Genomic DNA, 144,179 nt, shown 5'->3' on the forward strand with positions numbered 1-144,179 from the left:
TCCATCCCACCAGAGGGTGGAGGGGCACCTGTATCAGTGGTTTTGACCAGATAGACACCTGCAGACACACAGTATAGTGCCTCCCATGTACTCTCCTAAGATTGGACTTTTCTATACCACGTAACATATGACTGTGTACAAAACTGCCAGCGGTAGAAAACTCTGCCAACGGTAGAAAACTCTGCCAGCGGTATACAGTGCATTCGTAATGTATTCAGACCTCTTCACTTTTTCCACATTTTGTTACATTACAGCCTTATTCTAAAATGGAAGATTTTTTCCCTCATCAATCTACATACCATACCCCCTAATGACATCACAATACCCCACAATGACATCACAATACCCCATAATGACATCACAATACCCCATAATGACAAACAAAAAACAGTTAAAAAAAACAACATTTTTGCATATTTATTAACTTAAGTATTCAGACCCTTTACAATGAGACTTGAAATTGAGCTCAGATGCATCCTGATTCCATTGATCATCCTTGAGATGTTTCTACAAATTGATTGGAGTCTACCTGTGGTAAATTCAATTGATTTGACATAATTTGGAAAGGCACACACCTGTCTATATGTCCCACAGGTAACCAAGCCACGAGGTCAAAGGAATTGTCCGTAGAGCTCTGAGACAGGATTGTGTTCGAGGCACAGATCTGGGGAAGGGAACCAAAACATTTCTGCAGCATTGAAGGTCCCAAAGAACACAGTGGCCTCCATCATACTTAATGGAATACTCTTCCTACAGCTGGTCACCCGGCCAAACTGAATCCGTGAATAAAGAGACACAAATATATTAATACAAGTATTTGTATTTATTATGGATCCCCATTCGTTTCTGCCAAGGCAGCAGCTACTCTTCCTGGGGTTTATTATGGATCCCCATTAGTTCCTGCCAAGGCAGCAGCTACTCTTCCTGGGGTTTATTATGGATCCCCATTAGTTCCTGCCAAGGCAGCAGCTACTCTTCCTGGGGTTTATTATGGATCCCCATTAGTTCCTGCCAAGGCAGCAGCTACTCTTCCTGGGGTTTATTATGGATCCCCATTAGTTCCTGCCAAGGCAGCAGCTACTCTGCCTGAGGTTTATTATTGATCCCCATTAGTTCCTGCTGTCACGTCCTGACCAGTAAAGGGGTTATTTGTTATTGTAGTTTGGTCAGGACGTGGCAGGGGGTGTTTGTTTTATGTGGTTCGGGGTTTGTTGGGATATGTGTTTATGTAGAGGGGTGTTTGTTTAGAGTACTCCGGGGTTTTGGTTATGTTCTATGTTTTGTATTTCTATGATCTGTTTATGTTGTGTATTTCTTTGTGTTGGCCTGGTATGGCTCTCAATCAGGAACAGCTGTACATCGTTGTTGCTGATTGGGAGTCATACTTAGGTAGCCCTGTTTTCACATGTCCTGTGTGGGAAGTTGTTTTTGCACTGCTAGGGTTAGCCTGCATTACTGTTTGTTCGTTTTCTTGTTTTGTTTCGTATGTGTTCTAATAAAAGTTCATATGAGCACTCAACCCGCTGCGCCTTGGTCCACTATATTATACAACGACCGTTACACCTGCCAAGGCAGCAGCTACTCTTCCTGGGGTTTATTATGGATCCCCATTAGTTCCTGCCAAGGCAGCAGCTACTCTTCCTTGGGTTTATTATGGATCCCCATTAGTTCCTGCCAAGGCAGCAGTTACCCTTCCTGAGGTTTATTATGGATCCCCATTAGTTCCTGCCAAGGCAGCAGCTACTCTTCCTGGGGTCCAGCAAAATAAAGGCAGTTATACTATTTAAAAAATGTTCACAACACACTGTGTGCCCTCAGTCACCTTGTCCTAGAGAGATTTACATGGTTATCAAAACGTCACACCAGGGTGAGCCTAAACAAAACACAGCCCTATGGGAAAAATGAATGGTGGAAAAACGATTGGAACCATTTCCCTGTTTGAACTCTAGTCTGACAGCCCAAACAAAAACACACATTCTCAGTCAAAAACACAAGTCAGAATACAGCCTCTCTATTCTCTCATGTGTTTTCAGGTCCTCTGACTGGGAAAATGTCTTTCCACAATGAGAGCAGTGGTATGTCTTCTCCTCCTGTGTATTTGTATGTTTTCTTTCAGGTACCTTAACCGGGTAAATGTATTTCCACAGTGGGAGCAGTTGTACGTCTTTTTTCCTCTCATGCATGTTCAGGTTTCCTAACCGGGCAAAATGCTTTCCACAATGGGAACATTGGAAAGGCTTTTCTCCTGTGTGTGTCATGTCCTGACCAGTATAAGGGTTAATTGTTATTGTAGTTTGGTCAGAACGTGGCAGAGGGTATTTGTTTTATGTGGTTCGGGGTGGTGGTTGTTGTAGAAGGGCATTTGATTTATGTATTCCGGGGTTTTTGGGCACTGTGTCATATTCATGTATTTCTATGTTTAGTCTAGTGTATCTGTTTCTATGTTTAGTTAATTGGGGTTGGGACTCTCAATTGAAGGCAGGTGTTGTCTCTTTGCCTTTGATTGAGAGTCCTATATATTAGGGTGTGTTTGGGTTTGTATTTTGTGGGAGATTGTTTCTTGTTTTGCCTGTTTCTTGTTTAGCGTGAGTAAGCCTTTCAAGACTGTTGTGTTGATCGTGAGTTCGTTGTTTATTATTTTGGTGTTTGTAATTTTGAGTTAAATAAAACGTCAAGATGAGCATCCACCATCCTGCTGCATTTTGGTCCTCCTTTCCCAACGACAACCGTGACAGTGTGTGTCCTCTCATGCCTTTCCACGCTCCCTAACCACCTAAAACTCTTTCCGCACAAGGAGCAGTGGTAAAGCTTTTCTCCAGTGTGTATTCTCTTATGTGTTCTCAGGCTGCCTAACTGAGTAAAACTCTTTCCACACTGGGAGCAGTGATGTCGTCCTGCTGGTTTGGACGTCTCAGGGTCTGGTTCCTCTGAAGGACTCTTCCTGCTGTTGGAAGGAGAGTCTGGTCTCTCCTGTCAAAGACAAACAGATTATTTAATTAACTAAACAGAGACCTGAATGAAACCTCCACATGATAAAACTTCCTATGATGTTTAATCTAGACTAGATCCCTCAATCACCTGAAGTCAGTTTTCACAAGTATTATTAAACCCACTTCAAAATGCAGGTCTCTGTGTGCTTCTTAGGATGTCCAGGCTTCTAACCGAAGTCTTGCAGGTGTTTACATGGTTTTACACAACTGCCAGGTCATCGAAAAATCAAATTTCAGTACGAGTGTATATGTTTTTTTTGTACCTTTACCCCTTTTTCTCACCAATTTCATGATATCCAATTGCAACTCCCCTACGGACTCGGGGGAGAGGCGAAGGTCGAGAGCCATGTGTCCTCTGAAACACGACCCTGCCAAGCCACACTGCACATCTTGACACACTGCTCGTTTAACCCGGAAGCCAACCACACCAATGTGTCGGAGGAAACACTGTCCAGCTGGCGACCGAAGTCAGCGTGCATGCTGACCGCCACAAGGAGTCGCTAGAGCACAATGGGACAAGGACGTACGGGCAGGACAAACCCTCCCCTAACTTGGACAACGCTGGGCCAATTGTGCGCCACCCTACTTTAGTGCTTTATTGCAAACAGGATGCATGTTTTGGAATATTTTTATTTCTGTACAGGCTTCTTTCTTTTCACTCTGTCAATTAGGTTAGTATTGTGGAGTAACTACAATGTTGTTGATCCATCCACAGTTCTGTCATATCACAACCATTAAACACTGTAAGTATTTTAAAGTCCCCATTGGCCTCATGGTGAAATCCCTGAGCGGTTTCCTTCCTCTCCAGCAACTGAGTTAGTGACTGGGTATATTGATACACCATCTAAAGTGTAATTAATAACTTCACCCTGCTCAAAGGGATATTCAGTGTCTGTTTTTTTTTTAACCTATCTACCAATACATGCCCTTCTTTGCGAGGCGTTGGAAAACCTCCCTGGTCTTTGTGGTTGAATCTGTGTTTGAAATTCACTGCTCGACTGAGAGACATTACAGATAATTGTATGTGTGGGATACAGAGATGCGGTAATCATTCAAAAATCATGTTAAACACTATTATTGCACACAGAGTGAGTCCATGCAACTTATGTGACTTGTTAAGAAAAATCTTTACTCTTGAACATATTTAGGCTTTTAATTAAATTTGTAAACATTTCCAAAAACATCATTCCACTTTGACATTATGGGGTATTGAATCCATTTAACCCCAGTGTCTCTACTTGCACATTCATCTTCTGCACACCCTACCATTCCAGTGTTTAATTGCTATATTGTAATTACTTTGCCACCATGGCCTATTTATTGCCTAACCTCTCTTATCCTACCTCATTTGCACATGCTGTATATAGATTTTTCTACTGTATAATTGATTGTATGTTTGTTTATTTCATGTGTAACTCTGTGTTGTTGTATGTGTCGAACTGCTTTGCTTTATCTTGGCCAGGTCGCAGTTGCAAATGAGAACTTGATCTCAACTAGCCTACCTGGTTAAATAAAGGTGAAATAAAAATAAATACATTTTAAATTTAGGTTGTAATACAACAAAATGTGGGACAAGTCAAGGGGTGTGAATACTTTCTGAAGGCACTGTATATATAAAACTCCCCCCACCCAGCAATCTAATAGCATCAGTAAAATCTGTTGAAATAAAACCACAGATGAATATACCTAACATAGTACATCTATTAAACAATACATTACAATACATACATCAGAAATAGTTACACATTATAGAGATCCATTCATGGATGTACAGGTCTGTTGGAAAAACGTTCAGAAATGTCCACTGCTGATTTTTTCCAGGTGTCCATAGCGGACACCCTGGCCCTATGAATCCTGGCCGTGGACAAATTCTCAGTCAAAAACAAGTCAGAACACAGCCTCTCTATTCTTTCGTGTGATTTCAGGTCCTCTGACTGGGAAAATGTATTTTCACAATGAGAACAGTGGTATGTCTTCTCCTCCTGTGTATTAGTATGTTGGAAAGGCTTTTCTCCTGTGTGTATTCTCTCATGCGTTTTTCAGACTCCCTGACCACCTAAAACTCTTTTCACACTGGGAACATTGGAAAGGCTTTTCTCCTGTGTGTATTCTCTCATGTCCAACCAGGGCCCCTAACTGAGTAAAGTTCTTCCCACAGTGGGAACAGTGGTAGGGCTTTTCTCCTGTATGTATTCTCTCATGCATTTTCAGGCTCCCTAACCACCTAAAACTCTTTCCACAGTGGGAGCAGTGGTGTTGGTTAGGTGTCTCTGGGTCTGTTTCCTCTGAGGAACTCTTCCCGCTGTCAGAGTCTGGTCTCTCTCCTGCCAAAGACAAACAGAGTATCTAGTTAAACAGAGACCTGAATGAAACCTGCATTAAATAAAATTGTTTTCCTATGAGGTTTAATCTAGACTAGATCCCTCAATAACCTGAGGTCAGTTTTCACAACATTACATTATTAAAAATAAACTTGGTGACGGTGAGATTTAAAAACAAATGATGTAGAGCTCCAAATCTAATCTCTCAGGGAATGTCATGATGTCATAATGATAGATCATGTCATGTTTACAGGCTGAGCAGAGCTCTATAATGATAGATAATGTCATGTTTACAGGCTGATCAGAGATCTATAATAATAGATAATGTCATGTTTACAGGCTGAACAGAGCTCTATAATAATAGATAATGTCATGTTTATAGGCTGAGCAGAGCTCTATAATAATAGATAATGTCCTGTTTACAGGCTGAGCAGAGCTCTATAATAATAGATCATGTCATGTTTATAGGCTGAGCAGAGCTCTATAATAATAGATAATGTCATGTTTACAGGCTGATCAGAGCTCTATAATAATAGATAATGTCATGTTTATAGGCTGAGCAGAGCTCTATATTAATAGATAATGTCATGTTTATAGGCTGAGCAGAGCTCTATAATAATAGATAATGTCATGTTTATAGGCTGAGCAGAGCTCTATAATAATATATATTACTATTTCAGTCAATGTTATAGGCTGCAGTTGATCCAATGTTATTAACATTTTGTTGGTGGCCCACTTCATCTCTAAAGTAATAATTACCATCTTTTCTAAATGATAATTCTTTAGTTTAGCCTTTCCTTGAAATGGCTATTTTGCCCATGTTTTTTGTCGACTAACAAACGTTTGCTAATATGTTCAGTCTCCCCAAAGCGCTTGTCCTTTTGCTAATATCTTCAGTCTCCCCAAAACGCTTGTCCTTTTGCTAATATGTTCAGTCTCCCCAAAATGCTTGTCCTTTTGCTAATATGTTCAGTCTCCCCAAAACGCTTGTCCTTTTGCTAATATGTTCAGTCTCCCCAAAACGCTTGTCCTTTTGCTAATATGTTCAGTCTCCCCAAAACGCTTGTCCTTTTGCTAATATGTTCAGTCTCCCCAAAACGCTTGTCCTTTTGCTAATATGTTCAGTCTCCCCAAAACGCTTGTCCTTTTGCTAATATGTTCAGTCTCCCCAAAACGCTTGTCCTTTTGCTAATATGTTCAGTCTCCCCAAAACGCTTGTCCTTTTGCTAATATCTTCAGTCTCCCCAAAACACTTGTCCTTTTGCTAATATGTTCAGTCTCCCCAAAACGCTTGTCCTTTTGCTAATATGTTCAGTCTCCCCAAAAACGCTTGTCCTCTTGCTAATATCTTCAGTCTCCCCAAAGCGCTTGTCCTTTTGCTAATATGTTTAGTCTCTCCAAAGCACTTGTCCTTTTGCTAATATCTTCAGTCTCCCCAAAGCGCTTGTCCTTTTGCTAATATGTTTAGTCTCTCCATAACACTTGTCCTTTTGCTAATATGTTCAGTCTCCCCAAAACACTTGTCCTTTTGCTAATATGTTTAGTCTCTCCATAACACTTGTCCTTTTGCTAATATGTTCAGTCTCCCCAAAACACTTGTCCTTTTGCTAATATGTTTAGTCTCTCCATAACACTTGTCCTTTTGCTAATATGTTCAGTCTCCCCAAAACACTTGTCCTTTTGCTAATATGTTCAGTCTCCCCAAAACACTTGTCCTTTTGCTAATATGTTTAGTCTCTCCATAACACTTGTCCTTTTGCTAATATGTTCAGTCTCCCCAAAACACTTGTCCTTTTGCTAATATGTTTAGTCTCTCCATAACACTTGTCCTTTTGCTAATATGTTCAGTCTCCCCAAAACACTTGTCCTTTTGCTAATATGTTCAGTCTCCCCAAAACACTTGTCCTTTTGCTAATATGTTCAGTCTCCCCAAAACGCTTGTCCTTTTGCTAATATGTTCAGTCTCCCCAAAAACGCTTGTCCTCTTGCTAATATCTTCAGTCTCCCCAAAGCGCTTGTCCTTTTGCTAATATGTTCAGTCTCCCCAAAACACTTGTCCTTTTGCTAATATGTTTAGTCTCTCCATAACACTTGTCCTTTTGCTAATATGTTCAGTCTCCCCAAAACACTTGTCCTTTTGCTAATATGTTTAGTCTCTCCATAACACTTGTCCTTTTGCTAATATGTTCAGTCTCCCCAAAACACTTGTCCTTTTGCTAATATGTTCAGTCTCTCCATAACACGTGTCCATTTCATGTCAATAATGATTCGTATTTTATGTATTTCTCCAACATTATTTAGAACTCTATGCAAGGCCTACACTGGACACACGTCAAAAGTTTCATTTATAATTTTTTACCATTCTGTGAGAATTAAGTTGTGATTTTGTGGTGGGGGGGGGGGGGGACTATGATGGTACACACATGTCACAGTTAAGCAATAAGGCCAGAGGAAGTGTGGTAGTTAAAGATTGTCCTTACGAACGACGCAACGCAGAGTGCCTGGTACAGCCCTTAGCCGTGGTATATTGGCCATCTATCACAAACCCGAAGTGTCTTATTGCAATTATAAACTGGTTACCAACGTAATCAGAACAGTAAAAATACATGTCATACCCATGGTATACGACCTGATATACCACGGCTGTCAGCCAATCAGCATTCAGGGCTTTAATAACCCATTTTAAAATGTAGCTTTAACATTATATTATAACATAAATTCCTATAGTACAGAACAACATTTTCAAATATAGAATTTCAGTAGCATGCTGCTTTAAAACAACAAATTCGTTCAAAACCTTTGGACAGTTAGAGCCCGTTTTTAAGACAGTACTTACTGATGGTAATCAGATCTCCTGCCTCCTCTGTCAATATGACCGTTATCTCTCCCTCTTTCTCCTCTTTCACGCCAAAAACTTCATCCTCCTCTTTCTCTTCCTCCTCTTCTTTCACAGTAACATCCTCCTCCTCTTTCACTCTGAACGCGTCTTCCTCTTCTTTCACTGTAACAGCCTCACCCTCTACTTCTTGTTTAACTGTAACATCCTCCTCTTCCTTCTCCTCTTTCACGACAATGTTCATCCCCAGAGCTTCTTTCTCCGTCCAACAGACCTCTTCTTTAGCAGGCGAGGAATACATCAGTGAGCTCATGGTCGGGGATGTTAGCTAGCTAGTTAGCATGAGCGACTAGTTTAGTGCTAGGCTAACTTATCAAGCCAGCTAGTTGACTAACAATATACCTATAACATTTAAATGGGGGCAATTAACTAGACGTCAGAAGTATATTTAAAACACAGAGGCAAATATGCACAGAAAAAGTCTAAATGTTTCGGCTGTTGGCTACCAAGGTGGCTGACTCGTTGTTGTTGATCCCTTCCGTCCACTAGATTATACGTCACGCTGGCAGCATCACCTGAAAGACGCACATCGCCGTCTGCTGACTGGAGGGAAACGCAGTTATGATACGTTTTTTTATTTTCATTTGCAGACAAATGTGTTTTCATTCCTTTCATTAAATAATAATATTATATTGAGACGTTCAAATAGAGCAGTGCATATTTTAAGTGAGAATTTAAAACATACTGTCCTTCACATCTGTATTTAAGGTAGTTTCATATTCATTCATTTAAAGAAACCCACTGGTCACACACTGGTTGAATTATTCTCATACAAACCTAACTGTATCCCCAGGCCCTGGTATATCAACAGACTGCATACAAAAAGGCACTGAACACAAGTTCTACATCCTTGAATTAAGGGGTTTCACGGGGGTACGGGGTTCCCCTTGTTAGACAAAAAGTAAATAATCTCCAAAATGCTCAGCAGAGTCTCCGGACTCCAGAGACAAAACAAAAGGCCTGATGGAGAGGAGGAATAAACTGGGTCATAGCAGCAGTAGTCTATATACATACTGACTCTCCTAGTGAGCAGAATATCACAGGGTCATAGCAGCAGTAGTCTATATACATACTGACTCTCCTAGTGAGCAGAATATCACAGGGTCATAGCAGCAGTAGTCTATATACATACTGACTCTCCTAGTGAGCAGAATATCACAGGGTCATAGCAGCAGTAGTCTATATACATACTGACTCTCCTAGTGAACAGAATATCACAGGGGTCAGGCAGCTCAAACTATTGGTTGATCAGCTCACAGACGAACCACAGTGGTAGGATAGTTAAAGGAAAACTCCACCCCAAAACTATCTTTTGGTATTTGTTTCAGGAAGTCAGTTCCTGATTCTCGGTTGTGACTAGATGGGAGTACAGTTACGACCGGAAGTGACTTTTCATAGCAGGTTAAGAGAGCAATTTAGCTAACCCCTTTCCTAACCTTAACCTCAGTCTCCTAACCTGCTACATTAATTCTCCTAACCTGCTATGTCCATGAGGCAGAAATATTGGGCTAGTTTGTTTGGCATGGCCAGGTGCCCCGGGTGGGTGGCGATTTCACTTAAGGACAAGTGGAATGGACTACAATGTGCAAACCCCACCTCCTCTTTACCAGATAGGTGGACACTACAGTACTACTGAGGTGGATCAGAGATGGTAACCTCCTCTTTACCAGATAGGTGGACACTACAGTACTACTGAGGTGGATCAGAGATGGTAACCTCCTCTTTACCAGATAGGTGGACACTACAGTACTACTGAGGTGATCAGAGATGGTAACCTCTTTACCAGATAGGTGGACACTACAGTACTACTGAGGTGATCAGAGATGGTAACCTCTTTACCAGATAGGTGGACACTACAGTACTACTGAGGTGGATCAGAGATGGTAACCTCCTCTTTACCAGGTGTTCGCTGTAATAGCCAAAGCCTATTGAAAACGAAAAAGACTAAAGAAGCAAACTAATTTAAATAAAAAGGTTAAAGGCTCTCAAAACCCTCTCCTGATGTTCTGACTGATACGCTGTGTTATCTACCATTCACCCAATCAGAAGACCTCTAGTGATGTTCTGACTGACATGTTGTGTTGTCTACCATCCAGCCATCCATTCACCCAATCAGAAGACCTGTCCTGACATCCATTCACCCAATCAGAAGACCTCTAGTGATGTTCTGACTGACATGTTGTGTTGTCTACCATCCAGCCATCCATTCACCCAATCAGAAGACCTGTCCTGACATCCATTCACCCAATCAGAAGACCTGTCCTGACATCCATTCACCCAATCAGAAGACTTGTCCTGACATCCATTCACCCAATCAGAAGACCTGTCCTGACATCCATTCACCCAATCAGAAGACCTCTCCTGACATCCATTCACCCAATCAGAAGACCTGTCCTGACATCCATTCACCCAATCAGAAGACCTCTCCTGACATCCATTCACCCAATCAGAAGACCTCTCCTGACATCCATTCACCCAATCAGAAGACCTCTCCTGACATCCATTCACCCAATCAGAAGACCTGTCCTGACATCCATTCACCCAATCAGAAGACCTGTCCTGACATCCATTCACCCAATCAGAAGACCTCTCCTGACATCCATTCACCCAATCAGAAGACCTGTCCTGACATCCATTCACCCAATCAGAAGACTTGTCCTGACATCCATTCACCCAATCAGAAGACCCCTCCTGATAGGTTGTGTTATGTACCTTCCAGCCATCCATTCAGAATAACTAGTTTCTATAAGTACATAGATGTAGATGTATATAATGAATGTCCACTAGTGACTAACATAGTTATATACAGTTTTATTCAGATAATGTTGCATTAATCAAATCATTTTTACAATCAGCACATTGTGGAATAATAAGGGTTCATACTTGTATTCAACGAATCACATTTTAAAATGTAAATCTGATTTTAGACATGATCATGTCTCCAGAGGAAAAAACAAAAACAAAAGTAGAGGCCTATTTTTGAGTTAAATTTCATGTAAACAATATGATTTAATGTGCCATAAAACAACAGTCAAACATAAGTCAGAACACAGCCTGTCTATTCTGTCATGTGATTTCAGGTCCTCTGTCCGGGGAAAATGTCTTTCCACAATTAGGTTCCCTAACTAAAACTCTTTCCAAACTGGGAGCTTATCCTCCCCTATGTGTGTATGTCCACATGCCTTTTCAGGTTCCCTAGCTTAGTAAAACTCTTTCCACACTGTGAACAACGGTACGGTTTCTCTTTAGAGTGTATTATCTTATGTATGTTCAGGCTATCTAAGTCAGTAAAACTCTTTCCACACTGGGAGCAGTGGTAAGGATTTTCTCCTGTGTGTGTCAGTTCATGCTTCTTAACGTCCGGTGTTCTTGAAAATCTCTTTCCACACTGGGAGCATTGGTAAGGCTTTTCTCCTGTGTGTGTCCTCTCATGCTCCTTCAGGTTATCTGACAATGCAAAATTCTTTCCACATTGGGAACAGCGGTAAGGCTTCTCTCGAGAGTGTATTCTCTTATGTTGATTCAGGGTCGCTGAATGGGAAAAACTCTTTCCACACTGGGAGCAATTGTGTGATTTTTCCCCTGTGTGTGTCCTCTCATGTGATTTTAAGCTTTCTGACAATGTAAAATTCTTTCCACAACGAGAACAGGGGTAAGGCTTCTCTCCAGAGTGTATTTTCTTATGTTTGTTCAGGTTCCCTAAATGGGAAAAACTCTTTCCACACTGGATGCAATTGTGTGGTTTTTCCCCTGTGTGTGTCCTCTCATGTGATTTTAAGTTTTGTAATAACCTAAAATTCTTTCCACAATGGGAACAGGGGTAAGGTTTCTCTCCAGTGTGTATTCTCTTATGTTTTTTTAGGTTCCCTAAATGGGAAAAACTCTTTCCACACTGGGAGCAAGTGTGTGTTTTTTCCCCTGTGTGTGTCCTCTCATGTGATTTTAAGTGTTCTGACAGCCTAAAATATTTTCCACAATGGGAACAGGGGTAAGGCTTCTCTCCGGAGTGTACCCTCTTGTGTTTTTTTAGGTTCCCTAACTGCGCAAAACTCTTTCCACACTGGGAGCAATAGTGTGGTTTTTCCCCTGTGTGTGTCCTTTCATGTAATATTAGTTCATGAGTTCGTGAAAATCTCTTTCCACACTGGGAGCATTGGAAAGGCTTTTCTCCTGTGTGTTTTTTCTCATGCTCTTTTAGGTTCCCTAACTTGGTAAAACTCCTTCCACACAGGGAGCAGTGATGTCGTGTCACTGGTTTGGGAGTCTCTGGGTCTGGTTCCCCTGAAGGACTCTTCCGTCTGTCAAAGGGAAAGTCTGGTCTCTCTCCTGCCAAAGACAAACAAAGTATTTAGTTAACCTCTCTAGGGCAGGCGGGACGAATTCGTCCCACCTACGTAACAGCCAGTTGAATCCTGTGGCGCGATTTTCAAATACCTTAAAAATCCTATTACTTCAATTTCTCAAACATATGACTATTTTACAGCGATTTAAAGACAAGACTCTCGTTAACCTCTTACATCTAGACGTTCCGCTAGCGGAACACCTGCTCCAATATCCAATGATAGGCGTGGCGCGAATTACAAATTCCTCAAAAATACAAAAACTTCAATTTTTCAAACATATGACTATTTCACAGCATTTTAACCTGTTAGGGCTAGGGGGCAGCATTTGCACGTCTGGATAAAAAAATGTACCCGATTTAATCTGGTTACTAATCCTACCAAGTAACTAGAATATGCATATACTTATTATATATGGATAGAAAACACTCTAAAGTTTCTAAAACTGTTTGAATGGTGTCTGTGAGTATAACAGAACTCATTTGGCAGGCAAAACCCTGAGACATTTTCTGACAGGAAGTGGATACCTGATGTGTTGTATTACCTTTAAACCTATCCCATTGAAAAACACAGGGGCTGAGGAATATTTTGGCACTTCCTATTGCTTCCACTAGATGTCACCAGCCTTTACAAAGTGTTTTGAGTCTTCTGGAGGGAGATCTGACCGAACAAGAGCCATGGAACGATGATGTCCCATTAGACACCTGGCGCGCGAGTTCATGTTGGGTACCCTCGTTCCAATACGTTATAAAAGAGTATGCATTCGTCCACCTTGAATATTATTCATGTTCTGGTTAAAAAAGGCCCTAATGATTTATGCTATACAACGTTTGACATGTTTGAACGAACGTAAATATATTTTTTCCCCTCGTTCATGACGAGAAGTCCGCCTGGCTTAGATCATGTGCTAACAAGACGGAGATTTTTGGACATAAATGATGAGCTTTTTTGAACAAAACTACATTCGTTATGGACCTGTGATACCTGGAAGTAACATCTGATGAAGAGAATCAAAGGTAATGGATTATTTACATAGTATTTTCGATTTTAGATCTCCCCAACATGACGTCTAGTCTGTATCGCAACGCGTATTTTTCTGGGCGCAGTGCTCAGATTATTGCAAAGTGTGATTTCCCAGTAAGGTTATTTTTAAATCTGGCAAGTTGATTGCGTTCAAGAGATGTAAATCTATAATTCTTTAAATGACAATATAATATTTTACCAATGTTTTCTAATTTTAATTATTTAATTTGTGACGCTGACTTGACTGCCGGTTATTGGAGGGAAACGATTTCCTCAACATCAATGCCATAGTAAAACGCTGTTTTTGGATATAAATATGAACTTGATAGAACTAAAAATGCATGCATTGTCTAACATAATGTCCTAGGAGTGTCATCTGATGGAGATTGTAAAAGGTTAGTGCATCATTTTAGCTGGTTTTATGGTTTTGGTGACCCTGTCTTTGACTTGACAAAACATTACACACAACTCTTGTAAATGTACTGTCCTAACATACTCTAAATTTATGCTTTCGCCGTAAAACCTTTTTGAAATCGTAAAACGTGGTTAGATTAAGGAGATGTTTATCTTTCAAAGGGTGTAAAATAGTTGTATGTTTGAAAAATTTGAATTTTGACATTTATTTGGATTCAAATTTGCCGCTCTTGAAATGCACCTGCTGTTGATGGAGTGCACCACGGGTGGCACGCTAGTGTCCCACCTAGCCCATAGAGGTTAAAGACAAGACTCTCCTTTATCTAACCACACTGTCCGATTTCAAAAAGGCTTTACAGCGAAAGCAAAACATTAGATTATGTCAGCAGAGTACCAAGCCAGAAATAATCAGACACCCATTTTTCAAGCTAGCATATAATGTCACAAAAACCCAGAAGACAGCTAAATGCAGCACTAACCTTTGATGATCTTCATCAGATGACACACCTAGGACATTATGTTATACAATACATGCATGTTTTGTTCAATCAAGTTCATATTTATATCAAAAAACAGCTTTTTACATTAGCATGTGACGTTCAGAACTAGCATACCCCCCGCAAACTTCCGGAGGAATTTGCTAACAATTTACTAAATTACTCACGATAAACGTTCACAAAAAGCATAACAATTATTTTAAGAATTATAGATACAGAACTCCTCTATGCACTCGATATGTCCGATTTTAAAATAGCTTTTTGGTGAAAGCACATTTTGCAATATTCTAAGTACATAGCCCGGCATCACAGGGCTAGCTATTTAGACACCCGGCAAGTTTAGCACTCACCAATATCAGATTTACTATTATAAAAGTTTGATTACCTTTTGTTGTCTTCGTCAGAATGCACTCCCAGGACTGCTACTTCAATAACAAATGTTGGTTTGGTCCAAAATAATCCATCGTTATATCCAAATTGCGGCGTTTTGTTTGTGCGTTCCAGACACTATCTGAAAGGGTAAATAAGGGTCGTGCGCATGGCGCAATTCGTGACAAAAAAAATCGAAATATTCCATTACCGTACTTCGAAGCATGTCAACCGCTGTTTAAAATCCATTTTTATGCCATTTTTCTCGTAAAAAAGCGATAATATTCCGACCAGGAATGTCCATTTAGCTAAACAGAGGAAAGTAAACAAAGCTTTCGGTCGACGCGGGCACGAGCCTGAGTCTCACAGTACTGTAACCAGCCACTACCCAAACGCGCTACTTTTTTTCAGCCAGAGCCTGCAAAGCCACGATTCAGCTTTTTACCGCCTTCTGAGACCCTATGGCAGCCGTAGGAAGTGTCACGGGACAGCTAAGATCCTCACTCTTCAATAAACAGAGACAAGAAGAACGACACCTTGTCAGACAGGCCACTTCCTGCATGAAATCTTCTCAGGTTTTTGCCTGCCATATGAGTTCTGTTATACTCACAGACACCATTCAAACAGTTTTAGAAACTTTGGAGTGTTTTCTATCCAAAGCCAATAATTATATGCATATTCTAGTTACTGGGCAGGAGTAGTAACCAGATTAAATCGGGTACGTTTTTTATCCAGCCGTGAAAATACTGCCCCCTAGCCATAACAGGTTAATCTAACCACACTGTCCGATTTCAAAAAGGCTTTACAACGAAAGCAAAACATTGTCCGATTTCAAAAAGGCTTTACAACAAAAGCAAAACATTAGATTATGTCAGGAGAGTACCCAGCCAGAAATAATCACACACCCATTTTTCAAGCTAGCATATAATGTCACAAAAACCCAGAAGACAGCTAAATGCAGCACTAACCTTTGATGATCTTCATCAGATGACACACCTAGGACATTATGTTATACAATACATGCATGTTTTGTTCAATCAAGTTCATATTTATATCAAAAAACAGCTTTTTACATTAGCATGTGACGTTCAGAACTAGCATACCCCCCGCAAACTTCCGGGGAATTTACTAACAATTTACTAAATTACTCACGATAAACGTTCACAAAAAGCATAACAATTATAGATACAGAACTCCTCTATGCACACGATATGTCCGATTTTAAATAGCTTTTTGGTGAAAGCACATTTTGCAATATTCTAAGTACATAGCCCAGCCATCACGGGCTAGCTATTTAGACACCCGGCAAGTTTTGCCTTCACCAAAATCAGATTTACTATTATAAAAGTTTGATTACCTTTTGTTGTCTTCGTCAGAATGCACTCCCAGGACTGCTACTTCAATAACAAATGTTGGTTTGGTCCAAAATAATCCATTGTTATATCCGAATAGCGGCGTTTTGTTCGTGCGTCCCAGACACTATCCGAAATGGTAAATCAGGATTGTGCGCATGGCGCAATTCGTGACAAAAAAATTCTAAATATTCCAATACCATTCCTCGAAGCATGTCAACCGCTGTTTAAAATCAATTTTTATGCAATTTATCTCGTAAAAAAAGCGATAATATTCCGACCGGGAATCTGTGTTTCGGTAAATAGAGGGAAAAACAGAAAGACGGGGGCGGCCAGTGCACGAGCCTAAGTCCTTTGTCCTCTGATAGACCACTTAGCAAAAGCGCTCGTGTGTTTCAGCCAGGGCTTTGAATTATGTCATTCAGCTTTTTCCCAGGCTCTGAGGGCCCATGGAAGCTGTAGGAAGTGTCACGTAATAGCAGAGATCCTTTGTAATGGATAGAGAGAATCAAGAAGGGGAAGAAATGGTCAGACAGGGTACTTCCTGTACAGAATCTTCTCACGTTTTGGCCTGCCAAATGAGTTCTGTTATACTCACAGACACCATTCAAACAGTTTTAGAAACTTTGGAGTGTTTTCTATCCAAAGCTAATAATTATATGCATATTCTAGTTTCTGGGCAGGACTAATAATCAGATTAAATCGGGTACGTTTTTTATCCAGCCGTGAAAATACTGCCCCCTAGCCATAACAGGTTAATATTAATTAATATAAGCTCCTATGACCATGGCCGATGGGACAAGAAGAAAATAACAGAATGAAATAACAACAAGCCAAAGTGGCAAACTGAGGAAACAACGAACACTGCTGCTAGTGTTTTCATATATAAGAACACTGGTTCTAGTGTGGTCTGATATAGGAACACTGGTGTTAGTGTGTTCATATATAAGAACACTGGTTCTAGTGTGGTCTGATATAGGAACACTGGTGTTAGTGTGGTCTGATATAGGAACACTGGTGCTAGTGTGGTCTGATATAGGAACACTGGTGTTAGTGTGTTCATATATAAGAACACTGGTTCTAGTGTGGTCTGATATAGGAACACTGGTGTTAGTGTGTTCATATATAAGAACACTGGTTCTAGTGTGGTCTGATATAGGAACACTGGTGCTAGTGTGGTCTGATATAGGAACACTGGTGTTAGTGTGTTCATATATAAGAACACTGGTTCTAGTGTGGTCTGATATAGGAACACTGGTGTTAGTGTGTTCATATATAAGAACACTGGTTCTAGTGTGGTCTGATATAGGAACACTGGTGTTAGTGTGTTCATATATAAGAACACTGGTTCTAGTGTGGTCTGATATAGGAACACTGGTGTTAGTGTGTTCATATATAAGAACACTGGTTCTAGTGTGGTCTGATATAGGAACACTGGTGTTAGTGTGGTCTGATATAGGAACACTGGTGCTAGTGTGGTCTGATATAGGAACACTGGTGCTAGTGTGTTCATATATAAGAACACTGGTTCTAGTGTGGTCTGATATAGGAACACTGGTGTTAGTGTGTTCATATATAAGAACACTGGTTCTAGTGTGGTCTGATATAGGAACACTGGTGTTAGTGTGTTCATATATAAGAACACTGGTTCTAGTGTGGTCTGATATAGGAACACTGGTGTTAGTGTGTTCATATATAAGAACACTGGTTCTAGTGTGGTCTGATATAGGAACACTGGTGCTAGTGTGGTCTGATATAGGAACACTGGTGCTAGTGTGGTCTGATATAGGAACACTGGTGCTAGTGTGGTCTGATATAGGAACACTGGTGCTAGTGTGGTCTGATATAGGAACACTGGTGCTAGTGTGGTCTGATATAGGAACACTGGTGTGGTCTGATATAGGAACACTGGTGCTAGTGTGGTCTGATATAGGAACACTGGTGCTAGTGTGGTCTGATTTAGGAACACTGGTGCTAGTGTGGTCTGATTTAGGAACACTGGTGCTAGTGTGGTCTGATTTAGGAACACTGGTGCTAGTGTGGTCTGATTTAGGAACACTGGTGTTAGTGTGGTCTGATATAGGAACACTGGTGCTAATGTGGTCTGATATAGGAACACTGGTGCTAGTGTGGTCTGATATAGGAACACTGGTGCTAGTGTGGTCTGATATAGGAACACTGGTGCTAGTGTGGTCTGATATAGGAACACTGGTGTGGTCTGATATAGGAACACTGGTGTGGTCTGATATAGGAACACTGGTGCTAGTGTGTTATGATATAGGAACACTGGTGCTAGTGTGGTCTGATATAGGAACACTGGTGCTAGTGTGGTCTGATATAGGAACACTGGTGCTAGTGTGTTATGATATAGGAACACTGGTGTGGTCTGATATAGGAACACTGGTGTGGTCTGATATAGGAACACTGGTGCTAGTGTGGTCTGATATAGGAACACTGGTGCTAGTGTGGTATGATATAGGAACACTGGTGCTAGTGTGGTCTGATATAGGAACACTGGTGCTAGTGTGGTATGATATAGGAACACTGGTGCTAGTGTGGTCTGATATAGGAACACTGGTGCTAGTGTGGTATGATATAGGAACACAACCTATAGGAACACAACCTGTCAGAGGAACACAACCTGCTGATACAGACGCCTCACAAGTCCTCAACTGGCAGCTTCATTAAATAGTACCAGCAAAACACTCCAGGATGCTGGCCTTCTAGGCAGAAGTCATCTGTCCAGTGTCTGTTCTTTTTTCCATCTTAATCTTTTATTTTTATAGGCCAGTCTGAGATATGGCTTATTCTTTGCAACTCTGCCTAGAAGGCCAGCATCCTGGAGTCGCCTCTTCACTGTTGACATTGAGACTGGTGTTTTGCGGGTACTATTTAAGGAAGCTGCCAGTTGAGGACTTGTGAGTCGTCTGTTTCTCAAACAAGACAGTAATATACTTGTCCTCTTGCTCAGTTGTGCACCGGGGCCTCCCACTCCTCTATCGATTCTGGTTAGAGATAGTTTGCACTGTTCTGTGAAGGGAGTAGTAAATAGCATTGTACGAGATCTTCAGTTTCTTGGCCATTTCTCACATGGAATAGCCTTCATTTCTCAGAACAAGAATATACTGACGAGTTCCAGAAAAAAGTTTTGTTTCTGGCCATTTTGAGCCTGTAATCGAACCCACAAATGCTGATGCTCCAAATACTCAACTAGTCTAAATAAGACCAGTTGTATTGCTTCTTCAAATCAGCACAACCGTTTTCAGCTGTGCTAACATAATTGCAAAAGGGTTTTCTAATGATCAATTAGCCTTTTAAAATGATCTATTTTCGATTAGCTAGCACAACGTGCCATTGGAATACAGGAGTGATGGTTGCTGATAACGGGCCTCTGTACGCCTATGTAGACATTCCATTAAAGATCAGCCATTTCCAGCTACAATAGTCATTTACAATGTCTACACTGTATTTATGATCAATTTGATGATATTTTCATGGACAAAAAAAATGCTTTCTTTCAAAAACAAGGAAATGTCTAAGTGACCCCAAATGTTTGAACGGTAGTGTATGTTAAGTCACTTTTTGGAAACGGAACGGAGAAAACAAGGGGTAGCTTGCTCTCTATGTCGTCTGATTCTAGACATATCAGTCATCATCCCAGGGCCCTCCGTTGAAGAGGTATTGACGAGCCAACTCCGAATATCCAAAGTTAAAAACAAATTTAAGGCGGTACTTACTGGTGTTACTCAGATCTCCCATCTCCTCATCTTCATCTTTCAATGTGACAGTAATCTCTCCTTCCTTCTTCACTCCAAGAACTGTATCCTCCTCTTTCTCTTCCTCCTCTTCTTTTACTGGAACATCCTCCTCCTCTTTCGCTCTGAACGCGTCTTCCTCTTCTTTCACTGAAACGTCTTCCTCTTCTTCTTTCACTGTAACAGCCTCACCCTCTACTTCTTGTTTTACTGTAACATCCTCCTCTTCCTTCTCCTCTTTCACGACAATGTTCAGCCCCAGAGCTTCTTTCTCCGTCCAGCAGACCTCCTCTTCTTTAACAGGAGGGGAGTAGTTTAGGGAGCTCATGTTCGGGGATGTTAGCTAGCTAGCTATCATTAGCGACTAGGCTAATGCTAACTTAACCAGCCAGCTACTATAGCTGACTAATAAAAAATAACGTAATATTAAATTAAATAGGTTAACAAGTAGATACGACAGAAGTGTGTCTAAAACACAGTATCTAATATAGACCGAAAGCGTCTAAATAGCTTGAATCTTTCGGCTATGTTGGCTAGCAAGCTACCGAGGTGGTTGACGAGCTGTTTATGAAGAACCGTCCACTAGATTATACGTCACGCTGGCAGCATCGCCTGAAAGACGCACATCGCCGTCTGCTGACTGGAGGGAAACGCAGTTGAGGATCAGATTTTATTTTCAGACAAATATTATTTTACATGGATTTAATTAAATAATACTATTATATTGAGACATACAAACACCTGAATGTGTTGATTGATTAGTGCGAATAAAAAATGTTTACTACAGCACATTTAAGACAGTTTCATTCAGTCAAACAACATCTAAATAAGTAGCCAGCTACTGTAGGTCTATACTGCTCCTACATGGTGTAACAATACATCATGTAGATGTATATAATGAACAGACTAGGTCTATAGTGCTCCTACATGGTGTAACAATACATCATGTAGATGTATATAATGAACAGACTAGGTCTATACTGCTCCTACATGGTGTAACAATACATCATGTATATGTATATAATGAACAGACTAGGTCTATACTGCTCCTACATGGTGTAACAATACATCATGTAGATGTATATAATGAACAGACTAGGTCTATACTGCTCCTACATGGTGTAACAATACATCATGTAGATGTATATAATGAACAGACTAGGTCTATACATGGTATAACAATACATCATGTAGATGTATATAATGAACAGACTACGTCTATACTGCTCCTACATGGTGTAACAATACATCATGTAGATGTATATAATGAACAGACTAGGTCGATACTGCTCCTACATGATGTAACAAATGTTTGGGGTCACTTAGAAATGTCCTTGTTTTTGAAAGAAAGTCACATTTTTTGTCAATTAAAATAACATCAAATTCATCAGAAATACAGTGTAGACATTGTTAATGTTGTAATGACTATTGTAGCTGGAAACGGCTGATTATTAATGAAATATCTACATAGGTGTTCAGAGGATCATTATCAGCAAGCATCCCTCCTGTGTTCCAATGCCACGTTGTGTTAGCTAATCCAAGTTTATCATTTTAAAAGGCTAATTGATCATTGGAAAACCCTTTTGCAATTATGTTAGCACAGCTGAAACTGTTGTGCTGATTTAACAAAGCTTTTGTAAACAGTGTTGTTGCATAACAATCAGGCAGTAGAACAACAATAATCATCACCCTCTTGACCAATCTTCCCTCCCCTTAACATTGGGTTGATTCAGACCCTGTCAGAGTACCAGGTGGACATTCCTGCCAGTGTACCAGGTGGACATTGGGTTTGATTCAGACCCTGCCAGTGTGCCAGGTGGACATTGGGCTTGATTCAGACCCTGCCAGTGTACCAGGTGGACATTGGGTTTGATTCAGACCCTGCCAGTGTACCAGGTGGACATTGGGTTTGATTCAGACCCTGCCAGTATGCCAGGTGGACATTGGGCTTGATTCAGACCCTGCCAGTGTACCAGGTGGACATTGGGTTTGATTCAGACCCTGCCAGTGTACCAGGTGGACATTGGGTTTGATTCAGACCCTGCCAGTATGCCAGGTGGACATTGGGCTTGATTCAGACCCTGCCAGTGTACCAGGTGGACATTGGGTTTGATTCAGACCCTGCCAGTATGCCAGGTGGACATTGGGATTGATTCAGACCCTGCCAGTGTACCAGGTGGACATTGGGTTTGATTCAGACCCTGCCAGTGTACCAGGTGGACATTGGGTTTGATTCAGACCCTGCCAGTGTACCAGGTGGATATTGGGTTTGATTCAGACCCTGTCAGAGTACCAGGTGGACATTAGGTTTGATTCAGACCCTGTCAGTGTACCAGGTGGAGATTGGGTTTGATTCAGACCCTGCCAGCATGGCCAGAAATGTATTTCAAGGTCAGTAACTTATAACCACAGAACCACCCCAGACCTTTCATGCATGACTAAAAACACCTTAGTATTAGATTTACTGCCATGGTCTAGTACGTCACCGCCTCAGACACCATTCACAATGCTGGCTGAGGTACGAGTAAAACATGACATATTATTTCATAACCATTCACAATGCTGGCTGAGGTATGAGTAAAACATGACATATTATTTCCTAACCATTCACAATGCTGGCTGTGGTATGAGTAAAACATGACCTATTATTTCCTAACCATTCACAATGCTGGCTGGGGTACGAGTAAAACATGACCTATTATTTCCAACCATTCACAATGCTGGCTGTGGTATGAGTAAAACATGACCTATTATTTCCAACCATTCACAATGCTGGCTGAGGTACGAGTAAAACATGACCTATTATTTCCTAACCATTCACAATGCTGGCTGAGGTACGAGTAAAACATGACATATTATTTCCTAACCATTCACAATGCTGGCTGAGGTACGAGTAAAACATGACCTATTATTTCCTAACCATTCTCAATGCTGGCTGAGGTACGAGTAAAACATGACATATTATTTCCTAACCATTCACAATGCTGGCTGAGGTACGAGTAAAACATGAAATATTATTTCCTAATTGTCAAAACATCCCCACTCCTTAATCAACTAGTCTCTCACTGTTTAACCAGAATAACAGGAGTTGTGTCCTTCAAACTGTTAGATTGTTAGTCCAAAAGAATATTCAGCTACTTAGATGTCATGTATTGTCATGTTATGCTCACTATAAGAAGTCCTGAATGTATTGAAATGCCTGGAGGGGATGTGTTAATTCATAACCCATCATTTATACCTGTTAGTTCATAACCCATCATTTATACCTGTTAATTCATAACCCATCATTTATACCTGTTAATTCATAACCCATCATTTATACCTGTTAATTCATAACCCATCATTTATACCTTTTGCTCGAAAGGGGCGGTTCAGGCAGGCTGGCACGCTCCCTAACCTTACTTCTTACTAGGCAGGAATGAATGGGGATCCATAATAAACCCCAGGAAGAGTAGTTGCTGCCTTGGCAGGAACTAATGGGGATCCATAATAAACCCCAGGAAGAATAGTTGCTGCCTTGGCAGGAACTAATGGGGATCCATAATAAACCCCAGGAAGAGTAGTTGCTGCCTTGGCAGGAACTAATGGGGATCCATAATAAACCCCAGGAAGAGTAGTTGCTGCCTTGGCAGGAACACAGTCATGTGATACGTGGTATAGAAAAGTCCAATCTTAGGAGAGTACATGGGAGGAACTATACTGTGTATCTGCAGGTGTCCTTCTGGTCAAAACCACTGATACAGGTGCCCCTCCACCCTCTGGTGGGATGGATCATGTCTACAGAGAAACCTAGATTCAAATACTTAGATGTGTGTGTATTGGGTATATGTTGTGAAATTGTTAGATATTACTTGTTAGATATTACTGCACTGTCGGAGCTAGATACACAAGCATTTCACTGCACCCGCAATAACATTTGCTAAACATGTGTATGTGACCAATAAAATGTGATTTTGATTTGAAATAAACGTCCTATTTATCAAAGATGCTTTTGACTGGGGTCAAAATTACTCCAAAGGATTTTAATTTGTAAAAAGTCCATATTGATACAGAAACACTAAACCATGATTTAGATTTATTAAGAACAAGTTGATTGACAAAGTCATGAAAAATTGGAAGAATTGAATGAACCACATTATGGCTATGATAAAAGACATGCCTCTGGGGTTAAAATGATCCATGTCAGAAGTATGGTTCAATGCAAATGTGTAGTGGGTGTAAAGTTTGTTTTAAATTCTCACTCATTAAACACGAATCAATCAACACATGCTTCTCTTTGAACGACTTAATATAATATTACACTTTTATGAAATAAATGAAAAATAAACGTTTGGTTCCTCCACTGCGTTGCCCACTCCAGTCAGCAGATGGGATGTGCGTCTTTTAGGTTCAGGCGATGCTGCCAGTGTGACGTATAATCTAGTGGACGGGACGCTCCTTCAACAACAACAGCTAGTCAGACACCTCGGTAGCTTTCTAGCAAACATAGCTACAACATCCATGCTCTTTACACTGTTTTGGTGTATACTAGTCGCTGTGTATTAAACACACTTCTGTTTTATGTACTTGTTGGCCCATTTAATTATACATTTACGTTGTTTGTCAGCTAGCTGGTTTGCTAAGTTAGCTTAGAACTCGGCTAGTCGCTAATGCTAGCTAGCTAACATCCCCGACCATGAGTTCACTAAGCTACTCTCCTCCTGATAAAGAAGAGGAGGTCTGCTGGACGGAGAAAGAAACTCTTGTGAAAGATGAGGAGGAAGAGAAAGATGTTACAATACAAAAACAAGTAGAGGGTGAGGCTGTTCCCGTGAAAGAAGAAGAGAAAGACGTTACAGTGAAAGAAGAGGAAGACGCCTTCAGAGTGAAAGAGGAGGAGGATGTTACAGTAAAAGAAGAGGAGGAAGAGAAAGAGGAGGATGCAGTTTTTGGAGTGAAAGAGGAGGAGGGGGAGATGACTGTCACATTGGAGGAAGAAGAGGAGGTTGGAGATCTGTTTAACACCAGTAAGTACCGTCTCTGCAGTCGTTGAACCAATATGCAGTAAAGGGGTTCTACACTTTGTTGTTCTGTAGGAATGGCTGAAACTACACTGTAACGTGTAGAACATCAAGAGTGGACCATCAACAAAACGTTAACAATTGATCAAATGTATCCAATGACAATGCCTGAAATACTGTAGTCCTCAATATCTCCTATTAGATTAACCCAATATGTTCTCTTAAAGGGGCAATCAGCAGTTGTTACATCCATTTTGGGACTTATACATTAATGATATGTACCCATTGTTATTTTAAGAATTCGCTTATAAATGCCTCATGAGCTTAGTTCAACTGTCGTACCCCATCAGAACCCAAAATATAAGCTTTTTGTTTTACTCCAATGTTTGTCAGTAAATATAAACAAACACTGTATATCCTCAAAACATGGTTAAAACTAGAATGTTGATATCTGTCACGTCCTGACCCTGGTAAGAGGTCATTTTCCCTTTATGGTCAGGGCGTGACAGGTGGTAGTTTTGGGTGGTTTTCTGTTCTATGTGGGGTTTTTCTAGATTTCTATTTCTATGTTTTGGCCGGGTATAGTTTCCAATCAGAGGCAGCTGTCTATCATATTGTCTCTGATTAGAAGCCATACTTAGGCAGCCTGTTTTTCAGGTAGTTGTTTTCCGTTTTGTATAGTGTCCTGATGGAACAGTCGTAGACTGTTTTCTCTGCTACCGCACGGCAAGTAAGGGACCAAAAGCCTCCTCAACAGCTTCTACCCCCAAGCCATAAGACTGCTGAACAATTCATAAAATCACCACCAGACAATTTACATTGACCCCACCCCCCCTCCCTTTTGTGCACTGCTGCCGCTCGCTAGTTGTTTGTTACCTATGCATAGCCACTACGCCCCCACCTTAATGTACAGATTACCTCAACTAGCCTGTACCCCTGCACACTGACTCGGTACCGGTGCCCCCTGTATATAGCCTCGTTATTGTTATTCTCATTGTGTTACTTTTTATTATTACTTTTTATTTTAGTCTACTTGGTAAATATTTTCTTCTTGAACTGCACTGTTGGTTAAGGGCTTGTAAGTAAAGCATTTCACGGTAAAGTCTAAGTTGGTGTCTTGACGGATTTGTAAAAAACGGTTTATCATAACACTATATATTTTTTTTATGTTGCTGACACCCCTCCCCAGAGGTGTCTCATTATTGGGATTCATTGCTGATTCCTACCTGTAGCTCTCTATGAGGTGTCTAGTGATACAGGTTAAGGGCCCTGTTGGAGATTGGTGGTTGGTAGCGGAGTCGAGGGAACAAGCAGGGTTGGACACGGCCATGTTATTATCCCACACACAGTCTCTGTGGTTCATATGAACCCCATTCCTGGGAATTAGATTTGATTACAAATCTCCCCTGTCTGTTACCACAGAAGGGTTCTGTCTGTCCCATTCCCAGCTAGGGTACGAGGCGCTTTGTCACCAGTACCTATGACTGGTTGATAGGGGAAACCTCCATGCTTATTATAGAAAAAGTAATTAGGGGGAAACTATTTAGATAACTGAAATAAAATAACAAACCTGTTTGAAAACTATTCCAAAACTATCTTTGACTCCAAAACTAAAATAGCCTGAAATAATAACCAGCCTGAATTATGTTCAGTTTGAATAATTTATATCTTAACTTTGGGCAAAAATAGAATTGGGTTTTAAATATTTTTTACGTGGTTTTAAAGCTTCTGAACCTGGTGGCTGGTAAATGCTGCCATAGGATGGCAATGTTTCAAATAGACCTAGCTTGTGTATCACTATCACTAGCTATCACCAGAAATATTTTAAGAAATTAGGATATTGGAAACTCCTTTCGATTTGTATTAACAGCTTAAAGAAAAGAACATTGGCATGAATTACCCTCCGTGAACAAGAAGCACAACATTACAAATATTTTCAGAGATGTGAGATAATTAACTTGTTCTCTGTAATATTGTATAGCTTTGCAATCGTGACTTTCCGTACTTTCAAGGAAAATAGGCATGTTTCTCGACTCATACCCTGACTTTAAAAAGGGATTTTCGTGAGAATTAGCTTAGGAACTGCGTGTCACAGCATGACAATGTGAACGCGATTAGTTGACAGTCTCTTGGACGGGCGTTATATACGCGTTCACATTTTCTGGAATAGTTTTTATTTGAAAACATTTTTGTTTACTTGCCTGCCTATTGTATTTGGAATGCACTCTAATGTTCATCTCTGAAAATCACTTAGATAATTCCTTTGATACAGCAGTAGCAATACAGGAATATAACAACTACAGAAAAGACAGGAATGCTTATGGGGGAGGTGTTGCTGTATACAGTGCATTCGGAAAGTATTCAGACCCATTGACTTTTTCCACATTTTGTTACGTTAAAGCCTTATTCTAAAATGGATTAAAATCTTTTTTTCCCCCTTTCATTTAGCTAGTTTATTTGGCACACCTGCATTTGGGGAGTTTCTCCCATCCTTCTCTGCAGATCCTCTCAAGCTCTGTCAGGTTGGATGGGGAACATCACTGCACAGCTATTTTCAGGTCTCTCCAGAGATGTTAGATAGGGCTTAAGTCCGGGCTCTGGCTGGGCCACTCAAGGACATTCAGAGACTTCTACTGAAGCCACTCCTGTGTTGTCTTAGCTGTGTGCTTAAGGTCGTTGTCCTGTTGGACGATGAACCTTCGCCCCAGTCTGAGGTCCTGAGCACTCTGGAGCAGGTCTTTCATCAAGGATCTCTCTGCACTTTCCTCTGTTAATATTTCCCAGGATCCTGACTAGTCTCCCAGTCCCTGCTGCTGAAAAACATCCCCACAGTATGATGCTGCCACCACCATGCTTCACCGTAGGGATGGTGCCAGGTTTCCTCCAGACGTGATGCTTGGCATTCAGGTCAAAGAGTTCAATCTTGGTTTCATCAAGCCAGAGAATCTTGTTTCTCATGGTCAGTGTCCTTTGGGTTCCTTTTGGCAAACTCCAAGCAGGCTGTCATTGGAGCTCTGTCAGAGTGACCATCAGGTTTTTGGTCACCTCCCTGACCAAGGCCCTTTTCCCCCATTCGCACAGTTTGGCCTGGTGACCAGCTCTAGGAAGAGTATTCCATTTAAAAATGATGGAGGTCACTGTGTTCTTTGGGACCTTCAATGCTACAGACTTTTTTTGGTACCCTTCCCCAGATATGTGCCTCGACACAATCCTGTCTTGGAGCTCTACGGACAGTTCCTTCGACCTCATGGCTTGGTTTTTGCTCTGACACGCACTGTCAACTGTGGGACCATATATAGACAGGTGTGTGTGTGTGCCTTCCAAATCATATCCAATCAATTTAATTTACCATAGGTGGACTTCGAACAAGTTGTATATACATCTCAAGGATGATTAATGGAAACAAGATGCACCTGAAAGCAAATTCGAGTCTCATAGCAAGGTCTGAATACTTAAATAAATAAGGGATTTCTGTTTTTTACCTGTTTTCACTTTGTCATTATGGGCTATTGATGACACCCCTCTGAAACAAGATAGCTTAACCATCAGAAAAAGCTTTTCCTTACTCTTCTCCTGCTGCTGGCCTTCGTAAATTCTGACGTTATGCTCCTATAGTTTCTGTTAATAGGCTACACCAGCAGTCGTTAACCTGTTTAGGAAAGGGGGCAGTATTTTCACGGCCGGATAAAAAACGTACCCGATTTAATCTTTTTATTACTCCTGCCCAGAAACTAGAATATGCATATAATTGATTTGGATAGAAAACACCCTAAAGGTTCTAAAACTGTTTGAATGGTGTCTGTGAGTATAACAGAACTCATATGGCAGGCCAAAACCTGAGAAGATTCTATACAGGAAGTGACCATCTCTGACCATTTCTTGGCCTTCTATAGCCTCTTTATCGAAAACAGAGGATCTCTGCTGTAACGTGACATTTTCTAAGGCTCCCATAGGCTCTCAGAGGGCGCCAGAACGGGGAATGATGACTCTGCAGTCCCTGGCTGAAAAACAGTAGCGCATTTGGATAGTGGTCGATCTGAGAACAATGAAACGGGGGCGCGCGTGGATGTGAAGAGTCCATTTTACATTTTCAGTCTTTGAACGGTCGGAATATTATCGCTATTTTACGAGAAAAATCGCATAAAAATTGATTTTAAACAGCGTTTGACATGCTTCGAAGTACGGTAATGGAATATTTTGACATTTTTTGTCACAATATGCGCCGGCGTGTCACCCTTCGGATAGTGTCTTGAACGCAAGAACAAAACGCAGCTATTTGGATATAACTATGGATTATTTGGAACAAAAACAACATTGGGTGTTGAAGTAGAAGTTCTGGGAGTGCATTCTGACGAAGAACAGCAAAGGTAATCCAATTTTTCTTATAGTAAATCTGAGTTTGGTGAGTGCCAAACTTGGTGGGTGTCAAAATAGTTAGCCATGATGGCCGGGCTATCTACTCAGAATATTGCAAAATGTGCTTTCACCGAAAAGCTATTTTAAAATTGGACACCGCGATTGCATAAAGGAGTTCTGTATCTATAATTCTTAAAATAATTGTTATGTTTTTTGTGAACGTTTATCGTGAGTAATTTAGTAAATTCACCGGAAGTTTTCGATGGGTATGCTAGTTCTGAACGTCACATGCTAATGTAAAAAGCTGTTTTTTGATATAAATATGAACTTGATTGAACAAAACATGCATGTATTGTATAACATAATGTCCTAGGAGTGTCATCTGATGAAGATCATCAAAGGTTAGTGCTGCATTTAGCTGTGGTTTTGGTTTATGTGACATTATATGCTAGCTTGAAAAATGGGTGTGTGATTATTTCTGGCTGGGTACTCTCCTGACATAATCTAATGTTTTGCTTTTGTTGTAAAGCCTTTTTGAAATCGGACAATGTGGTTAGATAAAGGAGAGTCTTGTCTTTAAAATGGTGTAAAATAGTCATATGTTTGAAAAATTGACGTTTTTGGATTTTTGAGGTGTTTGTAATTCGCGCCACGCTCTATCATTGGATATTGGTGAGGCGTTCCACTAGCGGAACATCTAGATGTAAGAGGTTAAAGTCCCCGGCTACTAGGAACACTTCCTCTGGGTGAGCGTTTTCCTGTTTGTTTATGGCGGAATACAGCTCATTCAATGCGGTCTTAGTGCCAGCCTCAGTCTGTGGTGGTATGTAAACAGCTACGAAAATACAGAATAACTTTCTAGGTAGATAGTGTGGTCTACAGCTTATCATGAGATACTCTACCTCAGGCGAGCAATAGCTCGAGACTTCCTTAGATATCGTGCACCAGCTGTTATTTACAAAATACATAGTCCACCGCCCCTTGTCTTACCAGACGCCGCTGTTCTATCCTGCCGGTACAGTGTATAACCAGCCAGCTGTATTTTGATAATGTCGTCGTTTAGCCACGACTTCGTGAAGCATAAGATATTACAGTTTTGAATGTTCCGTTGGTAATTTAGTCTTCCGCGTAGGTCATCGATTTTATTTTCCAAAGATTGCACGTTTGCTAGCAGAATGGAAGGAAGTGGGGGTTTATTCGATCGCCTACGAATTCTCAGAAGGCAGCCTGCTCTTTGGCCCCTATTTCTCCGCCTTCTCTAAACGACATTGACGGGGATCTTGGCCTGTTCCCGGGAAAGCAGTATATTGTTCACGTCGGGCTCGTCAGACTCATTAAAGGAAAAAAAGGATTCTGCCAGTCCGTGGTGAGTAATCGCAGTTCAGATGTCCAGAAGTTATTTTCAGTCATAAGAGACGGTAGCGACAACATTATGTACAAAATAAGTACAAAAATTAAGTTCCAAACAATGCAAAGAAACGATAAAAAAAAACACAATTGGTTGGGAATACGTAAAACGCCAGCCTTGCTCTCTGGCGCCATCTTAAAGACAGTTATGCCATGCTCCACGTTCGATCCAACATCCCTAAACAAATTCATGTTTATAATGTGTTATTGTCTGCTTGATTTACAGTAGGGTCTCGTTAGTCTGTTTGGACACAGAGATACTTAGCTCATAATGTGTAGAGAACTGTTCCTTGATGGATAGGCTATTGTACAACACACAGAGCTATTTTCCTTTATTCAGGACATTTAGAATGACAACACATTACAGAGTAGCCTAGTGGGATGTCATGACAAAGACATTTTAGTTTCCATGTTTCACCAAAAATATTACATGATTTATAGTCCTAGGTCTATCTTGTTGTTAGGTGAAGTTATGGGTCCTACAGTAGTTTTGTTATTGTTAGGCAAAGTTATGGGTCAATATACAAAGTAGGAGGTTCAGGAGGAAATTCAAACGAGCCTTATAATTATAATCCAAAGTTGTAATATTCAGAACACATTGTGTAAAAACTAAAACCTTCGTCCATAACTATCGGTTTCCTCATTACCAGATATACTACATCCATAACTATCGGTTTCCTCATTAGCAGATATACTACATCCATAACTAGCGGTTTCCTCATTAGCAGGGAGGAGTTTCTGCAACCAAATTGTGTGTGCTTTGCCCTCGTGCTGCAATTTTAGCAAACACAGAAAGTGGCCTATATTGGAGACCAAAAGTCGTCTGGCACATTGCTTAGGGTTTCAACAACTTTAATAATTTATTTCTAGCCTACAATCATCGGTTTTACTACTAATGTGAAAACAAGACTAAATATGACTATTCTTGCTCATTTTAAGACAATTGTCAAATAAATGTAACATTCATTACAGACGTCAATTGTTGTACAACATCATGGCTACGCTGTTGGCATCACCTTTTACAGTGGATTCTGCTGTTGTAGGCCTTTAACCATCTGTCTGACTTTGCCGTTCACACAGGAGAGAGGCGGGACAGTCGTGGATCCTCTGGGGAGCCTCAACAACCTCATGATGCTGAAGAGGCAGAGAAGAGTCTCTCCAGATCAGAACACCTCAATAAACACCTGCAGCGATCCACAGGGAAGAGAACTCACTGCTGCTCTGACTGTGGGAAGAGATTCAACTCATCAGGCATTAAAATTCACCAGAGAGTCCACACAGGAGAGAAATCTTATAGCTGTGTTCAATGTGGGAAGAGTTTTGGTCAATCTGAGCTCTGACAGTGCACCAGAGAACACACACAGGAGAGAAATCTTATATCTGTGATGTTGTGGGAAGAGTTTTGTTTGATCTGCCCAGCTGACATTACACCAGAGAACACACACGGGAGAGAAACCTTATAGCTGTGATCAATGTGGGAAGAGATTTGCTACATCTAGCAATCTGACTCTACACCAGAGAACACACACAGGAGAAAAACCTTTTAGCTGTGTTCAATGTGGGAAGAGTTTTGGTCAATCTAGCAGTCTGACTGTACACAAGAGAACACACACAGGAGAGAAACCTCTTAGTTGTGACCAGAGATAATCTGATTAAAGATCTCTGATCAAATATCAGAAAATACATGGAATTGTTTCATGATATTAATGTCACAATGTGGAATGTTTTAACATTGTAGTTGGAGTATTTTAATGTCACAATGTAGAACCCTAAACGTTTGTCCCCTGTTCTATTGATTTCAACATGATATGGATATTAGCCTCAGGGGGAAAATCCAGGCTCTGAATTGAAAGAGAACTATTTATGTGATTTAACAAAAAGTGACTAACAAAAAAAGAGTTGTGTTACACTTACCACGTTGGTGACCCACTGGAATCACAATGTAACACTTCAAAATGTAGCTAGCAGTTTTTTACAAATTGTCCTCAAACCAGGGATGTACACATTATTCCCAGATTCCGTGTGGTTTTTGAGCTGTTAGTTTTAACAGGACGTGCAACCTCATCTCCCTTCTGTCACGCAAATGATTTTAGCGATGAGTTATGACATAAGTGTTGTGTTTCTTTGTTTAGCGATCCCTACATTTAAATGCATCACTCCAAAATGTAGCTGACTGTCTTCTGCAGGTTGTCCTCTAACCAGTGAGGTAAAATACATCTCCCATTTTCCATGTGCTTTGTTTAGTTGTGTTAGTTTCAACAGCACGTACATCCTGATTTCCCCCCTAATCGATATCAGTGATTTATTGCTACTTGTCAAAACAACAGCGTTTTTGGTGCTTGTGCAGTTTACAAGGTGCTTGTTTAAAAAAATACAAGTAATATGATTATTGTGGCAGATGTTTGTGTATATAGCACATTTTATGTTTAGGTGTTCAATTTATCCCAAACTGTTTCTGCATATTGGTTATTGATTTGGACACTTTAAAACTGTGTTTTGACGTTAGGGCTATTTCATATTTACATTTCATGTAACATTTAGTAATGATATTTATTTATGCAACCAACTGACAATTTTTTTGTACAATTATATTGACATTGTTGCCCCGCTTTTAGAATATCAGGGTTAATTCTCACATGTGCCAAACCAAATGTACTAGAGCATGACATTGGGGACTGGGCCCCGATCCAACAACATGCCTATCTAGTGAACCCTGAAAAGTGAGAGAAGCTCCGCAGTGAGGTGGAAAGTAACTACAGATATTGCAGGAGTTTCCTCTTGAAATCAGACATGTCCGTGTTAAGGACAACTTGGTTTCTGATTGTCTCAAAGGTGGGTAGTCAAATGGTTTTGCGTTTAGCCAGTGAGTTACCATGGATCACTATTTTGACTGCATGGTTTTCCGTATTGGAAATGAGTTTTGTTTGGGCTCGTTCCAAGGGGACGAGAGTTCTAGAAGCTAGTGAGTTTTAGGAAGATATAAAAAAATATATATTGTTTTTAATTGTTGACAGCCAGTAGACACCATGTTTATATTGGTGAAGCATTGTAGTTGATTATAATGTGAAATGGAAGTTGTTTTCTGTTGGTGGTAAGCATTCTCTTAAGGTGTTAGTCTTATTGGTTTTTCCATCTTATGTTTTGAGGTTGGACTTTAGCACGTGTAGCTCGTTAGCACGTGTAGCTCGTTAGCACGTGTAGCTCGTTAGCACGTGTAGCTCGTGTAGCTCGTTAGCACGTGTAGCTCGTTAGCACGTGTAGCTCGTTAGCACGTGTAGCTCGTTAGCACGTAGGACGCACTGATTGGTGTCACCTCGTTAGTCTGTATGTGTTACACCTGTGCTGGCTTGTCCATCTCGTTAGTGGGAAGGTGTTTCACCTGAGCTGGTCCAGGTTCTATTTTAAGAGTGTCTGGCCCAGTACTCCAGTTGTCTTGATAGATGTGGAGAGTCAACACCTTTAGTTGCTCCACCTTTTTGGTTTGCCTACTGTCTTTAAGATTGTTGTGGGTTTTTATTTTGTTTGCCTCTTGGGCAGATTTGGTGGGTCTCATGGTGGGTGACTTTTAGGTCCCAGTTGTTGTTACTAGTCAACTTTCAGTGGACACTGTGAGCAAAACTGCATGATTATGTTATAATACTTTTATTGCATCAAATGGTTGTTTTATTAACAGAATAGAGGGTTCTTAGAACTACTGTGTCTGTGTTCTACTGAGGATGGGCCTCTGGGAGAAAACACTGACAGGAGATTTACAATGTCTTTTTGGTGATAAAACCTAAAGAGACTGCATTCCAGAACATGAGTTAATGTTTCTGTTCTATATGGTACCAGGGAGAGATGACCCCAGGGCCAGACCCCTGGTCTCTACACAGAGTACTGTTTTTACAGCAGATACTGTCTGCTGAGAATTATAACTATCTTTCATACAAATCTTAACCTTGTGATCCATTCTATATATCTGTTGTTGGTCATGTAGGTTAAAAGGGGTGTATCTTGGCTGTAAAATACCTTTGTACTTTTGTCTCGGGGCTCTCAACGAATCATCTGGGGGTGATTCATCTCAACGAATCATCTGGGGGTGATTCGTCGACCAGCCATCATTATCGTAGAGCACTCAATCGATTCACTTTGTATGTGTGTGTTGTATTGACCTGCTCCCTTATTAATAACTGAATAAAGATTTAGTTTAAGAATAACTGACTTGTGTGATAATTTCTTTAATATCAAATGAGAAACTTAACCACCACATTTGGCGATGGGGATGTGAATCTTCACTTGGTGACCGCTCCTGGGTAAATGGTGCACGAGGGATCCCTCAAACTTGGGATCTCAGCGAGACCACACTTCGGGAATGGAGCAGATGGACACACCTTTGATCTGAGAGGCAGCGAGCCGAGTGGATACCACATCTCAAATGTAGTTTAAAAAAAAAGGTGAGCGGAAACACGGAAAGTGGAGTTTTTAGAAAAGCCTAGTAGGCTCTGCGTGTGTATTCCTGTGTGAGGGGGGCACCTTGGAGGTGTAAACAGGGCCGAGTCAGTGGAGGGTGATCTGAGAGTCAGTCGACTCCGACACCTATCATTGGTCGGTTGCGGGCGACCTAGAGCCATCCTGACACTGAATTGATCACAGTGGGGGTTGGTCTGTAGGGGTGAGGGGCCAGGGTGACTGTAGGTTCTGTGTGAAACACGGTACCTGGTTAAACTCTATTGGAAGAAGGACCTCATTCTGAAAAGTGTCTGTGTGACCCTCAGAAGTGGGGAATTCCAATGATTTTTTTATGTGCGGGCCAGGTATGCCCTGGGTTTGGTCATTTAGCGGTAAATATCTAGAATCTTTGTGAACTAGATGACAACTAGAATCTGTGTGAACTAGTTTTGGCCATGTAACGTTATACATCCGGAATCTGTGCAAACTGTGTTTACTAGTTATGACCATTTATGATATAGTATAAGCTAGTAAGGTGCACCTGTAATTGTTTTAAACCTGTACCCCATTTTAGAAGTATTGAAAGATGTAAATGTATGAGTTGCATTATCCTAGGAACTAACCATGAGATAGAAATTAGAAAATACTCCTGCAGGTTAAAATATTGTTGAAAAACTGTTACGGATACAGGTATACTGTGCATGTATTTTCTTTCCTTCTGCCCTATTCACAGGTGCAACCAATCAGAAGACACCTGCTCCTTTTCTCTTACCCAATCACATCCCCTTTTCCTTGGTTTAAAAGTATCCCAATCAGTTCTCTCTTTTGTTTTTGCAACTACATGTCACTTTGTCCGTTATCCTGTGAGTTTTGTTTTGGTGTTTGACTGTTTGTTTGTTGGTGGGAAAAGGGGTACCAAGACAAGTCGCCCATGGGCATACACTACCCTTGGGTAAATATTATACATACATACACTACCCCTGGGGTAAATACAGTCTAAGAACACTAGATAGAACTGGGTGGACCACCCACTGTATTTTATTGGTTACTGAGCTAGCTGTTGTTGAAGCAGGTAGACTAGCTTAGGGGTGTTTTTGAATACTTATTTCTTTCCTTGGGTCCAGCTCAGCCCCTTTTCCCGCCCCCCTTTAAAAATAAACCTGATGTGTTTGACAGTAAATTTAAGTTGTCTGTGGTTTTTGTTCTCACTGTTCCTTTTCACTGTTATAATTTGCGTGAGATATGTTACGGGTCTCGTTTCCATCCCCCCTAGACTGCAGGGCAAAAAGGATTTGTAACAACAACTAATTAATTAGTTATGTTTGGGAATAGCATTGTATGACTGTGATATGAGAGTTGTGTGACTGCGATATGGGAGTTGTGTCTTAATCTGAAGTTTGGATAGAAACATAGAGATCTGTAGTTCCTCTCAGAGATCTGGACTGTCAAAATAGCAGGATGATGTCCTCACCCCAGCCTCGCCTCTCTACCTCTGATAGTCCTTGGATTATCTTGTCTATATCCATTCCATGGACTTGATTCATTTCTGAGAAGATAATTTGCACACATTTGAATGCTAATAGATTTCAGTTTGTATTGACTGCTATGTAGGTTAAATGTACACTTCAAATGCAGCTGTCCTAAAACATATCTGTACCTTCTTCTTGATCCCAATTGCATTGTGTCCATGTTCTGTCCTATAAAAATTTAGCAAAGGAAGAGAGAATGTGTCAAAGAATAGTCTTACAAGCATTAATATATATTAAATAAATATTGAAAGATAAATGGCATCGACATACAATGTAAAATAGAAGAACATATTGGAGAAAGCACTAGCCAATACAGTACTGCCATACAGTAACAGTACTGTCATACAGGCCTAACATCACATTTCAAGATATCATTGTACACAAATTGTTCAATATTTTATCAGGCTGACTTGAAAGATTATACGCAACATTTTGCTCCGTGGCAAAACTGTGTTTGGATTCTGAAGGGCATTAATACAAAAGAGATAGTCTAGACACTGTATTAATACCAAATCAAATATATTTATATAGTCCTTCTTACATCAGCTGATATCTCAAAGTGCTGTACAGAAACCCAGCCTAAAACCCCAAACAGCAAGCAATGCAGGTGTAGAAGCACGGTGGCTAGGGAAAAACTCCCTAGAAAGGCCAAAACCTAGGAAGAAACCTAGAGAGGAACCAGGCTATGAGGGGTGGCCAGTCCTCTTCTGGCTGTGCCAGGTAGAGATTATAACAGCACATGGCCAAGATGTTCAAATGTTCATAAATGACCAGCATGGTCAAATAATAATAATCATAGTAGTTGTCGAGGGTGCAACAAGTTAGCAACTCAAGAGTAAGTGACAGTTGGCTTATTCATAGCCGATCTTTGAGAGTATCTCTACTGCTCCTGCTGTCTCTAGAGAGTTGAAAACAGCAGGTCTGGGACAGGTAGCACGTCCGGTGAACAGGTCAGGGTTCCAGCAAGTCTGGGACAGCAGGTCTGGGACAGGTAGCATGTCCGGTGAACAGGTCAGGGTTCCATAGCCGCAGGCAGAACAGTTGAAACTGGAGCAGCAGCACGGCCAGGTGGACTGGGGACAGCAAGGAGTCATCATGCCAGGTAGTCCTGAGGCATGGTCCTGAGGCATGGTCCTGAGGCATGGTCCTAGGGCTCAGGTCCTCCGAGAGAGAGAAAGAAAGAAAGAAAGAGAGAATTAGAGAGAGCATATGTAAATTCACACAGGACACCAGATAAGACAAGAGAAATACTCCAGATGTAACAGACTGACCCTAGCCCCCCGGCACATAAACTACTGCAGCATAAATACTGGAGTCTGAGACAGGAGGGGTCAGGAGACACTGTGGCCCCATCCGATGAAACCCCTGGACAGGGCCAAACAGGCAGGATATAACCCCACCCACTTTGCCAAAGCACCCCTCCCAGGGACGTCATGGAAGAACACCAGTAAGCCAGTGACTCAGCCCCTGTATTAGGGTTAGAGGCATAATACCATTATGCATTTGAATCCCATCTACAGCTACCATCTAAGATATTAATTTCCCTCCACAAGGGGGCGTACATGTAACGTTTCCTAAATGGGATAGTATTGTACATGTAACGTTTCCAAAATGGGATAGTATTGTACATGTAACGTTTCCAAAATGGGATAGTATTGTACATGTAACGTTTCCTAAATGGGATAGTATTGTCCATGTAACGTTTCCAAAATGGGATAGTGTTGTACATGTAACGTTTCCAAAATGGGATAGTATTGTACATGTAACGTTATGCCCCCTTGTGAGTTAATAGTATTGCATGCTATAGAATGCTATATAAAGAGGAAGACCTCCATTGACGATTCAGTTCGTTGTAACATCTCGTCTGGACAGGTCACCGTACTTAGTTAGTTAGGTAGTTAGTTAATGAACTAGCTAACGTTGGCTTTGTTAACTATCACAAAAGCGAGAACTGCTCTAGATTGGAAACTTACGTTAATGAGTGTCCTCGATGAACCCACCTTCTAACAAGTTCTTTGAAGAACCTTTTGGGGCTGTTTTTCATTGACCAAGAACCCTACATTTACATTTACATTTAAGTCATTTAGCAGACGCTCTTATCCAGAGCGACTTACAAATTGGTGCATTCACCTTATGATATCCAGTGGAACAACCACTTTACAATAGTGCATCTAAATCTTTTAGGGGGGGGGGGTTAGAAGGATTACTTTATCCTATCCTAGGTATTCCTTAAAGAGGTGGGGTTTCAGGTGTCTCCGGAAGGTGGTGATTGAATCCGCTGTCCTGGCGTCGTGAGGGAGCTTGTTCCACCATTGGGGTGCCAGAGCAGCGAACAGTTTTGACTGGGCTGAGCGGGAACTGTGCTTCCTCAGAGGTAGGGAGGCGAGCCGGCCAGAGGTGGATGAACGCAGTGCCCTTGTTTGGCTGTAGGGCCTGATCAGAGCCTGAAGGTACGGAGGTGCCGTTCCCCTCACAGCTCCGTAGGCAAGCACCATGGTCTTGTAGCGGATGCAAGCTTCAACTGGAAGCCAGTGGAGTGTGCGGAGGAGCGGGGTGACGTGAGAGAACTTGGGAAGGTTGAACACCAGACGGGCTGCGGCGTTCTGGATGAGTTGTAGGGGTTTAATGGCACAGGCAGGGAGCCCAGCCAACAGCGAGTTGCAGTAATCCAGACGGGAGATGACAAGTGCCTGGATTAGGACCTGCGCCGCTTCCTGTGTGAGGCACGGTCGTACTCTGCGAATGTTGTAGAGCATGAACCTACAGGATCGGGTCACCGCCTTGATGTTAGTAGAGAACGACAGGGTGTTGTCCAGGGTCACGCCAAGGTTCTTAGCACTCTGGGAGGAGGACACAATGGAGTTGTCAACCGTGATGGCGAGATCATGGAACGGGCAGTCCTTCCCCGGGAGGAAGAGCAGCTCCGTCTTGCCGAGGTTCAGCTTGAGGTGGTGATCCGTCATCCACACTGATATGTCTGCCAGACATGCAGAGATGCGATTCGCCACCTGGTTATCAGAAGGGGGAAAGGAGAAGATTAATTGTGTGTCGTCTGCATAGCAATGATAGGAGAGACCATGTGAGGATATGACAGAGCCAAGTGACTTGGTGTATAGCGAGAATAGGAGAGGGCCTAGAACAGAGCCCTGGGGGACACCAGTGGTGAGAGCACATGGTGCGGAGACAGATTCTCGCCACGCCACCTGGTAGGAGCGACCTGTTAGGTAGGACGCAATCCAAGCGTGGGCCGCGCCGGAGATGCCCAACTCGGAGAGGGTGGAGAGGAGGATCTGATGGTTGACAGTATCAAAGGCAGCAGATAGGTCTAGGAGGATGAGAGCAGAGGAGAGAGAGTTAGCTTTAGCAGTGCGGAGAGCCTCCGTGACACAGAGAAGAGCAGTCTCAGTTGAATGACCAGTCTTGAAACCTGACTGATTTGGATCAAGAAGGTCATTCTGAGAGAGATAGCAGGAGAGCTGGCCAAGGACGGCACGTTCAAGAGTTTTGGAGAGAAAAGAAAGAAGGGATACTGGTCTGTAGTTGTTGACATCGGAGGGATCGAGTGTAGGTTTTTTCAGAAGGGGTGCAACTCTCGCTCTCTTGAAGACGGAAGGGACGTAGCCAGCGGTCAAGGATGAGTTGATGAGCAATGTGAGGTAAGGGAGAAGGTCTCCGGAAATGGTCTGGAGAAGAGAGGAGGGGATAGGGTCAAGCGGGCAGGTTGTTGGGCGGCCGGCCGTCACAAGACGCGAGATTTCATCTGGAGAGAGAGGGGAGAAAGAGGTCAAAACACAGGGTAGGGCAGTGTGAGCAGGACCAGCGGTGTCGTTTGACTTAGCAAACGAGGATCGGATGTCGTCGACCTTCTTTTCAAAATGGTTGACGAAGTCATCCGCAGAGAGGGAGGAGGGGGGAGGGGGAGGAGGATTCAGGAGGGAGGAGAAGGTGGCAAAGAGCTTCCTAGGGTTAGAGGCAGATGCTTGGAATTTAGAGTGGTAGAAAGTGGCTTTAGCAGCAGAGACAGAAGAGGAAAATGTAGAGAGGAGGGAGTGAAAGGATGCCAGGTCCGCAGGGAGGCGAGTTTTCCTCCATTTCCGCTCGGCTGCCCGGAGCCCTGTTCAGTGAGCTCGCAATGAGTCGTCGATCCACGGAGCAGGAGGGGAGGACCGAGCCGGCCTGGAGGATAGGGGACATGGAGAGTCAAAGGATGCAGAAAGGGAGGAGAGGAGGGTTGAGGAGGCAGAATCAGGGGATAGGTTGGAGAAGGTTTGAGCAGAGGGAAGAGATGATAGGATGGAAGAGGAGAGAGTAGCGGGAGAGAGAGAGCGAAGGTTGGGACGGCGCAATACCATCCGAGTAGGGGCAGAGTGAGTAGTGTTGGAGGAGAGCGAGAGGGAAAAGGATACAAGGTATTGATCGGAGACTTGGAGGGGAGTTGCAATGAGATTAGTAGAAGAACAGCATCTAGTGAAGATGAGGTCAAGCGTATTGCCTGCCTTGTGAGTAGGGGGGGAAGGTGAGAGGGTGAGGTCAAAAGAGGAGAGGAGTGGAAAGAAGGAGGCAGAGAGGAATGAGTCAAAGGTAGATGTGGGGAGGTTAAAGTCACCCAGAACTGTGAGAGGTGAGCCATCCTCAGGAAAGGAACTTATCAAGACGTCAAGCTCATTGATGAACTCTCCAAGGGAACCTGGAGGGCGATTAATGATAAGGATGTTAAGCTTGAAAGGGCTGGTAACTGTGACAGCATGGAATTCAAATGAGGAGATAGACAGATGGGTCAGGGGAGAAAGAGCGAATGTCCACTTGGGAGAGATGAGGATTCCAGTGCCACCACCCCGCTGGCCAGATGCTCTCGGGGTATGCGAGAACACGTGGGCAGACGAGGAGAGAGCAGTAGGAGTAGCAGTGTTATCTGTGGTAATCCATGTTTCTGTCAGTGCCAAGAAGTCGAGGGACTGGAGAGTAGCATAGGCTGAGATGAACTCTGCCTTGTTGGCCGCAGACCGGCAGTTCCAGAGGCTGCCGGAGACCTGGAACTCCACGTGGGTCGTGCGCACTGGGACCACCAGGTTAGAGTGGCAGCGGCCACTCGGTGTGAAGCGTTTGTGTGGCCTGTGCAGAGGGGAGAGAACAGGGATAGACAGACACATAGTTGACAGGCTACAGAAGAGGCTACGCTAATGCAAAGGAGATTGGAATGACAAGTGGACTACACGTCTCGAATGTTCTGAAAGTTAAGCTTACGTTGCAAAAATCTTATTGACTAAAATGACGAAGATGATACAGTACTGCTGGCTGGTGAAGTAGGCTAGCTAGTAGTGCCTGCGTTGTTGACTTTGTTTGAATGTGTAGCTGGCTAGGTAACCTCGATAGTTTCAGTACTAGACCTTATCATGATACCAAAGCAACTATGTAGCCAGCTAACATAGCACTAATCAAGACGTTCCTTTGTAATGTATTTAGTTTCGACAATGCTCCTCGTCGGTAAAAGTTGGCTAGGTTTGGAAAAATGGCGTCGCGGGGGACGAAAATAGCTGGCTAGCTAACCTCGATAATTACTCTAAACTACACGATTATCAAACTATGACAAAGACAACTATGTAGCTAACACTGCACTAGTCAAATCGTTCCATTGTAATGTATTAGTTTCTACAGTGCTGCTAGTCAGGAAAGGTTGGCTAGCTAGCAGTGGGTTTGATGTTGACTGCTGCTGCTCCAATACAGTATGAGGTGAGACGGTGAACTGATATTGAACCGGGCAGTCAGCTGCTGCTGCTCCAATACAGTATGAGGTGAGACGGTGAACTGATGTTGAAATGGGCAGTCAGCTGCTGCTGCTCCAATACAGTATGAGATGATACGGTGAACTGATGTTGAACTGGGCAGTCAGCTGCTGCTGCTCCAATACAGTATGAGGTGAGACGGTGAACTGATGTTGAACTGGGCAGTCAGCTGCTGCTGCTCCAATACAGTATGAGGTGAGACGGTGAACTGATGTTGAACTGGGCAGTCAGCTGCTGCTGCTCCAATACAGTATGAGGTGAGACGGTGAACTGATGTTGAACTGGGCAGTCAGCTGCTGCTGCTCCAATACAGTATGAGGTGAGACGGTGAACTGATGTTGAACTGGGCAGTCAGCTGCTGCTGCTCCAATACAGTATGAGGTGAGAAGGTGCACTGATGTTGAACTGGGCAGTCAGTCATTCATTCTGTACTATGAGTCTGGTCTATCATTGTTGGAATTGAAAAAGCCTACTGCACATTTTGGTGGAAATTCTAACCAATAAGGAGAGACTTTGTCATTTCTTCAAACAATCAACCTTTATTTGATAAGAATTGCAATAATGTAGCTGGTCAGCCCTACAATCTGAGGTGGAAGGCTGAGAGCTCGATGACACAAGGAGTTCAGAAGCCTTATATAGTCAAACTATCTTGTTCATATAGAAAACACGTGATCTTGGTTTCTGTACGTGTGTGGAGCACGAGACACAGACTAACTGTGAATTGGTCGTCTCATTCTGTAGCAACAGCTAGTTATTCTAGTCTTCTAGTAAGGTGTCAAAACAACAGGAAATCACTCTAGATACAGTTCCTCTGAAGTAGATCAACGGTTCCCTGAATTGGGGCTTTGGTCTGTCTGCTGAGAGGGTGTGTCTAGAGATAAATCAGACCCAGACTGAACTGTGTGATGTAGTAGGGAGTTGTAGTTTCTCTAGAGATAAATCAGACCCAGACTGAACTGTGTGATGTAGTAGAGAGTTGTAGTTTCTCTAGAGATAAATCAGACCCAGACTGAACTGTGTGATGTAGTAGAGAGTTGTAGTTTCTCTAGAGATAAATCAGATCCAGACTGAACTGTGTGATGTAGTAGGGAGTTGTAGTTTCTCTAGAGATAAATCAGACCCAGACTGAACTGTGTGTGGTAGTAGAGTTGTACTTTCCAACAGGCCAATATTCTACATAGTTTAGCGCATAAAACGTAATTAACTACAATGAGCATAATCCATTGCCTTGTCTGTGTTTCTTTTACACCTGCTTTGTAAGAGAGAAAAAAGAATGCACGATGGTCAATGCTATCTGGGATCCTTGGGACATCCCTACCCTAAACCCTAACCTTAAACCCTACCTTAACCATTTTAAATGTCAACTTCAATGGGCTAGGGACGTCCCAAGGATGTATCTCTACCTGAAAATACATGATCTAAGTGATTGATAGTTGGTATTCAGCAGTCATAAAGCCTTATTTACTTTAATGAACTACTAAAATTGTGATTTTGTCAGACAGCAGCTCTACACTTTATTGACTGACTGATCCATTCATCCTTCCATCCCTCCTCAGCCTTCCTCTCCTCTGAAGACCCAGTCAGGGTGGAGCTCAGTCAGAGAGATGTTGAGGGACTGGTTAGGAAGAACACTTCTACAGCCAGAGAGGTGAGAGGTCACACATGGTTTAGATGGTAAATATTTATGTTCCCTTAGCGGTTCATCACGTCAGCAAACGGGAACATGTTCCATCATCTATGTTTATTTACATTAGTGCAAATTGTCCACTGATGTTGGTGTAATTTCTCACCCATCTTGGCTGTATGAAAGTTAATTTCCCCTCAGACACACACATTTGTTCTTTGATATTATGAAGGTCATTTGTGTCAAATGTATTTTTCTCCACTCATTCACCCCATCTCTTTATATTGCTTATGCATTTTCGATGGCCTGACTGCATCCAGACTATGTCAAAGGCCCATCCTGGTAGATCTGAACCTAATGCAGCTTGGAGTGATCGGATGACAGAAGTCACATTTAAGTGCCAGGTGTAACTGAGGCTGTAGATGCTCCATATCCATTACTTTGAGTGTTTTATATAATATGACTAAATGTGTTTCTGTGTTACAGGGGCAGTCAAGAAATGGAACAGCGAGGCCACAGAACATGACATAAGCAGAGCTGTGGGAGACCACCTCAAGCCCCTGGTAGAGCCGGGGGTGGTGTTTACCACTCCACCACGCCTTCAGCAGGCTGGAAAAGTTGGATTGATACTGTTTTTCATACTTAGAGACCAGGAGTCTGTTGATTGGTCCGTCATTGGGTTAATTTGTTTTGCAATATGTTCAAATCAAATCAAGCTTTATTTATACAGCACATGTCAGACATGGATGCAACACAATGGCTTCACAGGAAAAAACTATGAAAATAAAAAGAAATACTTAGTACACAAACATAAGAGGATAAAAAACAGAAGATTAACAACTGAAAGACTAATGAGCATTCTAAGGAAATGCCATTGATTAAAATATTAATTGGATGCAACATCAACCCAAAATATCAGCTTGTTTCTTAGGAGGGGCTCTGATAGACACTATGGAGGTGTCCACTGAAAGTTGACAAGTAACAACAACTGGGACCTAAAAGACACCCAGCATGAGACCCACTAAATCTGCCCAAGAAGAGGAAAACAAAAGAAAAACCCACACCAAACTTAAAGACAGGAAGCAAACCAAAAAGGTGGAGCAACTAAAGGTGTTGACTCTCCACATGTATCAAGACAACTGGAGCACTGGGCCAGACACTCTTAAATAGAACCTGGACCAGCTCAGGTGAAACACCTTCCCACTAACGAGATGGACAAGCCAGCACAGGTGTAACACATACTGACTAACGAGGTGACACCAATCAGTGCGTCCTACGTGCTAACGGGCTAGACGTGCTAACGAGCTATACGGGCTAACGGAGCTAGACGTGCTAACGAGCTAGACGTGCTGGTTGTTCCACTGGATATCATAAGGTGAATGCACCAATTTGTAAGTCGCTCTGGATAAGAGCGTCTGCTAAATGACATAAATGTCTAAAGTCCAACCTCAAAACATAAATGGAAAAACCAAAGCCTGTAACACCTTCCCCCTTAAGACAACAAATATATCCTATATTTTTTTTGGACAAGTTTGCTCACCATCAACAGAAAACAACTTCCATTTCACATTATAATCAACTACAATGCTTCACCTTCTACAATATAAACATGGTGTCTACTGGCTGTCAATAATTAAAAACAGGAAAAAACACATTTCTAAATATACTGCTCAAAAAAATAAAGGGAACACTTAAACAACACATCCTAGATCTGAATGAAATAAATAATCTTATTAAATACTTTTTTCTTTACATAGTTGAATGTGCTGACAACAAAATCACACAAAAATAATCAATGGAAATCCAATTTATCAACCCATGGAGGTCTGGATTTGGAGTCACACTCAAAATTAAAGTGGAAAACCACACTACAGGCTGATCCAACTTTGATGTAATGTCCTTAAAACAAGTCAAAATGAGGCTCAGTAGTGTGTGTGGCCTCCACGTGCCTGTATGACCTCCCTACAACGCCTGGGCATGCTCCTGATGAGGTGGCGGATGGTCTCCAGAGGGATCTCCTCCCAGACCTGGACTAAAGCATCCGCCAACTCCTAGACAGTTTGTGGTGCAACGTGGCGTTGGTGGATGGAGCGAGACATGATGTCCCAGATGTGCTCAATTGGATTCAGGTCTGGGGAACGGGCGGGCCAGTCCATAGCATCAATGCCTTCCTCTTGCAGGAACTGCTGACACACTCCAGCCACATGAGGTCTAGCATTGTCTTGCATTAGGAGGAACCCAGGGCCAACCGCACCAGCATATGATCTCACAAGGGGTCTGAGGATCTCATCTCGGTACCTAATGGCAGTCAGGCTACCTCTGGCGAGCACATGGAGGGCTGTGCGGCCCCCCAAAGAAATACCACCCCACACCATGACTGACCCACCACCAAACCGGTCATGCTGGAGGATGTTGCAGGCAGCAGAACGTTCTCCACAGCATCTCCAGACTCTGTCACGTCTGTCACGTGCTCAGTGTGAACCTGCTTTCATCTGTGAAGAGCACAGGGCGCCAGTGGTGAATTTGCCAATCTTGGTGTTCTCTGGAAAATGCCAAACGTCCTGCACGGTGTTGGGCTGTAAGCACAACCCCCACCTGTGGACGTCGGGCCCTCATACCACCCTCATGGAGTCTGTTTCTGACCGTTTGAGCAGACACATGCACATTTGTGGCCTGCTGGAGGTCATTTTGCAGGGCTCTGGCAGTGCTTCTCCTGCTCCTCCTTGCACAAAGGCGGAGGTAGCAGTCCTGCTGCTGGGTTGTTGCCCTCCTACGGCCTCCTCCACATCTCCTGATGTACTGGCCTGTCTCCTGGTAGCGCCTCCATGCTTTGGACATTACACTGACAGACACAGCAAACCTTCTTGCCACAGCTCGCATTGATGTGCCATCCTGGATGAGCTGCACTACCTGAGCCACTTGTGTGGGTTGTAGACTCCTTCTCATGCTACCACTAGAGTGAAAGCACCGCCAGCATTCAAAAGTGACCCAAACATCAGCCAGGAAGCATAGGAACTGAGAAGTGGTCTGTGGTCCCCACCTGCAGAACCACTCCTTTATTGGGGGTGTCTTGCTAATTGCCTATAATTTCCACCTGTTGTCTATTCCATTTGCACAACAGCATGTGAAATGTATTGTCAATCAGTGTTGCTTCCTAAGTGGACAGTTTGATTTCACAGAAGTGTGATTGACTTGGAGTTACATTGTGTTGTTTAAGTGTTCCCTTTATTTTTTTGAGCAGTGTATATATTTTTCTACAATCTTAATTTTTGAAAAACTCACTAGTTTCTAGAACTCTCGTCCCCTTGGAATGAGCCCAAACAAAACCCATCTCCAATACAGAAAAACATGCAGTCAAAATAAATTGTGATCCATGGTAACTCACTGGCTAAACGCAAAACACAAATATTTTCGACTGCCCATCCTTGAGACAATCAGCAACCAAGTTGTCCTTACCACAGACATGTCTGATTTCAAGAGGAAACTCCTGCAATATCCGTAGTAACTTTCCACCTCACTGCAGAGCTTCTCTCTCTTCTCAGGGTTCACTAGATAGGCATGTTGTTGGAACGGGGCCCAGTCCCCAATGTCATGCTCTAGTACATTTGGGTTAGCACATCTGAGAATGAACCCTGATATTCTAAAAGCAGGGCAACAATGTCAATATAATTGTACCTGAAAATTGTCAGTTGGTTGCATAAATAATTATGATCACTAAATGTTACATGAATTGTAAATATGAAATATCAAAACCAAATGTACACCCCTTTGTTAATTTTGATTTGGCAATAATTAACTTAATGGTGATGGAATAATAAAACATGACAATTTTGACAGACCTGCAGAAGTCAGTCAGCTACATTTGGGAGTGATGAATTTAAATGTAGGGGTCGCTAAACAAAGGAAGCAACACTTATTTGTCATCATTCATCAATTTTTCCTCCTCCTGAGGCTAATATCCATATCATGTTGAAATCAATAGAACAGGGGACAAACGTTTAGGGTTCTACATTGTGACATCATTAAAATACTCCTTCTACAATGTTAAAACATTCTACATTGTGACATTATTTCATTGATTTCATGAAACAAGTCCTTCATGTATTTTCTGATATTTGATCAGAGATCTTTTATCAGATTATCTCTGGTCACAGCCATGAGAGTTCTCTCCTGTGTGTGTTCTCTGGTGTTTCTTCAGTTCGCCAGATTGAACGAAACTCTTCCCACATTGAGTACAGCTATAAGATTTCTCTCCTCTGTGTCTTCTCTGGTGTATCTTTAGATGGCTAGATGTAAAAAAAAACTTCCCACATTGAGTACAGCTATAGGGTTTCTCTCCTGTGTGTATTCTCTGGTGTATCTTCAGATGGCTAGATGTAAAAAAAAACTTCCCACATTGAGTACAGCTATAGGGTTTCTCTCCTGTGTGTGTTCTCTGGTGAAGAGTCACACTGCTCGACCTAGTAAAACTCTTCCCACATTCATCACAGCTATATGGTTTCTCTCCTGTGTGTGTTCTCTGGTGTGATGTCAGGCTGCTGAGCTGAGTAAAACTCTTCCCACATTGATCACAGATATAAGGTTTCTCTCCTGTGTGTGTTCTCTGGTGTAATATCAGGCTGGTTGAATGAGTTAAACTCTTCCCACATTGATCACAGCTATAAGATTTCTCTCCTGTGTGTGTTCTCTGGTGAAGAGTCAGATTGTTCGACTTTGTAAAACTCTTCCCACATTCATCACAGCTATAAGGTTTCTCTCCTGTGTGTATTCTCTTGTGCGATATCAGGCTGCTTTGGTGAGTAAAACTCTTCCCACATTGATCACAGCTATAAGGTTTCTCTCCTGTGTGTATTCTCTGGTGTGATATCAGGTGGCTTAGCTGAGTAAAACTCTTCCCACATTGATCACAGCTATAAGGTTTCTCTCCTGTGTGTGTTCTTTGGTGCATCTTCAGATGGCTAGATTTATCAAAACTCTTCCCACATTGAGTACAGCAATAAGGTTTCTCTACTGTGTGGCTTCTCTGATGAATTTTAATGCCTGCTGATGAGGTGAATCTCTTCCCACAGTCAGAGCGGTGAATTATCTTCCCTGTGGGTCTCTGCAGGTGTTTCTTGAGGAGTTCTGATCTGGAGAGACTCTTCTCTGCCTCGTCAGCATCATGAGGTTGTTGAGGCTCCCCAGAGGATCCACGATAGTCACGGCTCTCTCCTGTGTGAACAACAAAGTCATACAGATGGTTAAAGGCCCACAACAGCAGAAATCCGCTGTAAAAGGTGATGCCAACAGCGTAGCCATGATGCTGATGTTGTACAACAATTGACGTCTGTAATGAATGTAATGATTATTTGACATTTGTCTTAAAATGAGCAACAATAGTCATATTTTGTCTTGTTTTCACATTAGTAGTAACATCTAAGATTGTAGCCCCTTTCTGTGTTTGCTGGTGAGAAAAGATTTTTGCTCAGGGGAGTAACCTCCATTTCCAGGTTGCTTATGAGTGCATTTCACACTACTTTGGATTATAATTGTAAGGCTTGTTTGAATGTCCTGCTTAATATAATGTTTTTGTCATCATCGCAAATCAACCTCTTTGTACTTTAAAAAACACTTAAACTCTTTGGCTTTTTCATCAGCCTGACAATGAGGGTTTGTACACGGTTTGCCAAATTGGCCCATAACTTCACCTAACAATAACATAGACCTACTGTAGGACCCATAACTTCACTTAACAACAAATATAGGAAAATAGCTCTGTGTGTTGTACAATAGCCTATCCATCAAGGAACAGTTCTCTACACATTATGAGATAAGTATCTCTGTGTCCAAACAGACTAACGAGACCCTACTGTAAATCAAGCAGACAATAACACATTATAAACATCAATTTGTTAGGGATGTTGGATCCAACGTGGAGCACAGCATAACTGTCTTTACCAGAGTAATAAATGAAGAAGCACTTTGGTTGTTGTTGCATGTCGTGATGTTTGTCATTTGACTGTCATTCAGAAAATGATTTCCTGGATCAGCTGATGATAGTTGAACATGTGACTGTAACTAAACAGCTACAGTATTAAGAATTATGTGTAATTATTGAAGAACTGAGTTAATGACAGTATCCATTTGAGTGTTGTCAATAAAGCTAAGATTAAAAAATATATATATATTTCACCTTTATTTAACCAGGTAGTTCTCAACTGCAACCTGGCCAAGATAAAGCAAAGCAGTGCGACAAAAACAACACAGAGTTACACGTGCGACAAACAAAAGTACAGTCAATAACACAATAGAAAAATCTATATACAGTGTGTGCAAATGGAGTATGGAGGTAAGGCAATAAATAGGCCATAGTAGCGAAGTAATTATAATTTAACAAATTAACACTGGAGTGAAAGATGTGCAAGTAGAAATACTGGTGGGCAAAAGAGCAAAAAAAGTTCATAAAAACGTGGGGATGAGGTAGGTAGTTGGATGGGCTATTTACAGATGGGCTGTGTACAGCTGCAGCGATCGGTAAGCTGCTCAGATAGCTGATGCTTAAAGTTAGTGAGGGAGATATGTCTCCAACTTCAGCGATTTTTGCAATTCGTTTCAGTCACTGGCAGCAGAGAACTGGAAGGAAATGCGGCCAAAGTAGGTGTTGGCTTTGGGGATGACCAGTGAGATATACCTTCTGGAGCGCGTGCTATGGGTGGGTGTTGCTATGGTGACCAGTGAGCTGAGTGAAGGCGGCCTAGGAAAGACTTATAGATGACCTGGAGCCAGTTGGTTTGGTGACGAATATGTAGCAAGGGCCAGCCGACGAGAGCATACAGGTTCTAGTGGTGGGTGGTACATGGGGCTTTGGTGACAAAACGGATGGCACTGTGATAGACTGCATCCAGTTTGCTGAGTAGAGTGTTGGAGGCTATTTTGAAAATGACATCGCCGAAGTCAAGGATCGGTAGGATAGTCAGTTTTACGAGGGTATGTTCGGCAGCGTGACTGAAGGTAGCTTTGTTGCGAAATAGGAAGCCGATTCAAGATTTAATATTGGATTGGAAATGCTTAATATTAGTCTGGAAGGAGAGTTTACAGTCTAGTCAGACACCTAGGTATTTATAGTTGTCCACATATTCTAAGTTAGAACCGTCCAGAGCAGTGATGCTGGAAGGGCGGGTGCGGGCAGCGATCGGTTGAAGAGCATACATTTAGTTAGTTTTACTAGCGTTTAAGAGCAGTTGAGGTCACGGATGGAGAGTTGTATGGCATTGATGCTCGTTTGGAGGTTTGTTAACACAGTGTCCAAACAAGGGCCAGATGTATACAAAATGGTGTCGTCTGCGTAGAGGTGGATCAAGGAATCACCCGCAGCAAGAGCAACATCGTTGGTATATACAGAGAAAAGAGTCGGTCCGAGAATTGAACCCTGTGGTACCCCCATAGAGACTGCCAAAGGTCCGGACAACAGGCCCTCCGATTTGACACACTGAACTCTGTCTGAGAATTAGTTGGTGAACCAGGCGAGTCAGTCATTTGAGAAACCAAGGCTATTGAGTCTGCCGATAAGAATACAGTGATTGACAGAGTCGAAAGCCTTGGCCAGGTTGATGAAGACGGCTGCACAGTACTGTCTTTTATCGATGGCGGTTATGATATAATTTAGTACCTTGAGCGTGGCTGAGGTGTACCCGTGACCAGCTTGGAAACTGGATTGCACAGCGTAGAAGGTACGGTGGGATTCAAAATGGTCAGTGATCTGTTTGTTAACTTGACTTTCAAAGACTTTAGAAAGGCAGGGCAGGATGGATATAGGTCTGTAACAGTTTGGGTCTAGAGTGTCACCCCCTTTAAAGAGGGGGATGACCGTGGAAGCGTTCCAATCTTTAGGAATCTCGAGAAGATGGAAGAAGAAGGAGATGCTGGGGAGGCTTGGGGAAGTAACTGTGGGGGGTGAGGAGCTGTTAGTGCAGTACGCCACAGGATGTTTTTGTGCTGGTTGAGGGCAGTCAGGTCTCAACCTTTTTTGAAAGGGGCATGCTTATTTAAGGTGGTGAGGACATTATAGTTAAAGAACAACCAGGCATCCTCTACTGACGGGATGAGGTCAATATCCTTCCAGGAGACCCGGACCAGGTCGATTAGAAAGTCCTGCTTGCAGAAGTGTTTTAGGGAGCGTTTGACAGTAATGAGGGGTGGTCGTTCGACCGAGAACCCATAACAGATGCAGGCAATGAGGCAGAGATCGCTGAGATTCTGATTGAAAACAGCAGAGGTGTATTTGGAGGGCAAGTTGGTCAGGATAATATCTATGAGGGTGCCAATGTTTACGGATTTAGGGTTGTACCTGGTGGGTTCCTTGATAATTTGTGTGAGATTGAGGGAATCTAGCTTGGATTGTAGGACGGCCGGGGTGTTAAGCATATCCCAGTTTAGGTCACCTAACAGAACAAACTCTGAAGATAGATGGGGGGCAATCGATTCACATATGGTGTCCAGGGCACAGCTGGGAGCTGAGGGGGGTCTGTAACAGGCGGCAACAGTGAGAGACTTATTTCTGGAGAGATTAATTTTTTTAATTAGAAGCTCGAACTGTTTGGGCATGGACCTGGAAAGTATGACATAACTTTGCAGGCGATCTCTGCAGTAGATAGCAACTCCTCCCCCTTTCGCAGTTCTATCTTGACGGATAATGTTGTAGTTGGGAACGGAAATGTCAGAATTTTTGGTGGCCTTCCAAAGCCAGGATTCAGACATGGCTAGGACATCAGGGTTGGCGGAGTGTGCTAAAGCAGTGAATAAAACAAACTTAGGGAGGAGGCTTCTGATGTTAACATGCATGAAACCAAGGCTTTTACGGTTACAGAAGTTAACAAATGAGAGCGCCTGGAGACACACAGGGCCTGGGTTAACCTCTACATCACCCTAGGAACAGAGGAGAATGATGAGGGTAAGGCTAAAGGCTATCAGATCTGATCTTCTAGTGCGTTGGGAACAGAGAATAAAAGGAGCAGATTTCTGGGCGTGGTAGGATAGATTCAAGGCATAATGTACAGACAGGGGTATGGTAGGGTGCGGGTACAATGGAGATAAACCTAGGCATTGAGTGACGATAAGATAGGTTGCATCTCTGGAGGCACCAATTATGCTAGGTGAGGTCACCGCATGTGTGGGAGGTGGGACAAAAGAGTTCTCTGAGGCATGTTGAGTGGGACTAGGGGCTCCGCAGTAAAATAAAACAATGATAACTACCCTAAAGAACAGTATACAAGGTATATTGACATTAGAGAGAGACATAAAGTAAGGCATAAAGCAATCACAGCTGTTGATAGGGAGAGCTAGCTAAGACAACAACGGGTAAGACAACAGTTAATCAGCTAAGACAACAACAACAGGTAAAATGGCGATGAATGGGCAGAGAGGGTCGGTTAACTACACACAGGGCCTGAGTTCGAGGCTTGGGCCAACAGATAAACAAAATGGAGTAGTGATTAACCTCTCTAGGGTCGGCGGGACGAAATCGTCCCACCTACTCAACAGCCAGTTGAATCCCGTGGCGCGTTATTCAAATACCTTAGAAATGCTATTACTTCAATTTCTCAAACATATGACTATTTTACACCATTTTAAAGACAAGACTCTCGTTAATCTAACCACACTGTCCGATTTCAAAAAGGCTTTACAACGAAAGTAAAACATTAGATTATGTCAGCAGAGTACCCAGCCAGAAATAATCAGACACCCATTTTTCAAGCTAGCATATAATGTCACATAAACCCAAACCACAGCTAAATGCAGCACTAACCTTTGATGATCTTCATCAGATGACAATCCTAGGACATTATGTGATACAATACATGCATGTTTTGTTCAATCAAGTTCATATTTATATCAAAAAACAGCTTTTTACATTAGCATGTGACGTTCAGAACTAGCATACCCCCCGCAAACTTCCGGTGAATTTACTAAATTACTCACGATAAACGTTCACAAAAAACATAACAATTATTTTAAGAATTATAGATACAGAACTCTATGCACTCGCTATGTCCGATTTTAAAATAGCTTTTCGGTGAAAGCACATTTTGCAATATTCTCAGTAGATAGCCCGGCATCACAGGGCTAGCTATTTAGACACCCATCAAGTTTAGCACTCACCGAAATCAGATTTACTATAAGAAAAATGTTATTACCTTTGCTGTCTTCATCAGAATGCACTCCCAGGACTTCTACTTCAATAACAAATGTTGGTTTGGTTCAAAATAATCCATAGTTATGTTCAAATATCCTCTGTTTTGTTCGTGCGTTCAAGACACTATCCGAATGGTAAAGAAGGGTGACACGCACGACGCATTTCGTGACAAAAAAAATCTAAATATTCCATTACCGTACTTCGAAGCATGTCAACCGCTGTTTAAAATCTATTTTTATGCCATTTTTCTCGTAAAAAAAGCAATAATATTCCGACAGGGAATCTGTGTTTAGGTTCAAAGACGATAGAAAATAAAAACATGGGGTCGACTCGTGCACGCGCCTCAGCCCATTGTCCTCTGATAGAGCACTTGCCAAAAGCGCTAATGCGTTTCAGCCTGGGGCTGGAATTACATCATTCAGCTTTTTCCCGCCTTCTGAGAGCCTATGGGAGCCGTAGGAAGTGTCACGTTACAGCAAAGATCCTCAGTCTTCAATAAACAGAGTCAAGAAGCTCAAGGAATGGTCAGACAGGCCACTTCCTGTAAGGAATCTTCTCATGTTTTTGCCTGCCATATGAGTTCTGTTATACTCACAGACACCATTCAAACAGTTTTAGAAACTTTAGGGTGTTTTCTATCCAAAGCCAATAATTATATGCATATTCTAGTTACTGGGCAGGAGTAGTAACCAGATTAAATCGGGTACGTTTTTTTATCCGGCCGTGCAAATACTGCCCCCTATCCCCAACAGGTTAATGAACAGTACAGCAGGCATCAGCTATGTAGCCAAGTGATCATAGGGTCCAGTGAACAGCAATATATGAACCAGGGAATCTGTTAGGTAGTCATTACTACGCTAGCCGGGACATGTGCCTGGCTCGAGGCTAACTGGTTCTAGCTTCGGGACAAGGACATCACCGACATCTTGCAAAGGCTGGTTGAGAGCACATCGGACGGAATTGCATCGGCAGACCAGACGTGATGGATCGGCGGGGCTCCGTGTCAACAAAGGGTCCAGGCCAATTGGCAAAAGAGGTATTGTAGCTGGAGTAATTTTGTTTGCTACCCGGGAGATGCACCTGGCTTGAAGCTAACTGGTGCTAGCTTTGGGACAAGGGAATTAGCCACTATAGCCACTCCGGTGCGTCAGGTGCAAAGGTCCAGAGCTTACGGCAGGAATCCGGTGATGTAGTCTTGGTGAAGAGTCTGGGAGGCATCAGCTGTGTAGCCGAGTGATCATAGGGTCCACTGAGCAGGCCGGGAGATGGGCCTGGCTCAAGGCTAGCTTCGGGGCTGGGCCACTCGGTAGCAGCTAGCTAGCTGCGATTATCTGGTGTAATGGTCCAGAGCTTACGGCAGGAATACGGTGATGTAGTGGAGAAAAACAGTCCGATATACTCATGGTTGATATCGCGCTGTGCAGACTGTCAGGTATTATCCAGGCAAAAGCGGCTGGTGTCTGAGCTGAAAAGATAACCTCTATGGGCTAGGAGGGACGTAATCGTCCCACCTACGTAACAGCCAGTGTAATCCAGTGGAGCGATTTTCAAATACCTTAAAAATCCTATTACTTCAATTTCTCAAACATATGACTATTTTACAGCTATTTAAAGACAAGACTCTCGTTAATCTAACCACACTGTCCGATTTCAAAAAGGCTTTACAACGAAAGCAAAACATTAGATTATGTCAGCAGAGTACCCTGCCAGAAATAATCAGACACCCATTTTTCAAGCTAGCATATAATGTCACAAAAACCCAGAAGACAGCTAAATGCAGCACTAACCTTTGATGATCTTCATCAGATGACAACCCTAGGACATTATGTTATACAATACATGCATGTTTTGTTCAATCAAGTTCATATTTATATCAAAAACCAGCTTTTTACATTAGCATGTGACGTTCAGAACTAGCATACCCCCCGCAAACTTCCGGGGAATTTACTAACAATTTACTAAATTACTCACGATAAACGTTCACAAAAAGCATAACAATTATTTTAAGAATTATAGATACAGAACTCCTCTATGCACTCGATATGTCCGATTTTAAAATAGCTTTTTGGTGAAAACACATTTTGCAATATTCTAAGTACATAGCCCAGCCATCACGGGCTAGCTATTTAGACACCCGGCAAGTTTAGCCTTCACCAAAATCAGATTTACTATTATAAAAGTTTGATTACCTTTTGTTGTCTTCGTCAGAATGCACTCCCAGGACTGCTACTTCAATAACAAATGTTGGTTTGGTCCAAAATAATCCATCGTTATATCCGAATAGCGGCGTTTTGTTTGTGCGTCCCAGACACTATCCGAAATGGTAAATCAGGGTCGTGCGCATGGCGCAATTCGTGACAAAGAATTTCTAAATATTCCAATACCGTATCTCGAAGCATGTCAACCGCTGTTTAAAATCAATTTTTATGCAATTTATCTCGTAAAAAAGCGATAATATTCCGACCGGGAATCTCCTTTTCGGCAAACAGAGGAAAAAACACAAAGACGGGGGCGACCAGTGCACGCGCCTAAGCCCACAGTCCCTTGATCGGCCACTTGAGAAAGGCGATAATGTGTTTCAGCCTGGGGCTGAAATGACGACATTCAGGTTTTTCCCGGGCTCTGAGAGCCTATTGGAGCCGTGGGAATTGTCACGTTACCGCAGAGATCCTTTGTAATTGAATGAGATGTCAAAGAAAGACAATAAATGGTCAGACAGGCCACTTCCTGTAAAGGAATCTCTCAGGTTTTGACCTGCCATATGAGTTCTGTTATACTCACAGACACCATTCAAACAGTTTTAGAAACTTTGGAGTGTTTTCTATCCAAAGCCAATAATTATATGCATATTCTAGTTACTGGGCAGGAGTAGTAACCAGATTAAATCGGGTACGTTTTTTATCCAGCCGTGTCAATACTGCCCCCTAGCCCTAACAGGTTAAAGGCCGCTAGCAGTGGCTAGCAATGACTAAATAGCTAGTAGCTAATTAGCTGGTTAGCTCCTGATGGCTAGATGCTGATGGAGGTTCTAGCTATAAGGTCTAAAAAATAGCAGATTCGTATCACATTGGGTGAGGCGGGTTGCCGGAAGGTATATTTAATTTAAAAATGGAAAAAGAGATTGAAATATATTGTAATATATACAAAAAAAGATGAAAAAAAACATAACATTACAACAACCACGTCTTACTGCTACGCCATCTTGGATTACAAGATGACTCTCAGTTAAAAACCATTGGATTTAGCAAACTCTGAAATTATTTAGTATTTCTGTGCCCACGAAAACTGTTTTCCCAGCGTAACAAAGTAGCCACTAAATGATAAGTTTGAGTGCATTTCAGAATACAAAAAAAACTGTCCGACAGCAAGATCCCGTATTTAAGTTGAAGTTCATCATATGACAAGCGTAACGTTATGACTATAACTACTGTTCCCTGAAGGAGGGAAACTAGGAACAACATACTATTAAATCCACGCCTCGCTGGAAGCCCCGCCTTCCACAGGTGATGACCGTGAGGCTCGGATTTATTCCTTAAATTTAATACCTCACTTCAGCGACCCAGGAAAGGGCGGAGACAAACAGGTGTTTTACCTCGTTTCCCTCCTTCAGGGAACAGTAATTATAGTCATAAAGTTACACTCCCTTTCAGTCAGTCAACTTCGGTACAACATACTATGGGGAAATACAATCATTCCCCATGCAGACCCAAACGGATACTAAATGAAACGGCCCCTGGCAGACCACCCAGACCTTACCCCGCAAGATACGTCAGTTCTGTCAATTTATTTATTGTCTTTTGTTTGAAGCCCTCCTGTCAATGTTGAGTAAGGACACACACCTGATTACACATATAGAAGTAGGATTTATCTACCTGGCCTGTGTGCAAATGTAGGCCTATAAATGTGCCCATTTGGGGATGTCTGATAGTATTTCTGATTGTCTTAATGCACCACCACTAATGAGTTGTGGAGCTTCTCAAAGTAATTTTTTTCTTCACCTCAAATAGCAAGTAAACAAAGTCTAATAAAAATCAATTGCGAATGACAATAGTTCCTCAAAGTATTTTTGTAAAATATTGCCAGCTCTCGCCCTTTTGATAACCACTCGGCATAAAAGGGAAAAATGTAATGCTCTGATCCACATAAAATACCTGATTACTTTTTATCCTTTGTACAAATAGCCGACAGCTGTGTCTGTCCCAAACTCACTGGCACGGGAAACTCTGAGGGCCCAGAATATTTTATACAATGTTGCAAGCTTGCTATCTGGAGTTTTGGGCAGACCCAGTTGATAGTTGATACAATGTTTCAAGTTCGTTGTAGACAGGCCCATGTGTAGCCAATGTGATTTTGTAGGATATTTTCTACCTGCAAGCTGCAATGTTTTTATTTGTTGGCTTTATGTAGGCTATTTTTACATAGTTGGCAATGGCAATAAAAGTGACTTTTAGATTTGTATAATTTTCATTTAGATAGAATGTAGATTAATCACAGACAATGATCTTGAGATACTATTATAAATTAAATGAAACTGTTCCACGAAAATGTGCATATGAAAATCATAACTGGCACCAGATCAGTAGAAATGGTAAGATACATTGCCACTCCAAATGGAAAAGGTTCCCGACCGCTGGTGTAGCCCATTACCGGAAACTTCAGGACCATAACGGCAGAATTTCTCTCCTTCTGGTTAGGTTATCTTGATCTCTGGCTCCCTTCAGTCATTTGTGTGTCTTAATTATTTGATCAAGCAGCGTGCTTAAAGCATCAGACCATTTTAGTACATAGAGTTGATTTTATTAAAACATGGGGTGTGTCTATATATGGAAAAATACACGTAACATTTCAACCAATCGATTGGTAGAAAGAAAAGACGACTCTTGGTTGACCAAGATTTATTTTAGGTGGGGACAGCACGAGAACATAATTTTGGGGCCCCTGAGTGGCGCAGCGGTCTAAGACGCTGTATCTCAGTGCTTGAGGCGTCACTACAGACACCCCGGTTCGAGTCCAGGCTGTGTCACAACCGGCCGTGATTGGGAGTTAAATAAAGGTTACATTTTTAAAAATGAAATAAAACAGTTCATTCATAAAGTTCACACCCCTTCCTTTTATACACATTTTGTTACGTTACAGCTTTATTTTAAAATGGATTTAAAAAATAGAATCCTCATTAATCCACACACAATAATGAAAAAGTGAAAAAAGGTAAAAAAACTGAAATACTTTATTTACTTAAGTATTCAGACCCTTTGCTATGAGACTCGAAATTGCTTCGGGTGCATCCTGTTTCCATTAATCATCTTTGAAATGCATCTACAACTTGTTCGGAGTCCACCTGTGGTAAATTCAATTGATTGGACATGATTTGGAAGGCACACACCTGTCTATATAAGGTCCCAGAGTTGACAGTGCATGTCAGAGCAAAAACCAAGCAATGAGGACGAAGGAATTGTCCGTAGAGCTCCGAGACAGGATTGTGTCGAGGCACAGATCTGGGGAAGGGCACCAAAAAAAATTCTGCAGCATTGAAGGTCCCTAAGAACACAGTGGCCTCCATCATTCTTAAATGGAATACTCTTCCTAGAGCTGGTCACCCGGCCAAACTGAGCGATTGGGGAGAAGGGCCTTGGTCAGGGAGTTGACCAAAAACCTGATGGTCACTCTGACAGAGCTCCAAAGTTCCTCTGTGGAGATAGGAGAAACTTCCAGAAGGACAACCATCTCTGCAGCACTCCACCAATCAGACCTTTATGGTAGAGTGGCCAGACGGAAACCACTCCTCAGTAAAAGGCACATGACAACCTGCTTGGAGTTTGACAAAAGGCACCTTAACCTGTTGGGGCTATGGGGCAGTATTTGCACGGCCGGATAAAAAACGTACCCGATTTAAACTGGTTACTACTCTTGCCCAGAAACGAGAATATGCACATACTTAGTAGATTTGGATAGAAAACACTAAAGTTTCTAAAACTGTTTGAATGGTGTCTGTGAGTATAACAGAACTTACTGGCAGGCCAAAACCTGAGAAGATTCCATACAGGATGTGCCCTGTCTAACAATTTGTTATCCTTCTGTTGCATCTCTATCAAAAATACAGCATCTCTGCTGTAACGTGACATTTTCTAAGGCTTCCATTGGCTCTCAGAAGGCGCCAGAAAGTGGAATGAGATGTCTGCAGTCTCTGGGCGAAGTACAGCAGCTCTGTTTGTGAGTGGTAAGGCTGGGGACAGTGACACTGGAGATGCGCGTTCATGAGAATTCTCAATTTTTTTCTTTCAGCCTTTGAATGAATACAACGTCGCCCGGTTGGAATATTATCGCTATTTTATGAGAAAAGTAGCATAGAAATTGATTTTAAACAGCGTTTGACATGCTTCGAAGTACGGTAATGGAATATTTAGAATTTTTTGGTCACGAAATACGCTCGTGCGTCATCGTTTGGATAGTTACCTGAACGCATGAACAAAACGGCGGAATTTGGATATAACTATGAATTATTTGGAACCAAAACAACATTTGTTGTTGAAGTAGAAGTCATGAGAGTGCATTCTGACAAAGAACAGCAAAGGAAATCCAATTTTTCTTATAGTAAATCTGAGTTTGGTGAGGGCCAAACTTGGTGGGTGTGAAATTAGCTAGCCGTGATGGCCGGGCTATGTACTCAGAATATTGCAAAATGTGCTTTCGCCCAAAAGCTATTTTAAAATCTGACACCGCGATTGAATTAAGGAGTTCTGTATCTATAATTCTTAAAATAATTGTTATGTATTTTGTGAACGTTAATCGTGAGTAATTTAGTAAATTCACCGGAAGTTTGCGGTGGGTATGCTAGTTCTGAACGTCACATGCTAATGTCAAAAGCTGGTTTTTGATATAAATATGAACTTGATTGAACAAAACATGCATGTATTGTATAACAATGTCCTAGGAGTGTCATCTGATGAAGATCATCAAAGGTTAGTGCTGCATTTAGCTGTGGTTTTGGTTTTTGTGACATATATGCTTACTTTGAAAATGGCTGTGTGATTATTTTTGGCAGGGTACTCTCCTGACATAATCAAATGTTTTGCTTTCGCTGTAAAGCCTTTTTGAAATCGGACAATGTGGTTAGATTAACGAGAGTCTTGTCTTTAAAATGGTGTAAAATAGTCATATGTTTGAGAAATTGAAGTTATAGCATTTATGAGGTATTTGTATTTCGCGCCACGCGATTCCACTGTGCAAGCGTCCCACCTTGCCCAGGGAGGTTAAGACTCTAAGACCATGAGAAACAAGATTCTCTGGCTTGATGAAACCAAGATTGAACTCTTTGGCCTGATTGCCAAGTGACACGTCTTGAGGAAACCTGGCACCATCCCTACGGTGAAGCATGGTGGTGGCAGCATCATGCTGTGGGGATGTTCTTCAGCAGCAAGGACTGGGAGACTAGTCAGGATCCAGGGAAATATTAACGGAGCAAAGTGCAGAGAGATCCTTGATGAAAACCTGCTCCAGAGTGCTGAGGAACTCAGACTGGGGACGAAGGTTCACCGTCCAACAGGACAACGACCTTAAGCACACAACCAAGACAACACAGGAGTGGCTTCAGTAGAAGTCTCTGAATGTCCTTGAGTGGCCCAGCCAGAGCCCGATCTAACATCTCTGGAGAGACCTGAAAATAGCTGTGCAGTGATGTTCCCCATCCAACCTGACAGAGTTGGAGAGAATCTGCAGAGAAGGATGGGAGGAACTCCCCAAATGCAGGTGTGCCAAATAAATGAGCTAAATTAATGGGGGGAAAAAATAATTTAATCAGTTTTTGAATAAGGCTTTAACGTAACAAAATGTGGAAAAAGTCAAGGGGTCTGAATACTTTCCGAATGCACTGTATACAGCAACACCTCCCCCAAAAGCATTCCTGTCTTACATTTACATTTTAGTCATTTAGCAGACGCTCTTATCCAGAGCGACTTACAGTAGTGAATGCATACATTTCATACATTTTTATTTTTTTCCGTACTGGTCCCCCGTGGGAATCGAACCCACAACCCTGGCGTTGCAAACACGTTGCAAACACCATGCTCTACCAACTGAGCCACACGGGTCTTTTCTGTAGATGTTATATCCCTATATTGCTACTGCTGTATCAAAGGAATTATCTCAGTGAGTTTCAGAGATGAACAGTACAGTGCATTCCAAATTCAATAGGCAGGCAAGTAAACAAAAACGTTTTCAAAGAAAAACTATTCCAGAAAATGTCAAAGCGTATATAACGCCCGTCCAAGAGACTTTCGACCAATCGCGTTCACATTGTCATGCTCTGACACGCAGTTCCTAAGATAATTCTCACTAACATCCCTTTTTAAAGTCATGGTATGAGTCGAGAAACATGCCTATTTTCCTTGAAAGTACGGAAAGTCACGATTGCAAAGCTATACGATATTACAGAGAACAAGTTAATTATCTCACATCTCTGAAAATATTTGTAATGTTGTGCTTCTAGTTCACATAGTGTAATTCATGCCAATGTTCTTTTCTTTAAGCTGTTAATACGAATCGAAAGGAGTTTCCAATATCCTCATTTCTTAAAGTATTTCTGGTGATAGCTAGTAATAGTGATACACAAGCTAGGTCTATTTGAAACATTGCCATCCTATGGCAGCATTTACCAGCCACCAGATTCAGAAGATTTAAAACCACATCAAAAATATTTTAAACCAATTCTATTTTTGCCCAAAGTTAAGATATAAATTATTCAAACTGAACATAATTCATGCTGGTTATTATTTTAGGCTATTTTAGTTTTGGAGTCAAAGATAGTTTTGGAATAGTTTTCAAACATGTTTGTTATTTTATTTCAGTATTGTGTGAAATGATTTGACGTTATATGAAAGTACCGCAATTTATGTTTCTAGAAACATATCGCAATTGAGAATCGATTCACATTTAGATGGAATATTTGACTATTTTAGCTGCCAGAGCCAGTCTACCTCTGAAAATAACATGCAGTCCTTGGACCTTGAGGAGTAACGGGGGCAGCAATCAGCAGTAGAAACAATAACAAAGCGTACTCCCTGCCCGTTTCGGTAAAAAGCTGAGGGATGGGGCTGGAGAAATGTAACCATCCATGATATCAACATTCTAGTTTTAACCATGTTTTGAGGATATACAATGTTTGTTTATATTTATATTTATTGGAGTAAAAAAAAAAGCTTATATTTTGGGTTCTGATGGGGTACGACAGTTGAACTAAGCTCATGAGGCATTTATAAGTGAATTCTTCAAGAAACAATGGGTACATATCAATGTATAAGTCCCAAAATGGATGTAACAACTGCTGATTGCCCCTTTAAGATTACATATTGGGCCAATCTAATAGGAGATATTGAGGACTACAGTATTTCAGGCATTGTCATTGGATGCATTTGATCAATTGTTAACGTTTTGTTGATGGTCCACTCTTGATGTTCTACACGTTACAGTGTAGTTTCAGCCATTCCTACAGAACAACAAAGTGTAGAACCCCTTTACTGCATATTGGTTCAACGACTGCAGAGACGGTACTTACTGGTGTTAAACAGATCTCCAACCTCCTCTTCTTCCTCCAATGTGACAGTCATCTCCCCCTCCTCCTCTTTCACTCCAAAAACTGCATCCTCCTCTTTCTCCTCTTCTTTTACTGTAACATCCTCCTCCTCTTTCACTCTGAATGCGTCTTCCTCTTCTTTCACTGTACCGTCTTTCTCTTCTTCTTTCACGGGAACAGCCTCACCCTCTACTTGTTTTTGTATTGTAACATCTTTCTCTTCCTCCTCCTCTTTGACGAGAGCTTCTTTCTCCGTCCAGCAGACCTCTTCTTTAACAGGAGGAGAGTAGCTTTGTGAACTCATGGTCGGAGATGTTAGCTAGCTAGCATTAGCGACTAGCCTAGTTCTGACCTAACTTAGCAAACCAGCTAGCTGACAAACAACGTAAAGATATAATTAAATGGGCCAACAAGTACATACAACAGAAGTGTGTTTAATACACAGCGACTAATATACACCAAAACAGTGTAAAGAGCGTGAATGTTGTAGCTATGTTTGCTAGAAAGCTACCGAGGTGTCTGACTAGCTGTTGTTGTTGAAGGAGCGTCCCGTCCACTAGATTATACGTCACACTGGCAGCATCGCCTGAACCTAAAAGACGCACATCGCCATCTGCTGACTGGAGTGGGCAACGCAGGTGAGGAACCAAACGTTTATTTTTTACTTATTTCATAAAAGTGTAATGTTATATTAAGTCGTTCAAAGAGAAGCATGTGTTGATTGTTGTTGAGAAAATACTTTCAGACAAAAAGCGACTGCCCCTAAAAACCAATGACTCCCTTTGAAAACGGGCGATGTGGCTTCAGAAACATTTATTATAGTGTACACTACAAAGTGTAGCTAAACAGAATAATTTTGGTCATACCCACTCAACACGTGACGTCCAAGGACGTTGAATTATGGTCGATATCAGGTCTGTCTGTTGTGGCCGCTATTTCACCCTAAAATTGTCATCCCAAATTGGGCTGTGTATTTACAAAACTAAGACATAAAAAAAATACAGGCACACAGGCTCTTCACGCTCCTTCCTGGCTCCCTGTCTGTCTGCTCCCGCTCCCTCTATGTAAATGTCTTATCATGGTTCCTCAAAGAACCTTTTGGGGTTCATTTTTTAAACTCCCTGTCCACCCTCCCTTCATTATAAAAAAATATTTTAATAATAACAATATTGACAATATTGATTTAAATAATTCATTGTTTATTTTGTGGCACCACAAATGTGAATTAATATTTACAAAACAATTTACCAAACAAAACACATTACCAAATTGCAACATTTCTGCAGACATGTCAGACCATAATAAATAATACATTTACTTTGTATAGTGATTTTCATGACATTTAAAAACAAATAATAATAATGATGTACAATAAAAACAACATTAAAAATGAATCATAGGTAAACTAACAACATTGTAGACTTGATGCTAAATACAGATTTTTCAGCTTTAGTGTGTATATCGTATCCACTTAGTTATGTTAGGAAGTTTTCCATCTTTATGACCGGCCCTGGTAACTTCACCCCAACTTCTCTGATCCCCAGAACACAGTAACTTATTAACAACATCATTGTTTTTCTGACATTTTGGGGAAATTTTACAGAAAATAAAAATCCAGTCGTAGCAGAGCCCCAAGTCCCATGGGGACGTCCTCGAGGGCGTTGATGTTCTCCCCATCAAAGGCCAGCAGGATTTCACTCTCATGGTGAAATGGATTTCCACCGATGTGCAGTAAAGGAGTGAAGAGCAGGGAAATCTGTGTCAACAAAAGTAAGAAAAGATTAATACACATATATAACAGTGTAGGTTCCGTCCCTCTCTTCGCCCCAACCTGGGCTCGAACCAGGGACCCTTGCACACATCAACAACTGACACCCACGAAGCATCGTTACCCATCGCGCCACAAAAGCCGAGGCCCTTGCAACGCAAGGGGCAACCCTACTTCAAGTCTCAGAGCGAGTGACGTCACCGATTGAAACGCTATTAGTGCGCACCACCGCTAACTAACTAGCCATTTCACATCGGTTACACATACAGTTCAGCTGTAGTTTTATATAAGCATATAAGCATAAGCAACGTTTCCAAAATGGGATAGTATTGTACATGTAACGTTAACAAAATGGGATAGTATTGTACATGTAATGTTTCCAAAATGGGATAGTATTGTCCATGTAACGTTTCCAAAATGCGATAGTATTGTCAATGAAATGTTTCCAAAATGGGATAGTATTGTACATGTAACGTTTCCAAAATGGGATAGTATTGTCCATGTAACGTTTCCAAAATGGGATAGTATTGTACATGTAACATTTCCAAAATGGGATAGTATTGTATCTCTCTCCTCTGCTCTCATCCTTCTAGACCTATCTGCTGCCTTTGATACTGTGAACCATCAGATCCTCCTCTCCACCCTCTCCGAGTTGGGCATCTCCGGCGCGGCCCACGCTTGGATTGCGTCCTACCTGACAGGTCGCTCCTACCAGGTGGCGTGGCGAGAATCTGTCTCCGCACCATGCCCTCTCACCACTGGTGTCCCCCAGGGCTCTGTTCTAGGCCCTCTCCTATTCTCGCTATACACCAAGTCACTTGGCTCTGTCATATCCTCACATGGTCTCTCCTATCATTGCTATGCAGACGACACACAATTAATCTTCTCCTTTCCCCCTTCTGATAACCAGGCGGCGAATCGCATCTCTGCATGTCTGTCAGACATATCAGTGTGGATGACGGATCACCAGCTCAAGCTGAACCTCGGCAAGACGGAGCTGCTCTTCCTCCCGGGGAAGGACTGCCCGTTCCATGATCTCGCCATCACGGTTGACAACTCCCTTGTGTCCTCCTCCCAGAGTGCTAAGAACCTTGGTGTGATCCTGGACAACACCCTGTCGTTCTCCACTAACATCAAGGCGGTGACCCGATCCTGTAGGTTCATGCTCTACAACATTCGCAGAGTACGACCCTGCCTCACACAGGAAGCGGCGCAGGTCCTAATCCAGGCACTTGTCATCTCCCGTCTGGATTACTGCAACTCGCTGTTGGCTGGGCTCCCTGCCTGTGCCATTAAACCCCTACAACTCATCCAGAACGCCGCAGCCCGTCTGGTGTTCAACCTTCCCAAGTTCTCTCACGTCACCCCGCTCCTCCGCTCTCTCCACTGGCTTCCAGTTGAAGCTCGCATCCGCTACAAGACCATGGTGATTGCCCACGGAGCTGTGAAGGGAACGGCACCTCCATACCTTCAGGCTCTGATCAGGCCCTACACCCAAACAAGGGCACTGCGTTCATCCACCACTGGCCTGCTGGCCCCCCTACCTCTGAGGAAGCACAGTTCCCGCTCAGCCCAGTCAAAACTGTTTGCTGCTCTGGCACCCCAATGGTGGAACAAGCTCCCTCACGACGCCAGGACAGCGGAGTCAATCACCACCTTCCGGAGACACCTGAAACCCCACCTCTTTAAGGAATACCTAGGATAGGATAAAGTAATTGTTCTAACCCCCCCCCCCCCCCCCTTAAAAGATTTAGATGCACTATTGTAAAGTGGTTGTTCCACTGGATATCATAAGGTGAATGCACCATTTTGTAAGTCGCTCTGGATAAGAGCGTCTGCTAAATGACTTAAATGTAATGTAATGTAAATATTGTCCATGTAACGTTTCCAAAATGGGATAGTATTGTCCATGTAACGTTATGCCCCCTTGTGAGTTAATAGTATTGCATGCTGTAGCAGGCTATATAAAGAGGAAGACCTCCATTGACGATTCAGTTCGTTGTAACATCTCGTCTGGACAGGTCACCGTCCTTAGTTAGTTAGTTAGTTAGTTAGTTAGTTAGTTAGTTAACGAAGCTAACGTTAGCTAGTTCATTCTCACAAAAGTGAGAACTGCTCTAGATTGGAAACTTACATTAATGAGAGTGTAAAGCCATGTTGGCTTTATGGAAACGATATACAATATATGGGAAAGAATATAGTTGAGGAAATAATCCAAACCTAGTTGTGCCTAGTTAGGACATAACGTTAGCTAGCTAGCTAACGGTACTGTACTGTAGCTCATACAACGCCGACGGTCAAACCCGGCTTTCTAATTTTTACGTTAATTAACTATAGTAACGTTATGGAAGATATTCACAGAAAACCATCATTGTCTTCGTTATTCATTATTAGTATGTTATATTATTATAATAAATTATTTCGATACATTTTCAGAGCCAATCATCAACCCAACTTAACCTTTTTAACTATTGTCGCATCCAAACTTGTCACCATCGTTTTCAGTTGTAATTGCGAAGTTCCCGGAAGAAGTCCAGCAACAACGGAGGTTCCTCGATGAACCCACCTTCTAACAAGTTCTTTGAAGAACCTTTTGGGGCTGTTTTACATTGACCAAGAACCCTACGGTTCTTAGGGGATCTGAGAACAACTCCAGTTGAACCCTTCATTTTTAGAGTGTAGTCGGCTCTATTTACTCTCAGATTCAAACATGATGACTAGTATCAACGATCAAGTCAGCAGCTGCTGCTCCAATACAGTATGAGGTGAGACGATGAACTGATGTTGAACTGGGCAGTCAGCTGCTGCTGCTCCAATACAGTATGAGGTGAGACGGTGAACTGATGTTGAACTGGGCAGTCAGCTGCTGCTGCTTCAATACAGTATGAGGTGAGACGGTGAACTGATGTTGAACTGGGCAGTCTGCTGCTGCTGCTCCAGTACAGTATGAGGTGAGACGGTGAACTGATGTTGAACTGGGCAGTCAGCTGCTGCTGCTCCAGTACAGTATGAGGTGAGACGATGAACTGATGTTGAACTGGGCAGTCAGCTGCTGCTGCTCCAATACAGTATGAGGTGAGACGGTGAACTGATGTTGAACCGGGCAGTCAGCTGCTGCTGCTCCAATACAGTATGAGGTGAGACGGTGAACTGATGTTGACCTGGTCAGTCAGCTGCTGCTGCTCCAATACAGTATGAGGTGAGACAGTGAACTGATGTTGAACTGGGCAGTCAGCTGCTGCTGCTCCAATACAGTATGAGGTGAGACGGTGAACTGATGTTAAACTGGGCAGTCAGCTGCTGCTGCTCCAATATAGTATGAGGTGAGACGGTGAACTGATGTTGAACTGGGCAGTCAGCTGCTGCTGCTCCAATATGAATTAGTTAAACTGTTAAATAGTATATGACATTAAATATTTTACTGTATTGTTATCATAGAAACATCATGGAATATTGTACATCATATTAGCATCAACATACATTATTGTTTCATTAAATTTCACCTAATAAGGATATTTCATATTTTCAAGTACAGAAGTCAGAACCCATCACCTGCTATGTAAAAGACACAGAAGAATGCACAATGGTCAATGCTATCTGGGATCCTTGGGACATCCCTACCCTAAACCAAACCTTTAACCCCTACCTTAACCATTTTAAATGCCAACTTCAACAGGCTAGGGACGTCCCAAGGATGTATCTCTACCTGAAAATACATGATCTAAGTGATTGATAGTTGGTATTCAGCAGTCATAAAGCCTAATTTACTTTAATGAACTACTAAAATTGTGATTCTGTCAGACAGCAGTTCTACACTTTATTGACTGACTGATCCATTCATCCTTCCATCCCTCCTCAGCCTTCCTCTCCTCTGAAGACCCAGTGAGGGTGGAGCTCAGTCAGAGAGCTGTTGAGGGACTGGTTAGGAAGAACACTTCTACAGCCAGAGAGGTGAGAGGTCACACATGGTTTAGATGGTAAATATTTATGTCCCCTTAGTGGTTCATCAGGTCAGCAAAAGGGAATATGTTCCATCATCTATGTTTATTTACATTAGTGTAAATTGTCCACTGATATTGGTGTAATTTCTCACCCCTTTTGGCTGTATGAAAGTTAATTTCCCCTCAGGCACACACATTTGTTCTTTGTTATTATGAAGGTCATTTGTATCAAATATACTTTTCCCCACTCATTCACCCCATCTCTTTACATTGCTTATGCATATTCAGTGGCCTGACTGTGTCCAGACTTTGTCAAAGGCCCATCCCGGTAGATCTGAACCTAATGCAGCTTGGAGTGATCAGATGACAGAAGTCACATTTAGGTGCCAGGTGTAACTGAGGCCATAGATGCTCCATATCCATTACTTTGAGTGTTTTATATAATATGACTAAATGTGTTTCTGTGTTACAGGGGCAGTCAAGAAATGGAACAGCAAGGCCACAGAACATGACATAATCAGAGCTGTGGGAGACCACCTCAAGCCCCTGGTAGAGCCGGGGGTGGTGTTTACCACTCCACCACACCTTCAGCAGGCTGGAAAAGTGGGATTGATCTGTTTGATCCATTTGTTTGTTTCAGTTTCCAGTAGTTGAATCCTTTGATGTATTGTCAATTTCAACATTTTTCATTTTCAACAAATGAACTGGGTTGGTTGAAAAGTGATTCTAAACATACTTAACATGCACTATTTTGAACTAGTGGGAGATCTACTGAATTAATACTGTTTTTCATACCAAGATACGTGTTGCTTTTGCACATATTTGTTGGTCAGTCATTGGGTTCATTTGTTTTACAATATGTTCAAATCAAGCTTTATTTATACAGCACATTTCAGACATGGATGCAACACAATGGCATCACAGAAAAAAAAGAAAATAAACAAATATTTATTTTACACATAAGATGATAAAAAAAACACAGGAACAACTGAAAGACTAATGAGCATTCTAAGGAAAATCCATTGATTAAAATATTTAAAAATCGGATCCCAAAATATAAGCTTGTTTGTTGCTGCGTTCCCCATCAAGAAAACCAGAAATGTCACTTAAACAGAAGAGGGAACTAACAAAGAGTCACTGACAACAACCACAACTAAACAGGTGGGGGTTTTAGGAGGGGTTCTGAAAGACACTATGGGGGTGTCCACTGAAAGTTGACTAGTAACAACAACTGGGACCTAAAAGACACCCACCATGAGACCCACTAAATCTGCCCAAGAAGAGGAAAACAAAAGAAAAACCCACACCAAACTTAAAGACAGGAAGCAAACCAAAAAGGTGGAGCAACTAAAGGTGTTGACTCTCCACATGTATCAAGACAACTGGAGCACTGGGCCAGACACTCTTAAATAGAACCTGGACCAGCTCAGGTGAAACACCTTCCCACTAACGAGATGGACAAGCCAGCACAGGTGTAACACATACTGACTAACGAGGTGACACCAATCAGTGCGTCCTACGTGCTAACGAGCTAGACGTGCTAACGAGCTAGACGTGCTAACGAGCTAGACGTGCTAACGAGCTAGACGTGCTAACGAGCTAGACGTGCTAACGAGCTAGACGTGCTAACGAGCTAGACGTGCTAACGAGCTAGACGTGCTAAAGTCCAACCTCAAAACATAAATGGAAAAACCAAAGCCTGTAACACCTTCACCCTTAAGACAACAAATATATCCTATATTTTTGTTGGACAAGTTTGCTCACCACCAACAGAAAACAACCTCCATTTCACATTATAATCAACTAAATTGATTCCCTTCTACAATATAAAAATGGTGTCTACTGGATGTCAACAATTAAAAACAAGAAAAAACATGTATTTCTAAATAATAATATACAATAGTATTATTTTTCTCTCCTTTTTCTTTCTATAGAATCCTAAACCTCACTAGCTTCTAGAACTCTCGTCTTCCTAAAACTCACTAGCTTCTAGAACTCTCGTCTTCCTAAAACTCACTAGCTTCTAGAACTCTCGTCTTCCTAAAACTCTCTACCTCTAGAAACTCTCTAGCTTCTAGAACTCTCGTCCCCTTGGAACGAGCCCAAACAAAACTCATCTGCAATACGGAAAAACATGCAGTCAAAATAAATTGCGATCCATGGTAACTCACTGGCTAAATGCAAAACACAAATCTTTTTGACTGCCCACCCTTGAGACAACCAGCAACCAAGATGTCCTTACCACAGACATGTCTGATTTCAAGAGGAAACTCCTGCAATATCCGTAGTAACTTTCCACCTCACTGCAGAGCTTCTCTCTCTTTTCAGGGTTCACTAGATAGGCATGTTGTTGGATCAGGGCCCAGTCCCCAATGTCATGCTCTAGTACATTTGGGTTGGCACATCTGAGAATGAACCCTGATATTCTAAAAGCAGGGCAACAATGTCAATATAATTGTACCCAAAAATTGTCAGTCGGTTGCATAATTAATAATTATACACCCCTTTGTTAATATGTATTGGCAATAATTAACTTAACGGTGAGGCATGGAATAATAAAACATGTATCTTTTGTCAGGTTGAATGTTTGAAATATGAGGTGATTTGGGTCATGCTTCTTCAGTAGTGGAATAAAGACAATTAGCACTTGAATGTTGTCAGGAAATACTGGAGTGATGTCAGATTGTTAATAAAATTGATTATATACCAATTTATTATACTGTGTCCATGTGTATAGGCTGCAAGTACGTTGAAATGAAGTTGTTTGAGTATTTTAGTGATATATTGAAAACCTAAACATAAAATGTGCTATGTACACAAACATCTGCCACAATAATCATATTACTTGTATTTTTTAAAACAAGTATCTTATAAACTGCACAAGCACCAGAAACGCTGATGTTGTGACAAGTAGCAATAAATCACTGATATCGATTAGGGGGGAAATCAGGTTGTACGTGATGTTGAAACTAACAACTAAAATAAACACATGGAAATGGGAGATATCTTTTACCTCACTGATTAAAGGACAACCTGCAGAAGACAGTCAGCTACATTTTGGAGTGATGCATTTAAATGTAGGGGTCGCTGAACAAAGGAACACAACACTAATTTGTCATAACTCATCGATATCCTGCTAAAATCATTTGTGCGAGAGGAGGGAGATGAGGTTGCATGTCCTGTTAAAACTAACAGCTCAAACACCACACGGAATCTGGGAATAATGTGTACATCACTGGTTAGAGGACAATTTGTAGAAAACAGCTAGCTACATTTTGAAGTGTTGCATTTTGATTCAAGTGGGTCACCAACGTGGTAAGTGTAACACAACTCTTTTTTTTTGTCACTTTTTGTTAAAACTCATAAATAGTACTCTTTCAATTCAGAGCCTGGATTTTCCCCCAGAGCCTAATATCCATATCATGTTGAAATCAATAGAACAGTGGACAAACGTTTAGGGTTCCACATTGTGACATCATTAAAATACTCCTACTACAATGTTAAAACATTCTACATTGTGACATTAATTCATTGATATCATGAAACAACTCCTTCATGTTTTTTCTGATGTTTAATCAGACATCTTTTATCAGAGTATCTTTTGTCACATTGATCACTGCTATGAGATGTCTCTCCTGTGTGTGTTCTATGGTGTCTCTTCAGACAGCTAGAACGAACAAAACTCTTCCCACATTGATCACAGCCATAAGATTTCTCTCCTGTGTGTGTCCACTGGTGTACTATCAGGCTGTTTAGCTGAGTAAAACTCTTCCCACATTGATCACAGCCATAAGGTTTCTCTCCAGTGTGTATTCTCTGGTGTGATTTCAGAGTTTGTAGCCGATGAAAACTCTTCCCACATTGATCACAGCCATAAGATTTCTCTCCAGTGTGAATTCTTTGATGTATTTTAAGGCCTAGTGAAGAGTTTAATCTTTTCCCACATTCAGAGCAGCAGTAAGGTTTCTCTCCTGTGTGTACTTGCTGGTGTTTCTTGAGGAGTTCTGATCTGGAGAGACTTTTCTCTGCCTCGTCAGCATCATGTTGTTGAGGATCCCCAGGATCCCCATAGTCCCGTCTCTGTCCTGTGAGAACAAAGTCAGGCAGATGGTTAAATGCACACAACAGCAGAAATCCACTGTTTATTTGAGGTAAAAGGTGATGCCCAGAGCGTACCCATGAAGCCGTACAACAATTGACGTCTGTTAAATTATTTGACAATTAAGACAGTCAAGTTAGCGACAATAGTCATATTTTGTCTTGTTTCCACATTAGTAGTAACTAGAAATAAGTTATTAAAGTTGTTGAAACTCTAAGCAGTGTGCCAGATGACTTTTGGTCTCCAATATAGGCCCCTTTCTGTGTTTGCTAAAATTGCGCCACGAGGGCAATGCGCACACAATTTGATTGCAGAAACTCCTCCATGCTCGCTAGTTTGGATGTAGCATATCTGCCTGGAACAAAAATGGGGAGTGTGGCTCAGTTGGCAGAGCATGGTGTTTGCAACGCCAGCATGGTGTGTGCAACGCCAGGGTTGTGGGTTCGATTCCAGCGGGGGGCCAGTACAAAAAAAAAAAATGCATGAAATGAAAATGAAATGTATGTATTCACTACTGTAAGTCGCTCTGGATAAGTGCGTCTGCTAAATGACTAAAATGTAAAATTATGTGTTTTTCACAATGTATTCTGAATTTTACAGTGCAAGATCAGGAGTGCTACTCACATTAGCTTCTTCAGTCTATTTAAACTCACATTCTTAAGCCTAGGCGTCCCGCTAGCATGACAACTTCCAGTGAAACTGGAGGGTTCGCAATTCAAATTTATAATCATAAAAATTATGGATATTAAACATTTAGGTACATATACAGTTGAAGTCAGAAGTTTACATACACCTTAGCCCAATACATTTAAACTCCGTTTTTTTTCTCACAATTCCTGACATTTAATCCTAGTAAAAATTCCCTGTCTTAGGTCAGTTAGGGTCACCACTTTATTTTAAGAATATGAAATGTCAGAATAATAGTAGAGAGAATGATTTATTTCAGCTTTTATTTCTTTCATCACATTCCCAGTGGGTCAGAAGTTTACATACACTCAATTAGTATTTGGTAGCATTGCCTTTAATTAAGGATAGGGGCAGTATTTTCTCGTCCGGATGAAAAACGTGCCCAGAGTAAAATGCCTGCTACTCAGGCTCAGAAGGTAGGATATGCATAGTAGATTTGGATAGAAAACACTCTGAAGTTTCTAAAACTGTTTGAATTATGTCTGTGAGTATAACAGAACTCATATGGCAGGCAAAAACCTGAGAAAAATCCAACCAGGAAGTGGGAAATCTGAGGATTGTAGTTTTTCAAGTGAATCCCTATCCAATTTGTAGTGTTAACGGGGTCATGTTGCACTTCCTAAGGCTTTTCACTAGATGTCAACAGTCTTTAGAACGTTGTTTCAGGCTTTTACTGTGAATATGGAGCAAACAAGAGCTCCTGGAACCAGGTGTCGCAGGATAATGCATGATTTCAGTCACGCGCTCAGCTTTGGGAGCGAGCTGACTTCATCTTCATTCCTAAAGAGAACGGAATCGTCCGGTTGGAATTTTATTGAAGAATTGTGTTAAAAACATCCTAAAGATTGATTCTATACATCGTTTGACATGATTCTACAAACTGTAGTATAACTTTTTTGACTTTTCGTCTGGAGTTAGCAAGTGCGCGCCTGGAATAGTGAACCTAACACGCAAACAAAATGGACATTTATTGTTGAACTGGGATTCCCGGGAGTGCATTCTGATGAAGATCATCAAAGGTAAGTAAATATTTATCATACTATTTCTGAGTTTTCTTGACTTCAAAATGGTGGGTTTCTGTTTGGCTTGTTGTTGTTGTCTGAGCGCCGTACTCAGATTATTGCAAAGTTTGCTTTCGCCGTGAAGCTTTTTTGAAATCTGACACAGCGGTTGCATTCAGGAAGAGTGTATCTATAATTCTGTGCATAACACCTGTATATTTTGTCAAAGTTTATGATAAGTATTTCTGTAAATTGATGTGGCTCTCTGCAAAATCACCGGCGGTTTTGGAGGCAAAACATTACTGAACATTACGCACCAAAGTAAACTGGATATAAATATGAACTTTATCGAACAAAACATGCATGTATTGTGTAACATGAAGTCCTATGAGTGCCATCTGATGAAGATCATCAAAGGTTAGTGATTGGTTTTTGTTTGGTAAATGACTGTGTGGTTTTTCTTGTTAGGTGCTGTCCTAACATAATCTAATGCTATGCTTTCGCCGTAAAGCCTTTTTGACCTCGGACACTGTGGTTGGATTAAGGAGAATACTTGTATGTGTGAGAAATTTGAATTATGAGATTGTTGTTGTTTTGAATTTGGCGCTCTGCTGTTGTCAAATCGATCCAGCTAACGGGATTCGCGTGTTAAGGGGTCACTAAGAGGTTAAACTGTTTAACTTCGGTCAAACATTTTGGGTAGCCTTCCACAAGCTTCCCACAATAAGTTGGGTGAATTTTAGCCCATTCCTCCTGACAGAGCTGGTGTAACTGAGTCGGGTTTGTAGGCCTCCTTGCTCGCACACGCTTTTTCAGTTCTGCCCACACATTTTCTATAGGATTGAGGTCAGGGCTTTGTGATGGCCCCTCCAATACCTTGACTTTGTTGTCCTTAAGCCATTTTGCCTCATCTTATGGAAGAATGCTTGCGGTCATTGTCCATTTGGAAGACCCATTTGCGACCAAGCTTCAACTTCCTGACTGATGTCTTGAGATGTTGCTTCAATATGTCCACATACGTTTCCATCCTCATGATGCCATCTATTTTGTGAAGTGCACCAGTCCCTCCTGCAGCAAAGCACCCCCACGACATTATGCTGCAACCACAGTGCTTCACGGTTGGGATGGTGTTCTTCGGCTTGCAAGCGTCCCACTTTTTACTCCAAACATAACGATGGTCATTATGGCCAAGCAGTTCTATTTTTGTTTCATCAGACCAGAGGACATTCCTCCACAAAGAACAATCTTTGTCCCCATGTGCAGTTGCAAACCATAGTCTGGCTTTTTTATGGCGCTTTTGGAGCAGTGGCTTCTTCCTTGCTGAGCGGCCTTTCAGGTTATGTCGATATAGGACTCGTTTTACTGTGGATATAAATACTTTTGTACCCGTTTCCTCCAGCATCTTCACAAGGTCCTTTGCTGTTGTTCTGGGATTGATTTGCACTTTTCGAAACCAAAGTACGTTCATCTCTAGGAGACAGAACGCATCTCCTTCCTGAGCGGTATGACGGCTGCGTAGTCCCATGGTGTTTATACTTGCAAACTATTGTTTGTACAGATGAACGTGGTATCCTCAGGCATTTGGATATTGCTCCCAAGGATGAACCAGACTTGTGGAGGTCTACAATTGTGTTTCTGAGGTCTTGGCTGATTTCTTTTGATTTTCCCATAATGTGAAGCGAAGAGGCACTGAGTCTGAAGGTAGGCCTTGAAATACATCCACAGGTACACCTCCAATTGACTCAAATGATGTCAATTAGCCTATCAGAAGATTCTAAAGCCATGACATCATTTTCTGGAATTTTCCAAGCTGTTTAAGCTCCGTCTATTGACTAGTTCACCAACGTGGGGGAAAACTCAGGGGAGTAACCTCCATTTCCAGGTTGCTTATGAGTGCCTTTCACACAACTTTGGATTATAATTGCAAAACTCGCTTGAATCTCCTGCTTATATGCTTGTGTTATTGTCGCAAATCAACTGCTTTAAACGTATAAAACACTTCAACCAGTAAAATGTACTTTGGCTAGCTTTGCCATCAGCCTGACAATGAGGGTTTGTAAGTGTTTGCCAAATTGGCCCACCTAACTGGCCCACCTAACAATAATATAGACCTACTGTTGGACCCATAACGTCACCTAACAATAACATAGACCTACTGTAGGACCCATAAGGTCACCAAACAACAAATATACCTATGTTGTGATGTTTGTCATTTGACAGTCATTCAGAAAATGATTTCTTGAATCAGCTGATGATAGTTGAACATGTGACTGTAACTAAACAGCTACAGTATTAAGAATTAATGTGTAATTATTGATTACAGTCTTCCCTGTGGCTCAGTTGGTAGAGCATGGTGTGTGCAATGCCAGGGTTGTGGGTTTGATTCCCACGGGGGGTCAGTACAAAAAAAAATGCATGAAATGAAATGTATGTATTCACTACTGTAAATTGCTCTGGATTAGAGCGTCTGCTAAATGACTAAAATGTAAATATTGAAGAACCGCATTAATGACAGTATCCATTTGGGTGTTGTCAATAAAGTTAAAGTGACTCTCAGTTAGAACCACTGGATTTAGCAAACTCTGAAATGATTTAGGATTTCTGTGCCCATGAAAACTGTTTTCCCAGCGTAACATAAGGAGACACTAAATGTTACGTAGTTAGAGAGCATTTCAGAGATCTGAATACAACAAACTGTCTGACAACAAGATCCCGTATTTAAGATTACTTCTTATCCTTTGCAAAAATAGCCTAAAGCCGTGTCTGTCCCGAACTCACTGGAGCAGGAAACTGAGGGCCCAGAATATTTTATACAATGTTGCAAGCTTGCTATCTGAGTTTCGGCCGACCCAGTTGATAGAATGTTTCAAGTTCGTGCAGCCAATGTGATTTATAGGATATTTATTTTTTATCCTGATATTTTCTACCTGAAGACTGCAATGTTTTATTTGTTGGCTTTATGTCGGCTATTTTTTACATAGTTGGAAATGGCAATAAAAGTTACTTTTTAGATTTGTATAATTTTCTTCTTCTGGTTAGGTTATATTGATGACTGGCTCCCTCTAGTAATTTGTGTATCTGTAATTATTTAATCAAACAGCATGCTTAAAGCATCATACAAGTTATGTACATATAGTTGATTTTATAAAAACACATGGGGCGATTGGTAGAAAGAACAAATTACTCTTGGTTGACCAAGATGTATTTTAGTTGGGGACAGCACTAGAACATGATTTTGGGGCTCCCGAGTGGCGCAGCGGTCTAAGACACTGCATCTCGGTGCTCGAGGCGTCACTACAGACACAACCTGGATTCGAACCAGGGTATCACAACCGGATGTGATTGGGAGTCCCATAGGGCGGCGCACAATTGGCCCAGCGTCGTTCGGGGTAGGCAGTCATTATAAATAAGAATTTGTTGTTAACTGACTTGCCTAGTTAAATAAAGATACATTCAAATAAAAAATTTAAAATAGTGTTTTATGACAAAGCGTTTTTTACAAATCCGTCAAGGCACCAACTTTGAGAAAGGTTTAAAACAAAGGTTTCAAAGCAATTCATGAATGTAATTGAATCTAGGTATGTTTTGCCTTTAATGTAATGGCATTGAGAAAAAAATTGGCTGAATATTATATATCTACATCTAAGACACTGCATCTCGGTGCTCAAGGCTACAGACATGCTACAGACTTATTTACAAGCCCTTAACCAACAAAGAAGTCAAGAAAAATGAGTGTTAAGTAAAAAAAAGAAGAAAAAAAAGTAATAAAGAATTAAACAGCAGCAGTTAAATAACAATAGCAAGGCTATATACAGGGGGAACCGGTACAGAGTCAATGTGCAGGGCATCGGTTAGTCGAGGTAATTGAGGTAACATGTACATGTAGGTAGAGTTATAAATGCCTATAAATGTTAAACTGTCGTACCCCATCAGAACCCAAAATATAAGCTTTTTTTTTTTACTCCATATAAACACAGAACAAAAGGAGCAAGCAGGTTGATATCCTCTGTCGTTTTGAACCCACGGCAAGAGGCACCAGAGCCTACTGTGCTAACGGGTTCCCTCTAGATAACACAACCACACAGTTCATGAAAAGCATGAGGTGTGACTAACGTTTGCAAGATTGAGCTAGATATCGAGCTAGCATACAAACTCGGTAGCAGAGTAGATCCTCCATATGAAGTTGATAAATAGTGCATTGTGTTGAGTGTAGAAGACCCCTCTTTTACGCTGCTGCTACTCTGTTTATTATCTATGAGTCACTTTAAGTGATTTCGTCAAGAAACAATGGGTACATATCATTAATGCATAAGTCCCAAAATGGATGTAACAACTGCTGATTGCCCCTTTAAGAGTACATATTGGGCCAATCTAATAGGAGATATTGAGGACTACAGTATTTCAGGCATTGTCATTGGATGTGGACCCGTGTGGCTCAGTTAGTAGAGCATGGTGTTTGCAACGCCAGGGTTGTGGGTTCGATTCCCACGGGGGACCAGTAAGAAAAAAAAAAGGGGAAAAAAATGTATGAAATGTATGCATTCACTACTGTAAGTCGCTCTGGATAAGAGCGTCTGCTAAATGAGTAAAATGTTTTTAAAAATCGCTAGACGTGCTGTGGTGGGAATTCTACCCTTAATCAATAATGAGGAGAGGCTAAATTAATAATCAAGGTTTTACTTTTATTAAAAGACTTGTTATAACAAGGAGGCTTCTGGGTTATATACTATCTCAGGATAGGTGTAACCTCAGAGATGACGTACAATGGTTCCAAACACCAACCCCCCACATCCTGTGCCAGACCTTGGGCCCAAAATACAATCTCCCCCTAGGAGGAGGTGACTGATGCACAGACACTGTGGAGACAAGTGATTGGTTCCCCATTACTCACGCCATCCCTTCACATGGTTTGTTTCCATGTGAACTGTGTGTTTATTACAATGTTTCCTTCTGATCTCCTTTGCCTCCCTGCTGATATTCTGCCTAGCAACAGGGACATGTGAAAGATGCTGATATTCTGCATAGCAACAGGGACATGTAATAGATGCAGATATTCTGCCTAGCAACAGGGACATGTGATCGATAAGCCTGACTTCTCCCCTCTCTGGACCCAAGGTGACTGAGGCCCATTTGAGGGAGGAAGTGCAGCTGCCAACACCAGAGTCAGAAAGGAGACATTCTAATAACAAGAGGTCAACAGTTCATATCAGCATATTCTGCAGATAAGACATCTTAATTATCTATGTTACTTAGCTAATTCTGATTTCTCCACCACAATCCTTCCCCAGAAACAGGCTCCAAAACAATCGCTCTGTTACTGGTGTGCAGGATATAACCTTTACTCTGTGGAGGATCAAGAGGAACCAGTCAGTTTCTGTCATATTCTTGGCTGAGTGGCCGAACATCATGGGTTCATTCTACACACCCAGAACAGTTAGAACATCATGGGTTCATTCTACACACCCAGAACAGTTAGAACATCATGGGTTCATTCTACACACCCAGAACAGTTAGAACATCATGGGTTCATTCTACACACCCAGAACAGTTAGAACATCATGGGTTCATTCTACACACCCAGAACAGTTAGAACATCATGGGTTCATTCTACACACCCAGAACAGTTAGAACATCATGGGTTCATTCTACACACCCAGAACAGTTAGAACATCATGGGTTCATTCTACACACCCAGAACAGTTAGAACATCATGGGTTCATTCTACACACCCAGAACAGTTAGAACAGGCCTCTATCAACACACTTTTCTATGTTATAGGAGTTAGGTTCTTTACCAATCTCAATCCCAACGCCTCGGCTTAAAGAATTATATTTTACTGCACATGCATTAGTAAGTTTTAACAGAAATTTCCCTCACAGTGCTAACGAGCTAGACGTGCTAACAAGCTATACGGCCTCAAAACATAAATGGAAAAACCAAAGCCTGTAACACAACAAATATATCCTCTATTTTTGTTGGACAAGTTCTCACCACCAACAGAAAACAACTTCCATTTCATATTAAATCAACTAAAATGCTTCACCTCCTGTCAACAATTAAAAACAAGAAAAAACACATATTTCTAAATAATAATATACAATCTTATTAGTTCTCCTTTTTCTTTCTAGAATCCTAAAACTCATTTTGAAATTATAATCAACTGAAGCACCTTCTACAATATGAACATGATGTCTACTTGCTGTCAACAATTAAAAACAAATGAAAAAATATTTTCCTAAAACTCACTAGCTTCTAGAACTCTCGTCCCCTTGGAACGAGCCCAAACAAAACTCATTTCCAATATGGAAAAACATGCAGTCAAAATAAATTGTGATCCATGGCAACGCACTGGTTCAATGCAAAACACAAACATTTTGACTGCCCACCCTTGAGACAATCAGCAAGTTTTCCTTAAAACGAACATGTCTGATTTCAATAGGAAACTCCTGCAATATCTGTAGTATTTTTCCACCTCACTGCAGAGCTTCTCTCTCTTTTCAGGGTTCACTAGATAGGCATGTTGTTGGATCGGGGCCCAGTCTCCAATGTCATGCTCTAGTACATTTGGGTAGGCACATCTGAGAATGAACCCTGATATTCTAAAAACAGGGCAACAATGTCAATATAATTGTACCAAAAAATGGTCAGCTGGTTGCATAAATAATTATGATTACTAAATGTTACATAAATTGTAAATTTCAAAACCAAATGTACACCCCTTTGTTAATATGTATTGGCAATAATTCCCTTAATGGTGAGGCATGGAATAATAAAACGTGTATATATTCACAAACATCTGCAATAATCATATTACTTGTATTTTTTAAACAAGCGCCTTATAAACTGCACAAGCACCAAAAACGCTGTTTTGACAAGTAGCAATAAATCACTGATATCGATTGGGGGGGGGGTGGGGGGGGTGGGGGGGGGGGGGGAAATCAGGTTGTTCATGCTGTTGAAACTAACACAACTAAAAAAACACATGGAAATGGGAGATATATTTTACCTCACTGATTAGAGGACAACCTGCAGAAGACAGTTAGCTACATTTTGGAGTGATGCATTTAAATTTAGGGGTCACTAAACAAAGGAACACAACACTTATTTGTCATAACTCATCGATATCATGCTAAAATCCTTTGTGCGAGAGGAGGGAGATGAGGTTGCACGTCCTGTTAAAACTAACAGCTCAAAAACCACACGGAATCTGGGAATAATGTGTACATCCCTGGTTGGAGGACAATTTGTAGAAAACAGCTCGCTACATTTTGAAGTGTTACATTTTGATTCCAGTGGGTCACCAACGTGGTAAACAGCTAGCTACATTTTGAAGTGTTGCATTTTGATTCCAGTGGGTCACCAACATGGTAAGTGTAACACAACTCTTTTTTTGTTAGTCACTTTTTTTAAATCACATAAAGAGTTCTCTTTCAATTCAGAGCCTGGATTTTCCCAGAGGCTAATATCCATATCATGCTGAAATCAATAGAAAAGGGGACGAACGTTTAGGGTTCTATATTCTGACATCATTAAAATACTCCAACTACAATGTTAAACATTATACATTGTGACATTAATTCATTGAAATCATGAAACAACTCCTTCATGTTCAGTGCCTTGCGAAAGTATTTGGCCCCCTTGAACTTTGTCCTTTTGCCACATTTCAGGCTTCAAACATAAAGATATAAAACTGTATTTCTTTGTGAAGAATCAACAACAAGTGGGACACAATCATGAAGTGGAACGAAATTTATTGGATATTTCAAACTTTTTTAACAGATAAAAAACTGAAAAATTGGGCGTGCAAAATGATTCAGCCCCCTTAAGTTAATACTTTGTAGCGCCACCTTTTGCTGCGATTACAGCTGTACGTCGCTTGGGGTATGTCTCTATCAGTTTTGCACATCGAGAGACTGATATTTTTGCCCATTCCTCCTTGCAAAACAGCTCGAGCTCAGTGAGGTTGGATGGAGAGCGTTTGTGAACAGCAGTTTTCAGTTCTTTCCAGATTCTCGATTGGATTCAGGTCTGGACTTTGACTTGGCCATTCTAACACCTGGATATGTTTATTTGTGAACCATTCCATTGTAGATTTTGCTTTATGTTTTGGATCATTGTCTTGTTGGAAGACAAATCTCCGTCCCAGTCTCAGGTCTTTTGCAGACTCCATCAGGTTTTCTTCCAGAATGGTCCTGTATTTGGCTCCATCCATCTTCCCATCAATTTTAACCATCTTCCCTGCCCCTGCTGAAGACAAGCAGGCCCAAACCATGATGCTGCCACCACCATGTTTGACAGTGGGGATGGTGTGTTCAGGGTGATGAGCTGTGTTGCTTTTACGCCAAACATAACGTTTTGCATTGTTGCCAAAAAGTTTGATTTTGGTTTCATCTGACCAGAGCACCTTCTTCCACGTTTGGTGTGTCTCCCAGGTGGCTAGTGGCAAACTTTAAATGACACTTTTTATGGATATCTTTAAGAAATGGCTTTCTTCTTGCCACTCTTCCATAAAGGCCAGATTTGTGCAGTATACGACTGATTGTTGTCCTATGGACAGAGTCTCCCACCTCAGCTGTAGATCTCTGCAGTTCATCCAGAGTGATCATGGGCCTCTTGGCTGCATCTCTGATCAGTCTTCTCCTTGTATGAGCTGAAAGTTTAGAGGGACGGCCGGGTCTTCGTAGATTTGCAGTGGTCTGATACTCCTTCCATTTCAATATTATCGCTTGCACAGTGCTCCTTGGGATGTTTAAAGCTTGGGAAATCTTTTTGTATCCAAATCTGGCTTTAAACTTCTCCACAACAATATCTCGGGCCTGCCTGGTGTGTTCCTTGTTCTTCATGATGCTCTCTGCGCTTTAAACGGACCTCTGAGACTATCACAGAGCAGGTGCATTTATACGGAGACTTGATTACACACAGGTGGATTCTATTTATCATCATTAGTCATTTAGGTCAACATTGGATCATTCAGAGATCCTCACTGAACTTCTGGAGAGAGTTTGCTGCACTGAAAGTAAAGGGGCTGAATAATTTTGCACGCCCAATTTTTCTGTTTTTTATTTGTTAAAAAAGTTTGAAATATCCAATAAATTTTGTTCCACTTCATGATTGTGTCCCACTTGTTGTTGATTCTTCACAAAAAATTACAGTTTTATATCTTTATGTTTGAAGCCTGAAATGTGGCAAAAGGTCGAAAAGTTCAAGGGGGCCAAATACTTTCGCAAGGCACTGTATGTATTTTAGAAGCACAAGCATTTCTTTACACTTGCATTAACACCTGCTAACCATGTGTATGTGACAAATACATTTGATTTGATTTCTAATATTTGATCAGAGATCTTTAAATCAGATTATCTCTGGTCAGAGCTATAAGGTTTATCTCCTGTTTGTGTTCTCTGGTGTATAGTCAGATAGCTAGATGTAGTAAAACTCTTCCCACATTGATCACAGCTATAAGGTTTATCTCCTGTGTGTGTTCTCTGGTGTATAGTCAGATAGCTAGATGTAGTAAAACTCTTCCCACATTGATCACAGCTATAAGGTTTCTCTCCTGTGTGTGTTCTCTGGTGTATAGTTAGATAGCTAGATGCAGTAAAACTCTTCCCACATTGATCACAGCTATAAGGTTTCTCTCCTGTGTGTGTTCTCTGGTGTATAGTCAGATAGCTAGATGTAGTAAAACTCTTCCCACATTGATCACAGCTATATGATTTCTCTCCTGTGTGTGTTCTCTGGTGTCGTGTCAGGCTGCTTGACTGAGTAAAACTCTTCCCACATTGATCACAGCTATAAGGTTTATCTCCCGTGTGTGTTCTCTGGTGTGATATCAGGTTGGTTAGCTGAGTAAAACTCTTCCCACATTGATCACAGCTAAAAGGTTTCTCTCCTGTGTGTGTTCTCTGGTGTAGAGTCAGATGGTCAGATGTAGTAAAACTCTTCCCACATTGAGTACAGGTAAAAGGTTTCTCTCCTGTGTGGATTCTCTGATGAATTTTAATGCTTGCTGAGGAGGTGAATCTCTTCCCACAGTCAGAGCAGCGGTGAGTTCTCTTCCCTGTGGATCTCTGCAGGTGTTTCTTTAGGTGTTCTGATCTGGAGAGACTCTTCTCTGCCTCGTCAGCATCATGATGTTGTTGAGGCTCCCCAGAGGATCCACGATAGTCACGTCTCTCTCCTGTGTGAACAACAAAGTCAGACAGATGGTTAAAGGCCCACAACAGCGGTAATCCACTGTAAAAGGTGATACCAACAGCGTAGCCATGATGTTGTACAACAATTTATGTCTGTAATGAATGTAATGATTATTTGACATTTGTCTTAAAATGAGCACGAATAGTCATATTTTGTCTTGTTCTCACATTAGTAGTAACATCGATGATTGAGGCTAGAAATCAGTTATTCATGTTGTTGAAACTATAAGCAGTGTGCCAGATGACTTTTCGTCTCCAATATAGGCCCATTTCTGTGTTTAATAAAATTGCGGCACGAGGGCGATGCCCGTTCAATTTAGTTGTAGAAACTCCTCCCTGCTAATGAGGAAACCGCTAGTTATGGATGTAGTATATCTGGTAATGAGGAAACCGCTAGTTATGGATGTAGTATATCTGGTAATGAGGAAACCGCTAGTTATAGATGTAGTATATCTGCTAATGAGGAAACCGCTAGTTATGGATGTAGTATATCTGGTAATGAGGAAACCACTAGTTATGGATGTAGTATATCTGGTAATGAGGAAACCACTAATTATGGATGTAGTATATCTGGTAATGAGGAAACCACTAGTTATGGATGTAGTATATCTGGTAATGAGGAAACCGCTAGTTATGGATGTAGTATATCTGGTAATGAGGAAACCGCTAGTTATGGATGTAGTATATCTGGTAATGAGGAAACCACTAGTTATGGATGTAGTATATCTGCTAATGAGGAAACCACTAGTTATGGATGTAGTATATCTGGTAATGAGGAAACCACTAGTTATGGATGTAGTATATCTGGTGTAAGTGGTGTTACATAGATGCTGTTTTCACGATGCATGATTAATACATAATTCATGGTTTATTTGATGTAGTAAATAAATAAATGATTTATTGATGTATAGATAAGAATTTAAATGTGATGTAACAGGTCAATTAACGTTAGGCCATTGTTTGTGTTTTTAATGTTCCATCCCGGAACTAACGTTCTCTGTTGTGTTACTGCTACGGAATTTGTTAATTGACTGTGTGTAATCTAACTTAAGCAGATCTTAGTCTGAGTCATAATTGTTGATGGCAGAGGCTAAGAAAGACAGTAAAGGGACTTTCAAGGGACTTTAAGGATTCAAGAACCTCTTTTCAGGACAAGCAGCCAACAAGGTATTTTGTTCAACCTATAGAACTTTGTTTATAGTCGCGCCAAGTGCATTTGTATTTCTTTGTTTCAGTACTGTATAATTTATCAACGTTACTGTGTTCATTCAAACATATAGTTCTCACGGCGTGACGTGGATGCATCGGAGAAAAAGACGTGCAAGGCAATAAACGCCGGTTTCAAGGAATCAACCTGTGTCTGTTGTCGTGAAGAGAGCTACCAGAGGTTCTCACCCAAGATTTGACGGTACATGGCCCCATCCACCGTCCCTTTGATGCGGTGAGGTTGTCCTGTCCCCTTAGCAGAAAAACACCGACAAAGCATAATGTTTCCACCTCCATGTTTGACCGTGGGGATGGTGTTCTTGGGGTCATAGGCAGCATTCCTCCTCCTCCAAACACGGCGAGTTGAGTTGATGCCAAAGAGCTCCATTTTGATCTCATCTGACCACAACACTTTCACCCAGTTGTCCTCTGAATCATTCAGATGTTCGGGCGCTGCAGGATTTCTGTCCTTCACGGCTTAGTGTGTTACCAATTGTTTTCTTGGTGACTATGGTCCCAGCTGCCTTGAGATCATTGACAAGATCCTCCCGTGTAGTTCTGGGCTGATTCCTCACCGTTCTCATGATCATTGCAACTCCACGAGGTGAGATCTTGCATGTAGCCCCAGGCCGAAGGAGATTGACAGTTCTTTTGTGTTTCTTCCATTTGCGAATAATCGCACCAACTGTTGTCACCTTCTCACCAAGCTGCTTGGCGATAGTCTTATAGCCCATTCCAGCCTTGTGTAGGTCTACAATCTTGTCCCTGACATCCTTGGAGAGCTCTTTGGTCTTGGCCATGGTTGAGAGTTTGGAATCTGATTGATTGATTGCTTCTGTGGACAGGTGTCTTTTATACAGGTAACAAGCTGAGTTTAGGAGCACTCCCTTTAAGAGTGTGCTCCTCATCTCAGCTCGTTACCTGTATAAAAGACACCTGGGAGCCAGAAATCTTTTTGATTGAGAGGGTGTCAAATACTTATTTCCCTCATTAAAATGCAAATCAATTTATAACATTTTTGACATGCGTTTTTCTGGATATTTTTTTGTTATTCTGTCTCTCACTGTTCAAATAAACCTACCATTAAAATTATAGACTGATAATTTCTTTGTCAGTGGGCAAACGTACAAAATCAGCAGGGGATCAAATACTTTTTTCCCTCACTGTAAGGTATGTCTTGACAAGTTCCATTGGAGCCTATGAAACAACAGAGCCCCATTCAATGAAGAGAAGCAAAGTGGGTGACACGAGCATGGGCGAGGGAGCGTGAACAGGGCAGGACCAAAGTTGGGGAAAGCTGAAAAGTGATTTTTTTGGGGTACATTTTACCCCTTTTTCTCCCCAGTTTGTCCCATCACTGCAACTCCTGTACTGACTCGGGAGAGGTGAAGGTTGAGAGCCATGCATCCTCCGAAACACGACCGTGCCAAGCCGCACTGCTTCTTGACACACTGCTCACTTAACCTGGAAGCCAGCCACACCAATGTGTCGGAGGAAACACCGTCCAGCTGGCGACCGAAGTCAGGGTGCATGCGCCCGGCCGCCACAAGGAGTCGCTAGAGCACGTTGGGACAAGGACATCCAAGCCGGCCAAACCCCCCCCCCATCCCGGACGACGCTGGGCCAATTGTGTGCCGCCTCATGGGTCTCCCGGTTGCGGCCGGCTGCAACACAGCCCGGGATCGAAGCCGGATCTGTAGTGCGATGCAGAGCTGCGCCACTCGGGAGGCTGTTGGTACCTAGCACTACCTATTATACTTGTTAGCACCACTCGGGAGGCTGTTGGTACCTAGCACTACCTATTATTCTTGCTAGCACCACTCAGGAGGCTGTTGGTACCTAGCACTACCTATTATACTTGTTAGCACCACTCAGGAGGCTGTTGGTACCTAGAACTACCTATTATACTTGTTAGCACCACTCAGGAGACTGTTGATACCTAGCACTACCTATTATACTTGTTAGCACCACTCAGGAGGCTGTTGACACCTAGCACTACCTATTATACTTGTTAGCACCACTCAGGAGGCTGTTGGTACCTAGCACTACCTATTATACTTCCTAGCACCACTCAGGAGGCTGTTGATACCTAGCACTACCTATTATACTTGCTAGCACCACACGAGAGCGAAGCTAGTGTGGTTATCCACATGTTTTACCAATAGTATAAATGCCCCGTTACCTGCAAGCTCTTCCTCAACAACAATGCAGTATTCAATATCAAAAGTAAAGAAATGTTATAAAATGCAGGGAACCAAGACTAAAGATTATATTTTATCAAACCAAACATAAATCTTATCAAACTCGCATGGTGCAGTTGAGTTGTGGGTGTCAGAAATAATGTAGCTATTTTTACAGCAGGAATTCTGATCAATAAGTTGTAGCTGTGGCGAGGGCTTAACCACTCACTGGCCAATGAAAACATGTTCCCAACCTTTTCATGTGGTTGCATCAAGTTGTGTATTTACGGTGTTTGATGTTGTGTTGTCATAACCTCCGGGAGGAGAGCATGGATGTTTATCCTGGGAGATTCCATGCCAGCGGAGCCTGGAAATATTTGTCAGAACAATCCGAGATATCAAAAATATTTTCAGGCTAGGCTACTGGTGTGTGTGTGTGTGTGTGTGTGTGTGCGTAATGTGAAGATCGTCGGGAGCTTCTTGACTAACAGTTCTTGACTGACGTTGCTTCCAGAGGCAGTTTGGAACTCGGTAGTGAGTGTTGCAACTGAGGACAGACGATTTTTACATGCTACGCGCTTCAGTAGTCAGCGGTCTCGTTCTGTGAGCTTGTGTGGCCTACCACTTCGCGGCTGAGCCATTGTTGCTCCTAGACGTTTTCACTTCACAATAACATCACTTACAGTTAACCGGGGCAGCTCAAGCAGGGCAGAAACTAGACAAACTGACTTGTTGGAAAGGTGGCATCCTATGACTGTGCCACGTTGAAAGTCACTGAGCTCTTCAGTAAGGCCATTCTACTGCCAATGATTGTCTGTGGAGATTGCATGGCTGTGTGCTCAATTTTATACACCTGTCAGCAACGGGTGCGGCTGAATTAGCCGAATGTAAACTTAAGTTAACAAAAAAATGTATTGGTTCTGCAATGTTGAAAATCCTATAAGATATGGAGACCATCAGTTTCAACTTATTTTAGAAGAAATGGGTCATTATTTAAGAAAAGTGCAACGGTGCCAATATGTTTATCTGCAAATGTATCCAATCAAATTCATTTAGCAATATTCAAATCATATATCAAATCCAATTCAAGAGGTTTCAAGGTTGGAATCAAGAAATGCAAAATTCCATTAATCTATATAACAACTTAATAGACTATCAAATCAAATCTTATGTCACATGCACTGAATACAACAGGTGTAGACCGTCACCTTACAGTGAAATACTTACAAGCCCTAACCAACAATGCAGTTAAATAAATAAATAAATAATAATAACTTCAAAAAATACAAATGAGAAATAAAGATAACAAAATAATTAAAGAGCAGCAGTGAAAAATTAAGAGGATCTATAGACTAGAGTCCTGTCCAGGGGAAGTAGGTTCCTGTTACTATGAGCTGTTCTGGATCAGACAAGCCAAGGCTCCTGTTACTATGAGCTGTTCTGGATCAGACAAGCCAAGGTTCCTGTTACTATGAGCTGTTCTGGATCAGACAAGCCAAGGCTCCTGTTACTATGAGCTGTTCTGGATCAGACAAGCCAAGGCTCCTGTTACTATGAGCTGTTCTGGATCAGACAAGCCAAGGTTCCTGTTACTATGAGCTGTTCTGGATCAGACAAGCCAAGGTTCCTGTTACTATGAGCTGTTCTGGATCAGACAAGCCAAGGCTCCTGTTACTATGAGCTGTTCTGGATCAGACAAGCCAAGGTTCCTGTTACTATGAGATGTTCTGGATCAGACAAGCCAAGGTTCCTGTTACTATGAGATGTTCTGGATCAGACAAGCCAAGGCTCCTGTTACTATGAGATGTTCTGGATCAGACAAGCCAAGGTTCCTGCAAGGCTACTTACTTACTATCGTGGAAAATTACAAACTTTGTTATGCACCTGCGCTGTATGAGCCTTAAACCTGTACATTTCCTCTGTCTGTTTCTCTCATGTCAGAAGAATCCAGTGTTTTTCCTCCCTTGTTTCTGAGTAACTTGGTCATGTGGCCAAAGACAAAGGGCCGTCAGAGAGAGACCAGTTTTTGGTCCATCCAGTTCTTTTCGTATCTGTCAAGGTCAAAGCCGTGTGGAGATATGAAGAGAACAGAGACTAGCTTGAGCAGCAGTGATAATTCTATCAGCAGAAAGGAGCAACAAAACTGGCATCATCACTTGTTTGTATGCCATGTTCCCATCATGATGTCACACACCTGCTAAACTGCCACGTAGACAAAGGTTCTAAAAGCAGAGACCTCTTGTTCGTTGGGCTCTTGGCTGTTGCACCTGTTGTGTGATTGTTAACCGCTCCACAATTGGAATTCTTATCATAAAATAAAGTATTTGAAGAATCTACAGTCTCTCTTTCCCTTTCTGGTTAGAATTTCCACCACATTACTTATATAATAATTAACATTTTCAAATATTCCAGTCATCAAATGAAAATCTAAGGCTTTACACTTGTATCCACTACATCAATGTACTTTTAAATCTCATTTTAGACACAGAAAACATACTTTTTTTTAAGTAAACCTATTTTGTTGAAGACTTCATATAAACAATATTTCATGTGGTATAAACAAAAACACACATTCTCAGTCAAAAACACAAGTCAGAACACAGTCTTTCTATTCTCTCATGTGATTCCAGGTCCTCTGACTGGGAAAATGTCTTTCCACAAAGTGAGCAGTGGTATGTCTTCTCCTCCTGTGTATGTATTCTTTCATGCTTATTCAGATGCCTTAACCGGTTAAATCTCTTTCCACACAGGGAGCAGTGGTAGGTCTTATCCCCTCCTGTGTGTGTCCTCTCATGCCTAGTCAGGCCCTCTAACTTGGTAAAACTCTTTCCACACAGGGAGCAGTGGTAGGGCTTTTCTTGTGGGTGTGTCCTCTCATGCTGTTTCAGGTTCACTAAACCCCTAAAATTCTTTCCACATTGGGAACATTGATAAGGCTTCTCTCCCGTATGTATTCTTCCATGTAATTTCATGGACTTTAACAGGGTAAATCTCTTTCCACATATGGTGCATTGGTAAGGCTTCTCTCCTGTGTGTGTCCTCTCATGCTGATTCAGGCTCATTAAACCCCTAAAACTCTTTCCACAGTGGGAACAGTGATAAGGCTTCTCTCCTGTGTGTGTCCTCTCATGCTGTTTCAGGCTCATTAAACCCCTAAAACCCTTTCCACACTGGGAACAGTGATAAGGCTTCTCTCCTGTGTGTGTCCTCTTGTGCCGATTTAGGTTCCCTAACTGGGTAAAATTCTTTCCACAGTGTGAACATTGGAAAGGATTTTCTCCAGTGTGAATTCTCTCATGTGTTTTCAGGCTCCCTAACCAGGTAAAAGTCATTCCGCATTTGGAGCAATGGTAAGGCTTCTCTCCAGAGTGTATTCTCTTATGTATTAATAGGTACCCTAATTCGTTAAAACTCTTTCCACACTGGGAGCATTGGAAAGGTTTTTCTCCTGTGTGTGTCCTCTCATGCCTATTCAGGTTCCCTAACTTGGTAAAACTCTTTCCACAGTGGGAGCAGTGATGATGTCCTCCTGTTGCTTTGGGCATCTCTGGGCCTGATTCTGCTGATTCCCCTGAAGGACTCTTCCCTGGGTCTGATTCCCCTGAAGGACTCTTCCCTGGGTCTGATTCCCCTGAAGGACTCTTCCCTGGGTCTGATTCCCCTGAAGGACTCTTCCCTGGGTCTGATTCCCCTGAAGGACTCTTCCCTGGGTCTGATTCCCCTGAAGGACTCTTCCCTGGGTCTGATTCCCCTGAAGGACTCTTCCCTGGGTCTGATTCCCCTGAAGGACTCTTCCCTGGGTCTGATTCCCCTGAAGGACTCTTCCCTGGGTCTGATTCCCCTGAAGGACTCTTCCCTGGGTCTGATTCCCCTGAAGGACTCTTCCCTGGGTCTGATTCCCCTGAAGGACTCTTCCCTGGGTCTGATTCCCCTGAAGGACTCTTCCCTGGGTCTGATTCCCCTGAAGGACTCTTCCCGCTGTCAGAGGGAGAGTCTGGTCTCTCTCCTGTCAAAGACAAACAGAGTATCTAGTTACTTAGTTGTCTACTGTGCTGTACTGTGTGGCCAAACTGGTGAAACATATAAGTCTATGATTGGTTCAGATTGGATCTTGTTTGGGGGAGTTCATTAAAATAATAGCCAGTGTAAAAAACAGTGGTCACCAAGGCATTCCTAGTCAATCATCAAACATTTCTGTAAAAACCCAATGTGTTTTCTGTTTGCTGCAGCAGTATTCTTAAAATGTATGTGAAATTAGCAGTAAAACATATATTTTCAAATATTAGTTTGATGAACCCGGCCTACAAGACCCAGTTTCATCACTGCCCTCTCCTGAGACTGAAAGCCCAGAGACTTGCACTTTGCCCGGGTGTGTGGTTTTGTCTGGGGGCTAAAATGAACATTCGAGGCCATCAAGCTACTATGCTCGGAGATAGTTTTCATTTCAACTAAGGTCGTGGCTACGATTCAGACCTGAATACAAGAGGTTTCTGATACTTTCAAAGCATATTGAACTAATCTTTGAAATGAGACTGTGCCTGTTATGGCCTCACTCAAAACAACAGTTACACACCATGATGATTGCAGCACTTTACACCTGACTACCTCCCTAGAGGCTGACGTGAATCGCTGAGGATCTGATAAAGGTGCAGGAGAGCTGTGTGAGCATAGAGGGATTTTCTCACCGCAATATCCTAAAACCGATATTACATTTTTGGCCAATACCGATATCCAATATTTTCCATGCCCCAAAAAATGATACCGATAACCGATATTAAAACTTTTAGCGGCCTTCTAAGCATTCTAGTACAGTTACATAGTTAACACACACACACACACACACACGGATGCAGCGGTCTAAGCCACTGCATCTCAGTACAAGAGGCGTCACTACAGTCCCTGGTTCGAATACAGGCTGAATGATTGGGAGTCCCACAGTAGTTGTCTGTTATTGGTGTAGAGTGGATGACAAAGAAGAGGGATCCAATATGTGGATAGGAAGATACAAATTATCATTATTATGGAAAAAATTCATTTAAAATCCAGGAATTTTAAAACTTTAGCTCTCTAGGTCAAGCCAGTAGGCTACAGTAGGTTGTATCCAAGTGGTTGTATGTCTCTAGGTCATGCCAGTAGGTTACAGTAGGTTGTAACACTCTAGGTCATGCCAGTAGGTTACAGTAGGTTGTAACTCTCTAGGTCATGCCAGTAGGTTAACCTCCCTGGGCGAGGTAACAGCCAGTGGAATCGCATGCCGCGAAATACAAATACCTCAAAAATGCTATAACTTCAATTTCTCAAACATATGACTATTTTAAAGACAAGACTCTCGTTAATCCAACCACATTGTCCGATTTCAAAAAGGCTTTACAGCGAAAGCAAAACATTAGATTATGTCAGGAGAGTACCCTGCCAAAAATAATCACACAGCCATTTTCAAAGCAAGCATATATGTCACAAAAACCAAAACCACAGCTAGATGCAGCACTAACCTTTGATGATCTTCATCAGATGACACTCCTAGGACATTGTGTTACACAATACATGCATGTTTTGTTCAATCATGTTCATATTTATATCAAAAACCAGCTTTTTACATTAGCATGTGATGTTCAGAACTAGCATACCGATCGAAAACTTCCGGTGAATTTACTAAATTACTCACGATTAACGTTCACACAATACATAACAATTATTTTAAGAATTATAGATAGAGAACTCCTTTATGCAATCGCGGTGTCAGATTTTAAAATAGCTTTTTGGGGCGAAAGCACATTTTGCAATATGCTGAGTACATAGCCCGGCCATCACGGCTAGCTAATTTGACACCCACCAAGTTTGGTACTCACCAAACTCAGATTTACTATAAGAAAAATTGGATTACCTTTGCTGTTCTTCGTCAGAATGCACTCCCAGGACTTCTACTTCAACAACAAATGTTGTTTTGGTTCCAAATAATCCATAGTTATATCCAAACACCGCCGTTTTGTTCATGCGTTCAGGTAACTATCCAAACGGTGACGAGCGAGCGCATTTCGTGACAAAAAAATTCAAAATATTCCATTACCGTACTTCTAAGCATGTCAAACGCTGTTTAAAATAAATTTTTATGCTATTTTTCTAATAACGATAATATTCCAACCGGGCGACGTTGTATTCATTCAAAGGCTGAAAGAAAAAAATGGAGAATTCTCATGAACGCGCTTCTCAGTCTCACTGTTCCCAGGCTGACCACTCACAAACAGAGCTGCTGTACTTCGCCCAGAGACTGCAAACACCCCATTACACTTTCTGGCGCCTTCTGAGAGCCAATGGAAGCCTTAGAAAATGTCATGTTACAGCAGAGATGCTGTATTTTCGATAGAGATGCAACTGAAGGACAACAAATTGTCAGACAGGGCACTTCCTGTATGGAATCTTCTCAGGTTTTGGCCTGCCAGATGAGTTCTGTTATACTCACAGACACCATTCAAACAGTTTTAGAAACTTTAGAGTGTTGTCTATCCAAATCTACTAGTTATATGCATATTCTCGTTTCTGAGCAGGAGTAGTAACCAGTTTAAATCGGGTATGTTTTTTATCCGGCCGTGCAAATACTGCCCCCTAGCAGGTTGTATCCAAGTGGAAACAATTATCAACCCAATGTGGAAAGTGTCGAATTTGGTCAACAACAAAATGAATGGCTTATTTGCTACGTGAGGTTTACTTGAGTTTCGTAATGATTAAATTGTTATGTGGACACGTGTCATACTGACAACTTTGATAAAAACACTATAGGAGTTGTCTCCAGATCGCTATGCATATTCATGCTAGTAGCTTAGCATCTCTCTCCATTGAATACAGGCGGTTGACGTCAACAACCCTCATAGAATATAAACAATAGATTACAATAATAAGATAAATCCACCAATCCAAAGAAAAGATAAGCGGGAGCTAGAAGACCCGCAGTGCCGCTTTGTGGACAACGACTCCCCTTGTTAGGGCAGAGAGACATCTTGTCAGTATATCCATAATCTTTGGTGTAGCCAACCCAACTCTCACATGGCACTATTGGGGGGCACGGTGTGTAGTAAAACATCACTACATTAAAATCACTATATGCCGTGGCCCCCAGTCTGCGGTCAGCAGATAGACCCTCCTCAAATATATATGTTAAGTCACTTTTTGGAAACGGAACGGAGAAAACAAGGGGTAGCTTGTTCTCTACGTCGTCTGAATCTAGACATATCAGTCATCGTCCCAGGAACCTCCGTTGAAGAGGTATTGACGAGCCAACTCCGAATATCCAAAGTTAAAAACTAATTTAAGGCGGTACCTACTGGTGTTAATCAGATCTCCTATCTCCTCCTCTTCATCTTCATCTTTCAATGTGACAGTAATCTCTCCTTCCTTCTTCACTCCAAAAACGGCATCCTCCTCTTTCTCTTCCTCCTCTTCTTTAACTGTAACGTCTTTCTCCTCTTTCACTCTGAACGCGTCTTCCTCTTCTTTAACTGTAACGTCTTTCTCTTCTTCTTTCACTGTAACAGCCTCACCCTCTACTTCTTGTTTTACTGTGACATCCTCCTCTTCCTTCTCCTCTTTCACGACAATGTTCAGCCCCAGAGCTTCTTTCTCCGTCCAGCAGACCTCCTCTTCTTTAACAGGAGGGGAGTAGTTTAGGGAGCTCATGTTCGGGGATGTTAGCTAGCTAGCTATCATTAGCGACCAGGCTAATGCTAACTTAACCAGCCAGCTACTATAGCTGACTAATACAAAATAACGTAATATTAAATTAAATAGGTTAACAAGTAGATACGACAGAAGTGTGTCTAAAACACAGTAGGTAATATAGACCGAAAGCGTGTAAATAGCTTGAATCTTTCGGCTATGTTGGCTAGCAAGCTACCGAGGTGGTTGACGAGCTGTTTATGAAGAACCGTCCACTAGATTATACGTCACGCTGGCAGCATCGCCTGAAAGACGCACATCGCCGTCTGCTGACTGGAGGGAAACGCAGTTGAGGAAATATTTCATTTTTAGATAAAGTCAATTTTAAATGTATTTAATTACCTTTTTTTTTTAACTTTAGTTTACAGCGCATTTGGAAAGTTTTCAGACCCCTTGACTTTTTCCACATTTTGTCACGTTTCAGCCTCATTCTAAAATGGATTAAATAGAAAATGTTGGTCATCAATCTACACACAATACCCAATAATGACAAAGTGAAAGCAGGTTTTTAGAAATTATCGGAAATTTATTACAAATAAAAAACAGAAATACCTTATTTACATAAGTATTCAGACCCTTTGCTATGAGACATATTACGGGCATATTCAATCTCTCCCTATCCCAGTCTACTGTCCCCACATGCTTCAAGATGTCCACCATTGTTCCTGTACCCAATATATATATTATTTAACTAGGCAAGTCAGTTAAGAACAAATTCTTTATTTACAATGATGGCCTACCCTGGCCAAACCCGGACGACACAGGGACAATTGTGCACTGCCCTATGGGACTCCCAATCACGGCCGGATGTGATTCAGCCTGAATTCGAACCAGGGACTGCAGTGATGAATCTTGCACTGAGATGCAGTGCTGTAAACCGTTGCACCACTCGGGAGCCCAGAAAGCAAAGGTAACTGATCTAAATGACTATCGCCCCGTAGCACTCACTTCCGTCATCATGAAGTGCTTTGAGAGACTAGTCAAGGATCATATCACCTCTACCTTACCTGATACCCTAGACCCACTTCAATTTGCTTACCGCCTCAATAATCCACAGATGATGCAATCACCATTGCACTGCCCTATCCCATCTGGACAAGAGGAATACCTATGTAAGAATGCTGTTCTTTGACTATAGCTCAGCATTCAACACCATAGTACCCTCCAAGCTCTTCATTAAGCTTGAGGCCCTGGGTCTGAACCCACCCCTGGGTAACTGGGTCCTGGACTTCCTGACGGGCCACCCCCAGTGGCCCTGGGAGTGTGGTGCCAGGAAAATAACCTCTCACCAAACGTCAACAAAACAAAGGAGATGATCGTGGACTTCAGGAAACGGCAGAGGGGGCACCCCCCATCCACATCGATGAGACCGCAGTGGAGAAGGTGGAAAGCTTCAGGTTCCTCGGCGTACACATCACTGACAAACTGAAATGGTCCACCAAACACAGACAACGTGGTGTAGAAGGCGCAACAGTGACTGAAGAAATTTGTCTAGGCACCTAAAACCCTGACAAACTTTTAAAGGTGTACAATTGAGAGCATCCTGTCAGGCTGTATCCCCACCTGGTACGGCACCTGCTCCGCCCATAACTGTAAGGCTCTCCCGAGGGTAGTGAGGTCTGCACAACGCATCACCGGGGGGGAAACTACCTTCCCTCCAGGACACCTAAACCACCCGATGTCACAGGATGGCCAAAAAGATTATCAAGTACAACAACCACCTGAGCCACTGCCTGTTCACCCCGCTATCATCCAGAAGGCGAGGTCAGTACAGGTGCATCAAAGCTGGGACCGAGAGACTGAAAAACAGCTTCTGTCTCAAGGCCATCAGACTGTTAAACAGCCATCACTAACATTGAGTGGGTGCTGCCAACATACTGACTCAAATCTCTAGCCACTTTAATAATAAAAAAATTGGATGTGATAAATGTATCACTAGTCACTTTAAACAATGCCACTTTATATAATGTTTACATATCCTACATTACTCATCTCATATGTATATACTGTACTCTATACCATCAACTGCATCTTGCCTATGCCGTTCGGCCATCGCTCATCCATATATGTACGGGGTATCCTGGAATGTTGACCTCATCCCGTCAGTAGATGATGCCTGGCTATTCTTTAAAAGTGCCTTCCTCACCATCTTAAATAAGCATGCCCCACTCAAAACATTTAGAACTAGGAAAAGATATAGTCCTTGGTTCACTCCAGACCTGTCTGCCCTTGACCAGCACAAAAACATCCTGTGGCGTTCTGAATTAGCATCGAATAGCCCCCGTGATATGCAACTTTTCAGGGAAGTTAGGAACAAATATAAACAGGCAGTTAGAAAAGCTAAGGCTAGCTTTTTCAAACAGAAATTTGCATCCTGTAGTACAAACTCAAAAAAGTTCTGGGACACTGTAAAGTCCATGAAGAATAAGAGCACCTCCTCCCAGCTGCCCACTGCTCTGAGGCTAGGAAACACTGTTACCACTGATAAATCCACTATAATTGAAAATTTCAATAAGCATTTCTCTACGGCTGGCCATGCTTTCCACCTAACTACCCCTACCCCGGTCAACTGCCCGGCACCCTCCACAGCAACCCGCCAAAGCCCCCACCATTTCTCCTTCACCCAAATCCAGATAGCTGATGTTCTGAAAGAGCTGCAAAAATCTGGATCCATACAAATCAGCCGGGCTAGACAATCTGGACCCTCTATTTCTAAAATTATCTGCCGAAATTGTTTCAACCCCTATTACTAGCCTGTTCAACCTCTCTTTCGTATCGTCTGAGATTCCAAAAGATTGGAAAGCTGCCGCGGTCATCCCCCTCTTCAAAGGGGGTGACACTCTAGACCCAAACTGCTACAGACCTATATCTATCCTACCCTGTCTTTCTAAGGTCTTCGAAAGCCAAGTTAACAAAACAGATTACTGACCATTTTGAATCCCACCATACCTTCTCCGCTATGCAATCTGGTTTCAGAGCTGGTCATGGGTGCACCTCAGCCACGCTCAAGGTCCTAAACGACATCATAACCGCCATCGATAAGAGACAATACTGTGCAGCCGTATTCATCGACCTGGCCAAGGCTTTCGACTCTGTCAATCACCACATTCTTATTGGCAGACTCGACAGCCTTGGTTTCTCAAATGATTGCCTCGCCTGGTTTACCAACTACTTCTCTGATCGAGTTCAGTGTGTCAAATCGGAGGGCCTGTTGTCCGGACCTCTGGCAGTCTCTATGGGTGTGCCACAGGGTTCAATTCTCGGGCCGACTCTCTTCTCTGTATACATCAATGATGTTGCTCTTGCTGCTGGTGATTCTCTGATCCACCTCTACGCAGACGACACCATTCTGTATACTTCTGGCCCCTCTTTGGACACTGTGTTAACTAACCTCCAGATGAGCTTCAATGCCATACAACTCTCCTTCCGTGGCCTCCAACTGCTCTTAAACGCAGGTAAAACTAAATGCATGCTATTCAATCGATCACTGCCCGCACCTGCTCGCCCGTCCAGCATCACTACTCTGGACGGTTCTGACTTAGAATACGTGGACAACTACAAATACCTGGGTGTCTGGTTAGACTGTAAACTCTCCTTCCTGACTCACATTAAGCATCTCCAATCCAAAATTAAATCTAGAATCGGCTTCCTATATCGCAACAAAGCATCCTTCACTCATGCTGCCAAACACATCCTCGTAAAACTGACCATCCTACCGATCCTCGACTTCGGTGATGTCATCTATAAAATAGCCTCCAACACTCTACTCAACAAACTGGATGCAGTCTATCACAGTGCCATCCGTTTGGTCACCAAAGCCCCATACACTACCCACCATTGCGACCTGTACGCTCTCATTGGTTGGCCCTCGCTTCATACTCGTCGCCAAACCCACTGGCTACAGGTTATCTACAAATCTCTGCTAGGTAAAGCCCCGCCTTATCTCAGCTCACTGGTCACCATAGCAGCACCCACTCGTAGCACGCGCTCCAGCAGGTATATCTCACTGGTCACCCCCAAAGCCAATTCCTCCTTTGGTCGTCTTTCCTTCCAGTTCTCTGCTGCCAATGACTGGAACTAACTGCAAAAATCTCTGAAGCTGGAGACTCATATCTCCCTCACTAGCTTTAAGCACCAGCTGTCAGAGCAGCTCACAGATTACTGCACCTGTACATAGCCCATCTGTAAACAGCCCATCTATCTACCTACCTCATCCCCATACTGTATTTATTTATTTATCTTGCTCCTTTGCACCCCAGTATCTCTACTTGCACATTCATCTTCTGCACATCTACCATTCCAGTGTTTAATTGCTATATTGTAATTACTTCGCCACCATGGCCTATTTATTGCCTTAACTTACCTCATTTGCACTCACTGTATATAGACTTTTTGTTTTCTTTTGTTCTACTGTATTATTGACTGCATGTTTTGTTTATTCTATGTGTAACTCTGTGTTGTTGTATGTGTCGAATTGCTATGCTTTATCTTGGACAGGTCGCAGTTGCAAATGAAAACTTGTTCTCAACTAGCCTACCTGGTTAAATAAAGGTGAAATGTAAAAAATGTTAAAAAAATTCAAACGTCACAAATTGTACGGTTAGTATGAGTATTCTAACACAGCTAATGACTTATCAACAGCTCTAACAATTTGATCCCCACAGGAAATCTACACTGGCAGTTATAGAAAGACCCATTTACTATATAACCATTGATTCTTGAAGAATATAACTTATAAATGCCTCAAATGTTTCAACTTTATTACCCCACCAGAAACCAAAACATAAGCTCGTATAACGCCACTGTTTGTAAATAAGCACTGTATAGCCTTGAAATCTGGTTAAAACTATCATTTTGACCTGATGGATGGCCAGTCCTTGTATTTATAGTATAGTCAATTCAGGGGGTAGCCCTAAGCTGGACTCAGTTCCAGCGACTGTCAAGCCAACACCTTATAACTGTTATACCAAGATGTCTGAACTTCTTGACAAGGTCGCTAGGTTTTGGGCTACAATAGCGTTCTCTATGAATGTGAGAGTGGTTACATTTCTCCAGCCCCCATCCCTTAGCTGTTTACCAAACCAAGTCTCAGGGCAGCCATTTTGTTTCTGTTTAAAAACTAGGTTGCCACTTTAAAAAAGCCACACAATCAACCAACCAATCTGCAGTCCAAACAATAACAAAGCTGTAATTCCACCACTGTTTTGGTAATAAAATGATGATGGGGTTGGAGAAATGTAACTACAGACAGACAGACCTATGGATACAAGGACTGACCATCCATGATATCAACATTATAGTTTTAACCATGTTGAGGCTATACAGTGTTGATTTACATTGTTTCTAAACATTGGAGTAAAAAAAGCTTATTAGGGGTTCTGATGGGGTACAACAGTTGAACTAAGCTCATGAGGCATGTGTTATATTCTTCAAGAATCAATAACTATAAATCAACACGTTAAAACCTCTTACATCTAGATGTGCCGCTAGCGGAACGCCTCGCCAATATCCAATGATAGAGCGTGGCGCGAATTACAAACACCTCAGAAATCCAAAAACTTCCATTTTTAGCTTTTCGGTGAAAGCACATTTTGCAATATTCTGAGTAGATAGCCCGGCCATCATGGCTAACTATTTTGACACCCACCAAGTTTGGCACTCACCAAACTCAGATTTACTATAAGAAAAATTGGATTACCTTTGCTGTTCTTTGTCAGAATGCACTCCCAGAACTTCTACTTCAACACCCAATGTTGTTTTTGTTCCAAATAATCCATAGTTATATCCAAATAGCTGCGTTTTGTTCTTGCGTTCAAGACACTATCCGAAGGGTGACGTGCCGGACGCTGTTTAAAATCAATTTTTATGCGATTTTTCTCGTAAAATAGCGATAATATTCCGACCGGGAGACCTTGTTTTCGTTCAAACACTGAAAATAGAAAATGGAGTCTTCACATGCACGCACGCACCCGTGTCATTGTTCTCAGAACGACCACTTTCCAAAAGCCCTACTGTTTTTCGCCCAGGGACAGCAGAGTCATCATTCCCCGTTCTGAGAGCCTATAGGAGCCTTAGAAAATGTCACGTTACAGCAGAGATCCTCTATTTTCGATAAAGAGGCTATAGAAGGACAAGAAATGGTCAGACAGGGCACTTCCCATATAGAATCTTCTCAGGTTTTGGCCTGCCATATGATTTCTGTTATACTCACAGACACGATTCAAACAGTTTTAGAAACTTTAGGGTGTTTTCTATCCAAATCAAATAATGATATGCATATTCTAGTTTCTGGGCAGGAGTAATAACCAGATTAAATCGGGTACGTTTTTTATCCGGACGTGAAAATACTGCCCCCTATCCTAAACAGGTAAAAAAAAGTCTAAATATGGATGCAGCTATTGCATATTTCCCCTTTAACACCATACATCAGTTCAACAACTGCAGAGTTTGTGCCTCTGTATTTAAGACAGTACTTACTAGTGTTAATCAGGGCCCGTTCATCGTTAGAACCATTAGATTCCTTAAGATGCGTCTGGGAAACCGAGCCCAGATTTCCAGTTTCCTCCTCTTCATCCTCCTCTTCTTCCAATGTGACAGTCATTGTTAGATGGCACAGTGATTCCATCTGTTGGTAAATGTTAATTACTGCAACTCCAGTGTTTTTACCGGTGTGCCTGAAATACCCGGATGTATTGCAATATACTGAACAAGACTGGTTACTCTATCTCGTCATTTAACATTCAAACAACCGTCCTTAGTTAGTTAGTTAATTATCATAAAAGTGAGAAATGCTCTAGATTGGAAACTTACATTCATGAGTGTAAAGCCATGTTGGCTTTATGGAAACGATATACAATATATGGGAAAGAATATAGTTGAGGAAATAATCCAAACCTAGTTGTGCCTAGGTTAGGTAGCTAGCTAACGGTACTGTACTGTAGCTCATACAACGCCGACGGTCAAACCCGGCTTTCTAATATTTACGTTAATTAACTATAGTAACGTTATGGAAGATATTCACAGAAAACCATCATTGTCTTCGTTATTCATTATTAGTATGTTATATTATTATAATAAATGATTTCGAGACATATTCAGAGCCAAACATCAACTCAACCCAACCTTTTTAACTGTTGTCGCATCCAAACTTGTCACCATCGTTTTCAGTTGTAATTGCGAAGTTCCCGGAAGAAGTCCAGCAACAACGGAGGTTCCTCGATGAACCCACCTTCTAACAAGTTCTTTGAAGAAACTTTTGGGGCTGTTTTTCATTGACCAAGAAACCTACGGTTCTTAGGGGATCTGAGAACAACTCCAGTTGAACCCTTCATTTTTAGAGTGTAGTCGGCTCTATTTACTCTCAGATTCAAACATGATGATTAGTATCAACGATCAAGTCAGCTGCTGCTGCTCCAATACAGTATGAGGTGAGACGGTGAACTGATGTTGAACTGGGCAGTCAGCTGCTGCTGCTCCAATACAGTATGAGGTGAGACGGTGAACTGATGTTGAACTGGGCAGTCAGCTGCTGCTGCTCCAATACAGTATGAGGTGAGACGGTGAACTGATGTTGAACTGGGCAGTCAGCTGCTGCTGCTCCAATACAGTATGAGGTGAGACGGTGAACTGATGTTGAATCATAATGATTAAGTTAATTAAAATGAATTAGTGAAACTGTTAAAAAAAAATTATATGGCATATTAAATATTTTACGCTATTGTTATCATATAGAAACATGGAATATTGTACATCATATTAAATATATTAGGCTATTGTTATCATATAGAAACATGATGGAATATTGTACATCATATTAGCATCAACAAACATTATTGTTTCAATTCAATTTCACATAAGGATATTTCATATTTAAAAGTTCAGAAGTCAGAACCCATCACCTGCTATGTAAAAGAGACAGAAGAATGCACAATGGTCAATGCTATCTGGGATCCTTGGGACATCCCTACCCTAAACCCTAACCTTAACCCCTACCTTAACCATTTTGAATGTCAACTTCAACGGGCTAGGGACGTCCCAAGGATGTATCTCTACCTGAAAATACATGATCTAAGTGATTGATAGTTGGTATTCAGCAGTCATAAAGCCTTATTTACTTTAATGAACTACTAAAATTGTGATTTTGTCAGACAGCAGCTCTACACTTTATTGACTGACTGATCCATTCATCCTTCCATCCCTCCTCAGCCTTCCTCTCCTCTGAAGACCCAGTGAGGGTGAAGCTCAGTCAGAGAGATGTTGAGGGATTGGTTAGGAAGAACACTTCTACAGCCAGAGAGGTGAGAGGTCACACATGGTTTAGATGGTAAATATTTATGTCCCCTTAGCGGTTCATCACGTCAGCAAACGGGAACATGTTCCATCTATGTTTATTTACATTAGTGCAAATTGTCCACTGATATTGGTGTAATTTCTCAACCCTTTGGGCTGTGTGAAAGTTAATTTCCCCTCAGACACACACATTTGTTCTTTGATATTATGAAGGTCATTTGTGTCAAATGTACTTTCCCCCACTCATTCACCCCATCTCTTTACATTGCTTATGCATATTCAGTGGCCTGACTGTGGCAAAGGCCCATCCTGGTAGATCTGAACCTAATGCAGCTTGGAGTGATCAGATGACAGAAGACACTTTTAGGTGCCAGGTGTAACTTAGGCCATAGATGCTCCATATCCATTACTTTGAGTGTTTTATATAATATGACTAAATGTGTTTCTGTGTTGCAGGGGCAGTCAAGAAATGGAACAGCAAGGCCACAGAACATGACATAAGCAGAGCTGTGGGAGACCACCTCAAGCCCCTGGCAGAGCCGGGGGTGGTGTTTACCACTCCACCACGCCTTCAGCAGGTTGGAAAAGTGGGATTTATACTGTTTTTCATACTAAGAGGGACCAAGAGTCTGTTGATTGGTCAGTCATTGGGTTCATTAAATGTTCAAATAAAATCAAGCTTGATTCATACAGCACATTTCAGACATGGATGCAACAAAATGGCTTCACAGGAAAAATATTTAAAAAACATTGAAAATAAACAGAAATATTTAGTACACAAAAAACAGAAGACTAAACTGAAAGACTAATGAGGAAATGTCATTGATTAAAATGTTAATGGGATGCAATATCCAACCCAAAATATAAGCTTGGGACACTGAAAGTTGACTAGAAACAACAACTGAGACCTAAAAGACACCCACCACGAGACCCACTAAATCTGCCCAAGAAGAGGAAAACAAAAGAAAAACCCACAAGAAATTTAAAAACAGGAAGTAAAACAAAAAGGTGGAGCAACTAAAAGTGTTGACTCTCCACATCTATCAAGACAACTGGAGCACTGGGCCAGACACTCTTAAATAGAACCTGGACCATCTCAGGTGAAACACCTTCCCACTAACGAGATGAACAAGCCAGCACAGGTGTAACACATACTGACTAACGAGGTGACACCAATCAGTGCGTCCTACGTGCTAACGCGCTAGACGTGCTAACGCGCTAGACGTGCTAACGCGCTAGACGTGCTAACGCGCTAACGCGCTAGACGTGCTAACGCGCTAGACGTGCTAACGCGCTAGACGTGCTAACGCGCTAAAGTCCAACCTCAAAACATAAATGGAAAAACCAAAGCCTGTAACACCTTCCCCCTTAAGACAACTATATCCTATATTTTTGTTGGACAAGTTTGCACACCACCAACAGAAAACAACTTCCATTTCTCATAATAATCAACTAAATTGATTCCCTTCTACAATATAAACATGGTGTCTACTGGCTGTCAACAATTAAAAACAAGAAAAAACAAATTTCTAAATAATATACAGTATCTTTTCTCCTTCATTTTTCTTTCTATAGAATCCTTCCTTAGCTTCTAGAACTCTCGTCCTCTTGGAACAAAACTAATCTCCAATAGGACATAGACATGTCTGATTTCAAGAGGAAACTCCTGCAATATCCGTAGTAACTTTCCACCTCACTGCGGCGCTTCTCTCTCTTCTCAGGGTTCACTAGATAGGCATGTTGTTGGATCGGGGCCCAGTCCCCAATGTCATGCTCTAGTACATTTGGGTTGGCACATCTGAGAATGAACCCTGATATTCTAAAAGCAGGGGAACAATGTCAATATAATTGTACCAAACAATTGTCAGTCGGTTACATGAATAAATATCACTACTAAATGTTACATGAAATTTAAATATGAAATAGCCCCAATGTCAAAACACAGTTTTAAAGTGTCCAAATCAATAACCAATATGCAGAAACAGTTTGGGATGAATTGAAAACCTAAACATAAAATGTGCTATATACACAAAACATCTGCCACAATAATCATATTACTTGTACTTTTTTTTAAACAAGCACCTTGTTTTGACAAGTAGCAATAAATCACTGATATCCATTAGGGGGGAAATCAGGTTGTACATGCTGTTGAAACTAACACAACTAAAAGAAAACATGGAAATGGGAGACATATTTTACCTCACTGGTTAAAGGACAACCTGCAGAAGACAGTCAGCTACATTTTGGAGTGATGTATTTAAATGTAGGGGGTCGCTGAACAAAATAACACAACACTAATTTGTCATAACTCATCGATATCATGCTAAAATCATTTGTGTGATAGAAGGGAGATGAGGTTGCACATCCTGTTAAAACTAACAGCTCAAAAACCACACAGAATCTGGGAATAATGTGTACATCACTGGTTAGAGGACAATTTGTAGAAAACAGCTAGCTACATTTTGAAGTGGTGCATTTTGATTCCAGTGGGTCACCAACATGGTAAGTGTAACAACTTTTTCGTTAGTCACTTTTTGTTAAAACTCATAAATAGTACTCTTTCAATTCAGAGCCTGGATTTTCCCCCTGAGGCTAATATCCATATCATGTTGAAATCAATAGAACAGGGGACAAACGTTTAGGGTTCTACCTTGTGACATTATTAAAATACTCCTACTGCAATGTTAAAAAATTCTACATTGTGACATTAGTTCATTGATATCATGAAACAACTCCTTCATGTATGTATTTTCTGATATTTGATCAGAGATCTTTTATCAGATTATCTCTGGTCACAGCTATGGTGTTCCCATACTGATCACAGCTATATGATTTCTCTCCTGTGTGTGTTCTCTGGTGCACTGTCAGATGGCCAGATTGAACAAAACTCTTCCCACATTTACCACAGCTATAAGGCTTCTCTCCTGTGTGTGTTCTCTGGTGTAGAGTCAGATTGCTAGATGCAGCAAAACTCTTTCCACATTGATAACAGCTACAGGATTTCTCTCCTGTGTGTATTCTCTGGTGCCCTGTCAGATATCCAGATCGACCAAAACTCTTCCCACATTGATCACAGCTATAAGATTTCTCTCCTGTGTGTGTTCTCTTGTGTTGAGTCAGAATGTTAGATGTAATAAAACTCTTCCCACATTGGTCACAGCTATAAGATTTCTCTCCTGTGTGTGTTCTCTGATGAATTTTAATGCCTGATGAGGTGAATCTCTTCCCACAGTCAGAGCAGCAGTGAGTTTTCTTCCCTGTGGGTCTCTGCTGGTGTTTCTTGAGGAGTTCTGATCTGGAGACACTCTTCTCTGCCTTGTCAGCATCATGATGTTGTTGAGGCTCCCCAGAGGATCCACGACTGTCCCGCCTCTCTCCTGTGTGAACGGCAAAGTCAGACAGATGGTTAAAGGCCCACAACAGCAAAAATCCATTGTTTATTTGAGGTAAAAGGTGATGCCCAGATCGTACCCATGAAGTTGTACAACAATTGACGTCTGTTCAATTATTTGACAATTAAGACAGTCAACTTAGCAACAATCATATTTTGTCTTGTTTTCACATTAGTAGTAACTAGAAATAAGTTATTAAAGTTGTTGAACCTCTAGCAGTGTGACTTTTGGTCTCCAATATAGGCCCCTTTCTGTGTTTGCTAAAATTGCAACACGAGGGCAATGCGCACACAATTTGATTGCTGAAACTCCTCCCTCATAATGAGGAAACGACTAGTTATGGATGTAGTATATCTGGTAATGAGGAAACCACTAGTTATGGATGTAGTATATCTGGTAATGAGGAAACCACTAGTTATGGATGTAGTATATCTGGTAATGAGGAAACCACTAGTTATGGATGTAGTATATCTGGTAATGAGGAAACCACTAGTTATGGATGTAGTATATCTGGTAATGAGGAAACCACTAGTTATGGATGTAGTATATCTGGTAATGAGGAAACCGCTAGTTATGGATGTAGTATATCTGGTAATGAGGAAACCGCTAGTTATGGATGTAGTATATCTGGTAATGAGGAAACCGCTAGTTATGGATGTAGTATATCTGGTAATGAGGAAACCACTAGTTATGGATGTAGTATATCTGGTAATGAGGAAACCGCTAGTTATGGATGTAGTATATCTGGTAATTAGGAAACCACTAGTTATGGATGTAGTATATCTGCTAATGAGGAAACCACTAGTTATGGATGTAGTATATCTGCTAATGAGGAAATCACTAGTTATGATGTAGTATATCTGGTAATGAGGAAACCACTAGTTATGGATGTAGTATATCTGGTAATGAGGAAACCACTAGTTATGGATGTAGTATATCTGGTAATGAGGAAACCACTAGTTATGGATGTAGTATATCTGCTAATGAGGAAACCACTAGTTATGGATGTAGTATATCTGCTAATGAGGAAACCACTAGTTATGGATGTAGTATATCTGGTAATGAGGAAACCACTAGTTATGGATGTAGTATATCTGGTAATGAGGAAACCACTAGTTATGGATGTAGTATATCTGGTAATGAGGAAACCGCTAGTTATGGATGTAGTATATCTGCTAATGAGGAAACCACTAGTTATGGATGTAGTATATCTGGTAATGAGGAAACCACTAGTTATGGATGTAGTATATCTGCCTGGAACAAAAATGGTGAGCTAAGATTTTCATTTTTCACAATGCATTCTGAATATTACAGCTCACTATCAGCGCAAGATCAGGAGTGCTACTCAAGTAAACTCACATTAAGCTCTGTGTCTTTTCACTAATTCACCACCGTGGGGGAAAACTCAGGGGAGTTCTCATAGGCTGACAGCAAAAATAGCCTCCATTTACAGGTTGCTTATGAGTGCATTTCACACTACTTTTGGATTATAACTGTAAGGCTTGTTTGAATCTCCTGCTTAATATGTTTGTGCTATTGTCGCAAATCAACTGCTTTATACTTAAAAAACACTTCAACCAGTAAAATGCTCTTTAGCTAGCTTTGCCATCAGCCTGAAACTGGGGGTTTGTACATTAAAACCTCTTGTATCTAGACGTTCCGCTAGCGGAACGCCTCACCAATATCCAATGGTAGAGCGTGGCGCGAAATACAAATACCTAAAAAATGCTATAACTTCAATTTCTCGAACATATGACTATTTTACACCATTTGAAAGATAAGACTAAGTATCTCTGTGTCCAAACAGACTAACAAGACCCCGCTGTAAATCAAGCAGACAATAACACATTATAAACATCAATTTGTTAGGGATGTTGGATCCAACGTGGAGCACGGCATAACTGTCTTTACCAGAGTAATGAATGAAGAAGCACTTTGGTTGTTGTTGCATGTCGTGATGTTTGTCATGTGACTGTCATTCAGAAAATTATTTCCTGGATCAGCTGATTATAGTTGAACATGTGACTAACTAAACAGCTACAGTATTAAGTATTTTATGTAATTATTGAAAAACTACGTTAATGACAGTATCCATTTGGGTGTTGTCAATAAAGTTAAGGTGACTCTCGGTTAGAACCATTAGATTTAGCAAAATCTGAAATGATTTAGGATTTCTGTGCCCATGAAAACTGTTTTCCCAGCGTAATATAAGGAAACACTAAAAGTTACGTAGTTAGAGAGCATTTCAGAGATCTGAATACAAAAACTGTCCGACAGAAAGATCCAGTATTTAAGTTGAAGTTCATCATATGACAAGCTTAATGTTATGACTATAACTACTGTTCCCTGAAGGAGGGAAACTAGGTACAACATACTATTAAATCCTCATGTTATGACTATAACTACTGTTCCCTGAAGGAGGGAAACTAGGTACAACATACTATTAAATCCATGCCTCTCTGGAAGCCCCGCCTTCCACAGGTGATGACCGTGAGGCTCGGATTTATTCCTTAAATTTAATACCGCTCTTCACCGACCCAGGAAAGGGCAGCGCCAAGCAGGTGTTGTACCACGTTTCCCTCCTTCATGGAAGAGTTTTATAATCAAAGTTACACTCCCTTTCAGTCGGTCAACTTCGGTACAACATACGGACACTAAATGAAACGACCCCTGGCAGACCACCCAGACCTTATCTTTTGTCAATTTATTCATTGTCTTTTGTTTGAAACACTCCTGTTAATGTTGACTAAGGACGGGCACCTGATTACACATATAGAAGTAGGATTAATCTACCTGGCCTGTACACAAATGTAGGCCTATAAATGTGCCCATTTGGGGATGTCTGATAGTATTTCTACCTGGTCGAGAATCATTTTTATTTTATTAAAACACGTGGGTGGTGTTTATATATGGAAAAATACACATTCGAAATTTAACCAATCGATTGGTAGAAACAGAATTAGACTCTTGGTTGGCCAAGATTTATTTTAGTTGGGGACAGCACTAGAACATGATTTTAGGGCTCCCGAGTGGTGCAGCGGTCTAAGACACTGCATATCTGTGCTTGAGGCGTCACTACAGACCCTGGTTCGAATCCTGGCTGTATCCCAACCGGCCGTGATTGGGAGTCCCATAGGGAGACGCACAATTGGCCAAGCGTCGCCCGTCATTGTAAATAAGAATTTGTTCTTAACTGACTTGTCTAGTTAAATAAAGGTTACATTTGAAAAATGTAATAAAACAGAGCATTCAGAAAGTTCAGACCCCTTCCCCTTTTCCACATTTTGTTAAATTACAGCTTTATTCAAATGTTTAATGCCCATCCAAGAGACTGTCGACCAATCATGTTCACATTGTCATGCTGTGACACGCAGTTCCTAAAATACACGTTATAATCTAAGCTAATTGTCTCAAAATCCCTTTTAAAAAGTCAGGGTACGAGTGAGAAACCGTCAAGGCACCAACTTTGAGAAGGTTCTAAAACAAAGGTTTCAAACCAATTCATGAATGTTATTGAATCGTATAAATGTTATTGAATCTAGGTATGCTTCACCCTTAATGTAATTGAATCTAGGTATACAGTTGAAGTCGGAAGTTTACATACACATTAGCCAAATACATTTAAACTCAGTTTTTCACTATTCCTGACATTTCATCCGAGTGGAAATTCTTCCCTGTCTTAGGTCAGGTAGGATCACCACTTTATTTTAAGAATGTGAAATGTCAGAATAATAGTAGAGAGAATGATTTATTTTAGCTTTTATTTCATTCATCACATTCCCAGTGGGTCAGAAGTTTACATACACTCAAATAGCATTTGGTAGTATTGCCTTTAAATTGTTTAACTTGGGTCAAACGTTTTGGGTAGCCTCCCACAAGCATCCCACAATAAGTTGGGTGAATTTTGGCCCATTCCTCCTGACAGAGCTGGTGTAACTGAGTCAGGTTTGTAGGTCTCCTTGCTCGCACACGCTTTTTCAGATCTGCCCACAAATGTTCTATAGGATTGAGGTCAGGGCTTTGTGATGGCCATTCCAATACATTGTTGTCCTTAAGCCATTTTGCCACTACTATGGGGGTATGCTTGGGGTCATTGTCCATATGGAAGACTCACTTGCAACCAAGCTTTAACTTCCTGACGGATGTCTTGAGATATTGCTTCAATATATCGACATACTTTTTTTCCTCATGATGCCATCTATTTTGTGAAGTGCACTAAACCCTATTGCAGCAAAGCACCCCCACAACATGATGCTGCCACCCCCGTGCTTCACGTTTGGGATGGTGTTCTTCGGCTTGCAAGCCTCCCCCTTTTCCCTCCAAACATAACGATGGTCATTATGGCCAAACAGTTCTATTTTTGTATAATCAGACCAGATGAAATTTAAAAAAATGTACGATCTTTGTCCCCATGTGCAGTTGCAAACCGTAGTCTGGCTTTTTTATGGCAGTTTTGGAGCAGTGGCTTCTTCCTTGCTGAGCGGCCTTTCAGATATAGGACTCGTTTTACTGTGGATATAGATACTTTTGTACCTGTTTCCTCCAGCATCTTCACAAGGTCCTTTGCTGTTGTTCTGGGATTTATTTGCTCTTTTCGCATCAATGTACGTTAATCTCTAGGAGACTGAATGCGTCTCCTTCCTGAGCGGTATGACGGCTGCGTGGTCCCATGGTGTTTATACTTGCGTACTATTGTTTGTACAGATGAACGTGGTACCTTCAGGCGTTTGGAAATTGCTCCCAAGGATGAACCAGACTGAGGTCTTGGCTGATTTCTTTTGATATTCCCATGATGTAAAGCAAAGAGGCACCGAGTTTTAAGGTATGCCTTGAAATACATCCACAGGTACACCTCCAATTCACTCAAACGTTGTCAATTAGCCTATCAGAAGCTTCTAAAGCCATGGCATCATTTTCTGGAATTCTCCAAGCTGTTTAACTTTTTATGGATAGGGGGCAGTATTTTCACGGCCGGATAAAAAACGTACCCGATTTAATCTGATTATTACTCCTGCCCAGAAACTAGAATATGCATATAATTATTAGCTTTGGATAGAAAACACTCCAAAGTTTCTAAAACTGTTTGAATGGTGTCTGTGAGTATAACATAACTCATTTGGCAGGCCAAAACCTGAGAAGATTCCAAACAGGAAGCGCCCTCTCTGACCATTTCTTGGCCTTCTTGATCATCTCTATCCAAAACAGGGGATCTCTGGCATAACGTGACATTTTCTAACGCTCCCATAGGCTCTCAGAAGGCGCCAGAACGTTGAATGATGACTTTGCAGGCCATGGCTGAAAAACAGTAGCGCATTTGGTAAGTGGTCGATCTGAGAACAATGAGACTGGGGGCGCGTGCACGAGACGACACCATGTTTTCATTTTCAGTCTTTGAACGAAAACAACGACTCCCGGTCGGAATATTATCGCTTTTTTACGAGAAAAATTGCATAAAAATTGATTTTAAACAGCGTTTGACATGCTTCGAAGTACGGTAATGTAATATTTTGAATTTTTTTGTCACGAAACGCGCCGGGTGCGTCACCCTTCGTTACCCTTCGGATAGTGTCTTGAACGCACGAACAAAACGCCGCTATTTGGATATAACTATGGATTTTTTGGAACAAAACCAACATTTGTTATTGAAGTAGAAGTCCTGGGAGTGCATTCTGACGAAGAACAGCAAAGGTAATCCAATTTTTCTTATAGTAAATCTGAGTTTGGTGAGTACCAAACTTGGTGGGTGTCAAAATAGCTAGCCCGTGATGGCGAGCTATCTACACAGAATATTGCAAAATGTGCTTTCACCGAAAAGCTATTTTAAAATCGGACACCGCGATTGCATAAAGGAGTTCTGTATCTATAATTCTTTAAATAATTGTTATGTTTTTTGTGAACGTTTATCGTGAGTAATTTAGTAAATTCACCGGAAGTGTTCGGTGGGTATGCTAGTTCTGAACGTCACATGCTAATGTGAAAAGCTGTTTTTTGATATAAATATGAACTTGATTGAACAAAACATGCATGTATTGTATAACATAATGTCCTAGGAGTGTCATCTGATGAAGATCATCAAAGGTTAGTGCTGCATTTAGCTGTAGTTTTGTTTTTTGTGACATTATATGCTAGCTTGAAAAATGGGTGTCTGATTATTTCTGGCTGGGTACTCTGCTGACATAATCTAATGTTTTGCTTTCGCTGTAAAGCCTTTTTGAAATCGGACAGTGTGGTTAGATAAAGGAGAGTCTTGTCTTTAAAAGGGTGTAAAATAGTCATATGTTTGAAAAATGGAAGTTTTCGGATTCTCGAGGACTTTGTATTTCACGCCACGCCCATCATTGGATATTAGAGCAGGTGTTCCGCTAGCGGAACGTCTAGATGTAAGTGGTTTTAAAGGCACAGTCAACTTAGTGTATGTAAACTTCAAACCCAGTGGAATTGTGATACAGTGAATTATAAGTGAAATAATCTGCCTGTAAACAACTGTTGGAAAAATTACTTGTTTCATGCACCAAGTAGATGTCCTAACCGACTTGCCAAAGTTATAGTTTGTTAACAATAAATTTATGGAGCGGTTGAAAAACGAGTGTTAATGACTCCAACATAAGTGTATGTAAACTTCCGACTTCAACTGTATCAATAGCTGTAACAATTTGACCCCCACAGCAAATCTTAACGGGCAACTATAGAATATACTATATAGCCTCAAAATCAGGTTAAAACTATCATTTTGATCTCATGGGTGGCCAGTCCTTTTATTTATAGTGTAGTCAATTCAGGGGGAGGCCCTGAGCTGGACTCAAACCTGGGTCCAGCGACTGTCAAGCCAACACCTTATAACTGTTACGCCAAGATGTCTGAACTTCTTGACGAGGTCGCTAGGTGTTGGGTTAAGGTTCCAACAATAGCTTTCTCTATTTATTTGAGAGTGGTTACATTTCTCCAGCCCCCATTCCTCAGATGTTTACCAAACCAAGTCTCTGGACAGCCATTTTGTTTCTGTTTAAATCCTAGGTTGTCCCTTTAAACAAGCCACACAACAATCAATCAATCTGCAGTTGAAACAATAACAAAGCTGTAATTCCACCACTGTTTTGGTAATAAGATGATGATGGGGCTGGAGAAATGTAAGTACTCTCAAATTCATAGACAGACCTATGGATGCAAGGACTGACCATCCATGATATCAACATTATAGTTTTAACCATGTTGAGGCTATACAGTGTTGATTTACATTGTTTCTAAACATTAGAGTAAAAAAAGCTTATTTGGGGTTCTGATGGGGTAAACAGTTGAACTAAGCTCATGAGGCATGTGTTATATTTTTCAAGAATCAATGGCTATAAATTATTTAAAAGTCACAATATGGATGTATTAATTGCAGATTTCCCCTTTAACACCAAACATCAGTTCAACAACTGCAGAGTTTGTGCCTCTGTATTTAAGACGGTACTTACTAGTGTTAATCAGGGAACGGTTTCTCAAAACCATCTGATGGCTAAGTTCATCATTAGAACCATTGGATGCCTTAAGATGCATTTGGGAAACCGGGACCAGATATCCAGTTTCCTCCTCTTCTTCCACCTCCTTTTTTGATGTAACAGTGATGTCCTCCTCCTTCTCTTTCACTCCATAAACTGCATCCTCCTCTTCTTTTACTGTAACATCCTCTTCCTCTTTCACTCTGAACGCGTCTTCCTCTTCTTTCACAGTAACGTCTTCCTCTTCTTCTTTCACTGTAACAGCTTCACCCTCTACTTGTTTTTGTATTGTGACATCCTCTTCCTCCTCTTTGACCAGAGCTTCTTTCTCCGTCCAGCAGACCTCCTCTTCTTTAGCAGGAGGAGAGTAGCTTAGTGAACTCATGGTCGGGGATGTTAGCTAGCTAGGCTAATGCTAACTTAACCAGCCCGCTAGCTGACTAGTAACAACAACACCGTAAATATGAAATTAAATCTGATAACTAACTAAACGACAGTAGTGGGTTTTAAACACAGTGGCTAATATACACTAAAGCGTCTAAAGAGCTTTATTGGTTCGGCTATTTTGTCTAGCAAGCTACCGAGGTGGCTGACTTACTGTTGAAAGAAGCATTCCGTCCACTAGATTATACGTCACACCAACAGCATTGCCTTAAATTCCCAGACCGCCATCTGCTGACTGGAGTGGGTAACGCAGTTGAGTAAAATGTATATTTAATTTTCAGACAAGTTAAAGTGTAGGAAGCATGAGTTTTGAAAATCATACCTGCTTGCTCCTTTTGGTTTTGACAACTTTTCGATAAGGATGTTACTTTTGATACCGGAGCTACGAGGCCTGCGTCCAAATCGCTAAGCAGTAAACCTCAAAGCAGTGTGCTGATGCCTGTATCACTTTATCAGCAGCACGTCATCAATGACATCTGAAGCTTCATTTCATCAAACAACCACCTGATTGGTTTGGTATTGGGCTTGTTCGACACTGCAGGCGACTGCCAACTGACTGATCTACAAAACACCTTGCATCATAAATAACTACTCATTATTATTTATAAATCAGTCACCATTTACCCACAATGCAGCATGGATTTGATGCTCTCGAACACGGCCAGTGGTTTAGTAGATGACATAAAGCCTATGCTGCTACGGTGTGGGATGTCATCTATAATAATGACATAAAGGCTATGCTGCTATGGTGTGGGATGTCATCTATAATAATGACATAAAGGCTATGCTGCTACGGTGTGGGACGTCATCTATAATAATGACATAAAGGCTATGCTGCTACGGTGTGGGATGTCATCTATAATAATGAAATAAAGGCTATGCTGCTACGGTGTGGGACGTCATCTATAATAATGACATAAAGGCTATGCTGCTACGGTGTGGGATGTCATCTATAATAATGACATAAAGGCTACGCTGCTACAATGTGGGATGACATCTATAATAAGGTTTGTATGCAGTCTGGTGATATACCAGGGACTGGGGATGTAGTTGGGTTTGTATGTAGTCTGGTGATATACCAGGGCCTGGGGATGCAGTTAGGTTTGTATGCAGTCTGTTGATATACCAGGGACTGGAGATGTAGTTAGGTTTGTACAGTCTGGTGATATACCAGGGACTGGGGATGCAGTTAGGTTTCTATGCAGTCTGTTGATATACCAGGGACTGGGGATGTAGTTAGGTTTGTATGTAGTCTGGTGATATACCAGGGCCTGGGGATGCAGTTAGGTTTGTATGCAGTCTGTTGATATACCAGGGACTGGGGATGTAGTTAGGTTTGTACAGTCTGGTGATATACCAGGGACTGGGGATGCAGTTAGGTTTGTATACAGTCTGGTGATATACCAGGGACTGGGGATTTAGTTAGGTTTGTACAGTCTGATGATATACCAGGGACTGGGGACGCAATTAGGTTTGTATGCAGTCTGGTGATATACCAGGGCCTGGGGATGCAGTTAGGTTTGTACAGTCGGGTGATATACCAGGGCCTGGGGACGCAGTTAGGTTTGTATATAGTCTGGTGATATACCAGGGACTGGGGATGTAGTTAGGTTTGTATACAGTCTGGTGATATACCAGGGACTGGGGATGCAGTTAGGTTTGTATACAGTCTGATGATATACCAGGGCCTGGGGATGCAGTTAGGTTTGTACAGTCTGGTGATATACCAGGGACTGGGGATGCAGTTAGGTTTGTATACAGTCTGGTGATATACCAGGGACTGGGGATGCAGTTAGGTTTTTTATGTAGTCTGGTGATATACCAGGGACTGGGGATGCAGTTAGGTTTGTATACAGTCTGGTGATATACCAGGGACTGGGGATGTAGTTAGGTTTGTACAGTCTGATGATATACCAGGAACTGGGGACGCAGTTAGGTTTGTATACAGTCTGGTGATATACCAGGGCCTGGGGATGCAGTTAGGTTTGTATGTAGTCTGGTGATATAACAGGGACTGGGGATGCAGTTAGGTTTGTATACAGTCTGGTGATATACCAGGGACTGGGGATGTAGTTAGGTTTGTACAGTCTGATGATATACCAGGAACTGGGGACGCAGTTAGGTTTGGATGCAGTCTGGTGATATACCAGGGCCTGGGGATGCAGTTAGGTTTGTACAGTCTGGTGATATACCAGGGCCTGGGGACGCAGTTAGGTTTGTACAGTCTAGTGATATACCAGGGACTGGGGACGCAGTTAGGTTTGTATGCAGTCTGGTGATATACCAGGGCCTGGGGATGCAGTTAGGTTTGTACAGTCTGGTGATATACCAGGGCCTGGGGACGCAGTTAGGTTTGTATACAGTCTGGTGATATACCAGGGACTGGGGATGTAGTTAGGTTTGTATACAGTCTGGTGATATACCAGGGACTGGGGATGCAGTTAGGTTTGTATACAGTCTGATGATATACCAGGGACTGGGGATGCAGTTAGGTTTGTATGCAGTCCGATGATATACCAGGGACTGGGGATGCAGTTAGGTTTGTATGTAGTATGGTGATATACCAGGGACTGGGGATGCAGTTAGGTTTGTATGTAGTCTGGTGATATACCAGGGACTGGGGATGTTGTTAGGTTTGTATGCAGTCTGGTGATATACCAGGGACTGGGGATGTAGTTAGGTTTGTATGCAGTCTGGTGATATACCAGGGACTGGGGATGCAGTTAGGTTTGTATGCAGTCTGGTGATATACCAGGGACTGGGGATGTAGTTAGGTTTGTACAGTCTGGTGATATTCCAGGGACTGGGGACGCAGTTAGGTTTGTCTGCAGTTAGGTGATATACCAGGGCCTGGGGATGCAGTTAGGTTTGTACAGTCTGGTGATATACCAGGGACTGGGGATGTAGTTAGGTTTGTATACAGTCTGGTGATATACCAGGGACTGGGGATGCAGTTAGGTTTGTATACAGTCTGATGATATACCAGGGACTGGGGATGCAGTTAGGTTTGTATGCAGTCCGATGATTTTCCAGGGACTGGGGATGTAGTTAGGTTTGTATACAGTCTGGGGATATACCAGGGACTGGGGATGCAGTTAGGTTTGTATGTAGTCTGGTGATATACCAGGGACTGGGGATGCAGTTAGGTTTGTATGTAGTATGGTGATATACCAGGGACTGGGGATGCAGTTAGATTTGTATGTAGTCTGGTGATATACCAGGGACTGGGGACGCAGTTAGGTTTGTATGTAGTCTGATGATCTACCAGGGACTGGGGATGCAGTTATGTTTGTATACAGTCTGGTGATATACCAGAGACTGGGGATGCAGTTAGGTTTGTATACAGTCTGGTGATATACCAGGGACTGGGGATGTAGTTAGGTTTGTATGCAGTCTGGTGATATACCAGGGACTGGGGATGTAGTTAGGTTTGTATGCAGTCTGGTGATATACCAGGGACTGGGGATGCAGTTAGGTTTGTATGCAGTCTGGTGATATACCAGGGCCTGGGGATGTAGTTAGGTTTGTATGCAGTCTGGTGATATACCAGGACTGGGGATGTAGTTAGGTTTGTATACAGTCTGGTGATATACCAGGGACTGGGGATGCAGTTAGGTTTGTATACAGTCTGATGATATACCAGGGACTGGGGATTCAGTTAGTTTTGTATGCAGTCCGATGATATACCAGGGACTGGGGATGTAGTTAGGTTTGTATACAGTCTGATGATATACCAGGGACTGGGGATGCAGTTAGGTTTGTATGCAGTCCGATGATTTTCCAGGGACTGGGGATGTAGTTAGGTTTGTATACAGTCTGGGGATATACCAGGGACTGGGGATGCAGTTAGGTTTGTATGTAGTCTGGTGATATACCAGGGACTGGGGATGTTGTTAGGTTTGTATGCAGTCTAGTGATATACCAGGGACTGGGGATGTAGTTAGGTTTGTATGCAGTCTGGTGATATACCAGGGACTGGGGATGCAGATAGGTTTGTATGCAGTCTGGTGATATACCAGGGCCTGGGGATGTAGTTAGGTTTGTATACAGTCTGGTGATATACCAGGGACTGGGGATGTAGTTAGGTTTGTATACAGTCTGGTGATATACCAGGGACTGGGGATGCAGTTAGGTTTGTATACAGTCTGATTATATACCAGGGACTGGGGATGCAGTTAGTTTTGTATGCAGTCCGATGATATACCAGGGACTGGGGATGTAGTTAGGTTTGTATACAGTCTGGTGATATACCAGGGACTGGGGATGTAGTTAGGTTTGTATACAGTCTGGTGATATACCAGGGACTGGGGATGCAGTTAGGTTTGTATACAGTCTGATTATATACCAGGGACTGGGGATGCAGTTAGTTTTGTATGCAGTCCGATGATATACCAGGGACTGGGGATGTAGTTAGGTTTGTATACAGTCTGGTGATATACCAGGGACTGGGGATGCAGTTAGGTTTGTATGTAGTATGGTGATATACCAGGGACTGGGGATGCAGTTAGATTTGTATGTAGTCTGGTGATATACCAGGGACTGGGGACGCAGTTAGGTTTGTATGTAGTCTGATGATCTACCAGGGACTGGGGATGCAGTTATGTTTGTATACAGTCTGGTGATATACCAGAGACTGGGGATGCAGTTAGGTTTGTATACAGTCTGGTGATATACCAGGGACTGGGGATGTAGTTAGGTTTGTATGCAGTCTGGTGATATACCAGGGACTGGGGATGTAGTTAGGTTTGTATGCAGTCTGGTGATATACCAGGGACTGGGGATGCAGTTAGGTTTGTATACAGTCTGGTGATATACCAGGGACTGGGGATTTAGTTAGGTTTGTACAGTCTGATGATATACCAGGGACTGGGGACGCAATTAGGTTTGTATGCAGTCTGGTGATATACCAGGGCCTGGGGATGCAGTTAGGTTTGTACAGTCTGGTGATATACCAGGGCCTGGGGATGCAGTTAGGTTTGTATACAGTCTGGTGATATACCAGGGACTGGGCATGTAGTTAGGTTTGTATACAGTCTGGTGATATACCAGGGACTGGGGATGCAGTTAGGTTTGTATACAGTCTGATGATATACCAGGGCCTGGGGATGCAGTTAGGTTTGTGCAGTCTGGTGATATACCAGGGACTGGGGATGCAGTTAGGTTTGTATACAGTCTGGTGATATACCAGGGACTGGGGATGCAGTTAGGTTTGTATGTAGTCTGGTGATATACCAGGGACTGGGGATGCAGTTAGGTTTGTATACAGTCTGGTGATATACCAGGGACTGGGGATGTAGTTAGGTTTGTACAGTCTGATGATATACCAGGAACTGGGGACGCAGTTAGGTTTGTATACAGTCTGGTGATATACCAGGGCCTGGGGATGCAGTTAGGTTTGTATGTAGTCTGGTGATATACCAGGGACTGGGGATGCAGTTAGGTTTGTATACAGTCTGGTGATATACCAGGGACTGGGGATTTAGTTAGGTTTGTACAGTCTGATGATATACCAGGGACTGGGGACGCAATTAGGTTTGTATGCAGTCTGGTGATATACCAGGGCCTGGGGATGCAGTTAGGTTTGTACAGTCTGGTGATATACCAGGGCCTGGGGACGCAGTTAGGTTTGTATACAGTCTGGTGATATACCAGGGACTGGGGATGTAGTTAGGTTTGTATACAGTCTGGTGATATACCAGGGACTGGGGATGCAGTTAGGTTTGTATACAGTCTGATGATATACCAGGGCCTGGGGATGCAGTTAGGTTTGTGCAGTCTGGTGATATACCAGGGACTGGGGATGCAGTTAGGTTTGTATACAGTCTGGTGATATACCAGGGACTGGGGATGCAGTTAGGTTTGTATACAGTCTGGTGATATACCAGGGACTGGGGATGCAGTTAGGTTTGTATGTAGTCTGGTGATATACCAGGGACTGGGGATGCAGTTAGGTTTGTATACAGTCTGGTGATATACCAGGGACTGGGGATGTAGTTAGGTTTGTACAGTCTGATGATATACCAGGAACTGGGGACGCAGTTAGGTTTGTATACAGTCTGGTGATATACCAGGGCCTGGGGATGCAGTTAGGTTTGTATGTAGTCTGGTGATATAACAGGGACTGGGGATGCAGTTAGGTTTGTATACAGTCTGGTGATATACCAGGGACTGGGGATGTAGTTAGGTTTGTACAGTCTGATGATATACCAGGAACTGGGGACGCAGTTAGGTTTGGATGCAGTCTGGTGATATACCAGGGCCTGGGGATGCAGTTAGGTTTGTACAGTCTGGTGATATACCAGGGCCTGGGGACGCAGTTAGGTTTGTACAGTCTAGTGATATACCAGGGACTGGGGACGCAGTTAGGTTTGTATGCAGTCTGGTGATATACCAGGGCCTGGGGATGCAGTTAGGTTTGTACAGTCTGGTGATATACCAGGGCCTGGGGACGCAGTTAGGTTTGTATACAGTCTGGTGATATACCAGGGACTGGGGATGTAGTTAGGTTTGTATACAGTCTGGTGATATACCAGGGACTGGGGATGCAGTTAGGTTTGTATACAGTCTGATGATATACCAGGGACTGGGGATGCAGTTAGGTTTGTATGCAGTCCGATGATATACCAGGGACTGGGGATGCAGTTAGGTTTGTATGTAGTATGGTGATATACCAGGGACTGGGGATGCAGTTAGGTTTGTATGTAGTCTGGTGATATACCAGGGACTGGGGATGTTGTTAGGTTTGTATGCAGTCTGGTGATATACCAGGGACTGGGGATGTAGTTAGGTTTGTATGCAGTCTGGTGATATACCAGGGACTGGGGATGCAGTTAGGTTTGTATGCAGTCTGGTGATATACCAGGGACTGGGGATGTAGTTAGGTTTGTACAGTCTGGTGATATTCCAGGGACTGGGGACGCAGTTAGGTTTGTCTGCAGTTAGGTGATATACCAGGGCCTGGGGATGCAGTTAGGTTTGTACAGTCTGGTGATATACCAGGGACTGGGGATGTAGTTAGGTTTGTATACAGTCTGGTGATATACCAGGGACTGGGGATGCAGTTAGGTTTGTATACAGTCTGGTGATATACCAGGGACTGGGGATGCAGTTAGGTTTGTATACAGTCTGATGATATACCAGGGACTGGGGATGCAGTTAGGTTTGTATGCAGTCCGATGATATACCAGGGACTGGGGATGCAGTTAGGTTTGTATGTAGTATGGTGATATACCAGGGACTGGGGATGCAGTTAGGTTTGTATGTAGTCTGGTGATATACCAGGGACTGGGGATGTTGTTAGGTTTGTATGCAGTCTGGTGATATACCAGGGACTGGGGATGTAGTTAGGTTTGTATGCAGTCTGGTGATATACCAGGGACTGGGGATGCAGTTAGGTTTGTATGCAGTCTGGTGATATACCAGGGACTGGGGATGTAGTTAGGTTTGTACAGTCTGGTGATATTCCAGGGACTGGGGACGCAGTTAGGTTTGTCTGCAGTTAGGTGATATACCAGGGCCTGGGGATGCAGTTAGGTTTGTACAGTCTGGTGATATACCAGGGACTGGGGATGTAGTTAGGTTTGTATACAGTCTGGTGATATACCAGGGACTGGGGATGCAGTTAGGTTTGTATACAGTCTGATGATATACCAGGGACTGGGGATGCAGTTAGGTTTGTATGCAGTCCGATGATTTTCCAGGGACTGGGGATGTAGTTAGGTTTGTATACAGTCTGGGGATATACCAGGGACTGGGGATGCAGTTAGGTTTGTATGTAGTCTGGTGATATACCAGGGACTGGGGATGCAGTTAGGTTTGTATGCAGTCTGGTGATATACCAGGGACTGGGGATGCAGTTAGGTTTGTATGTAGTCTGGTGATATACCAGGGACTGGGGATGCAGTTAGGTTTGTATGTAGTCTGGTGATATACCAGGGACTGGGGATGCAGTTAGGTTTGTATGCAGTCTGGTGATATACCAGGGACTGGGGATGCAGTTAGGTTTGTATGCAGTCTGGTGATATACCAGGGACTGGGGATGCAGTTAGGTTTGTATACAGTCTGGTGATATACCAGGGACTGGGGATGCAGTTAGGTTTGTATGCAGTCTGGTGATATACCAGGGACTGGGGATGTAGTTAGGTTTGTATGCAGTCTGGTGATATACCAGGGACTGGGGATGTAGTTAGGTTTGTATGCAGTCTGGTGATATACCAGGGACTGGGGATGCAGTTAGGTTTGTATGCAGTCTGGTGATATACCAGGGCCTGGGGATGTAGTTAGGTTTGTATGCAGTCTGGTGATATACCAGGGACTGGGGATGTAGTTAGGTTTGTATACAGTCTGGTGATATACCAGGGACTGGGGATGCAGTTAGGTTTGTATACAGTCTGATGATATACCAGGGACTGGGGATGCAGTTAGGTTTGTATGCAGTCCGATGATATACCAGGGACTGGGGATGTAGTTAGGTTTGTATACAGTCTGGTGATATACCAGGGACTGGGGATGCAGTTAGGTTTGTATGCAGTCTGATGATATACCAGGGACTGGGGATGTAGTTAGGTTTGTATGCAGTCTGGTGATATACCAGGGACTGGGGATGCAGTTAGGTTTGTATGTAGTCTGGTGATATACCAGGGACTGGGGATGTTGTTAGGTTTGTATGCAGTCTAGTGATATACCAGGGACTGGGGATGTAGTTAGGTTTGTATGCAGTCTGGTGATATACCAGGGACTGGGGATGCAGATAGGTTTGTATGCAGTCTGGTGATATACCAGGGCCTGGGGATGTAGTTAGGTTTGTATACAGTCTGGTGATATACCAGGGACTGGGGATGTAGTTAGGTTTGTATACAGTCTGGTGATATACCAGGGACTGGGGATGCAGTTAGGTTTGTATACAGTCTGATTATATACCAGGGACTGGGGATGCAGTTAGTTTTGTATGCAGTCCGATGATATACCAGGGACTGGGGATGTAGTTAGGTTTGTATACAGTCTGGTGATATACCAGGGACTGGGGATGCAGTTAGGTTTGTATGTAGTATGGTGATATACCAGGGACTGGGGATGCAGTTAGGTTTGTATGTAGTCTGGTGATATACCAGGGACTGGGGACGCAGTTAGGTTTGTATGTAGTCTGATGATCTACCAGGGACTGGGGATGCAGTTATGTTTGTATACAGTCTGGTGATATACCAGAGACTGGGGATGCAGTTAGGTTTGTATACAGTCTGGTGATATACCAGGGACTGGGGATGTAGTTAGGTTTGTATGCAGTCTGGTGATATACCAGGGACTGGGGATGTAGTTAGGTTTGTATGCAGTCTGGTGATATACCAGGGACTGGGGATGCAGTTAGGTTTGTATGCAGTCTGGTGATATACCAGGGACTGGGGATGTAGTTAGGTTTGTATACAGTCTGGTGATATACCAGGGACTGGGGATGCAGTTAGGTTTGTATACAGTCTGATGATATACCAGGGACTGGGGATGCAGTTAGGTTTGTATGCAGTCCGATGATATACCAGGGACTGGGGATGTAGTTAGGTTTGTATACAGTCTGGTGATATACCAGGGACTGGGGATGCAGTTAGGTTTGTATGTAGTATGGTGATATACCAGGGACTGGGGATGCAGTTAGGTTTGTATGTAGTCTGGTGATATACCAGGGACTGGGGACGCAGTTAGGTTTGTATGTAGTCTGATGATCTACCAGGGACTGGGGATGCAGTTATGTTTGTATACAGTCTGGTGATATACCAGAGACTGGGGATGCAGTTAGGTTTGTATACAGTCTGGTGATATACCAGGGACTGGGGATGTAGTTAGGTTTGTATGCAGTCTGGTGATATACCAGGGACTGGGGATGTAGTTAGGTTTGTATGCAGTCTGGTGATATACCAGGGACTGGGGATGCAGTTAGGTTTGTATGCAGTCTGGTGATATACCAGGGACTGGGGATGTAGTTAGGTTTGTATGCAGTCTGGTGATATACCAGGGACTGGGGATGTAGTTAGGTTTGTATGCAGTCTGGTGATATACCAGGGCCTGGGGATGCAGTTGGGTTTGTATGCAGTCTGGTGATATACCAGGGACTGGGGATGCAGTTAGGTTTGTATACAGTCTGGTGATATACCAGGGCCTGGGGATGCAGTTAGGTTTGTATCAGTCTGGTGATATACCAGGGACTGGGGATGTAGTTAGGTTTGTATACAGTCTGGTGATATACCAGGGACTGGGGATGCAGTTAGGTTTGTATACAGTCTGGTGATATACCAGGGACTGGGGATGTAGTTAGGTTTGTATGCAGTCTGGTGATATACCAGGGACTGGGGATGTAGTTAGGTTTGTATGCAGTCTGGTGATATACCAGGGACTGGGGATGCAGTTAGGTTTGTATGTAGTCTGGTGATATACCAGGGACTGGGGATGTAGTTAGGTTTGTATGCAGTCTGGTGATATACCGGGCTGGGGATGAGTTAGGTTTGATGCAGTCTGGTGATATACAGGGACTGGGGATGAGTTAGGTTTGTACAGTCTGATGATATACCAGGAACTGGGGACGCAGTTAGGTTTGTATGCAGTCTGGTGATATACCAGGGCCTGGGGATGCAGTTAGGTTTGTACAGTCTGGTGATATACCAGGGCCTGGGGACGCAGTTAGGTTTGTATGCAGTCTGGTGATATACCAGGGACTGGGGATGCAGTTAGGTTTGTATGCAGTCTGGTGATATACCAGGGACTGGGGATGCAGTTAGGTTTGTACAGTCTGGTGATATACCAGGGACTGGGGACGCAGTTAGGTTTGTATGCAGTCTGGTGATATACCAGGGCCTGGGGATGCAGTTAGGTTTGTACAGTCTGGTGATATACCAGGGCCTGGGGACGCAGTTAGGTTTGTATACAGTCTGGTGATATACCAGGGACTGGGGATGCAGTTAGGTTTGTATACAGTCTGATGATATACCAGGGACTGGGGATGCAGTTAGGTTTGTATGCAGTCCGATGATATACCAGGGACTGGGGATGCAGTTAGGTTTGTATACAGTCTGGTGATATACCAGGGACTGGGGATGCAGTTAGGTTTGTATGTAGTATGGTGATATACCAGGGACTGGGGATGCAGTTAGGTTTGTATGTAGTCTGGTGATATACCAGGGACTGGGGATGCAGTTAGGTTTGTATGTAGTCTGATGATCTACCAGGGACTGGGGATGCAGTTATGTTTGTATACAGTCTGGTGATATACCAGAGACTGGGGATGCAGTTAGGTTTGTATACAGTCTGGTGATATACCAGGGACTGGGGATGTAGTTAGGTTTGTATGCAGTCTGGTGATATACCAGGGACTGGGGATGCAGTTAGGTTTGTATGCAGTCTGGTGATATACCAGGGACTGGGGATGCAGTTAGGTTTGTATGCAGTCTGGTGATATACCAGGGACTGGGGATGTAGTTAGGTTTGTATGCAGTCTGGTGATATACCAGGGACTGGGGATGTAGTTAGGTTTGTATGCAGTCTGGTGATATACCAGGGACTGGGGATGTAGTTAGGTTTGTATGCAGTCTGGTGATATACCAGGGACTGGGGATGCAGTTAGGTTTGTATGCAGTCTGGTGATATACCAGGGACTGGGGATGCAGTTAGGTTTGTATGCAGTCTGGTGATATACCAGGGCCTGGGGATGCAGTTAGGTTTGTATCAGTCTGGTGATATACCAGGGCCTGGGGACGCAGTTAGGTTTGTATCAGTCTGGTGATATACCAGGGACTGGGGATGTAGTTAGGTTTGTATACAGTCTGGTGATATACCAGGGACTGGGGATGCAGTTAGGTTTGTATGCAGTCTGGTGATATACCAGGGACTGGGGATGTAGTTAGGTTTGTATGCAGTCTGGTGATATACCAGGGACTGGGGATGTAGTTAGGTTTGTATGCAGTCTGGTGATATACCAGGGACTGGGGATGCAGTTAGGTTTGTATGTAGTCTGGTGATATACCAGGGACTGGGGATGCAGTTAGGTTTGTATGCAGTCTGGTGATATACCAGGGACTGGGGATGCAGTTAGGTTTGTACAGTCTGGTGATATACCAGGGCCTGGGGACGCAGTTAGGTTTGTACAGTCTGGTGATATACCAGGGACTGGGGACGCAGTTAGGTTTGTATGCAGTCTGGTGATATACCAGGGCCTGGGGATGCAGTTAGGTTTGTACAGTCTGGTGATATACCAGGGCCTGGGGACGCAGTTAGGTTTGTATACAGTCTGGTGATATACCAGGGACTGGGGATGTAGTTAGGTTTGTATACAGTCTGGTGATATACCAGGGACTGGGGATGCAGTTAGGTTTGTATACAGTCTGATGATATACCAGGGACTGGGGATGCAGTTAGGTTTGTATGCAGTCCGATGATATACCAGGGACTGGGGATGCAGTTAGGTTTGTATGCAGTCTGGTGATATACCAGGGACTGGGGATGCAGTTAGGTTTGTATGCAGTCTGGTGATATACCAGGGACTGGGGATGCAGTTAGGTTTGTATGCAGTCTGGTGATATACCAGGGACTGGGGATGTAGTTAGGTTTGTATGCAGTCTGGTGATATACCAGGGACTGGGGATGTAGTTAGGTTTGTACAGTCTGGTGATATACCAGGGCCTGGGGACGCAGTTAGGTTTGTATACAGTCTGGTGATATACCAGGGACTGGGGATGTAGTTAGGTTTGTATACAGTCTGGTGATATACCAGGGACTGGGGATGCAGTTAGGTTTGTATACAGTCTGATGATATACCAGGGACTGGGGATGCAGTTAGGTTTGTATACAGTCCGGTGATATACCAGGGACTGGGGATGCAGTTAGGTTTGTATGTAGTATGGTGATATACCAGGGACTGGGGATGCAGTTAGGTTTGTATGTAGTCTGGTGATATACCAGGGACTGGGGATGCAGTTAGGTTTGTATGTAGTCTGATGATCTACCAGGGACTGGGGATGCAGTTATGTTTGTATACAGTCTGGTGATATACCAGAGACTGGGGATGCAGTTAGGTTTGTATACAGTCTGGTGATATACCAGGGACTGGGGATGTAGTTAGGTTTGTATGCAGTCTGGTGATATACCAGGGACTGGGGATGTAGTTAGGTTTGTATGCAGTCTGGTGATATACCAGGGACTGGGGATGCAGTTAGGTTTGTATGCAGTCTGGTGATATACCAGGGACTGGGGATGCAGTTAGGTTTGTATGCAGTCTGGTGATATACCAGGGACTGGGGATGTAGTTAGGTTTGTATGCAGTCTGGTGATATACCAGGGACTGGGGATGTAGTTAGGTTTGTATGTAGTCTGGTGATATACCATGGCCTGGGGATGCAGTTGGGTTTGTATGCAGTCTGGTTATATACCAGGGACTGGGGATGCAGTTAGGTTTGTATACAGTCTGGTGATATACCAGGGACTGGGGATGCAGTTAGGTTTGTATGTAGTATGGTGATATACCAGGGACTGGGGATGCAGTTAGGTTTGTATGCAGTCTGGTGATATACCAGGGACTGGGGATGTAGTTAGGTTTGTATGCAGTCTGGTGATATACCAGGGCCTTTGGATGCAGTTAGGTTTGTACAGTCTGGTGATATACCAGGGACTGGGGATGTAGTTAGGTTTGTACAGTCTGATGATATACCAGGGACTGGGGATGCAGTTAGGTTTGTATGCAGTCCGATGATATACCAGGGACTGGGGATGCAGTTAGGTTTGTATGTAGTATGGTGATATACCAGGGACTGGGGATGCAGTTAGGTTTGTATGCAGTCCGATGATATACCAGGGACTGGGGATGCAGTTAGGTTTGTATGCAGTCCGATGATATACCAGGGACTGGGGATGCAGTTAGGTTTGTATGTAGTATGGTGATATACCAGGGACTGGGGATGCAGTTAGGTTTGTATGTAGTCTGGTGATATACCAGGGACTGGGGATGTAGTTAGGTTTGTATGTAGTCTGGTGATATACCAGGGACTGGGGATGTAGTTAGGTTTGTACAGTCTGGTGATATACCAGGGCCTGGGGACGCAGTTAGGTTTGTATACAGTCTGGTGATATACCAGGGACTGGGGATGTAGTTAGGTTTGTATACAGTCTGGTGATATACCAGGGACTGGGGATGCAGTTAGGTTTGTATACAGTCTGATGATATACCAGGGACTGGGGATGCAGTTAGGTTTGTATGCAGTCCGATGATATACCAGGGACTGGGGATGTAGTTAGGTTTGTATACAGTCTGGTGATATACCAGGGACTGGGGATGCAGTTAGGTTTGTATGTAGTATGGTGATATACCAGGGACTGGGGATGCAGTTAGGTTTGTATGTAGTCTGGTGATATACCAGGGACTGGGGACGCAGTTAGGTTTGTATGTAGTCTGATGATCTACCAGGGACTGGGGATGCAGTTATGTTTGTATACAGTCTGGTGATATACCAGAGACTGGGGATGCAGTTAGGTTTGTATGCAGTCTGGTGATATACCAGGGACTGGGGATGTAGTTAGGTTTGTATGCAGTCTGGTGATATACCAGGGACTGGGGATGTAGTTAGGTTTGTATGCAGTCTGGTGATATACCAGGGACTGGGGATGCAGTTAGGTTTGTATGCAGTCTGGTGATATACCAGGGACTGGGGATGTAGTTAGGTTTGTATGCAGTCTGGTGATATACCAGGGACTGGGGATGTAGTTAGGTTTGTATGTAGTCTGGTGATATACCAGGGCCTGGGGATGCAGTTGGGTTTGTATGCAGTCTGGTGATATACCAGGGACTGGGGATGCAGTTAGGTTTGTATACAGTCTGGTGATATACCAGGGCCTGGGGATGCAGTTAGGTTTGTACAGTCTGGTGATATACCAGGGACTGGGGATGTAGTTAGGTTTGTACAGTCTGGTGATCTACCAGGGACTGGGGATGTAGTTAGGTTTGTTTGCAGTCTGGTGATATACCAGGGACTGGGGATGTAGTTAGGTTTGTATGCAGTCTGTTGATATACCAGGGACTGGGGATGTAGTTAGGTTTGTATGCAGTCTGGTGATATACCAGGGACTGGGGATGTAGTTAGGTTTGTATTTAGTCTGGTGATATACCAGGGCCTGGGGATGCTGTTGGGTTTGTATGCAGTCTGGTTATATACCAGGGACTGGGGATGCAGTTAGGTTTGTATGCAGTCTGGTGATATACCAGGCCCTGGGGATGCAGTTAGGTTTGTACAATCTGGTGATATACCAGGGCCTGGGGACGCAGTTAGGTTTGTACAGTCTGGTGATATACCAGGGACTGGGGACGCAGTTAGGTTTGTATGCAGTCTGGTGATATACCAGGGCCTGGGGATGCAGTTAGGTTTGTACAGTCTGGTGATATACCAGGGCCTGGGGATGCAGTTAGGTTTGTATACAGTCTGGTGATATACCAGGGACTGGGGATGTAGTTAGGTTTGTATGTAATCTGGTGATATACCAGGGCCTGGGGATGCAGTTGGGTTTGTATGCAGTCTGGTTATATACCAGGGACTGGGGATGTAGTTAGGTTTGTATGCAGTCTGGTGATATACCAGGGACTGGGGATGTAGTTAGGTTTGTGTGTAGTCTGGTGATATACCAGGGCCTTGGGATGCAGTTGGGTTTGTATGCAGTCTGGTTATATACCAGGGACTGGGGATGCAGTTAGGTTTGTATGCAGTCTGGTGATATACCAGGGCCTGGGGATGCAGTTAGGTTTGTACAGTCTGGTGATATACCAGGGCCTGGGGACGCAGTTAGGTTTGTACAGTCTGGTGATATACCAGGGCCTGGGGACGCAGTTAGGTTTGTATACAGTATGGTGATATACCAGGGACTGGGGATGTAGTTAGGTTTGTATACAGTCTGGTGATATACTAGGGACTGGGGATGCAGTTAGGTTTGTATACAGTCTGATGATATACCAGGGACTGGGGATGCAGTTAGGTTTGTATGCAGTCCGATGATATACCAGGGACTGGGGATGCAGTTAGGTTTGTATGTAGTATGGTGATATACCAGGGACTGGGGATGCAGTTAGGTTTGTATGTAGTCTGGTGATATACCAGGGACTTGGGATGTAGTTAGGTTTGTATGCAGTCTGGTGATATACCCGGGACTGGGGATGTAGTTAGGTTTGAATGCAGTCTGGTGATATACCAGGGACTGGGGATGCAGTTAGGTTTGTACAGTCTGGTGATATACCAGGGACTGGGGGATGTAGTTAGGTTTGTATGCAGTCTGGTGATATACCAGGGCCTGGGGATGCAGTTAGGTTTGTACAGTCTGGTGATATACCAGGGCCTGGGGACGCAGTTAGGTTTGTATACAGTCTGGTGATATACCAGGGACTGGGGATGCAGTTACGTTTGTATGCAGTCTGGTGATATACCAGGGACTGGGGATGCAGTTAGGTTTGTACAGTCTGGTGATATACCAGGGACTGGGGATGTAGTTAGGTTTGTATGCAGTCTGGTGATATACCAGGGCCTGGGGATGCAGTTAGGTTTGTACAGTCTGGTGATATACCAGGGCCTGGGGACGCAGTTAGGTTTGTATACAGTCTGGTGATATACCAGGGACTGGGGATGCAGTTAGGTTTGTATACAGTCTGATGATATACCAGGGACTGGGGATGCAGTTAGGTTTGTATGCAGTCCGATGATATACCAGGGACTGGGGATGCAGTTAGGTTTGTATACAGTCTGGTGATATACCAGGGACTGGGGATGCAGTTAGGTTTGTATGTAGTATGGTGATATACCAGGGACTGGGGATGCAGTTAGGTTTGTATGTAGTCTGGTGATATACCAGGGACTGGGGATGCAGTTAGGTTTGTATGTAGTCTGATGATCTACCAGGGACTGGGGATGCAGTTATGTTTGTATACAGTCTGGTGATATACCAGAGACTGGGGATGCAGTTAGGTTTGTATACAGTCTGGTGATATACCAGGGACTGGGGATGTAGTTAGGTTTGTATGCAGTCTGGTGATATACCAGGGACTGGGGATGCAGTTAGGTTTGTATGCAGTCTGGTGATATACCAGGGACTGGGGATGTAGTTAGGTTTGTATACAGTCTGGTGATATACCAGGGACTGGGGATGTAGTTAGGTTTGTATGCAGTCTGGTGATATACCAGGGACCGGGGATGTAGTTAGGTTTGTATGCAGTCTGTTGATATACCAGGGACTGGGGATGTAGTTAGGTTTGTATGTAGTCTGGTGATATACCAGGGCCTGGGGATGCAGTTGGGTTTGTATGCAGTCTGGTTATATACCAGGGACTGGGGATGCAGTTAGGTTTGTATACAGTCTGGTGATATACCAGGGCCTGGGGATGCAGTTAGGTTTGTACAGTCTGGTGATATACCAGGGCCTGGGGACGCAGTTAGGTTTGTACAGTCTGGTGATATACCAGGGACTGGGGATGTAGTTAGGTTTGTACAGTCTGGTGATATACCAGGGACTGGGGATGTAGTTAGGTTTGTATGCAGTCTGGTGATATACCAGGGACTGGGGATGTAGTTAGGTTTGTATGCAGTCTGTTGATATACCAGGGACTGGGGATGTAGTTAGGTTTGTATGCAGTCTGGTGATATACCAGGGACTGGGGATGTAGTTAGGTTTGTATGTAGTCTGGTGATATACCAGGGCCTGGGGATGCAGTTGGGTTTGTATGCAGTCTGGTTATATACCAGGGACTGGGGATGCAGTTAGGTTTGTACAGTCTGGTGATATACCAGGGCCTGGGGACACAGTTAGGTTTGTACAGTCTGGTGATATACCAGGGACTCGGGACGCAGTTAGGTTTGTATGCAGTCTGGTGATATACCAGGGCCTGGGGATGCAGTTAGGTTTGTACAGTCTGGTGATATACCAGGGCCTGGGGACGCAGTTAGGTTTGTATACAGTCTGGTGATATACCAGGGACTGGGGATGTAGTTAGGTTTGTGTGTAGTCTGGTGATATACCAGGGCCTTGGGATGCAGTTGGGTTTGTATGCAGTCTGGTTATATACCAGGGACTGGGGATGCAGTTAGGTTTGTATGCAGTCTGGTGATATACCAGGGCCTGGGGATGCAGTTAGGTTTGTACAGTCTGGTGATATACCAGGGCCTGGGGACGCAGTTAGGTTTGTACAGTCTGGTGATATACCAGGGCCTGGGGACGCAGTTAGGTTTGTATACAGTATGGTGATATACCAGGGACTGGGGATGTAGTTAGGTTTGTATACAGTCTGGTGATATACCAGGGCCTGGGGACGCAGTTAGGTTTGTATACAGTCTGGTGATATACCAGGGACTGGGGATGTAGTTAGCTTTGTATATAGTCTGGTGATATACCAGGGACTGGGTATGCAGTTAGGTTTGTATACAGTCTGATGATATATCAGGGACTGGGGATGCAGTTAGGTTTGTATGCAGTCCGATGATATACCAGGGACTGGGGATGTAGTTAGGTTTGTATACAGTCTGGTGATATACCAGGGACTGGGGATGCAGTTAGGTTTGTATGTAGTATGGTGATATACCAGGGACTGGGGATGCAGTTAGGTTTGTATGTAGTCTGGTGATATACCAGGGACTGGGGACGCAGTTAGGTTTGTATACAGTCTGGTGATATACCAGGGACTGGGGATGTAGTTAGGTTTGTACAGTCTGGTGATCTACCAGGGACTGGGGATGTAGTTAGGTTTGTTTGCAGTCTGGTGATATACCAGGGACTGGGGATGTAGTTAGGTTTGTATGCAGTCTTTTGATATACCAGGGACTGGGGATGTAGTTAGGTTTGTATGCAGTCTGGTGATATACCAGGGACTGGGGATGTAGTTAGGTTTGTATTTAGTCTGGTGATATACCAGGGCCTGGGGATGCTGTTGGGTTTGTATGCAGTCTGGTTATATACCAGGGACTGGGGATGCAGTTAGGTTTGTATGCAGTCTGGTGATATACCAGGCCCTGGGGATGCAGTTAGGTTTGTACAATCTGGTGATATACCAGGGCCTGGGGACGCAGTTAGGTTTGTACAGTCTGGTGATATACCAGGGACTGGGGACGCAGTTAGGTTTGTATGCAGTCTGGTGATATACCAGGGCCTGGGGATGCAGTTAGGTTTGTACAGTCTGGTGATATACCAGGGCCTGGGGATGCAGTTAGGTTTGTATACAGTCTGGTGATATACCAGGGACTGGGGATGTAGTTAGGTTTGTATGTAATCTGGTGATATACCAGGGCCTGGGGATGCAGTTGGGTTTGTATGCAGTCTGGTTATATACCAGGGACTGGGGATGCAGTTAGGTTTGTATACAGTCTGGTGATATACCAGGGCCTGGGGATGCAGTTAGGTTTGTACAGTCTGGTGATATACCAGGGACTGGGGATGTAGTTAGGTTTGTACAGTCTGGTGATCTACCAGGGACTGGGGATGTAGTTAGGTTTGTATGCAGTCTGGTGATATACCAGGGACTGGGGATGTAGTTAGGTTTGTATGCAGTCTGTTGATATACCAGGGACTGGGGATGTAGTTAGGTTTGTATGCAGTCTGGTGATATACCAGGGACTGGGGATGTAGTTAGGTTTGTGTGTAGTCTGGTGATATACCAGGGCCTTGGGATGCAGTTGGGTTTGTATGCAGTCTGGTTATATACCAGGGACTGGGGATGCAGTTAGGTTTGTATGCAGTCTGGTGATATACCAGGGCCTGGGGATGCAGTTAGGTTTGTACAGTCTGGTGATATACCAGGGCCTGGGGACGCAGTTAGGTTTGTACAGTCTGGTGATATACCAGGGCCTGGGGACGCAGTTAGGTTTGTATACAGTATGGTGATATACCAGGGACTGGGGATGTAGTTAGGTTTGTATACAGTCTGGTGATATACTAGGGACTGGGGATGCAGTTAGGTTTGTATACAGTCTGATGATATACCAGGGACTGGGGATGCAGTTAGGTTTGTATGCAGTCCGATGATATACCAGGGACTGGGGATGCAGTTAGGTTTGTATGTAGTATGGTGATATACCAGGGACTGGGGATGCAGTTAGGTTTGTATGTAGTCTGGTGATATACCAGGGACTTGGGATGTAGTTAGGTTTGTATGCAGTCTGGTGATATACCCGGGACTGGGGATGTAGTTAGGTTTGAATGCAGTCTGGTGATATACCAGGGACTGGGGATGCAGTTAGGTTTGTACAGTCTGGTGATATACCAGGGACTGGGGGATGTAGTTAGGTTTGTATGCAGTCTGGTGATATACCAGGGCCTGGGGATGCAGTTAGGTTTGTACAGTCTGGTGATATACCAGGGCCTGGGGACGCAGTTAGGTTTGTATACAGTCTGGTGATATACCAGGGACTGGGGATGCAGTTACGTTTGTATGCAGTCTGGTGATATACCAGGGACTGGGGATGCAGTTAGGTTTGTACAGTCTGGTGATATACCAGGGACTGGGGATGTAGTTAGGTTTGTATGCAGTCTGGTGATATACCAGGGCCTGGGGATGCAGTTAGGTTTGTACAGTCTGGTGATATACCAGGGCCTGGGGACGCAGTTAGGTTTGTATACAGTCTGGTGATATACCAGGGACTGGGGATGCAGTTAGGTTTGTATACAGTCTGATGATATACCAGGGACTGGGGATGCAGTTAGGTTTGTATGCAGTCCGATGATATACCAGGGACTGGGGATGCAGTTAGGTTTGTATACAGTCTGGTGATATACCAGGGACTGGGGATGCAGTTAGGTTTGTATGTAGTATGGTGATATACCAGGGACTGGGGATGCAGTTAGGTTTGTATGTAGTCTGGTGATATACCAGGGACTGGGGATGCAGTTAGGTTTGTATGTAGTCTGATGATCTACCAGGGACTGGGGATGCAGTTATGTTTGTATACAGTCTGGTGATATACCAGAGACTGGGGATGCAGTTAGGTTTGTATACAGTCTGGTGATATACCAGGGACTGGGGATGTAGTTAGGTTTGTATGCAGTCTGGTGATATACCAGGGACTGGGGATGCAGTTAGGTTTGTATGCAGTCTGGTGATATACCAGGGACTGGGGATGTAGTTAGGTTTGTATACAGTCTGGTGATATACCAGGGACTGGGGATGTAGTTAGGTTTGTATGCAGTCTGGTGATATACCAGGGACCGGGGATGTAGTTAGGTTTGTATGCAGTCTGTTGATATACCAGGGACTGGGGATGTAGTTAGGTTTGTATGTAGTCTGGTGATATACCAGGGCCTGGGGATGCAGTTGGGTTTGTATGCAGTCTGGTTATATACCAGGGACTGGGGATGCAGTTAGGTTTGTATACAGTCTGGTGATATACCAGGGCCTGGGGATGCAGTTAGGTTTGTACAGTCTGGTGATATACCAGGGCCTGGGGACGCAGTTAGGTTTGTACAGTCTGGTGATATACCAGGGACTGGGGATGTAGTTAGGTTTGTACAGTCTGGTGATATACCAGGGACTGGGGATGTAGTTAGGTTTGTATGCAGTCTGGTGATATACCAGGGACTGGGGATGTAGTTAGGTTTGTATGCAGTCTGTTGATATACCAGGGACTGGGGATGTAGTTAGGTTTGTATGCAGTCTGGTGATATACCAGGGACTGGGGATGTAGTTAGGTTTGTATGTAGTCTGGTGATATACCAGGGCCTGGGGATGCAGTTGGGTTTGTACAGTCTGGTGATATACCAGGGCCTGGGGACGCAGTTAGGTTTGTACAGTCTGGTGATATACCAGGGCCTGGGGACGCAGTTAGGTTTGTATACAGTATGGTGATATACCAGGGACTGGGGATGTAGTTAGGTTTGTATACAGTCTGGTGATATACCAGGGACTGGGGATGCAGTTAGGTTTGTATACAGTCTGATGATATACCAGGGACTGGGGATGTAGTTAGGTTTGTATACAGTCTGGTGATATACCAGGGACTGGGGATGCAGTTAGGTTTGTATACAGTCTGATGATATACCAGGGACTGGGGATGCAGTTAGGTTTGTATGCAGTCCGATGATATACCAGGGACTGGGGATGCAGTTAGGTTTGTATGTAGTATGGTGATATACCAGGGACTGGGGATGCAGTTAGGTTTGTATGTAGTCTGGTGATATACCAGGGACTTGGGATGTAGTTAGGTTTGTATGCAGTCTGGTGATATACCCGGGACTGGGGATGTAGTTAGGTTTGAATGCAGTCTGGTGATATACCAGGGACTGGGGATGCAGTTAGGTTTGTACAGTCTGGTGATATACCAGGGACTGGAGGATGTAGTTAGGTTTGTATGCAGTCTGGTGATATACCAGGGCCTGGGGATGCAGTTAGGTTTGTACAGTCTGGTGATATACCAGGGCCTGGGGACGCAGTTAGGTTTGTATACAGTCTGGTGATATACCAGGGACTGGGGATGCAGTTACATTTTTATGCAGTCTGGTGATATACCAGGGACTGGGGATGCAGTTAGGTTTGTACAGTCTGGTGATATACCAGGGACTGGGGATGTAGTTAGGTTTGTATGCAGTCTGGTGATATACCAGGGCCTGGGGATGCAGTTACGTTTGTACAGTCTGGTGATATACCAGGGCCTGGGGACGCAGTTAGGTTTGTATACAGTCTGGTGATATACCAGGGACTGGGGATGCAGTTAGGTTTGTATACAGTTTGATGATATACCAGGGACTGGGGATGCAGTTAGGTTTGTATGCAGTCCGATGATATACCAGGGACTGGGGATGCAGTTAGGTTTATATACAGTCTGGTGATATACCAGGGACTGGGGATGCAGTTAGGTTTGTATGTAGTATGGTGATATACCAGGGACTGGGGATGCAGTTAGGTTTGTATGTAGTCTGGTGATATACCAGGGACTGGGGATGCAGTTAGGTTTGTATGTAGTCTGATGATCTACCAGGGACTGGGGATGCAGTTATGTTTGTATACAGTCTGGTGATATACCAGAGACTGGGGATGCAGTTAGGTTTGTATACAGTCTGGTGATATACCAGGGACTGGGGATGTAGTTAGGTTTGTATGCAGTCTGGTGATATACCAGGGACTGGGGATGCAGTTAGGTTTGTATGCAGTCTGGTGATATACCAGGGACTGGGGATGTAGTTAGGTTTGTATGCAGTCTGGTGATATACCAGGGACCGGGGATGTAGTTAGGTTTGTATGCAGTCTGTTGATATACCAGGGACTGGGGATGTAGTTAGGTTTGTATGTAGTCTGGTGATATACCAGGGCCTGGGGATGCAGTTGGGTTTGTATGCAGTCTGGTTATATACCAGGGACTGGGGATGCAGTTAGGTTTGTATACAGTCTGGTGATATACCAGGGCCTGGGGATGCAGTTAGGTTTGTACAGTCTGGTGATATACCAGGGCCTGGGGACGCAGTTAGGTTTGTACAGTCTGGTAATATACCAGGGACTGGGGATGTAGTTAGGTTTGTACAGTCTGGTGATATACCAGGGACTGGGGATGTAGTTAGGTTTGTATGCAGTCTGGTGATATACCAGGGACTGGGGATGTAGTTAGGTTTGTATGCAGTCTGTTGATATACCAGGGACTGGGGATGTAGTTAGGTTTGTATGCAGTCTGTTGATATACCAGGGACTGGGGATGCAGTTAGGTTTGTACAGTCTGGTGATATACCAGGGCCTGGGGACACAGTTAGGTTTGTACAGTCTGGTGATATACCAGGGACTCGGGACGCAGTTAGGTTTGTATGCAGTCTGGTGATATACCAGGGCCTGGGGATGCAGTTAGGTTTGTACAGTCTGGTGATATACCAGGGCCTGGGGACGCAGTTAGGTTTGTATACAGTCTGGTGATATACCAGGGACTGGGGATGTAGTTAGGTTTGTATACAGTCTGGTGATATACCAGGGACTGGGGATGCAGTTAGGTTTGTATACAGTCTGATGATATACCAGGGACTGGGGATGCAGTTAGGTTTGTATGAAGTCCGATGATATACCAGGGACTGGGGATGCAGTTAGGTTTGTATGTAGTATGGTGATATACCAGGGACTGGGGATGCAGTTAGGTTTGTATGCAGTCCGATGATATACCAGGGACTGGGGATGCAGTTAGGTTTGTATGCAGTCCGATGATATACCAGGGACTGGGGATGCAGTTAGGTTTGTATGTAGTATGGTGATATACCAGGGACTGGGGATGCAGTTAGGTTTGTATGTAGTCTGGTGATATACCAGGGACTGGGGATGTAGTTAGGTTTGTATGTAGTCTGGTGATATACCAGGGACTGGGGATGTAGTTAGGTTTGTACAGTCTGGTGATATACCAGGGCCTGGGGACGCAGTTAGGTTTGTATACAGTCTGGTGATATACCAGGGACTGGGGATGTAGTTAGCTTTGTATATAGTCTGGTGATATACCACGGACTGGGGATGCAGTTAGGTTTCTATACAGTCTGATGATATACCAGGGACTGGGGATGCAGTTAGGTTTGTATACAGTCCGGTGATATACCAGGGACTGGGGATGCAGTTAGGTTTGTATGTAGTATGGTGATATACCAGGGACTGGGGATGCAGTTAGGTTTGTATGTAGTCTGGTGATATCCCAGGGACTGGGGATGCAGTTAGGTTTGTATGTAGTCTGATGATCTACCAGGGACTGGGGATGCAGTTATGTTTGTATACAGTCTGGTGATATACCAGAGACTGGGGATGCAGTTAGGTTTGTATGCAGTCTGGTGATATACCAGGGACTGGGGATATAGTTAGGTTTGTATGCAGTCTGGTGATATACCAGGGACTGGGGATGGAGTTAGTTTTGTATGCAGTCTGGTGATATACCAGGGACTGGGGATGCAGTTAGGTTTGTATGCAGTCTGGTGATATACCAGGGACTGGGGATGCAGTTAGGTTTGTATGCAGTCTGGTGATATACAAGGGACTGGGGATGTAGTTAGGTTTGTATGCAGTCTGGTGATATACCAGGGACTGGGGATGTAGTTAGGTTTGTATGTAGTCTGGTGATATACCATGGCCTGGGGATGCAGTTGGGTTTGTATGCAGTCTGGTTATATACCAGGGACTGGGGATGCAGTTAGGTTTGTATACAGTCTGGTGATATACCAGGGACTGGGGATGCAGTTAGGTTTGTATGTAGTATGGTGATATACCAGGGACTGGGGATGCAGTTAGGTTTGTATGCAGTCTGGTGATATACCAGGGACTGGGGATGTAGTTAGGTTTGTATGCAGTCTGGTGATATACCAGGGCCTTTGGATGCAGTTAGGTTTGTACAGTCTGGTGATATACCAGGGACTGGGGATGTAGTTAGGTTTGTACAGTCTGATGATATACCAGGGACTGGGGATGCAGTTAGGTTTGTATGCAGTCCGATGATATACCAGGGACTGGGGATGCAGTTAGGTTTGTATGTAGTATGGTGATATACCAGGGACTGGGGATGCAGTTAGGTTTGTATGCAGTCCGATGATATACCAGGGACTGGGGATGCAGTTAGGTTTGTATGCAGTCCGATGATATACCAGGGACTGGGGATGCAGTTAGGTTTGTATGTAGTATGGTGATATACCAGGGACTGGGGATGCAGTTAGGTTTGTATGTAGTCTGGTGATATACCAGGGACTGGGGATGTAGTTAGGTTTGTATGTAGTCTGGTGATATACCAGGGACTGGGGATGTAGTTAGGTTTGTACAGTCTGGTGATATACCAGGGCCTGGGGACGCAGTTAGGTTTGTATACAGTCTGGTGATATACCAGGGACTGGGGATGTAGTTAGCTTTGTATATAGTCTGGTGATATACCAGGGACTGGGTATGCAGTTAGGTTTGTATACAGTCTGATGATATATCAGGGACTGGGGATGCAGTTAGGTTTGTATGCAGTCCGATGATATACCAGGGACTGGGGATGTAGTTAGGTTTGTATACAGTCTGGTGATATACCAGGGACTGGGGATGCAGTTAGGTTTGTATGTAGTATGGTGATATACCAGGGACTGGGGATGCAGTTAGGTTTGTATGTAGTCTGGTGATATACCAGGGACTGGGGACGCAGTTAGGTTTGTATGTAGTCTGATGATCTACCAGGGACTGGGGATGCAGTTATGTTTGTATACAGTCTGGTGATATACCAGAGACTGGGGATGCAGTTAGGTTTGTATGCAGTCTGGTGATATACCAGGGACTGGGGATATAGTTAGGTTTGTATGCAGTCTGGTGATATACCAGGGACTGGGGATGTAGTTAGGTTTGTATGCAGTCTGGTGATATACCAGGGACTGGGGATGCAGTTAGGTTTGTATGCAGTCTGGTGATATACCAGGGACTGGGGATGTAGTTAGGTTTGTATGCAGTCTGGTGATATACCAGGGACTGGGGATGTAGTTAGGTTTGTATGTAGTCTGGTGATATACCAGGGCCTGGGGATGCAGTTGGGTTTGTATGCAGTCTGGTTATATACCAGGGACTGGGGATGCAGTTAGGTTTGTATACAGTCTGGTGATATACCAGGGCCTGGGGATGCAGTTAGGTTTGTACAGTCTGGTGATATACCAGGGACTGGGGATGTAGTTAGGTTTGTACAGTCTGGTGATCTACCAGGGACTGGGGATGTAGTTAGGTTTGTATGCAGTCTGGTGATATACCAGGGACTGGGGATGTAGTTAGGTTTGTATGCAGTCTGTTGATATACCAGGGACTGGGGATGTAGTTAGGTTTGTATGCAGTCTGGTGATATACCAGGGACTGGGGATGTAGTTAGGTTTGTATTTAGTCTGGTGATATACCAGGGCCTGGGGATGCTGTTGGGTTTGTATGCAGTCTGGTTATATACCAGGGACTGGGGATGCAGTTAGGTTTGTATGCAGTCTGGTGATATACCAGGCCCTGGGGATGCAGTTAGGTTTGTACAATCTGGTGATATACCAGGGCCTGGGGACGCAGTTAGGTTTGTACAGTCTGGTGATATACCAGGGACTGGGGACGCAGTTAGGTTTGTATGCAGTCTGGTGATATACCAGGGCCTGGGGATGCAGTTAGGTTTGTACAGTCTGGTGATATACCAGGGCCTGGGGACGCAGTTAGGTTTGTATACAGTCTGGTGATATACCAGGGACTGGGGATGTAGTTAGGTTTGTATGTAGTCTGGTGATATACCAGGGCCTGGGGATGCAGTTGGGTTTGTATGCAGTCTGGTTATATACCAGGGACTGGGGATGCAGTTAGGTTTGTATACAGTCTGGTGATATACCAGGGCCTGGGGATGCAGTTAGGTTTGTACAGTCTGGTGATATACCAGGGACTGGGGATGTAGTTAGGTTTGTACAGTCTGGTGATCTACCAGGGACTGGGGATGTAGTTAGGTTTGTATGCAGTCTGGTGATATACCAGGGACTGGGGATGTAGTTAGGTTTGTATGCAGTCTGTTGATATACCAGGGACTGGGGATGTAGTTAGGTTTGTATGCAGTCTGGTGATATACCAGGGACTGGGGATGTAGTTAGGTTTGTGTGTAGTCTGGTGATATACCAGGGCCTTGGGATGCAGTTGGGTTTGTATGCAGTCTGGTTATATACCAAGGACTGGGGATGCAGTTAGGTTTGTATGCAGTCTGGTGATATACCAGGGCCTGGGTATGCAGTTAGGTTTGTACAGTCTGGTGATATACCAGGGCCTGGGGATGCAGTTAGGTTTGTATACAGTCTGGTGATATACCAGGGACTGGGGATGTAGTTAGGTTTGTATGTAATCTGGTGATATACCAGGGCCTGGGGATGCAGTTGGGTTTGTATGCAGTCTGGTTATATACCAGGGACTGGGGATGCAGTTAGGTTTGTATACAGTCTGGTGATATACCAGGGCCTGGGGATGCAGTTAGGTTTGTACAGTCTGGTGATATACCAGGGACTGGGGATGT

At 42.6% G+C, this 144,179-nt stretch overlaps 6 protein-coding genes across 6 annotated transcripts; 1 reads left to right on the forward strand and 5 right to left on the reverse strand.

The window, feature by feature from the left end:
- Nucleotides 1–4,129: 4,129 nt before the first annotated feature.
- LOC145864051 (uncharacterized) lies at nucleotides 4,130–8,745 on the reverse strand. The gene is made up of 2 exons (XM_082969089.1): nucleotides 8,148–8,745; nucleotides 4,130–5,314 (listed from the first exon to the last, which is right to left on the reverse strand). Exons 1-2 carry the CDS (start codon nucleotides 8,458–8,460, stop codon nucleotides 5,019–5,021), a joined length of 609 nt encoding a protein of 202 aa, XP_082825215.1. The 5' UTR covers nucleotides 8,461–8,745; the 3' UTR covers nucleotides 4,130–5,018.
- A 2,253-nt stretch (nucleotides 8,746–10,998) lies between these two features.
- On the reverse strand, nucleotides 10,999–20,511 carry LOC145864025 (uncharacterized). Its single transcript, XM_082968911.1, has 2 exons — nucleotides 19,940–20,511; nucleotides 10,999–12,533 (listed from the first exon to the last, which is right to left on the reverse strand). Exons 1-2 carry the CDS (start codon nucleotides 20,283–20,285, stop codon nucleotides 11,368–11,370), a joined length of 1,512 nt encoding a protein of 503 aa, XP_082825037.1. The 5' UTR covers nucleotides 20,286–20,511; the 3' UTR covers nucleotides 10,999–11,367.
- A 3,879-nt stretch (nucleotides 20,512–24,390) lies between these two features.
- Nucleotides 24,391–34,910, forward strand: LOC145864052 (uncharacterized). The gene is made up of 2 exons (XM_082969092.1): nucleotides 24,391–24,963; nucleotides 31,801–34,910. Exons 1-2 carry the CDS (start codon nucleotides 24,633–24,635, stop codon nucleotides 32,058–32,060), a joined length of 591 nt encoding a protein of 196 aa, XP_082825218.1. The 5' UTR covers nucleotides 24,391–24,632; the 3' UTR covers nucleotides 32,061–34,910.
- Nucleotides 34,911–44,784: 9,874 nt separating this feature from the next.
- LOC145864029 (uncharacterized) lies at nucleotides 44,785–64,368 on the reverse strand. Its single transcript, XM_082968934.1, has 2 exons — nucleotides 63,806–64,368; nucleotides 44,785–49,295 (listed from the first exon to the last, which is right to left on the reverse strand). Exons 1-2 carry the CDS (start codon nucleotides 64,125–64,127, stop codon nucleotides 48,223–48,225), a joined length of 1,395 nt encoding a protein of 464 aa, XP_082825060.1. The 5' UTR covers nucleotides 64,128–64,368; the 3' UTR covers nucleotides 44,785–48,222.
- An 18,709-nt stretch (nucleotides 64,369–83,077) lies between these two features.
- On the reverse strand, nucleotides 83,078–89,160 carry LOC145864249 (uncharacterized). Its single transcript, XM_082969629.1, has 2 exons — nucleotides 89,153–89,160; nucleotides 83,078–85,552 (listed from the first exon to the last, which is right to left on the reverse strand). The coding sequence occupies exons 1-2, from the start codon at nucleotides 89,158–89,160 to the stop codon at nucleotides 84,673–84,675; spliced, it is 888 nt and encodes a 295-aa protein (XP_082825755.1). The 3' UTR covers nucleotides 83,078–84,672.
- A 744-nt stretch (nucleotides 89,161–89,904) lies between these two features.
- LOC145864020 (uncharacterized) lies at nucleotides 89,905–96,813 on the reverse strand. The gene is made up of 2 exons (XM_082968875.1): nucleotides 96,218–96,813; nucleotides 89,905–92,904 (listed from the first exon to the last, which is right to left on the reverse strand). Exons 1-2 carry the CDS (start codon nucleotides 96,567–96,569, stop codon nucleotides 91,478–91,480), a joined length of 1,779 nt encoding a protein of 592 aa, XP_082825001.1. The 5' UTR covers nucleotides 96,570–96,813; the 3' UTR covers nucleotides 89,905–91,477.
- Between the last annotated feature and the right edge of the window lie 47,366 nt (nucleotides 96,814–144,179).

The sequence above is a fragment of the Salmo salar genome, chromosome 02, assembly GCF_965601325.2.
Source record: "Salmo salar chromosome 02, fSalSal1, whole genome shotgun sequence".
NCBI classification, from domain to species: domain Eukaryota; kingdom Metazoa; phylum Chordata; class Actinopteri; order Salmoniformes; family Salmonidae; genus Salmo; species Salmo salar.

What these genes read in the sequence shown, in the direction of transcription:
- LOC145864051 (XM_082969089.1), bottom strand. Translation starts at nt 8,460, where the DNA reads ATGAGCTCACTGATGTATTCCTCGCCTGCTAAAGAAGAGGTCTGTTGG. An exon ending in AGGAGATCTGATTACCATCA is followed by an intron (nt 5,315 to 8,147) that starts GTAAGTACTGTC and finishes TGTCTTTGGCAG; the next exon opens with GAGAGAGACCAGACTCTGAC.
- LOC145864025 (XM_082968911.1), bottom strand. Translation starts at nt 20,285, where the DNA reads ATGAGCTCCCTAAACTACTCCCCTCCTGTTAAAGAAGAGGAGGTCTGC. An exon ending in GGGAGATCTGAGTAACACCA is followed by an intron (nt 12,534 to 19,939) that starts GTAAGTACCGCC and finishes TGTCTTTGGCAG; the next exon opens with GAGAGAGACCAGACTTTCCC.
- LOC145864052 (XM_082969092.1), top strand. Translation starts at nt 24,633, where the DNA reads ATGAGTTCACTAAGCTACTCTCCTCCTGATAAAGAAGAGGAGGTCTGC. An exon ending in TGGAGATCTGTTTAACACCA is followed by an intron (nt 24,964 to 31,800) that starts GTAAGTACCGTC and finishes CCGTTCACACAG; the next exon opens with GAGAGAGGCGGGACAGTCGT.
- LOC145864029 (XM_082968934.1), bottom strand. Translation starts at nt 64,127, where the DNA reads ATGAGTTCACAAAGCTACTCTCCTCCTGTTAAAGAAGAGGTCTGCTGG. An exon ending in TGGAGATCTGTTTAACACCA is followed by an intron (nt 49,296 to 63,805) that starts GTAAGTACCGTC and finishes TTGTTCACACAG; the next exon opens with GAGAGAGCCGTGACTATCGT.
- LOC145864020 (XM_082968875.1), bottom strand. Translation starts at nt 96,569, where the DNA reads ATGAGCTCCCTAAACTACTCCCCTCCTGTTAAAGAAGAGGAGGTCTGC. An exon ending in AGGAGATCTGATTAACACCA is followed by an intron (nt 92,905 to 96,217) that starts GTAGGTACCGCC and finishes TGTCTTTGACAG; the next exon opens with GAGAGAGACCAGACTCTCCC.